At 36.8% G+C, this 119944-nt stretch overlaps 8 protein-coding genes across 11 annotated transcripts; 3 read left to right on the plus strand and 5 right to left on the minus strand.

Annotated features, from left to right (window-relative positions):
• Positions 1 to 1530: 1530 nt before the first annotated feature.
• cuedc2 (CUE domain containing 2) lies at positions 1531 to 7525 on the plus strand. Its single transcript, XM_067385309.1, has 9 exons — positions 1531 to 1672; positions 2272 to 2350; positions 2438 to 2581; positions 3338 to 3399; positions 3579 to 3703; positions 3782 to 3952; positions 6020 to 6084; positions 6186 to 6246; positions 6343 to 7525. Exons 2-9 carry the CDS (start codon positions 2277 to 2279, stop codon positions 6487 to 6489), a joined length of 849 nt encoding a protein of 282 aa, XP_067241410.1. The 5' UTR covers positions 1531 to 1672; positions 2272 to 2276; the 3' UTR covers positions 6490 to 7525.
• Positions 7526 to 8203: 678 nt separating this feature from the next.
• Positions 8204 to 22249, minus strand: hif1an (hypoxia inducible factor 1 subunit alpha inhibitor). Of its 3 annotated transcripts, XM_067386414.1 has the most exons (8): positions 21860 to 22249; positions 20141 to 20391; positions 19359 to 19507; positions 19059 to 19204; positions 18245 to 18351; positions 10861 to 10924; positions 10655 to 10765; positions 8204 to 10377 (listed from the first exon to the last, which is right to left on the minus strand). In XM_067386414.1, exons 1-8 carry the CDS (start codon positions 22046 to 22048, stop codon positions 10321 to 10323), a joined length of 1074 nt encoding a protein of 357 aa, XP_067242515.1. In that variant the 5' UTR covers positions 22049 to 22249; the 3' UTR covers positions 8204 to 10320. The 3 variants fall into 3 exon arrangements, with proteins under 3 accessions (XP_067242515.1, XP_067242517.1, XP_067242516.1); XM_067386416.1 differs by lacking the exon at positions 18245 to 18351; XM_067386415.1 differs by lacking the exon at positions 18245 to 18351 and having other exon boundaries at positions 10655 to 10924.
• An 8150-nt stretch (positions 22250 to 30399) lies between these two features.
• On the minus strand, positions 30400 to 36105 carry wnt8b (wingless-type MMTV integration site family, member 8b). Its single transcript, XM_067385310.1, has 6 exons — positions 36035 to 36105; positions 35276 to 35309; positions 33828 to 33966; positions 33034 to 33159; positions 31934 to 32076; positions 30400 to 30963 (listed from the first exon to the last, which is right to left on the minus strand). The coding sequence occupies exons 1-6, from the start codon at positions 36103 to 36105 to the stop codon at positions 30400 to 30402; spliced, it is 1077 nt and encodes a 358-aa protein (XP_067241411.1).
• A 1496-nt stretch (positions 36106 to 37601) lies between these two features.
• On the minus strand, positions 37602 to 45107 carry scdb (stearoyl-CoA desaturase b). The gene is made up of 6 exons (XM_067385311.1): positions 44930 to 45107; positions 44521 to 44725; positions 43009 to 43139; positions 41701 to 41906; positions 40375 to 40607; positions 37602 to 39430 (listed from the first exon to the last, which is right to left on the minus strand). The coding sequence occupies exons 2-6, from the start codon at positions 44708 to 44710 to the stop codon at positions 39231 to 39233; spliced, it is 960 nt and encodes a 319-aa protein (XP_067241412.1). The 5' UTR covers positions 44711 to 44725; positions 44930 to 45107; the 3' UTR covers positions 37602 to 39230.
• A 4766-nt stretch (positions 45108 to 49873) lies between these two features.
• On the minus strand, positions 49874 to 51637 carry trmt2b (tRNA methyltransferase 2 homolog B). The gene has a single exon (XM_067385312.1). The coding sequence runs from the start codon at positions 51494 to 51496 to the stop codon at positions 50048 to 50050; it is 1449 nt and encodes a 482-aa protein (XP_067241413.1). The 5' UTR covers positions 51497 to 51637; the 3' UTR covers positions 49874 to 50047.
• Positions 51638 to 52720: 1083 nt separating this feature from the next.
• On the plus strand, positions 52721 to 59165 carry dnajb12a (DnaJ heat shock protein family (Hsp40) member B12a). Its single transcript, XM_067385313.1, has 9 exons — positions 52721 to 52884; positions 53263 to 53434; positions 53581 to 53726; positions 53829 to 54005; positions 54118 to 54197; positions 54314 to 54423; positions 57737 to 57909; positions 58035 to 58169; positions 58245 to 59165. The coding sequence occupies exons 1-8, from the start codon at positions 52752 to 52754 to the stop codon at positions 58157 to 58159; spliced, it is 1116 nt and encodes a 371-aa protein (XP_067241414.1). The 5' UTR covers positions 52721 to 52751; the 3' UTR covers positions 58160 to 58169; positions 58245 to 59165.
• A 5104-nt stretch (positions 59166 to 64269) lies between these two features.
• spock2 (SPARC (osteonectin), cwcv and kazal like domains proteoglycan 2) lies at positions 64270 to 110258 on the plus strand. Its single transcript, XM_067386596.1, has 10 exons — positions 64270 to 64458; positions 83363 to 83408; positions 90275 to 90389; positions 95880 to 95988; positions 98812 to 98926; positions 101374 to 101493; positions 102148 to 102366; positions 107745 to 107807; positions 109530 to 109667; positions 110113 to 110258. Exons 1-10 carry the CDS (start codon positions 64270 to 64272, stop codon positions 110256 to 110258), a joined length of 1260 nt encoding a protein of 419 aa, XP_067242697.1.
• A 2177-nt stretch (positions 110259 to 112435) lies between these two features.
• tysnd1 (trypsin like peroxisomal matrix peptidase 1) lies at positions 112436 to 117778 on the minus strand. 2 transcript variants are annotated; one of them, XM_067385315.1, is made up of 5 exons: positions 117483 to 117778; positions 115925 to 116163; positions 115665 to 115795; positions 114757 to 114942; positions 112436 to 114434 (listed from the first exon to the last, which is right to left on the minus strand). In XM_067385315.1, exons 1-5 carry the CDS (start codon positions 117486 to 117488, stop codon positions 114232 to 114234), a joined length of 765 nt encoding a protein of 254 aa, XP_067241416.1. In that variant the 5' UTR covers positions 117489 to 117778; the 3' UTR covers positions 112436 to 114231. The 2 variants fall into 2 exon arrangements, with proteins under 2 accessions (XP_067241416.1, XP_067241415.1); XM_067385314.1 differs by lacking the exon at positions 117483 to 117778 and having other exon boundaries at positions 115925 to 117463.
• Between the last annotated feature and the right edge of the window lie 2166 nt (positions 117779 to 119944).

The raw sequence follows: 119944 nt of genomic DNA on the forward strand, positions 1-119944 counted from the left end.
AACATCTATGAAACCAATTTGTAATCAGGAGGCGTGACAGCATACACTAGTCTAATGTAATAACATTGAACCACCAGAAACCGCTGGAGCTCTCTATATCCCTTATATGTGTGCCAACAGATGCTGATGTATGTTATAAAAGATCAGAAAAACACCACAGACACTACTTGATATTAGAGACAGAGCATTTTGAATGATATTTTGACAAGAAGTAACATTCTTTGGCAAATCACTTAAAAAAAAAGACAGCACCCAAACATTTTCATTGCCATTCACTGCTAAGCATTAAACAGAAAATTAACTAATTCAGTGTATTATTTGCATAAATTATTCAATTCACAAAACAGCCATACATTGTCAATATTTTTTTCTTTTGTTATTTTTATTATAGTAGTTGTAATTTCTTTCAGCAATAAAAACAAATGTATAAAATAAATTAAATATGAAATAATTTATGTACAATAACACTAAATACACTAATAACAAAAAATTATATAAATAAATTATACTGAAAATTATTTTTAAAAACTGTACACACACATACATACACACATATATATATATATATATATATATATATATATATATATATATATATATATATATATATATATATATTATATACATACATATATACACACACACATATATATATACACATATATACACACACAAATATATATATATATATATATATATATATATACACACACACACACACAATAAAAAGACACAAAACGACACAATAATATAGGTGTAATCAATAAATTGTAATTTACAGGTTTAGCTGGAATGGAAAAAGTAAAAAATTAAATATGAATGCATAATTTAACACTAACAAAAAATACTATTAATGAAATAAAATTATATAAATAAATCATACTGAAAATTATTTTTTTGAAAACTGTACATATACACACACACATACACATTATATATATATATATATATATATATATATATATATATATATATATATATATATATATATATATACATAGAATCATATAATCATAATAATAATTAATTATTATTATTGGTTTTTATTGCTATATTCGAATTTTTATTTATTAATGTTACATGTAAAAAAAATTAAACTGCTAAAACTGTATCGATAAACCTAAAATAAATCAGTATCGTTTTACAAAACATTGTTCAATCTCTAACTTGTTGACAATAAAAAAAAGTGTTTGCTATGGGTGACTTACTTTGTGAATGAGAGAATGACATTAAACAATGTTCTATCAAAATATATCACAAGTACAACTTATAGCAACCACAGTCGAGCACATTCAACTATAGCAACACAAAACAATGCAAAACACATCCAAGTGTGTACATTAAACATTTGAACTCCAAGCGTAAATCTCCATTATAGGACAACTCTATACACGTAATGCTAAATAAACTGTAACATACAGCAGAATAGCGTATAAAGAGAATAAAATGCGTTTGCGCGAGTCTGTAAATGCAATCAAAACAGTGACACGAGGGTGTGTTTACATTAAAGCGGACGTGACATCATAGGTTTTGAACCTCAGCGACCGCGCGCAGGGCTAATGAATTAGCTAAACATTTTACGGTTTAATGCCAACTTCCCAACAGAAGTAATACATTTTAACGAGAAGATTTTTTTCTTTTTGTTCTTTCAGCTGCGCGGTTTGATCCAAAGGTGAGATGGACATCTAAAGGCCTTTGCGCATGTTACAGGACTATGCTAGTTAGCCATCAGCTACCCCACTGAGCACAGATAAACAAATCATGATATTGGTATCAAATGTGTCTATTTGACAGCTAATGGATGCATTATTTGCCCGCTGTATTTCTAAAATGTTAACCATAAGATTGATTCGTCAATTGCGTAATTAACGTTGGTTGCCAAAACAGTTTATGGAGATTGCGTGCAAACATCTTTTCCAACACATGTAACATATAATAATTAAAAAACTATTGCATGAAAACTGCACTTAATCTGTACCCACGTAGAAAGCCCGTAAACAATCTGTTTTTTCGACTATTTATGCTTTGCATAAGAAAATAGTTTGTTGCGACTTTTGCTGTATTTGAAACTGAGATTTATGTAGACTCTTTATTTGTTTAACCTTCACTTTGAGATCAGTTGTCTATTCACATATTGAGCACAATCTCCAACACGTTGCCACAGTAATATCGTGTTTGTTTTCTGCAACATACTTGCCTTATAACTTCTCATAACGAGCTTTCCTGACAAGTTGTCATTGCTCCTTCCTTCTTTTTTTTATCCGTTTGTAGATAGAATGGATCTCCAAAAAATAATCCACGACGCGCTGTACGACTTCATTTTGTCATATATTCCTCACGCGGATCTGAGGTGAGGGCGTGTCACTTCATACGTTTGATTAAAGTTTTTCACCTCAATCATGCAATTCTGCCAATGACGTATTTTTATTTTGATCAGTACGCTAGATGACGTGCTTTTGTCCTATATCACTGGGGTGCTGGAGGATTTGGGATCTCAAGAAAGTGTGGAGGAAAACTTTGATGTAGAGGTGTTTGTTGAAATGTTAGAGGCCTACATTCCTGGTTTCTCAGATATTGACAGGTAATTTTGGGCAGATGTCTTGCAAGTTAAAGGATTAGTTCACTTTTAAATATAATTTTCCTGATAATTTACTCACCCCCATGTCATCCAAGATGTTCAGGTCTTTTTTTTCTTCAGTCGAAAAGAAATTAAGGTTTTTGATGAAAATATTACAGGATTATTCTCCTTATAATGGACTTCAGTGGCCTCCAGACGGTTAAAGGTCAAAATTACAGTTTCAGTGCAGCTTCAAAGGACTTACGGAATAAACGCGGCGCCAGTTCCATTTTTTCCGTAAGTTGAATAGGGAAGATTTAGGACATACAGCGAAAGCTTTTTGAAGAATACAGAAAGCGGAAGCACGTGCAAGGCGATAATTTGTGTTTATAAAGCATATACAGTTGTATTTTTTTCAAAAATGACCAATTGTTTCTCTAGATAAGACCCTTATTCCTCGTCTGGTATCATTTAAAGCCCTTTGAAGCTGCACTGAAACTGTAATTTTGACCTTCAACCATTTGGAGACCATTGAAGTCCACTATTAGGAGAATAATCCTGGAATGTTTTCATCAAAAACCTTAATTTCTTTTTGACTGAAGAAAGAAGGACATGGACATCTTGGATGACATGGGGGTGAGTAAATTATCAGGAAAACTTTATTTGAAAGTGGACTAATCCTTTAAATCATAACTGAGATTTACAATCATTTTATATTAAAAGTTTTGTAATATTTTAATGTCTTTTCTATTGATTTTTTTTTTTTTTTTTTTTTTGCAGTGTCAAAGTCTGTGAGATGATGTTTAATCTGGCATCAAAGTTGGCCTCAGCCCGGGACACAGGTAATTTCCTTTCGTAACAGAAGTTATATTTTTATAAAATTATATTTTGTCATAGCAGACAAACAAAAAAAAAGGTCCTCACACCTGAATGACTAAGGTGCGCAGGACAAAGACATGTGATGAAACAAGAAAATATCCCTCACACTGAACTGTGTTTTGTGTGTGTGTGTGTCTTTAAGAATCTGGAGAGATAAAATTAGAGGAAGGTAAATTCCCCCTCTCAGAAAGTTCTGTTTTAACCCACGGAGGTTCAAGAGAGAAGACACACAACCTCACATTAAAAGCAGAGGGAGCCACAGCTCAGGTATTGGGCCTTTCAGCCAAATTCATAATGTTCCAGAAGCTGGTTTACAAATGAATGTGTCTGGAAATGTGTTTTTAGGTTAGTGAATCTTCGTGGGATAACCAGGAGCAGCATCTTCTCGAGATGTTTCCTAAATGCAGTGTGACTGAGGCCAGAAGTGCATTGTCTATTGCTAAAGGAGACATGGAGGAAGCTGTTCGTCTCATTATTGAGGGAGATGTCCAGTTTACCTGCCCCCCGTCTCTCAACGTGAGTTTGTTTGAAAAGTTCCATTCACACTCATTATAGATGAAATGATCTATAGTCAGATTATTGCCAGTTATTTCTTTAATTTGATTCAAGATGGATGTTCTTTTATATTTTTAAAGATGTTATAGTGATATTTTGTTTGTGTAAATCTATTCACTGTTGTTGTTAACTAAAACTTAAACTATTCAAAATCATTTTCGCTAATTGAAATAAAGCTGAAATAAAATATATCTATTAGATGGAAAACTTCAACTTAAAAAACAAAAATGAAAATAAGAAATGTTGCCCTGGCAACTAATTTATTATTATTAAAGGGTTAGTTCACCCAAAAATGAAAATTATGTCAGTAATGACTCACCCTCATGTTGTTCCAAACCCGTAAGACCTTCGTTCATCTTCTGAACACAGTTTAAGATATTTTAGATTTAGTCCGAGAGCTTTCTGTCCCTCCATTGAAAGTGTATGTACGTTATACTGTCCATGTCCAGAAAGGTAATAAAAACATCATCAAAGTAGTTCATGTGACATCAGTGGGTTAGTTAGAAGATTTTGAAGCATCTAAAATACATTTTGGTCCAAAAATATAAAAAAATATGACTTTATTTATCATTGTCTTCTCTTCCGGGTCTGTGTATATCCACAGTGACGCTTCTTCTTCTACGGCGGTTGGCATTCAGCTTATTGGTGCATTACCGCCCCCTTCTGCTCCGGACAGTGACGCAATTAGGACATCCGCGACATGCACACCTACGCACCATTTTAAAAAATATAGCAATACCAAAATACAAACAATGTAGAATAGCTTGAATACAGCTTGCGTCTCCCTCAGACTGAAAACGAAGCTCGGGCGCACTACATAACACGTCATCAGCGTCAGTGTCCGGAGCAGAAAGGGGCGGTAATGCACCAATAAGCTGGATGCCAATCGCCGTAGAAGAAGCAGCGTCACTGTGGATATACACAGACCCGAAAGAGAAGACAATGCTGAATAAAGTCATAGTTTTTGTTATTTTTGGACCAAAATGTATTTTAGATGCTTCAAAAACTTCTAACTAACCCACTGATGTCACATTGACTACTTTGATTATGTTTTTATTACCTTTCTGGACATGGACAGTATACCATACATACACTTTTAATGGAGGAACAGAAAGCTCTCGGACTAAACCTAAAATATCTTAAACTGTGTTCAGAAGATGAACGGAGGTCTTAAGGGTTTGGGATGACATGAGGGTGAGTCATTAATGACATAATTTTCATTTTTGGGTGAACTAACCCTTTAAGGTGAAGAACAAAAATGACTAAAACCTAAATAAAAAATAAATAAAAAAATAAAAATTGCAAAAGCACATAACAAAAAAAATAAAAATTTATATCAGGGTTCCTACGCAGTTTGCAAAAGTATGGAAAAAAAAAAGAGTATGGAAAAATATTTGTGTTTCCAGACAGATTCAGTATTCTAAAATATAAAATTAAGAATTTCTAAAAAAAAAAAAAAAAAAAAAAATCATACGAGCAGAGTATTTTCTTGACAGAAGTGTAGTGATCGTTTAGTGATTGTCGAACACTTCTGAATGAATTCAAGGCACACGTTTATTACACAAAAGTTTTTGACAGTCTCTTTTGAACTTCACTTAACAAATGTGCATGTGCCACTCAAACCAGCAACAGATAAATGAGCAAACGATCATGTAAATCAGTCTGTACTTTGCTGTTTGGTGATCATGCAACATCAAATCATATTTACAGTATCAAACCGATGTGTCAGAGGTGAATATATGCAGGTTATGAAGCATTTTAGGTTTCTTCTCATCATGTAAGTGCAAGTTATCACTTAGAGAAAACCAATGAAAAAAAGAGAAAATGAAAAATATTTACAGTGACTACTATTCTTCAAATATAATGCTAAATTTATGTTTATGTTAAATATGGTCTGAAAAATATACAGGTAGGTTTGGAAATTTGAGTCCAGAAGAAGAAAATTTGTAGGAACCCTGTAATAAATACTATAATAGCATATAAATAATACCAAAATAACAGATGCTTTTTAAAATGTTATATTTTCAGGCTAACCATGGGAAGACCATTTCTGCTGATGTTGATCAGAAACTGAAAGCAAGCATTTTAGAAAAGTGAGTTATCTTGATCTCTAATTCTTTCAAACTATTGCACACACCTGTTATATCGGATGTCTCTGCACGTAAAAAAAAAAATCTCATTTTATTCTCTTCAGGTACATGCTGGTTGATAGTGAAGAAGACAAGAAAGTACACAGACCAGTCACTCCAAAAGATGTGAGTTTTTGGTGTCAATTTTAGTGATTGCATTGCATAACATTGATGAATTGTGTAGATATTCTTCTTTTCCACTTTCTACTTGGTCATCTGCAGGCTCCTAAGAAACTGGTCCGCTATCATGGCAGTCAGGTGGTCACTACAAAAGGAGAGCGCTACCATCTAGTCAAGAAAGAAGAACCAGAAGACATGAAGAAGACTTATGTTAGTCTCAAACCAGCACGCAAATATCGATTTCATTGATGAAAGGAGTCTTGTTGATGGACCATTCTGAGTCAACCCTTCATGTTTTTGATATTGTGTCTGGTTGTCTGTGACTGGAAACAGATGATTTAGTTTTTATTTAAATGTACCTTGGTCCAACTGTGTGTCCATTTACATATATGGTGCTGGAGATTTAGTATCTTGGGAGTTTTATGGGTTTTGATGTTTGAATTGGTGGCTGTTCTACATAATCTCCCAGCAGGTCTCTTTTTTCGAGCCCTTATAAGTTACTGTATTTATTTTTTTAACTACTTTTTACTAAAACCTTAAGCTATACTTAAAAACATGAAGGTGTTTACATTTGACTGTTTTCTTTAAGCCAAACCCTGTTTTACACATCATTTCAATGAAAGTCATTCTGCTAAGTGGTTGTTTTGTTATAAAATCAGCCAATTTAGCACATTTTCAGTGGCAGGAACATTAGTGTTTGTATTTTGCACTCTGTTTATTTTCATACGCAGAAATAAAAAGACTACATATATGTTCCTACATAGCTTAAATAATAGCAGGGTCTGTTTGTTGCAGTTTATAAACGAGGTTCGGCCTGTTAATTCTGGATTCAACTGAAGGAGAATCTTCCCATACACTGGACAAGCTTTGGATAGACCAAACCTTCACCTGCATATTTACTAGTTAGTTTCTCTGTGTTGTGCAGTTAGCTGGCTTTGCATAGGTTTAGTAATGGATGTGCTTTTTGTTCACTATTAACAATTGTATTGTCATATCCACATTATCACCAGTATTTTTCGAGATTGTTTGTTTGTGCTTGATGTACTGTTTACATGTAAGCCCATGTTGTCTTTGGCATAGAATCACAGTGTCAACATTACCATTCAACTCCACCATGGCCCTGAAACTTAAATGCAGTGATTATAGATTCAAATATATTAACAGTATTTTTCAAGGACTGATAATGTTTTTGAGAGTAACTAGTAAAGAATGAATGTTTTATGAATGTTGTGTCTTTCATCGGTTCTGTACTTAAAGAATTTAAAATTCTGTCATTTATTACTTACCCTCATGCCGTTCCACACCCGTAAAACCTTCGTTAATCTTCACAAATTAAGATATTTTAGTTGAAATCCGATGGCTCCGTGAGGCCTTAATAGGGAGCAATGACACTTTATGATCCATAAAGGTACTAAAAACATTTAAATCGGTTCATTTGAGTACAGTGGTTCAATATTAATATTATAAAGCGACAAGAATATTTTTGGAGCGCCAAAAAAACAAAATAACGACTTATTTATTGATGGCCGATTTCAAAACACTGCTTCATGAAGCATCGGAGCACAAATGAATCAGTGTGTCAAATCATGATTCAGATCGCGTGTCAAACTGCCAACGGCTGAAATCACGTGACTTTGGCGCTCCGAACCGCTGATTCGACACACTGAATCACTGTGCTCCGATGCTTCATGAAGCAGTGTTTTGAAATCAGCCATCACTAAATAAGTCGTTATTTTGTTATTTTTGGCGCAACAAAAATATTCTCGTCGCTTTATAATATTAATATTGAACCACTGTACTCACATGAACCGATTTAAATATGTTTTTAGTACCTTTATGGATCATAAAGTGTCATTGCTCCCTATTAAGGCCTCACGGAGCCATCAGATTTCAACTAAAATATCTTAATTTTTGTTCCGAAGATTAGCGAAGGTCTTACGGGTGTGGAACGGCATGAGGGTAGCTAAGTAATAAAAGTTCTTAAAACTGGTTTTAAAAATGTATTGTTTTGAACTGTTTTAGGTACTTTAGAGCATGAGATTGTTGAAATAAAGAATTTTAGAGCGAAGGAATATACACATCTGAAGACACAAAGGTGAAAAAAAAAAACACATGTTTAATTTAAAGATTACATGATCAGAGCAAACCACTTTAAGTCACTCAGAAATCAGTGCTGAGAACAGAGATCAACAATCATGCAGCTACTTTGAAGCAACAGGTTTTGTTCTCTTTCATTTTTACACAATTAAGATCGTGCTCTAAAGCACAAGCTACAGCTATGTTAAACACTTCAAATGATTTCTCCAGGATATTTTATTCCTTCATAATCTTTGTAAGTATTGAAATGCTTGTAAAAAAAAAAAAAAGGTTCCCAGAGTTGGTTTATTTGATATTGTTTCTGCGGTGACAGGTATTTATATGATAGATGACTGCCATCATTGTCGGTATACTGTTCAACATCAACTTTTGAGTTATATATTTGGCAATATATAAAGTTAGCTGAAACAAGCCCATGATAAACCTATAGGTAGATGATCACAATTTTACGATACGTGAAAATTGAAAACATTGCATACTTTTAAAGGATTAAAGTGACCAATTGGGTGCTTGTACTACACTACCGTTCAGAATTTTTGGGTCAGTATGATAATTTTTTTAAGAAATTACTTCTATTCAGCAAAGATTTCTATAATGTTACAAAAGATACATTTCAAATAAATGCTGTTTTTTTTTTCAACTTTCTACAAATTAAAAGAATCCTGAAAAAAATGTATCCTAGTTTTCACAAAAATAATAAACAGCACTATTTTCAGCTCCGATAAGAAGACAAATCAACGTATTAGAATGATTTGTGAAGGATCATGTGACACTGAAGACTAGAGTAATGATGCTGAAATATTTAGCATAACGGGAATAAATTACATTTTAAAATATATTCAAATAGAACACATTTAAGATTGTAATAACATTTCATAGTATTACTGTATTTTTGATCAAATATGCAGCCTTAGTGAGCATGAGACTTCTTTCAAAAACTTTTTTTTTTTTTTAAATCTTAGTGACCCCAAACTTCTGAATGGTAGTGTAGATAATAATGTAGGTCAATTTCAGATTTTAGCACACAAATTTTGTATTGTAAATGTACCCATACTAATAACATAATAAAAATTAATAATTTAATGAAATAATAATGAAAACCGTAATTCAATAAAAAAAATAAAAAAAAGATCAAACCATTCAAAATCTTTTATTTCCTTACAATTCATGGAGACAGTTAACACTTGGCAAGTGTAGTTTTGTTCTGAATTACAATCCTTACTGAAATGGTACCATATAATGTTACATTAAAAAAATAGACCACCAAGAAACTAAAACATTTTCCTTAATGTACACATATCTAAAAAAGAAAAACAATTAAAAATGCATATACAAATGCAAAATTTAATTCAGTGAGTCGGCTACGAAAGGATGAGAAATCCCTTGTTTTAAAAAACATATTGTGACTGAAACACTGAAGTCATGAGATCAAATTCAAAAGCAAACACACAAAATACCATCAATAATGATAACATCAACAGTTGGTAGATCTACCAATAGTAGATTTCAAGTTGTAAATCATCCTCTTTTGTGGATATGATCGAGGCACTCTGCCAGTTTCACTTTGCGGACTCAGAACCACAGGAGTTAAGTCATGACATATGGCACCTTCTTTGTCCCAACATGGGACAAAACCTGACAACAGGCGCTCTGGGTGGTGTAAAAGTGCTTTACAGGCTCTGCTAATGCATTAGTCTATTTTTTAGCATGTAATGCTGCACATGTAGATTTAAGGACTCTTTTTTTAGGGGAGATCAAATCAATTTCTCACAAGTGGTTTTCTTCTTACACCAACACAAAACTAGCAATAACGGGTGCAGTAAATGAAAGCAGACAAAAGGCGGAAGTCTTTATACTGCCAAAATACTGCCATGCACTGGCATTTCAACAGTCTGAATGTATACACAAGCATATACCCAAATCCACACATACATATAAACAGACCGTCTTAGCAGCACACTAAAGAAGCTTCAGCTCAGGCCATTAACTCAGTCCATGATCATATCTGCCCTTAATCATCATGTTCAGCAATGGACCAACCTGTTAAAAATCAATAGAAAATTTATTCTGTGAACAAATATATGCTAAATTCATTAAATACTGGAAAGAGGAAAACGGCTATTCATTTCTTGCTCTAGTCACAGTCAAATGTAGGCATGCACATTTGATTCAGGTTTTAAAGCAGGTTAGCCACAAATATACTTGTAATTAGGTTATTGTCAAGGTCAAAATACACAGGGAATTCCTTAATGCATTATTCATATCTGAGGACCTAAAAACGGAAGAGGCTATGATTGACTGTTCTACTTTTCTGTACCTCATGTGGGTCCCCCAAGGCCTCTCCCAACATCTTCTCTATGTTCCTCATTATGGCCACCTTCTGATGAGCTTTCAAAGGGTACTCTATCCTCTTTGGAGTGGGTGTCCCCTTGAAATATTTTGTGCAATACTGGTTGATTTGTGCAATGATACATCTTGTATGTAAACAAGACAGTGCACAACTGAGGTGCTGCAAAAGCATACCTTGTACCAGAAGTTCACTGTGATGGTCACTCCTCCATTTAACAGGGACTCGATGTGATGCCACCTTTTTAAAATAAAAAATGCAAACATTTATTTAACATAAATGTATACATTACCATGTAAAGGTTTAGGGTAACCAACTCTTTTTTAAAAAAAAATTAATTAATACTTTTATTCAGCAAGGTCGCATTGAATTGATAAAGTGTGACAGTAAATACTTTTACATTGTTCCAAAAGATTTCTATTTCAAATAAATGCTGTTCTTTTGAACTTTCAACTGGTCAAAGAATCCTGAAAAAAATGGTTTCCACAATAATATGAAGCAGCACAACTGTTTTCAACATTGATGATACTGTGAAATTATTCTTAAAAGGAACGCTAATTTTCCAACTCCCCTAGAGTTAAACAGTTGAGTTTTACCGTTTTCGAATCCATTCAGCCGATCTCCGGTTCTGGCGGTACCACTTTTACCATAGCTTAGCATAGTTCATTGAATCTGATTAGACCGTTAGCATCGCGCTTAAAAATGACCAAAGAGTTTTGATATTTTTCCTATTTAAAACTTGACTCTTCTGTAGTTAAATCGTGTACTAAGACCAACGGAAAATAAAAAGTTGTGATTTTCTAGGCTGATATGGCTAGGAACTATACTCTCATTCAGGCGTAATAATCAAGGAACTTTGCTGCCGTTCCATGGCTTCAGCAGTGCAATGATATTACGCATGGTCATTTTTAAACGTGATGCTAAGGGTCTAATCAGATTCAATGAACTATGCTAAGCTATGCTAAAAGTGGTTCCCGCAGAACCGGAGATCTGCTGAATGGATTCGAAAACGGTAAAACTCAACTGTTTAAACTCTAGGGGAGTTGGAAAATGAGCCTATTTTCAAAAAAAGTGGAGTGTTCCTTTAAGCAGCAGATCAGCATATTAGAATGATTTCTGAAGGATCATGTGACACTGAAGACTGGAGTAATGATGCTGAAAATTCAGCTTTGCCATCACATCGCAAATTATTGATTATGCTGTGTTTGGACCTTAATAATAATATTATTATTAATAATAATAATTTGTAATTGTATTGTTATTAGTGTCATTAAAATGTTTTGTTAATGTGCTATGTGAACAAAACGCTGACAAACAACAATGTCGTTTTCGCCTTGGCAAATAATAATAATAATAATAATAATAATAATTTAATGCATTAAAGGGTTAGTTCACCCAAAAATGAAAATTTTGTCATTTATTACTTACCCTCATGTCATTTCACACCCGTAAGACATTCGTTAATCTTCAGAACACAAATTAAGATATTTTAGTTGAAATCCGATGGCTCCGTGAGACCTTCATAGGGAGCAATAGGGCTGGGCGATATATCGCATTTCGTCAGTAAAGCCGGTTCCCTGATTACCGCTAAATCGCCATCACCTGCTTTCAAATGGAGCGGCATTTAATAGACAGAGCCGTAGTTCACTGACAAGCCACGCAATATCACGTTCGTTATCGAAGGCGATTCATCTGCGATATGAACGCGATATTGCGTAGCTTGTCAGTGATTGACGGCTCTGTTTATTAAATGCCGCTCCATTTGAAAGCAGGTGATGACGATTTAGCTGACAAAATGCGCATGACAATCGCATGCGATATATCACCCAGCCCCTAGGGAGCAATGACATTTCCTCTCTCAAGATCCATAAAGGTACTAAAAACATATTTAAATCAGTTCATGTGAGTACAATGGTTCAATATTAATATTATAAAGCAACAAGAATATTTTTGGTGCGCCAAAAAAACAAAATAACAAATTATTTAGTGATGGCCGATTTCAAAACACTGCTTCAGGAAGCATTGGAGCATTGTGAATCTGTGCGTCGAATCTGCAGTTCGGAGCACCAAACTCGCGTAATTTCAGTCATTTGGCAGTTTGACACGCGATCTGAATCATGATTTGAACTTCCTGAAGCAGTGTTTTGAAATCGGCCATCACTATATAAGTCGTTATTGCGGTGTTTTTGGCGCAACAAAATTTTCTCGTTGCTTTATAATATTAATATTGAACCACTGTACTCACATGAACTAATTTAAATATGTTTTTAGTACCTTTATGGATCTTAAGAGAGGAAGTTTCATTGCTCCCTAAGGAGGCCTCACGGAGCCATCGGATTTCAACTAAAATATCTTAATTTATGTTCCGAAGATTAACGAAGGTCTTACGGGTGTGAAACAGCGTGAGAATAAGTAATACATGACAGAATTTTCATTTTTGGGTGCACTAACCCTTTAAAAGGGAAAACTAGCCAATTATTGTCTTGATCTCGTCTAAGGCATTAGCGATATCTCGGATTATCATGAAAACACAATACTATCATCTATCAGCACAACCCTAATCTCCATTTTAAAGCTATCCTAAAATAAAATAAAATAAAAAAAATTCTTCCACATAGCTTTTAGATATAATAACATACAAAAGCTATTTATGACAGGCAATTTAGATAAGAGCACCCTGCCTGGAGGAAAGTCAAACTGAAAACCACAACGCAAACATTCCCAGGCACACCTGCTGCCACTTTATTCTTAGATAAAGTCACTTATGCAAATCACATAGTTAAAGACTAAAGCTTGTCGCCCTGCACACATTTAAAGTCTATTGTCTTCTATAGTGCCAATGTGCACTTTACACAAATAAAATGCACTTTCAAGAGCTAATGAAAACCTGTTTTTAGATACTTAAACCTTTACAGAGCAACAAGCTCTACTTTGAAGCGTGTGCTTGATTTTAAACACCATATGCAGCATGACACCCCAGTACACCACTCTTTGCCCATGTGCCGGATCAAAGTACAGATATATAAACAAGGAAATTCTGGAGAACATTTGGAAAATTGTATAACATTCTATGTTTTTTCCTCAAATGGAGGACCTTCTGTGACCCTGTTAAAAGAAAAGGAGAGATGTTCACACTCAGGCAGCCATGGGGAAAAAGTATAGACTGTAGAATTACACAGTTGGTTGGCATCATTTTGCCCTCCAGTGACTAGGGGGAGCAAGGAGTTGGAAGAGGAAGCTGTCATGGCTGATTCCCTCTCACAGGCTTGAGACTAAGTCAGCAGCCCATGGAAGCAAAGGCCTGCTGAACTGGATTACTACTTAACTGACTGATGCTTTTGAAGCTGTTCATTATATATATATATATATATATATATATATATATATATATATATATATATATATATATATATATATATATATATATATATATATATATATATATATATATATATATATATATGAACAGCTTCAAAAGCATCAGTCAGTTAAGTAGTAATCCATGTGATTATTGTTTCTAGCATGTTTTATGTTTGGCAACAGTTCTTTTAACTCTAACATGTGGAAAGTGTAGCTTTTCATTTCTTAAACGACCATGTCGGAAGATCACGGCCATATTCCAAGATGACAATGCCAATATCCATCAGTGTTAAAATTGTGAAAGAACGGTTCAGAGAGCATGAAGAATCATTTTCACACATGAATTGGCAACTGAGTCCTGATCTTAACCTCAGTGTAAGTCTTTGGGATGTGTTGGAGGAGACTTTAGAGAGTGCTTGACTCTTGCATTTTCAATACAAGATCTTGACCAAAAGTTGAAGCACCTCTTGATGGAAATAACATCACAAAATTTATTTCCATCAAGAGGTGCATCAATTATTGATCAAGATCTTGTATTGACAATGCAAGAGTCAAACACTCTGTAAAGTCTCCTCCAACACATCCCAAAGACTTTCACTGAAATTAAGGTCAGGATACATCTTCCTATATGGTTGTTTAAGAAATGAAACGATATATATACACTGCGTTCCAAATTATTATGCAATTGACATATCAGTAAGATTTCAGTACAATAAACATCCAGATTTTAGTTTTTCTAAGAAAGTGTTTGTTTGTTTGTTTCTTTATCCATGTCTTTTTAGACAACTGGTATCAATATCAGACAAAATAATTTGCCAGATCTATGGAAACCCTACTTAGAGGTTGTTCCACATTATTAAGCAAGTTATGGTTCTCATGCAATATGGGGAGGAAGAAAGATCTTTCTGAAGATGAAAAGCATGAAATGGTGCAATGTTGTGCAAAAGGCATGAAAACAACTAATATTGTGTGAAACTGAATGGAGATTATCAAATTATCATAAGATTTGTGAGTGATTTAGAGCACAGCAGAACTCTGTCAGATAAAGGCTTATTAATGAAAGTTCCTATCAAAAAAATGTATTGTATTAAAAGGGCAGCTATTAAAAAAGCCAGTGTTGAGCAGCAAACAGGTATTTGAAGTTGCTGGTGTCTCTGGAGTCTTGAGAACCTCACCATGCAAGCTGGCAGTTGTGCGTAAAAATGCATTTTAGACACCACAAACCAAACCTAACAAAGAGAAACATTTACAGTGGGTGTAGAAATACAAACAGTTTTATTGCTGTGGTGTTTTTTTGCAGCATGGGATAGTGCATAGTGCATTGTACAATAGTGCATTGTACTATGCACTATCCTCCCTTTTATACCATAGCTGAAAATGGACAGTTATGAACTCCACATATCTTGCAAAAGTCATTTTAATACCCTCCATCTCACTTCCCAATATTCCAGCCCAAATCATCACCCGCCAGCTCCTTGCTGACATCGCAGTCTTATTGGAACGTGGTGGCCATTCACCAACCATCCAGGAATCCATCCATTTAGACCATCCAGTAGTAGTATGGCATTATTCAGTGAATAAAACTATTTAAAAATGAGTCTTCATGTATTTCTAAACCCACTGTAAATGTTTCTCTTTGCGAGGTTTGGTTTGGAGGGCTGAAATGCATCTTTACGCACAACTGCCAGCCAGCATGGAGAGCTTCTTGAGACTCTAGAGACACCAGAAGCTTCAAATACCTGTTTGCTGCTCAACACTAGCTTTTTTTATAGCTGCCCTTTTAATACAATAAATTTTTTTGATAGGAACTTTCATTAAAAAGCCTTTATCTGACCGAGTTCTGCTGTGCTCTAAATCACTCACAAATCTTATGATAATTCGATAATCTCCATTCAGTTTCACACAATATTAGTTGTTTTCATGCCTTTTGCACAACATTGCACCATTTCATGCTTTTCATCTTCAAAAAGATCTTTCTTCCTCCCCATATTGCATGAGAACTGTGACTTGCTTAATAATGTGGGACAACCTCTAAGTAGGGTTTCCATAGATCTGGCAAATTATTTTGTCTGAGGTTGATACCAGTTATCTAAAAAGACATGGATGAACAAACGAACAAACATTTTTTTAGGAAAACTAAAATCTGAATGTTTATTGTACAGAAATCTTACTGATTTGTCTCTTGCATAATAATTTGGAACACAGTGTAATATATATATATATATATATATATATATGATTCCAAAAAAGTTGGGACACTGTACAAATTGTGAATAAAAACACAATGCAATGATGTGGAAATTCCAATATTTTATTCATAATACAACATCGATGACATATCAAATGTTTAAACTGAGAAAATGTATAATTTTAAGGGGAAAATAAGTTGATTTTAAATTTCACATCTCAAAAAAGTTGGGACAAGGCCATGTTTACCACTGTGTGGCATCCCCTCTTCTTTTTATAACAGTCTGCAAAGGTCTGGGGACTGAGGAGGGAAGTTGCTCAAGTTTAGGAATAGGAATGTTGTCCCATTCTTGTCTAATACAGGCTTCTAGTTGCTCAATTGTCTTAGGTCTCTTTATGATGCCTCTTTCCTCTTTATGATGCACCAAATGTTTTCTATGGGTGAAAGATCTGTACTGCAAGCTGGACATTTCAGTACCCGGATCCTCCTTTTATGCAGCCATGATGTTGTAATTGAAGCAGTATGTGGTCTGGCATTGTCATGTTGGAAAATGCAAGGTCTTCCCTGAAAGAGACGACGTCTGGATGGGAGCATATGTTGTTCTAGAACTTGGATATACCTTTCAGCATTGATGGTGCCTTTCCAGATGTGTAGCTGCCATGTCACACGCACTCATGCAGCCCTATACCATCAGAGATGCAGGCTTCTGAACTGAGCGCTGATAACAACTTGGGTTGTCCTTGTCCTCTTTAGTCCGAATGACATGGTGTCCCAGTTTTCCAAAAAAGAACTTCAAATTTTGATTCGTCTGACCACAGAACAGTTTTCCACTTTGCCACAGTCCATTTTAAATGAGCCTTGGCCCAGACAAAACGCCTGCGCTTCTGGATCATGTTTAGATATGGCTTCTTTTTTGACCTATAGAGTTTTAGCCGGCAACAGCGAATGGCACGGTGGATTGTGTTTACTGACAATGTTTTCTGGAAGTATTCCTGAGCCCATGTTGTGATTTCCATAACAGTAGCATTCCTGTATGTGATTCAGTGCCGTCTAAGGGCCAGAAGATCACTGCATCCAGTATGGTTTTCTGGCCTTGACCCTTACGCACAGAGATTGTTCCAGATTCTCTGAATCTTTGGATGATATTATGACCTGTAGATGATGATAACTTCAAACTCTTTGCAATTTTTCTCTGAGAAACTCCTTTCTGATATTGGTCCATTATTTTTTGCTGCAACATTGGGGGAATTGGTGATCCTCTGCCCATCTTGACTTCTGAGAGACACTGCCACTCTGAGAGGCTCTTTTTATACCCAATTATGTTGGCAATTGACCTAATAAGTTGCAAATTGGTCCTCCAGCTGTTCCTTATATGTACATTTAACTTTTCCAGCCTCTTATTGCTACCTGTCCCAACTTTTTTGGAATGTGTAGCTCTCATGAAATACAAAATGAGCCAATATTTGAAATGACATTTCAAAATGTCTCACTTTCAACATTTGATATGTTATCTATATTCTGTTGTGAATAAAATATAAGTTTATGAGATTTGTAAATGATTGCATTCCTTTTTTATTCACAATTTGTACAGTGTCCCAACTTTTCTGGAATCGGGTTGTGTGTGTGTGTGTGTGTGTGTGTGTGTGTGTGTGTGTGTGTGTGTGTGTGTGTGTGTGTGTGTGTGTGTGTGTGTGTGTGTGTGTGTGTGTGTGTGTATATGTGTGTGTGTGTGTGTATTATATATTATATATATAAAAAATGGAAAATTTTGTATATATATGGAAAATTCTTCTCAATGCATTTATTGCACAATAATGAAACTGTTAAGTAATGAAAAATAAAATGTGTGAAATTTCTGCACCACTAGCACCACTGAACTTAAATGCAAAAACATTCCTAAGAGTTTCCAAGCACTCTTCTGCCTTTGGTTGGCCAAACAGATAGTCCCAACACTTCAGCATAAAGTAATAATGGTGATCAACCTTTTCTGTGTATTTAAAAAACAATCTTACCAATACATGGGGATGTATAAGACATCACCTGGTCCCACAACAGCCTCGTATCCAACAGCATTTTTGAAATTAGGAAACTTGTCATAATCAGGATTTTCAAAATCAACCTATGAATGTAAAAATAAAAAATAAAAACTTGAACATTTTGCTTATTTGTTTAAGTTATTGTTACAGTCTTAAAGAGTCTGAAAACAAAAAGTTTTTTTAGCAAGTGGTTCTCAAACTTTTCAGGCCAAGTACAACATTTGATTTGTCCAACATTTAATCTACAATCAATATTAATATACCAGCAATATATACAGACATAGATTGTGGATTAAATATATATAAATGTCCATGAATGTTACATTTGGTATGTTTGTGCTAACTTGAGATCTGTAAAAAAAAAAAAAAAAAAAAAAGTTGGATTGAATCCAATGATCAACATATTTTTTGTGATCTCTCTGTTTATATGTTTGATGTTTCTGTTTTCACCACCATCACTTTGTCCCACTGATAGTCATAAATATGGTGGATGAGTGGAAAATGCCATGTGTCTAAAACAAATGAATACAATATTTTGCTTTTTGTATTAACAAGATAAAACAGCAAAAAAGCTTTACTAATATATATATATATATATATATATATATATATATATATATATATATATATATATATATATATATATATATATATATATATATATATATATATATATATATATATATATATATATATATATATATATATATATATATATATATATATATATATAAATAAAATACAAAAATTTGAGAACCACTGGTCTAGGGTGTCATTAAAAATATAATACCTGACTCTGTCTGTCACATGGATGATGAACTGGGTAAGGATAGAGGCAGTCAAACTGATCCGGAGGAAAGAGGATGCATCTCTTATGTCCTTTAATTTGTGCAAAGAAATTCTGTTGCTCATCATAGTGTGCTGGTGTTACATTGCCTGGCGTGATATTTTAAGAGGATAAAAAAAAATAAATGATATGACAGTCACCCCACCAGCAATTTTAGTTAGAAGGGCAAATCAAAAATTTTATTTTTATTATACTATTTTAAATAATAATCTGAATACAGAATAAGGTGCACTGAAACTGTACCTTCCATGCCTATGAGCAGCAAATTTGAGGTCAAGGGTCCCCAGTTTCGTTTAGCTTGCTGTTTATTAATCCAGTTCCAATTGAATCCAAGGAAATCCACCACAATTTTTCGTCCTACTGTATCGTTCAGTGTTTGTTGCAAGTACACTCTACAAAATAAACAACAAAGCCATTTCACATCTTAAAATGTCAAATTAAATTAAGTGATACTTTAGAATGCAATTCTTTTCTCTTTAGAAATTACAAAGATTTATTTAAGTAAATATCTATCTGAATTTGTTTAATATTTATCTAGCAAGGTCAACAGTTAAAGGTCTAGGACCAAAAACAAGATGATCATAAATGATATAGCAATAAACCTCCAAAACAGAGTATCAAAAGGTCAGCAATATGAACTGGACACCAGTTGGCAGAATTAACTGCTTAGTCATACAGCGGCACAATTTCATTTCCTGGATTGGATTTCATGCATCTCAACACTTTCACATAGTATCATACATCAACTGTTCATGTTATTATAAATAGCTCAAAACTTTTTAGTCAAGGTAAATTTTAAATATACACTATACACAAATGTACACAAATATACACCTATTCGATGCTAAAGGGATGTTTTATCTGTGAAAGGATAAAGACAGTGAGCAATCTGACAAAATCAAAGTTATAAATCACTGTCTATACTTTTGTAATAAAAAAAAAAAAAAATTAAAGTTTAACCTCAGCCAGCAGTTAAGAACATGTCATGCATATCAGGTACATTAATGTATATCATACTGACATACCTTTCTGATCCATCTTGTTCTTCTGTTTGATGCATATTGTCCACAAACTCAGAAAATTTCATCTCTATTCGACGAGATTTGGGTACAAAGTCTTTAAAGTTTGCCATTTTCTTCTCATCATAATACAAGAATTTGTGGTTTTCTGCCATGTAAACAGAGAAGTCCCCATTTCCAATGTTCTCTTGCAAGTAGGGTATGTCCCATTTTAGAGCAGGATATACTAAACTGGTGTCTGTTAATACAACAGGCTCCTACCAAAGAAAATCAAAATCATGAAAAAAGTTACAATATTTACAATATAAATAATATTTAAACATTCTTTAAGACAACAGATCAATGGAGTGCTATTCTCAGTTGGGTGGGTCATTAGTAGTTTTATCATTCTGCGGGCACAATCACCTTTAACTATGCTGCATGTTTCCTGTACCACCAAACACACTTCCACACTCATGTTTACATTCAAGTGCAAATATTTAATCTAGAGCTTAAATATTAATTTAAACAGAACAGCAAAAATACTGTCCGAGACGTGCAGCGACCCCGCCAACGCTCGGCGTTTATGTGACACAGAATTATAACGTTACTGATGCTGCAGCATAAAAAAAAAAAAAAAAGTGACAAGTGCTACGTGACTAGAAGAACGTACACTGTTCCAGCGCGCGCGCGGGTAGGCTTGCTCTAGCGCTCCGCTGCAACTACACCAGACGACCGCTACAGGAACAAACCCACATGCATCGACTTCAACTTTTAGGTGTATACTGGTATAATAAATATTATTAAATAACTTATTATTGGACTAATCATTAAGTCAGAAATGTACCTGATCTCATATATATATATATATATATATATATATATATATATATATATATATATATATATATATATATATATAATCCTTTCTAACACAATAGAAAGTTAATTAAATAATTCTAAACGTATTAAAACGTACGGACTCGGGCACAGCTAACGGTCCAATGTGTCACTGTTTACAAGAGACAGACGTCAACATGAACAACGTGCTTTGACTGATCTCATTTTAACTGACTGCCACAGTAGTTCTCTGTGAACAGAGTAAGACTTTGATTTTACAACAATTTATTTTATTTTTTTTTTCTGTTTTTGGTGCAAGAACCCCTCCCTAGGCCATGTAAAAACACTATTATGATTATGCTCTTCCTATAAAATGTATTATTTTTGCTCTATCACTAAGTCATTGGAATAACTGTGTTATAAGGTCTCAACTGTAAAATGATATAATATAGTTAAAATGTTAAGAAACATTTTTAGGAAGTGTACTATTTTCAATATCTTACTGCAATCATGTCCAGTAAACTTCTCACTTTATGCAGAAATTATATATATAACGACCCGTTTACTAATTTTCTACATTTAAAAACTTAATTTATCATGGCATTTACAAAATCATCTATGCTTTATCTGAAGAATAAACCTAAATTATAACTGATCAGATCAGTGCGCTTATTGGGATCTGACATGCTAAAAGGATCTTCTATCCAACTCATCAAAGAGTTTCAAAATAACGAACGATTTTATGTTAGACAAGGGCGTTTAATAGTCTATTGCTTGAATTAGGGTAACGTAAATCATGCTTTCGTTTTAGTGCACCTTGCACCCACCAAAATCAGTTGCAGCTCTCCGTTCCTCCATCTGTCGCACTCTTAATTCAATGCAAGGTAAGTAAATATGCCAACATACCTCGTTATTGATGAGAATCTCGGCACGCGGATCCGTATGGGACAGTCTCGGTATCGGTCGGGTTGGGAAAGTATATTGCCGAAGCTGCGATTCATTCCAGCCTGGGTCGCGTAGATCCGTAAAGGAGGCGGCGGCGGCAGCTCCATCGGTCTCCGCGGGGTCCGCTTCAGCCACGGTCGCGGCTGCCATGTCCTTCGAGTGCTCCAGAGGATTGCTGTTACTCTACAATGAAGCTGCGAGAGGTTAGACGGCACAGCCGTTGAGCTGAAAGAGGAGCAGCGAGCGCGAGGACCGCTCCTGGGCTTTCACACACCCCGCCGAAACACGAACAAACGAAAGCAACCCGCGCAGTCATACAAACAGAGTGATAACAGAAATATTGGTGAGGTTTCCATAACATCCACCGGAAGTGTTTTTTTTTTCTTTTCAAAGTAAAAGTCCTAAACCGTTGGAAACATAAATGAACGAGCAATAAGGAAACATGTTACAAATATGCCAGTCAATTAAAAAATTTACCACGGTATCTCAAAATACCATACGGCATTTTCGACAAAATACTAAAGTAAATTCCTACAGTTGTTGTTCACTGATTTTAAACGTGCATAGAAGCTACAAGTGATGTCGTGCAGGGAAAAAAATCTGACGGAGTGATCAGGAATCGGACGTAAAACGCAAGACACGAGCACAACTTTCAACTTATTAAGAAAACTTATAAATTGTGTTGGTTTGTTTCTATGAACAGTGTGTTTCGTGCGCACACACCTATGGGGAAATAGAAAAATGCAGTTCTGCAAATCAAACAGTAGATGGGGATATTTGACAGTTGCTATTCGTGGTGGTCAGTCATGGGCGAAGAATATCCTAGATTCTTTTTATGGTAACTGGATGTTTCTTTTGATCTCAACAGATTTGTCACATAAAGAGAAACACTTTCTTGTTAAGTTACAAAGAAATACATCCAGTTGACTCAGTGAAACTTGAACATTATTTACATGACTTGGATAACTGCAGGCCTAAATATACTATTCTGGAAATAAGCCCCAAAACTTTGAATCCTGAGTTTTTTCACAGACTGAAAGCCTTACAAAGATAATTTTCGAAAACACATAATACTGGGTTGCTCCAAAGTGACTGTTGCTGCAATCTGTGTCCTGTATTGCATGTGAATTGCACCTACTTAAAGATAGAAGAATATTCATGATCCCTTAAGGCTAGTTTATTTCAAACCGGTATGCAAAACACTGAGTTTTTCCACCTAACTGAGTTCACCCTATGTATATAGGCAGCGTTGAGTTCTCCAAATTCAGCATGCAGATAGGGCAAATTCAGGTAAATTAGATAGATGGTTTTGAATGGCATGTAAATGATAGAATTTTCATTTTTGTGTGAACTATCTATTTATAAATAGCTGTCACCAAATGAAAAAAAATGACACCAAGTATCCTTTTCAAACTGTCAATTTTTCTTTTTACTTTTCTGTTGAGCTATCATAGATGCTTTTCTTGTCAAATATAAAGGTAACCATTGGAGGGCCCCAAAACTCTTTGTTTTTGTTTTTTTTCATTGTGTCTGGGCTTATGTCGTTCAGGGGTTTTCTAATATGGGTTATGCACAACAAACTTCTGTATTCTGTAAAACAGGTTGCATCGCTTCCGGTTCTGGTCTTTTGAATGTGTTTCATTAAATATAGAGCTGTTCCCTTTCCACTGTTCCAGCGAAAACGAAGATGGCCCAGGCCCAGAAGGAATGGAGCTCATGCAGGGCCCAATTCAGCTTCCAGACGGACACGAGGAATGCTCTTGTGCCTAGGACACCCCCACGCCAAGATGGCACATGACAGATCCGGCTGTTGGGGTGCTGTCCACAAGGCTCTCTGTCATACTGAGCACTCCTTCCTCCCATTGCCATCGAGCCATGGAACAGAAAGCAATGGCTGCCGCGCTCAGGAGGCTTTTGAAGTCACCTCGCACTGACCCAGCACCCACATGTGCCACAACCCTATTCTGAGGACAAGACTTTGCCCCCTCTGACAGAGCACGCGAGCTGATCTCATTTGGTGCCTCAGACAATAATGCGATGTCTACAACGGCCTCAGAGAAGGACGACTGGTATCGCAGCTCGCTCAGGGAATAGGACACTTTTAAAAACAAGGTGAGCAACCAGCCACTCAACCTGCCAATGCTGTGCTGTTGAGGTTCATCAAAAAAGCAGTGGGGGAGCTAGGCCTGGATTGGTTAGCTCCCAAGGAGCCATCACAGAACCGCCTGGATGAGTGGTTTCTGCAGTCTGGCCGTCGAACTGCTGCCCCCCAGAAACTGGCACCCTTCTTCCCCAAGGTGCATGGTGAGATCTCCCTGTCATTGCACACCCTCCACTCACACTGGACCCATGCCAGAAAGACCTCTTTTCTTTCATCTTTCAACGAAGCTGACTGCTGGTGCTATGAAAAGCTGCTGCCATTGAGTAAGACATTGTGACCCACCTCTGCCCTTCAGCAGCTTTCCAAATCATGTCGGACAACAGCCAACATAACAGAGAAGGCCTTTATTGCGGCAGTACAGGTAGCTTCTGACAGGCACGCCGCCACTGCTTCCTCAACCTATAGAAAAAAAGCCTGAGTCAGTAGTGAGACCCAAGACTTCAAGGCGCTTCCCCAAGCAGATGGGACCCCACTCCAGCAAGCTGCCATTCTCCTGACAAGCGTGGCGTGAGGTGGAAGGCTGTTCGTCTGTCCCCCTACATGTTGTGGGTGGCAGCGCTAAATGTTTGAATTTTGTTTTATTGCTTGTAATAAATATTGCAATAAAACAAAAACAAACATGCCTCACTATCAGAGCTCTTTTCCTCCTCTCATTCTTCAGTGCTCAGACGATGTAAGTCCCTACCCTTAAGCGGTGCTATGCAGATTGTAAGTCCTGTGCTTTCTTAAGTTTACAGTGCAAGCAATCCCCAGGCGCACACCAGCGATATGTCAAGTATAAGCCATATGTCTCCTACTCAGTTAGGAAACAGGGGCTTCTCGAGTGAACACGAGCCATTGCAGCCCTTTTAGCGGTTTGCTAAATGGCACTGCCATCCGTGTTGCCTTGGGTGCTGAATAAGATATACACTCCAGTTCACATGCAGGCTGTCCTGCTTTGAAGGACCAGGAGGAGCTGGTGCTCTGGACGGAGATACATTCACTTCCAAGTTAAAGCAGAGCAGGTTTTACAGTCAATATTTCCTGGTTCCTAAAAAGGATGGTGGTTTTTGTCCAATTCTAGACTTGAGACTGTTGAATCACATTCTGCCAAAGAACTCTTTCAGGATAGCCACGGTAAAGCAGATCCTCACGCATGTTCAGCTTGGGGAGTGGTATATATTGGTGGATCTAAAAGATGCTTATTTTCATATACACATAGCCCCTCATCACAGGTGCTTTCTGAGGTTTGCCTTTGAGGGTGTGGCTTATCAGTTCAAAGTCCTACCCTTCAGGTTAGCTTTGGGTCCTCGTACTTTCACAAACTCAGAGTTTTTTCCCTTCTGCTGTTTGCCACCTGAGACTCATAATGAAGACCTAGTGTAGATCATTTTGTAATTTTTGCAGGACCGCTTAGATAGCGGGCACTCGCCATCTACACTTAAAGTGTATGTGGCTGCTATTGCATCATTTCATGGACCAATGCTTGCTTGGGAGGCATAAGTTAGTGATGGGATTTTTCAAGGAAACAAGACCCCCTTTGCCCTTCTAAGTTAAACCACCTTCGCCCTTCTATGATGCCTGTTTGGGACTTGCCATTAGTTCTGAGGGCACTCTCTTAACCACCGTTTGAGTTGAGATCTGTCCGTTAACCCTACTTGTCTGGAGTTCGGAGGTGATGTCTGTGTGGTTAGGCTGAAGCCTAGGCAAGGCTATGTGCCTGAGGTGCTTACAAGTCTTTTTATGGTCCAAGTTATAATTCTGCAGGCATTTGCCCCAAATGGGTTAGTAACAGAGGCCACAAATGCTTTGTCCTGTACCCAAATTGTGCATAAATACTGAACGATCCAGCCATTTTCGTCTGAGCAGTTCTGTATTTGATTCGGGGGCCATACTAAGGATCTGCCAGTTTTAAAACAGAGACTATCTCACTAGATTGTGGAGGTGATTGCTTAAGCTTACACTTCGCAAGGTGAGACTTTTCCAATAGGGGTCCGATCCCACACCTTTAGAGGCATGCCATCCTAGTGGAATTGGGCACGAGGTATGTCTATTCAGGACATTTGTTTGGCTGCATGTTGGGCTTCTCAGAATACATTTGCAAGTTTTTATAAACTTGAAATCCCTTCTTTTGCTATATTACCTGTGCAAGGGAATTTGAGCTAAGTGGACATTGGCTCCCCACATATGCCTAGGATATGCCCCCTTCGTAGGGAGAAGTGGTTGTGACTAGTTTGTATAGCTGAGAAGCTGTGCTTATATGCGCTGAGCTGCTTTGCAAATATAATATGCTGAGTAATGGTGCAGTTATGTTTATGCCATCTCTTTATGCATTTGCTAAGTACTGTTGTGTAGTGCTAACATTTGTTGCTGCTTCTATATTCATATATGCCTGTTCAAAGCAATGCTTGACTACATGACTTTATATGGGCACGTTTACGGTTGGCTGATGCTGATGGTGCCGACATTGCCCCTGTGCTCTTTCCAGTGGCATTTCTAGTGGTTTCCACTAGGTCCGCTAGCCGGAGTGTGACGTATTGCTCTTGGGCTTGAGTGCTATTGTGAGTATAGGGTTATAGCCTGTCTTTGACATGCTGCTGTTTGGCTTCTACTTTTCTGTGCTTTGTCACTGGGCAGTCCCTGTAACATATTGAGAGAACCGCTCTCTAAAGGTAATCCTAATAAAGGGTCCGCCCATCAAAAGAGTGCTTGATCGTCATTGGCCAGTCATTTTTACTCACTCAATGCAATAGGGCTTCAGTATTCCAGGAGAAAGAGGTTTCCTCATAGCTTCAGCTACTGATGCAATGTCTTGTTCCTATCCTCGCATCTCAACTCCACCCCCTTAGGATGTGAGGGAAGGATGCAAGGAAAGAAAATGAAGACGGAGGAATCAAAGGAAATTATTTGTAATTTGGAACATTCTTGATAGCTCAAGCATCACTTCAGCAACATCAGCTACGCTCAAGGAAATGCCCTTATGTTTGGTCATTTCAAAAATTCATAATAAATAATAATAAAAGAAGATGTCCTGTTGAAATATATGAAACTGCAAAGATTAAATATAAATTAAAATTATTGTGACAGATGTGAAGGTGGATGAGAATTCATGTGCATTTGGTTTTTCGACAAGAAAGACTTCCGCAAAGGATACACCTGTGCATCTTCGCTCATAGGCTTCCTCACTCTTCATTCCTCCTCTCCTCCTGGTGCAATTGGAATTGAGATGTCCTTCAAGACGGCTTTCTTTGATTGGTTTCTGGGTCACAGGCTGGAGGATGGAAGAGGGATGAAACAAGGAAGCATCAATTTGAGTATTGAGAAGCACCCCGCAAATGTTTGGAGTGCCATTTGGGATAGGACCTATGTGAACTAGCAATCTTGTCACTGGCAACAATTAGTTCACCAGAAGATGGAACTATTATGCTAAACTCAAATATTTCTCAAAGTGCACCTGTTGATGCAAATAAATGTTTCATGCATCTGCAAAGACAGATATTGTGTGAATAGCTGGCAACTTTAGGAATAGATATCAAAAGATTGGCCATGATAAAGCTTTAAATATTTTAGCTGTGATTTTGGAGTATATCCTTTAACCTGAAAGTCATGTGAACCAACTGGTGTATAAAACTAGGGGAATGTCAAAGGGAGAAGACAAATAGTGCTTTCCCACCCACCGCCACACTCACACCCATGCTGACCTTAGCCACCTCTTGGTGTTCTTCCCCCAGATGTCTTAAGTCTTAAATCCTATTAGTCAAGGTTTCTCAGAGCCATTAAATGTAATTTTCCCAATTTCTGTAGATTGTTTCATCATTTAAGTGAGCTAAGAGAGTATTTGGCCAAAAGTCACGCTGCTATATATACATATAATATCAGATATAAAAAATAAAAGAAAAAAAAGTATAACACTGTATAAGTGGAATAATTTTTCATAAAATCTTGTATTCCAATAAAAAAAAATATATATATTTGTGTAATAGATCTTTATTAATAATATCTCAATAAATGCACACATTATAAAACTGTTTCTGAGCACACCTCTGCTATGAATTTATATATATCAGACAAACAAGATGACATGGTCCATGCCAAACATGACAAAGTCTAATCTTGTTCTCTTCCAGTGTGTCACCTCACTCTCAGCCACCTCAAACTCATGCCCCACTGCAAATCATCCATGGCAAGGCCAGCCTTCCAGTCGTGACCCTGCTTTCATGTGAACAAATAAAAAACGGAAGTTTAGCAGTAGGGTTTAAGGTTGAATCAACTGGGGTTTGATTTTTCAACCATGCCTTTGGGGCCAATTTGACACGTAGCTTAGGTAATTTTGAGATTTACTACTTCTTGTTTTGTATTTGATATCATAGCTTGACAAGATGAACAGTTGAGTTCATGATATGCATGCAGTTTATATATTTTCTAAGGGGACAGATCTGAACAAAGAGAGCATATAAAATGTAGGCATTTGTTTTACTACATAACACTTGCATTGAAGGACATTTTCCAGTCCTTGGTTATTTTATTCTGACTTTGCTTTAATTCATTGAATTCAATTTGAATGTGAATATCAAAATACACATTTCAATTTAATATCTCTATAACAGTGAGTTGCCCTTATTGTCTAACCTAACAAATTACATGGTGTAAATTGTAGGAGGAATTCGCTTCAACTCATAATTAACAAGGTGTCAAGGGGAGTTTTTATTTTGATCTTGATTTTCACAAATAAGATGTCAATGAGGTGCTTCATTGAAACCACAGCAAAGAGAAGTGCATCAGAAAAAGCTATCGCCAATAAATAGACTTTTAATTAGTTTTTTTAGTCAACTTTTAAAGGGCCACAGTTTTGTCACTGTGTTTTACTGTAGGGTTGGCACTTTTGCAGATGGGACGGTAGCTGGCAAGTATTTGTTTATAAACCCTACTTGTTTGGGTACAATACTTGAACTAACTTCTATTCAGCAAACAGTGTGAATCCATGCAAAGCCTTTTCCCAAAGTCCTTTTGAAGGCGACAGCCCATTGAAGGAGGAGGAGAGAGGGATTAGCGTCTTCAGCAGCAGTGCATTTCCGAGGGAGCTGATTAGCTCGCCATTCATTGTTAAATCGAGCAAAGGAAGGCCCTAGAGGACTGAAAAGAGCCAAATAGGTGGGCCTGGAATAAAACATCCACAGGAAGCCCAACACAGGCTACATGAAGTTTTCCCAACATTTTTTTTTTCTCCCGAGATGGCGGCATGAAAAAGGAGATTAGCATACAAAATTAGATGCTAGATGATTTGTGGGGCGACTTGGTTCATGTTTTCCCTCTGTCTCAACAAAGTTAATTAAACTAGTCTTAAACAGTAAAGAAACATCCGAGCGCAAAAGCATTGGGAGTGCTTTGAGGATTACCAAGACAGAAAAGAAGGCATTTGTGAAGAAGAAATTGAGAGAGGCGTGAAGGAAGGAAGACTATAATTAAATGCTCTCTCTCATTGTCTCTCTGCCCCAGGGTTATGTGACATCAAGCTGAAGAATACAGAAAGAAAAGGGTTATATATGCCCAAGACAAAGAAATCATTAGGTTTGACCAACAGTCTACGGTAAATAATTTAATTTTACAATGTGTGGGACGGATTTATGATACGGTCTTTCATTTTTTACGCTAAAAATGTCATTATTATTATCATTACTATGAAGCATATTTATTTCTGAGCAAAAGAAATTAGCAGAGGATGTTTTACTACACAAACAACAAGTGGCTCAGATGCTTTCATCTAACCTAAATGAATGAAAACATTAAAAGATGATACCTATTACATAATTTTAATTATGAAAGCAAAATAAAAAATTAAAAAAAACACATAGAAAGAAACTATCATAGAAAAACAGCACTATAGTATCTGTGCAATAAATTAACAATATACAAAGTGCTTCCTCTTATTTACAGTTCATATACAGTATCAGGGTAAAACTATTATCAGGATGCTAAAAACAGACAAGAAATGATTCTGATGGCAGCTGGAGAAGTGGCCCGAATCGTGAATTCAAAACTCCTTTAAAAATTATCGATCCAATAAATTATCCATCAAAGTACATCACTGTTGGTGAATGAAAAGGTTATTCACAGTCTAGCGTGCTATATATTGGTTAGATGCGGTGTTCAGTGCTATCTTACAATGTATACAGGAGTAATTTTGAAATGCTTAGGTGAAATAATACAGATCAAATATGCATTTAAAGTATCAGCTCTGGACATCTAGGTGTCCATTAAAGCATTCAGATGGACCTTTGAGCTCATGAAGCTCAGGGTGTATTCTGAGACAAAAACATCTGCTTAACTTCTAGACCGCCGTAGCGAACAGTTCAGGACTTTTTTAGTGCTTCTTCTTCAGCCGATAGCTTTTCCTACGGCTGGCACTATCGTTCGTGACCCGTTTGGTCCTCTTCACACAGTAGTACTTTGTGACAGTTTTGCGGCACTGCTCGCATTTTACAGCGCAACACCAGTGGAACTTGCAGTTGCAGCTAGACACCGTCTCGGCCCTGCGTTCCTCCACGGCCAGACCGCACTCTCCGCACAGCCGCTTGCAGCTACGCTTCTCCCATTTGCTCAGATTCTTGCCCTTCCTCAAGCACTCACGGCCCTCCGTGCCCGGCAAGCCCAGAGTGCGGTTCTCCAAGCAGTAGTCGGGGGAATCCTCCAAGTGCACCAGCTCTTTACGCGAGATGGAGCTGAAGGTCTCCGCGACCGCTCCGCGGCTGGCTGCGCTGTTCCCCGCGCCCCGCAGCAGGTCCACCTTCACGGCCCTGTGATATTTCTCCTTTAGGTAGTTGCCCACCTCTCGAAACTCCGGCAACTGCAGCCAGCAGGTCTGAGTGGTGCAGCTGCCAGACACTCCATGGCACTTGCACGTCCTCTGCATGGTTCCTTTCACTGCCTGGTTGAAGAGAGGATCTCATGTTAAAGAACGCACTCATTCATGCATTCTAGGAGGCAAATGTTCATGTTCCAAAACATTCTAATTAGGATTGAACTCATCAGTCGAAATATACAATGTGCTCTTTAGTAGGCACCCTATACATCCACTTAAACAAGCAGAAGGAAACTGTGAGTTAAGAGCAAGCGGTTCAAGGTTCAAGTCTGGGGTATTCTCTTCGCTTGGTGGTCGTACTAGAATTCCTGACTTCGGCTGAAACAAACAGCTGTCCTTTAAAAAGGAACGCCTCTTTTCTCATTCACTCGGCGTAAGACGCAGAATCAGGGTTTCACATCGAGCTAGATTGTTAAGCGCAGGAAAGGGGTGTATTTATTTTGCATAGCCATTGTCAACATGTTTTCTGTCATAGGCAGACCCAGTGGCAAGTCCATTGAGGAGGAAGTGAAAAAGAATTCTTTCACATTTTTTCAGTTACAATGATGCTCCAGGTGCCAATGAATTGACAAAACCTGCAGACGGGGCACAGACAGGATAAACAAAGAGCACTTGAGCCACATGGCTGTGATCCCCGTGGCTCTCTCAAGTACAACAAAGACCAACATAAATGTAAGATCCTTATTGCAAGAATAAAACTAAACACTTATTTGGGAAGCAACAGAATACAGAACCTTTGCAATGTGCGGACCCCTAGGTCGTCTAATTAAGTTTGCACCACTGATCCCAAGAATCTCAAGTTAAGGCCTCGTCATAAAGGACATTCACAGGCTGTAAATAGGCCCTTCTGGTACAGCGCACACTCTATTGGGAGAACGAGTGGCACCTTGCTTATGGGGCCGTGAATGAAACTCTTGGGTGGTAAGCTATCATTAGAAGCACTGAAAAATGATTCAAAAGCCACTTTGCAAGCTGTTGGTGGCCAGCAGACATGCCTGAATTTTAGGCCCCAACCAGCCCAGATGACTTCATATACCTTGCGTCCTACTTCGTTGTTATGCAGGTTCATGGCGGCTCGTGCGTCCTGTCCGGTTTCCAGCGCATCCACGAACTGCTTGGAGATCGCCTCTCCAAACCCAACATTATCGCTGCAGCCTCCCCATAGCCATCCCTGACCACCTAAGATGACAGCAGAAAGATGTTTTTGCTAGGCTAAATTAAAAATTTCTACTTTTATTGAAATTACTTTTCTGCATTAATGGCACAATATTGATAACCACATAAAGTTATTTTCAGTTGTCCATCCTTTTCCTTAAAAAAAAAGACAATATTGAATTTATGATCAGGCACTTACAATGGACGTAAATGCACGGGGAGAATTGAAGAGCAAATTATATTATTAGCTATATTTATACACTTCTGTTCAAAAGTTTGGGGTCAGTAAGATTTTTCTTTTAACAGAAATCTATACTTTTATTCAGCAATTATGCATTAAATTAAATTGTTGAAAAGTGACAGTAAAGACAATTAAAATGTTACAAAGTATTTCTATTTCAAATAAATGCTGTTCTTGTGAAATTTATATCAAAGAATCCTGAAAAAGATAGATCTTGGTTTCCACAAAAATATTAAACAGCATGTCTTTTATATAATATATTCTTATTAAGAAAAATGCTTCTTGTGCATTAAATCAGCATATTAGAATGATTTCTGAAGACTGGAATAAATTACATTTTAAAATGACAATAGAAAACAGTTTAGATTTATATTAATATTTTACATTTATTTATCTTTTTATCAAATAAATGCAACCTTAGTGAGCATAAGAGAAGCCTACTAACCCAAACCTTTGAACGGTAGTGTATATACAAAAGCACTTACATGAATTCTTCTGTTAAAACTTGTGTTTTATCTGAGCTGTAATGTTGTTCTCATCATTACTAGGGTTGTTTAGGGTTTTAGCCGTTAGATTCTCATGGGAACAAAGTTGTAAAACTGAATATAACTTTACATAAAAAAGGTTAGTAAGTGATTTTCTACATTAAAATTGTGTTAACATGCTTAACCTATATTGAACCCAGAATATTCCCTTTATGTTACTTGACTTTTCATCTAAGTCAAGATTTAATTTATCACCTCGCTGGCCATTCCTGGTGTCATCACATCCGCAGTTGTCAAAGTCACCAAGGCTGCAGTTCCTGGTGAGGGTGTACATGACTCCAGCAGAGCTGATGGCATGGAAAAACGCTGTTTCTCTGTTTGCTGTGATTAAAAAAAACATTTAAATGAATGTAATTTTATTTATCTGGGCTATGAAATGTTGTGTTCTGTGTATGCTGGTAAAATACTATTGCATGTAACTTTTACTAACATCCTGAGTAAATCACGATTTACTGAAATGCCTAGCATCCATCTCAGTAGGGATGGCTTTTGACTCTTATTTCCCCTGCATCAAACAGAGAGTAGCGCTGTTGGTCTACTCTCATATACGTGTATTGTTGGTCCGGGGTCGGCACTGGACTGCGACAGGTCCCCTCTTTGGCACTTAAGGAATGCCTAATGAAAGGAGTCTGAAGCAAACCTTTGACCCGCACCCTTTGACTTGAGAGGGCGTCCATTTCACTCACTCATTCTGATGCACAATATCCCCTTGGTGGCTTTTCTACTTGCCTATTAACAGACCTGGTTTAATTGACTCAAGAATGCAGTGTTTTCAGGCACATCAACTTTCTGAGATGCTTCTCTGTGGTTTAAACAGGATCACTGTGTTTGTTTTAAGAGCTGTTTCTGTGATTGATACAGAAGTCACTAAACACACAGTGTACATAACACACACTCTTATACTTTAATTCTATTAAAATGTGTGCATCTTTAGAGATCTGAAAGCACAAAATATATAAAACATCATCAACAGAGGTCATAGTTCTCACCGCTTCTGAGTCCACTGTGGGTGGAGAGTTGAAGAGCCCTCTCCGGGCAGTTCCAGCGGTCCCACGCAAACTGATACTTGCACTCTTCAATCCCACTTTGAGCTCCTGCGGCCACACTGCTGGAGTAGATCAAGTAGGCCTGAAACAATGCAAACCACACCAAAAGATTTGGGATGAAATACACTCTCACTATGAAGTGGTTACAAAAAACTGTGACTAAAACTAATGATACTCTTTTTTTGTTGTTGTTGTTAATTCTCAGCACGCACAATTCATATATAAATGCACCTGTATGTTAATTTATTAAATTATGGTATTTAAAAGATGCTGTGGAACAATAGTGAAATATTTACATTTAATATTTATTTAAAACTTTAATATAATTTGAAAAAAATATTATTATACATAATGGAGTCATTTTCGTTCTTTTAAGTTTTTAGGTAACACTTTACAATAGTTAAAATTTGTTAACATAAGCTAACTTCATTAGTTAACATGAACTAACTCTAAACAGTTCTTCTACAGCATTTGTTAATCTTAGTTCATGTTAATTTTTACATTTGCTAATACATCATTAAAATCAAAAATTGTATCTGTTAACGTTAGTTAATGCACTGTGAACTAACATGAACAAACAATTTAATAAATAAAATTAACAAATAATAAATGCAGTAAAAATATATTTACATTAACTAATGTTAAAAAATGAGGCCTTATTATAAAGTGTTACCTAAAAATGTAAAAAGCATGAAAATGGCCTCATTATGTCTATAATACTAATTTTAGAAATTATAGTAAAGTTTTAAATATATTACATATTAAATGTAAATATTTCCCTATGGTTCACAGGGGTCTAAAATGCATGTTTGCTGTATATTCATTTTTTAAATGATATGTTTAAAAAGAAAAAAAAAAAAATAGAACAAAAACAACACCAAAGTAGGGTAAAAAGAAATTGTGTAGTTCCACAATGGTACAAACTCAGAGATTGATCAGAAATGCACACAAAAAGTAAACAAAAAGGGTCTATGTGGCTGTGAAACTGTGGTTTATACAATCTAATATGTCTCAAGTGGTTTAGAAGAGACAGCACCACAAGTGCTCTCACAGGCGGCTGGGTTGCTAATGATGACCACCCACCAAAGGCCCCTTCCCTTGCCACTCAGTAAAAAGTCCTCACAACTTCACATTGTGTATGAGCTGAAGTGTGTGAAAGCTATATGGTCCAGTCCACCCCAAGCAGCAAGTAATACCTAATCCACACAGATACATGTTCAAGAATTACAGCACCTGTGATGTGCGAATCTTTTAATTTGCCACTTGCTTGCATTGTGATCACAGGGCCACCGTCAAACATTAACTACCCAAATCCATAAATGATTTTGACTTTTTGAAGTTTCTCTCTCCTGATGAAGATCAGCAAAGCAGATCAAAAGATGTTGGCTTACCTTTGGGCCAGTCATCAGGAAATTATTCACTGACCTGGAAGATAGAGCAGCCTATTAAGTCAGCTGACCCTTAACTTGTATATGTTCCCTTTGAAATTACAAGTAAAGCTTCACATTGATAAAACATCATTTTTAAACATTTTCAAATAAGTTAATTTAATTACAAATAGGCTACTGATCTTAAAAGTACATTTGGAAATTGTGCTAACACTTTAGTCTAGGGTCCAATTCTCACTACTAACTTGTTGCTTATTAGCATAGACATATTAGGATGTTAGCTGTTTATCAGTAGCCTACGTATAAAGCACATATCAATACCCTATTTTACATGACCATATTCTACATCCCTTATTACCCAATATCTAAACTACCTCAATAACTATTAATAAGCAGCAAAAAGTGAGATTTGTGCAGTGTGTTTATACACACACACACACACACACACATATATATATATATATATATATGTATATATATATATATATATATATATATATATATATATATATATATATAAACACACACACATATCACAACGTAAGTTAAAGAGGTTTTAGCTTGAAGCTTCTCCTCATGCTAACCAATGAAGCGAGGCTCAAAGCATCTTTATCGCGGAACATAACAGAAAACCAATCAGTTGAAGTGTCTGTTCCACCTCGATTTTGTTTTAATCAAGAGATATAAACGGTCGATAAATACACTTATAGGTTAAATTAATCAGAATCGCCCGCCTAAAAGAAGATAAAACGCGGAACTCACCAACTGCAGCAAGACTTCATGTGAGCCATCAGGATGAAAGCGTAATAATAAAACTCCAAATGCATGAACATCCTGAGAGAGAGGACTGGCAGACTTTTCTTCACCTTGGAAAGCAGAGGGGTCTGCAAGAGCTCTATATAACCTACATCCAGAATTCAGAGGCTGGGGGTCTCATGTGTGAGCCAAGGGGGTTCTGAAATGGAGCTCCTCTCATCCCAACAAGAGATTATCTGCTTAATTAAAGATTTTCCCTTTTCTTACTCGTTCAGCCAATCAGAACTATTGTACCAGAGAGAGATTGAAATGATCAAAAGGGCACCCTGGGCTCCTCCAGGACAAATAGCTGGGAAGAGCTCCCTGTGTGCTAACAGTTGGAGTGAATTAATATGAAATCAGGATGGCATCTCTAAGGTTGTGCCTTAAAACTCAATTTCAAGAGCAGCATGAAAGGAGCTGATACAGTAGTGGCTGATAACGCGCAGGGATTACTGACATTATCTACTGGATCAAACGACGAATGTTATTTGTAGCGTTCAGAGGAATTTATAAGCATGTTAAATTCTGTTTATGAATAGATCCGCTGAAATCCGGTTAAATGCGCAGAAAGTTAAATTAGGTTAAATAGTCGAAAGTAAAAAATAATGCGCAGGACTGTCTGTGGCTTTTACTGACTGCGTTAAAAGTTTATATAGCCTAATCATTACGTTTCAAAACGTAACATTGCTGAAGAAATCCACTGGCGCGAGGAGTTTCATTTAAAGATTCAAATAAACAACTGGGATAGATAAGGAGCATAATCGATCCGATTGTTTGCGTTTTCAGGAGGACTTCGTGGCTGTTTTTAAAGTGTTATTTTAGCGTTTCTCTCAGTTTAGTCCTTATATGAAGCTTCGTGACCTTTAGGTTCTGCTTCTTTGACGTTCGCGTATCTTCTCGTGTGCAAATTAGGATTAGGAAAGTTATTTGGGAGATTCCAGAGGGATGTTTTTGGATTAGGCTTTAAAAGGCTTTCATGAGTATGAAGTAAAGCGAATTTGCCACTATGAAAAGAAAACTCATTTCTAAATCCACTGTTTGGTCTATTTGAATGCAAGTAGATAATAGCCTACGGTCTTAATTTAAAAATGTTAAACACAAAATATATGGGCCAATTCATGATTGTAAAATAATGCGCAATGGACGTTTTACCTAAAATTTGACGTAACATTTATTTAATGGCGTTAGCATGTGCTCGCAAATGTTTTTACTTTTTATTTTTTCATAGATTAACTATAAATAAAACTACCAACCAACAGGTTTAGTAACTCAGTTTTCAGTTTTACATTTGTGTAATTTAAAGTTCCACAGAAAATCATTATTTTATGTTCAAAAACATGTTTTTTACGAAGTTTACGCATCGCTACATGCAGATATTTTCGCGCTCGCGTGAACGTTTAATTCATAGAAATGAATCACACTGAATAAGCTGCATTCAATTTTGCTTTAAAAATGACATGGTGGTCTCGCACATTTATGAATATACACTGGTTAGCACCACAAAAGAAGATTTGTTGAGACTACATTTTCAGATATACACACATTTTATTCAATTAAGAAAAGATTAATATTGATTCATAACAAAACTCACGGTACAACTCGCAAAACTCTCCCACTTATAGAAATTTTGGTTTATGGTACATGAAACAACATTCCTTGAAAATGTGCCCATTAAGGCTCCCAGACATCAAAGGTCAACACTGTATAAATAATTAAGCTGTAAAACATAGTGTCAATTTGTGTCTCCTTCCTGAACATGGGTGTATGTTTTAAATATATAGCATTTGGTGAGAATATTTTTTCTTATATTTGGAGAAATGAATACCACTAACAACCTATCAAACATTTGTGTGAAGGAATATTTGTAGGGAGCTACAGGTTGTCATTCATTCATCAAAGAAGAGCCGTGAAAAGAGCCCATCCCGAATTATACATCTGATTTAAAACTTCATAAGTTTGTAACAATTCTTCTGATGCTATACATAATTTTTGCATTTTCAATTTTGAGTCTAACCCAAAATCTATAAGGCAAAGGGCAAGGTACTATCTGATGAAGACAATTAAATATTCCAATCCTTGGATTACAGAACGAGGACAAATAAATGTCCTGTAATAAATCTGCTAGAATAAATGTACACCTTACATTTACCCCAACAGATACATTTCTTTCAAAAAAATGTTTTGGTTAAATATTTTTCAAAATACTTGAAATAGTCCTTTGATGCTTTGATGTATTTAATTAGAAAAGAGGTCACCATATACCTGGGCACCACAGGTGCTCTTTTACAGCACCACAATTGTCCAAGGAAACCAGATAAAGAGCAATATGGAAAATGAAATACAAATTTCTGATGAATTGTTCATTTCACTTGAGGAAATTCCTCATTATAAGCACCACTGATCTGACATTTGCATTGGCATGTAGAATAATTTATTTAAATAATAATAATAATAATAATAATGTGAAAAAATATGATCAGTATACTGACAGAAGATGTATTTCCATGTATAGGTCTACTGTCAATACTAACAAAATTACTCTAAACTAAAGAACTAAAGAACTAATCGCAATCATCAATTTTAAATGAATCGAGAACGATTTTCCCATGGGCGTTTCTGTGGCACAGTCTTATATTTTACTACTTATACTGATCTGTAAATTAATCTTTCAGTGGTCATTAAAGTTATTTCAGTTTCAAATGGAAATCAGATTTTATCACCTAAGAAAATGTAGTGCCAGTATATTAATGGCATGTCATCTTAATTTTACAGCTTACATTGCATTTTACAGCTCTGGAATGATATTTTTTTAAAATCAGAACCATAAGTGCTTAGCCAGATAAAACTATTCATGAGAGAGGGCTGTAATGAGGCACATGGATGTTTAACTAGTGAAGTACCATCTCTTGCCTCTTGAGGCAGACTGAGACATAATTATCCTCCCAATCTATGGCCTTTACCATCTCTGAAAATAATCCCCCACAGTCATGAAAAGGAAAGAATTCTTAAGAACACATATTAGTCCAACACACTCTAGAGATTCTTATTTCATATGAGAGTGTATACAGATCAATCTTCATTGCACACTAAGAAATGCTTTTGTATATGTTGGCTTATAACTTTTTTTTTGTTTGTTTGTTTCTGGTATGCACTGATCAAATCAACCACTTTTGTGGCTGCCATCACCGGTGCGTTGAACACGGGCCAAGATGGTCTCACGAGTTACCCTCCTGCAATCATTGGCCAGTCCAAAGAAGCACATGAGATCGATAAATGCTTTGGTCAAATTCAGCCGACTGCCAAACTCACTTGTAGCATAATCATGGGGGAATGTGTGATGATAGTTGTGAAATCCTTCACCTGAAATTAAATTGCATATATAAAAATGTATATATATTCCAATCAGTACATATAAAGTAAGTTTATTTCAAATAAATGCTATTTCTATTAATTTCTACTAATTTCTATTCATCAAAAATCCTGAAAAACATGTACTGTATCATGGTTTCCACAAAAATATTAAGCAGTACAACTGTTTATAACATTGATAATAATAAGAAATGTTTTCTGAGCATCAAATCAGCATATATGAATGATTTCTGAAGGATCATGTGCAGTATTGGGGGGTAACGCATTACAAGTAACTTGAGTTATGTAATTAAATTACTTTTTTAAAGTAATGAGTAAAGTACTATGTGGCGACCAGGGCGGGCGCCGTTCCCTCACGGCTCTCGCCCGCCCTGGTCGCCACATACTACATTACTTTTAAATTGACAACAAAATATCTGTTCATTTATATTATATATATATATATATATATATATATATATATATAGTCAAACCAAAATTATTCAGACACTGATATAATTTTTTTTTTTTTTTTCTAGTGGGTGCAGGACACTATAGTTCATTTATGTAAGTGAGGACAGTAAAATAAAGTAAACTCAACTGTGACATATTATACCCAAAAATTCTTCATACAGTGGATTACCAGTAAAACTAATAAAAATTTAGGACCAGAAATTATTCAGACACTTTGACTTGACCATGTTTTGCTTAAGTATTATCTGACATAATTAAGATAAATTTTTTCTGACACAGTTTAACTCTGAGATCTTGTCATATTTTATTACCATTTTTTTAAAGTATAGTGAATAAACTGTATTAATGAATGAAATGTTCAAGGTGTCCGAATAAATGAATACATTTTGGTTTGACTGTACATATATGTATGTATGTATTAATTAATAAATTATGAATGAATAAATATTAAGCTGGAAAAGAAAAAAATACATTGTTCTTACCAATGGCACTAAAGGCAACAAACTTGTTCTCTCTGGGATTGATGTTGATGTCATAGGGCCTCATTCCCCACATGTGAGCTGCACTGTTGACCAGCCAGGTCGCATTAAGGACCACAGTGTATCTCAACAGGCAAGGGACAAAGTAGCCGGTCAAGAGACTCTCTTCCCAAAAGTACCAAGGTACTAACGTGGGGATAAGAAAGCACATCACCACCACAGATAACTTGTAATGCCTATGGACAGAAAAATGTAAGATATTCAAAACAAACATTCCGACTGCTGTACTTCTATTGTATGTCACAGATTATCTGAATTAATAACAGCTGTTAAACTTCAGCTGGACCACAACACGCAGTTTGAAATGCTGACTAACCAGCTGTTCTCCCATTATCTGATCAGGCAATTCTATGAAAGAACACGTTCTTAAACCCTTATCAAAAAGCTCAGCACTTTTGTTGGACGTCATTCAAAGTCAAAGGAAGGGATTGTGATTATTCTACACTAGCTAGAGCCAAATACAGGGCCTGGTTCAGATAGGCGCTCCTAATGACAGGGTCACAGAGGTGTAATGAATATTTTAACTAAAAAAATAAAAATGTTTTAGCTCATCCAAAGATTATTTGGATCAAAGTTTTTCCTGTCTTATACATTCACAAGTTTTCATCTAGTAAACGCTGTTTAAATTATTCAGCACTATTGTATCAGATATACTGTTGATCAAGTGAATCAGTTTTGAGTTTATCCAAATATTTAAATCAAATATTTAATATCCAATAGCCAATATAAAGCAACAATAAATTATATGTTAGTTTTAAAGAGGAAAACATTTTATGAAGAATTCATTCATACTTTTTTCAGTGATAATATGTTTAAAAGTTTGAGGTTGGTAGGAAGGCTGCATTTATTGGATCAAAAATACATTAAAACAGTAATTGAGAAATATTTTTTTTTTCTATTGTATTATATTTTAAAATGTAATTTATTCATGTGATTTACTCCAGTCTTCAGTGTCACATGATGCTTCAGAAATCATTCTAATATGCTGATTTGCTGCTCAAGAAACATTTCTTATCATTATCATAAATTTTTTATCAAAATGCTTTGATGAATAGAAAGTTCAATAGAACAGCATTCATTTCAAATATAAACCTTTTGTCACATTGTAAAGGTTTTTACTGTCACTTTTGATCAATTCAATTCACCCTTCCAGGAAAAAAGTACTAATTTCTTAAAAAAAAAAAAAAAAATCTTACTGACCCCAAACTTTAAACTTTAGTGTAGTAGATTTATAAAACTGAATCGGAACTGTCACATTTTCTTACTGACCTCCTCTGAAACATTACAACCCCGTCTGCTTTAAGGTCAGTGAGCTCCAGCTTGCGTCCTTTTTCAATAACTTCTGGGTGTTTGCGGACCAGCAACCAACCGATGTGAGCGAAGAAGAATCCTCTGTGGGCATTGTGTGGGTCCGCATCAGTCTCGGAAAACTTGTGGTGGACACGATGATCTCTGGCCCATTCGTAGATATCATTCTAAAAGGATATATACACATCAGTGGAGTAAAAGTGAATGAAAGCTGCAAAAAGAATAACAAATCTATTCAGCAAGTATAAGTAATCATTTGGCAGATGATTTTATCCAAAGTGACTTACAGTACACTTATTACAGGGACAGCTCCCTGTAATAATGTGAACGCCCTGGGGTTAAAGGGTTAGTTCACCCAAAAATGAAAATAATGTCATTTATTACTCACCCTCATGCCGTTCCACACCCATAAGACCTTCATTCATCTTCGGAACACAAATTAAGATATTTTTGATTAAATCAGTGAGGCCTGCATTCACAGCAATGACATTTCCTCTCTCAAGATCCATAAAGGTACTAAAAGCATATTTAAAAAAGTTCATGTGAGTACAGTAGTTCTACTTTAATATTATAAAATGACGGGAATATTTTTGTGTGCCAAAAAAACTAAATAATGACTTTTCAACAATATAGTGATGGGCCGATTTCAAAACTCTGCTTCGGGAGCTTTGCGAATCGAATCAGTGACTCGGAGCACCAAAGTCACGTGATTTCAGCAGTTTAACTGTTTGATAGGAGATCCGAGTCACTGATTCGATTCGTAAAGCTCCGAAGCAGTGTTTTGAAATCGGCCCATCACTACACTGTTGAAAAGTTTTTTTGTTTTGTGTTTTTTTTTTCGGCGCACAAAAAGTATTCTCGTCGCTTTATAATATTAAGGTAGAACTACTGAACTCACATGAACTGTTTTAAATATGTTTTTAGTACCTTGATGGATCTTGAGAGAGGAAGTGTCATTGCAGGCCTCACTGAGCCATTGGATTTAATCAAAAATATCTTCATTTGTGTTCCGAAGATGAACGACGGCCTTACGGGTTTAGAACGACATGAGGGTGAGTAATTAATGACATTATTTTCATTTTTGGGTGAACTAACTAACCCTTTAATTGCTTTGCTCAAAGGGCACAATGCTGATCATTCGGCTCTTGTGGCGTTTGAACCTGTTAGCCCAGATCTTTAACCACTACGCCCTATCACGTCCATCTGAGCTGCATTCACATTGCATAAGTTAATATGGAAAATTGTTTCATCCACTAAAATATGTTTTACCTGAAAAGCCATAGAGTTTGCAACCGCTAAGAAGATTCGTAATGGCAATGAGGCTTTGTAGGACCTGTGGCTCCAAAGGCGATGGGCGCCGGCGGTTATTCCAAGAGCACTTACCATGAAACACACTCCCGCTGTCACATTAAGAGAGAAAACAGAACAGAATGTTTAAAAACAAATTAGCCTGAACTACACACAGCTTCTATAGTGGGTAACGGTGTGTGCGCCCTTGATTCGTTCTATGAGAGGACAGAATGTCTCGCTGTGTGTTGTCAGACCAGGCTGCTAGGGATGTGGGATAACAGGCTACAGACTGTGAAGAAGGGCACACTGTTATGACCCTGCTCAATTTACAATGGAGGGCCTATTTCAACAGCAATTGTTCTTTGTTCAACAGGGAGCAATAATATGCAGTGCTGTGATTCCAAAAATGTACACAACAGTGCAGCCCAGTTTAGATTTTGGTAGGATTTCAAGTTATTCACGGGACTGTCTCGCTATCACTCAAGCACACATACAAAATGTTTTTAACATTGTTCTACAAAATAAATTTAGCTGAGAAAAAGTGGCCTGACATATTTGGCATATGGAAAATGACACATTAATGATAATATCTGATTATAATAATCACAACTTTAAACCTGTATCAGAAGAAATACATCTGCTTGCAACAAAAAGAAAGAAAAACCAGGGAGTGTTTTTCATTTTAATCAATTATGCATGAGCTATGGTGGTTAAATCACTATTATACATGACCACCAGCCTCCTAAGGTGACAGCAGACATTGTAAGGATGTATAAAAATATAAAAGATTTACAGGACTATTCTGAGCTAAGAAAGTAAGATTTCATGTCTGATTTATCATTTGATTTGCGATCATGGATGTTAAATGACAGAACTGAGATCATCCAAATCAGCAGATTTTTCTATTTAATTTGACATAAAATCCACACTAATATATCAATATATTTCCAATGCACTTATACTGTACGCAGGATTGCGCAAAATAGACTTTCACTGAACACAACTGTGAAAATAACCAACATTTTATTGTATTTATTAAATTAGTTTCCAATTTTATTCACAGTTCTGAATTAAATATTTACTGTATGTTTTAATGAGGGTTATGGTGGGGTGGTGATGGCATATTAAAAATTTACAAGTGCTTATGTTAGTATTTGTATCACAATAAATTAATGCACACAATTTAAAATATCCATATTTGCTATTAAGTGTTACAAATCACTCAGGTAGGCTGTAGGTCGTAACAATAGCAATAACTTTGCATTAGTTTAAAGAATTTAGAGATAAATAGTATATTTTTTAGCAAACAAAGACAGGAAGATTATAAATAGGCCTGAGATGCATAAAACACGGAGTTACTGATATTACAACATTCCCCAGTCTCTCTATACATTACCATTTGGCCATAAAAATAGAAACGCAATAAACACAGGTTGCTATTACAAACCTAAAAAAAACCCAGTCAGTTCACAATAAGCGCAACATACTCACTCCATATGAGCGTTAAGAAAGAGACAGATGGAAGAATCGTCAGTCCATAAAAAGCTCCTAGGTGCAGAAGAGACATTAATATAACGTTTCTCCATACGATTTGAAGTGGAGGTCTCGGGCCCGGTTTCTCCTCGTAAGCATCATCATAAACATCATCTGTCGTCGTCGTCGTTTCGGCCATTGCTTTCATTCTCGTTTGAGTCTCCTGTAAAGAGAACGAGTCGATTATATTTTCATGACCGTCGGCAGAGACGAGCCATCTACCATTTCAATTATTATTATTTTAAAAGACAAAGCCATTGAACGGCGCATACAACGAATACATATTATATTCTGCACAAAATGGGTGTGACTTCTGTCACAAAAAAGGCACGCGCTGAAATAAACGCTGATACTGCTACGCGCTTACCTTGTTTGCAGTGCAACCATAAAGAATTATAGCAATTTGATTGATGAGAGCAGGAAGGTTCTCCCGTCGAGTGAATTTTTTTTTGCGTGTCTAAGCGACTGAATTCGTTTAAAATGATGCAATTGGGCGAGGCTGAAAGGATGCCATCCTGCCCTACCAGTTTCATTGGTTGCCCGGTTATCTGATGCTCATGTTGTGGACGCCATGAACGCTGTATTTTGAACACTGTTTGCTCTCACTGTGTGATACAGATCAGGTCACAAAGCTTGTGCCTTTTAATGCCCATGAGTAAATTAGGAAATGCAGGTCTTACTAGCACAAACGTGTTTCCTAAATCGGGCTATTTTGCAAAAACAATGTTTTTATTACCAGAGACATAAAAATAGGCTATGTTATGGCATCTGTTGAGTTAGCATTAGTAATATGAATGCATACCGTTTCAATGTAATACTTTCTGTATAATATATCTGTAATGTGGTGACTGAAAATAAAGGTTCTTTATTGGCATTGATGGTTCCATGGAGAACTTTAACATCCATGGAACTTTATTTTGGAAAAAGTTAAAATGTTCTTCACACTAAGAAAAAAACAGTTCTTTTCATTGAGGTTCTTTGGCGGACTCAAAATGGTTCTTCTATTGCATTGCGAGAACTTCCTTTTGGAACCTTTATTTTTAAGAGTGTACAGTGCGCCTTACCATGCTAAAATACAAATAAGTTTGTATTTAAATGTGATTCAAATGGAAACATTTAAATATTCAACAAGAATAAGAAATTATTTTGTTACTAATTCAGTCAAGGCCTACTGGTGAACACAAGCCATTTTCCAACACGTCGTTCCTCTGAAGAAGTGCTACTCATGTGCTAAAACAGTTAAGGTTTCCTCAAAAGAGGAACTATGGATCCTTATGTGCTAAAATGGCTGTTCCTCAAACAGGCAATGGGAAAAGGGCTACTATAATCTCCCATAAGCAGAACTCATCTCCAATTTTAAAATGTAGGTTACTGCTGAGCACATTACCGTAATTGAATGGGATTGTATTTTGCACTCATATTAACTGCACAAAATGGCACAGCCACCCAATGACTGGTCAAACAGTCAATCATTTACATAATGTTTGCTCTATCGGTGCACTTACTATAGTTTTTGTCTAGTCAAGCATGCTTCATCCAAATCACCAGCCCTTCTCAGTCATACGTAACTGTGCCATATTGAAATCAGCAACTGTGGTTCTGTGTCAAACCTAAAAGAGAAAAGAGCATGGCACATGAAAATGTTTATGCAGCACATTTGTGCTATGATATGTTTTTTCTGTGGTGCACTGTAGATATTTTCAAATGTGAACTGTCTGTTAATGCTTAAGGAATGTGTGCTATTTGTCACAACCAACTTGATCATACTTACCAATACCATCAGACTTCACAAATCCTGAGTATAAATAAATACACAGGCTTGTTTTTGCATTTACATTTATGTAGTGCTATACACAAGATGGAGGGATGATGAAATAGTACCCCCTAGTGATAATGTGAGGGGTCTACCAATATTTAACACATACTGTATATAGTTGAACCCAAAATCATTCCTTGGTAAATATGATTAAAGAAGGCTGTGAAAATCAATCTACATTGTTAATTTGTTTTTATCTTTTAGTTTAAAAATTTAACCTTTCATTTGAGAATAATGCTTTTAAATGGGGGAAAATCTCATTATGGAATACATGTTTTTCTCTAATACACATTGCTCACAATTAATCATACCCTTTTATTCAATACTATTTGCAACCTCCCTTTGCCAAGATAACAGCTCTGGGTCTTCTTCTATAATGCCTGATGAGTTTGGAGAACACCTGACAAGAGATCAGAGACTAATTCTTCCATACAGAATCTCTCCAGATCCTTCAGATTCCCAGCTCCATGTTGGTGCTTCTTCTCTTCAGTTCACCCCACTCATTTTCTATGGGACTGGGACGGCCATGGCATAAGCTTCATTTTGTTCTCAGTGACCCATTTTTGTGTTGGTTTTGATGTTTGTTTTGGATCATAGTCCTGATGGATGATCTAACCATATCCCATTATAAGATTTCTAACAGGGACAGTCAGGTTTTGACTTTTTATCTGTTGGTATTTGATACAATCCATGATGCCATGTATCTGAACAAGATATCCAGGACCTCCAGCAGAAAAATAGGCCCACAACATTAATGATCCAGCAGTACATTTCATTGTACATAGAGTACTTTTTTATCCCCGTGTGCACCAAACCCATCTTAAGTGTTTGCTGCCAAAAAGCTTTTTTTTGTTTGTTTGTTTCTTGTTTTTTTATCTGACCATAGAACCCATCCCATTTAAAGTTCCAGTAGTGTCAGTTACTTTTCAAACATTCTATAGTCAGATGAAACCAAAAATTAAAAAAAAAAAAAAAAAAAAAAGAGCTTTTTGGCAGCAAACACTTATGGGTTTTGTGCACACAGGGATAAAACGTTTTCATGGTTGGATCTTCCAACAGGACAATGATACAAAAACAAACATCAAAATCAACACAAAAATGTGTCACTGAGCACAAAATCAAGCTTCTGCCATGTCCGTCCCTTATAGAAAATGAGTGGGGTGAACTAAAGAGGAGAAGCACCAACATGGAGCTGGGAATCTGAATGATCTGGAGAGATTCTGTATGGAGGAATGGTTTCTGATCTCTTGTAAGGTGTTCTCCAAAATCATCAGGCATAACAGAAGAGGACTATGAGCCATTATCTTGGGAAAAGATAACATACTCAGGAGAGCACAATGACATGTTGCAGTAATGAACAATTACACATACTCAGATACAAATGAATAGAATAATGCAATGTAAGTCGCTTTGGATAAAAGCGTCTGCCAAATGCATAAATGTAAATGTAAAAGGAGGTTGCAAAAAGTATGTAATAAAAGGGTATGATTAATTGTGAGCAGTGTGTATTAGAGAAAACATTTATTTCATAATGAGATTTCTCACCCATTTAAAATTCCTACTCTCCAATGAAAGGTTAGATTTTTATAATTTTTTTAAAAATAAAAGCTCAAAAGGATTAACGACGCATATATATTTTCACAGCCTTCTTTGTTCATAAGAGGAAGAGCATTGGTGTTTTTTGGAAAAATCAAATCTTCCATTGAATACTTCAAAAACAAAAGAGATGGTTATTGATTTTAGAGAGAAAAATACATTTCACCCTACATCAATTAATGGGGAGCCAATACAATTAGTTACAAACTATAAATATCTTGGGTTTGGTATTGGATAATAAGCTTAAATGGGATGTGTGGACTGAGCATTTAAGTAAAAAGCTTAAAGAAATTACTCTTGTTCAATGTCCATAATAGAATGTTACAGATTTTTTATGGTGCTTTTATTGAGAGTGTTATAACATTTGGTTTAATTTGCTGCATGCAATGCTTCAGAGGCACAGAAGAAATTACTAAGGAAAGAGATGATTTTGGCAAGTAAATTGTTAGGGATTTCTTTGCGGAGTATATACAAAGATAGAGTGTTGAATGAAGCTAACAATATTGTGAAAGATAAGAGACATCCTATATCCTGTGCCTTTGGATTGTTGCCATCCGGTCGACTGTACTGTGTCGCTCGGTGAAAAACAGGTCCAAATTTTATTTTTTCCCCAAGCAATTAAAATGTTAAATTTTATTTCTTCTGATATCAATTGATTAACCAGCTGGTCTGGACAAATACTATTAATTAAATTGGTTTATTGAATTATGTATTGATATTTTGTATGCCAATTGTGACTCCTATTATGTCTGTGTGAGCTCGCTGAAACCTTACTTTCCCTAAGGGGATAAATAAACTAATAAACTAAAAAAAAATATTTACCAAGGGTATGAATAATTTTGGGCTTAACATATATATATATATATATATATATATATATATATATATATATATATATATATATATATATATATATATATACGGTACAGTCCAAAAGTTATGAACCACTAAGATTTTTAATGTTTTTAAAAGAAGTTTTGTCTGCTCACCAAGGCTACATTTATTTAATTAAAAATACAGTAAAAACAGTAATATTGTGAAATATTATTACAATTTAAAATAACTGTTTTCTATTTGAATATATTTCACAAAGTAATTTATTCCTGTGATGCAAAGCTGAATTTTCAGCATCATTACTCCAGTCTTCAGTGTCACATGATCCTTCAGAAATCATTCTAATAGGCTGATCTGCTGCTCAAGAAACATTTAATGTGTACAATTGTACAAAATATTTGTGTACAATATTTTTTTTTCAGGATTATTTGATGAATATTAAGTTCAAAAGAACAGTGTTTATCTGAAATCTAATCTTTTGTAACATTATAAATGTCTTTACTGCCACTTTTGATTGAGTTAATGCATCCTTGCTAAATAAAAGTATTCATTTCTTTCAAAAAAATAAAAATAAAAATTCTTACTGACCCCAAACTTTTGAACGGTAGTGTATAATGCTACAGAAGCTTTGTATTTCAGATAAATGCTGTTCTTTTGTACTTTCTATTCAAGCAATCCTGAAAAAAAAGTACACAACTGTTTTCAACATTGATAATAATCATAAATGTTTCTTGAGCAGCAAATCATCATATTAGAATGATTTCTGAAGGATCATGTGACACTGAAGACTCGAGTAACAATGCTGAAAATTCAGCTTTGCATCACAGGAATAAATTACTTCGTCAAATATATTTAAATATTAAATAGTACACAGTTATTTTAAATTGTAATAATATTTCACAATATTACTCTTTTTTACTGTATTTTTAATTAAATAAATGTAGCCTTGGTGAGCAGACGAAACTTCTTTTAAAAACAAATTAAAAATCTTAGTGGTTATATATATAATATATATATATATATATATATATATATTGATTTAGTTTTTATTTTTTCCATTTTCATTTTAAATTTAAAGTTTTAGTAAGCTTGTTGTGTTCTCGTCACAAATATAAATATATATCAATTGTAATTATTAAGAGTACCTGCAATGAAAATTTTGCATAGACATTTAATGGCATAGATAATAGACATTCACTGGAATGATTTCCAAAACAGCCACTTTTTCAAAAACAACCACTATCGCTCAAAAACCAGCACTAGTTCACAGTGAGGAGTGTGTGGAAACAGGTCCACAGGGACAGCCACAGTTGGTTTGAAGGCTTCACCAGTGATTTTCCTCTTAAAACCTGAACCACAGCAAAGCTCTCTAAAGTTCCTCATCGCCTCCCCATCAGGTTTGCATGATATATAGACAAGCCTTCTTATGGCTGGGTGATTCCTCAAAGCTCGGACAACTCGATAATGTAGGCCAGCCCTGGACGGATTCACAACAGCTGTCAACCCACCATCACAATTCAAAGTGGGCATGATATCTGGTAGAACAACTTCTGCTTTGCCTGAGAGAAATTCACAGTTATGAACTCTGTTTAGTGCAGCATTACACTTGGCATCCTTGACCGCCTGCTCAATGAGCTCTATGCCAATGACTCTCTCCATCTGTGGGGATAATGAAATGCCAATGGCTCCAGTACCACAGCAGACATCCAGCAGGGTGCCCCCAACACAAGCCCGATTCAGCTCCGCAACAGTTTTGTACAAAGCCTCCGCTGCTCCCCGATTCACCTGGAAGAAAGAATCAGCTGAAATGCGGAACTTGAAGCCAAGCACCTCCTCAAAGATATGGGGCTGTCCGTACAGAAGCTGATAGGGGGATTGTTCATTACTGCAGCGTGTCATTGTGCTCTCCTGGAAATAAAGAGAATCCAGCTGACAAACTGCTCCAGGACCTTGTGTGAAGTACTCCACCAGAGCAGCTTTATGGATGCCAATCTCCTCAGGCCTTAGGTTTTGAGGATGGAAGTACACTATGGCCATGGTGTGACCGGCCGAATTTGTTCTTATCGTGATTTCTCTCCAGTGACCACCATCATGAAACAAAATGCATGGTCTGAGTGGTGAGAGGCGTATAAAATCTTCATAGTACCTTGCAACCATGCTGTGCTTTGAAGGCATGTTCAAGAGATGGTCACCATGGACACAGACTATGTTACCCGCTTTTCCATTTCCGATATAAAATCCAACGGTTTTTGGATTCCCGTCTACACCTTTGTTGACAGAGAAGGTTGATTTATTGCGGTATCCATCACTCACTGGTGAGGCTACTATAGGAAGGAGTGGGAATCTTAGGTCATTTGAAAAAGGGTGCATTGAATCCTGAGCTAGTTGCTTTGTCATCTCAAGCAAGATCTTGTGTTGCTGCTCTTGTTTCCATTGGAGCTGCTCCTCATAACTCATTCTCCATAAAGGAGTCACAGTGTCAGCCAGTCTTTCTTCCCAGGAAAGAGTATGCCAGTCAGCAGGTAGTTTGGGTTTCCTTTCATTTCTTCGCTTAACAGGCTTACAGCCAGTATTGACAGCACAGCGACTGGTTATTGAATAACTGAAACATATTTTTGGAACAGTGACGATTTGTTTCAACAAAGGCCAGGTTAAATGTAAGCGCATTGTTTCATATGCACGCGACATTGGTGCAGATTTGTATACTCCGTAAGCCCGTGAGGTCACATGCTCAAATACACTATGATGTTCATTGCTCCAGTGTCTAGTCAAAATATATTCTGGCTCACAACATACACGTGTAAACTGTCAACAGACCGGTAAAACAAATATTGTTCCGTCTACCTTTTTTCCATGTGCCAATTTAATACGGCGCTCTAATGACGTTACTCTCTTTACTAGTGCGCCCACTCTGCATTCAGACGGTTTCCGGAAGTACTACTTTTGTTTTTAACATTTTTTTTTTTTTTTTTTTTTTTGCTGTTTCATTATTTTTCATTTATTTATTCATGTATGTATGTATTTATTTATTATCTACTATATTCTGTTTAATTGCAGATTTCCGTTGTGACAACATACATAAATAAAAACAAAGGTACATTTAAAAAACAAACAAAAATCAAAGAAAAATAATTAAAGAATGAAAAGATCAAGAAAAGCTTTATTTTGCATTGTAAAACTTATCATTGTAGGCTTTGTAAATGCTAATAATAATAATTATTATTATTATTATTATCACCATCATCATCTCTGTTATTAAAGGAACAGAAATTATATTGTATAAACACCTTCAGGTGAACAAACACCCATAGATAAGCAGAAAAAAGCAAAAGAATGAATGAAGTAAAAAATAAAATAAAGAATTATATATTAACCTGATTTAAAAATATATTAAATAAAAACAATAAATGAATAAATCAAATAAAATGTAAAACATTGATAAGAAGAGGAAAGTAGATTAAATGTATTTCTTCAGGAATCTGCAACATTTATTATTATTATTATTATTATTATTATTCAAATAAATAAAATATTTTAGAAGTGAGTCTTTTATAGCAGAAGTTTTCATTAAGTTTCTTTTTTATTAAAGTGAATATATATATATATATATATATATATATATATATATATATATATATATATATATATATATATATATATATATATATATATATATATATTCACTTTAATAAAAATAAAAACTTAATGAAAACTTCTGCTATATATATATATATATATATATATATATATATGCCAATGTATATATATTATAATATATATTACCGTACTTTGGCATCTATTGGCATTTTACAGAGTGGGCGTTCTATCCACCAGAGCTATCCGCTATCCACTACTGAAAAACTCTTGACGTTTGTTGCAAACGTCATCAATCTGCGTCTGTGTTGGGCCAGGAAAGAGATCAGTCATCAGTTCCGCCGTCGCAATGGAATCAAACAAGGACGAAGCGGAACGTTGCATCGAAATAGCGATCGCATCGCTGCGAGATAATGAGCCAGACAAAGCCAGGCGGTTCCTCGAGAAGGCACAGAGACTGTTTCCCACCGACAAGGCGAGATGTGCGTGTAATGTAAATAAGTGTATAATGGAGATCGTATGAGGTCTGTTAAAGGGCCACCGGAAAACCCGAAGCCTGTAACTTAGTTAGACGGTAATTAAGGCCCTGGGTTCTCGATCTCTTATAGCTGTGAAATAACAGAATTTTCTGCCTTTAAATGATCAAACTATATATTGTTATATAAAAACGAATCATATATTTATTGCTCTTGGTTATATATATCACTTCTATTGGATGTCAATATACTATTTACATATATTGGTAATGTAATCTTGCATAATATGAGGTAAATCGAAATGTTAATCTTAATTATTTTAATTTCTAGGTAGGTAGATAGATAGAAGTGCTTCTTATTAAAATGCAAGTGCTCTTGTCTCAGCTTTGCTAGAGTCTATTGCTCAGAATGGAGGACCTTCTGCAAATGAAGAAAACAACGGAGAACATGATGGTTTACGAAACAGAAGCCACAGCTGTGGAGATCACTCCTCTGGACATGGTGCCACAGAATCTGCCAAACCATACACATCAGAACAGCTGGATGCTGTCAAAAGGTCTGTTATTTATTTCAGACTACTTGCTTAAAAGGCTAGGCTGAGGTCATTATTTCTGTGATGAAGATTCTGGTTTGTATGTGTGCATAGTGGTTTCATCACCTAACTATGTTCTTCCTATTATACTGCGATCTGTCTTGATGCAGAATTAAGAGGTGTAAGGACTATTATGAGATTCTTGGAGTCACTAAAGAAGCCTCTGAGGAGGATCTGAAAAAAGCCTACCGAAAGTTGGCTCTAAAGTTTCATCCAGATAAAAACCATGCTCCCGGTGCCACTGAAGCATTTAAAGGTATAATACATGACTTAAACTCATGCATTCAGCGATTCTTCTCAGTGTGGAGTAAGTTTGCATGTGGTCTTCTAATTTGTTCTGTTTCCTGGTCTTCAACAGCTATAGGTAATGCTTACGCGGTCCTCAGTAACCCTGAAAAAAGACGGCAGTATGATGTCTATGGTGAAGAAAAAGCCCACCCAACTCACAGGCACAGGACACATCATAGAAATTTTGAGGCTGATATTTCCCCTGAGGACCTTTTCAATATGTTCTTTGGAGGTGGATTTCCAACCAGTGAGTCATGTGACCTTGAAATGTGGTTTAAGAAATACATGTAGGTGGTTGTGGTCAAATACATTCAAAATCCACAAATGTGTCATTGTGCCATTTCTGTTTATGTTTCTAGGTAATGTGCATGTGTACAGCAATGGCAGGATGAGGTTTGGCCATCAGCAGCGACCCGAACGACGAGAACAACAGAGAGAAGTAAGAGCCTGATAACTAACTGAAGGATTATTCAGATTGCTGGAATATAACAGCAGCTTTTTCATTGTGTCATGATGTAGCTGTTTTATTTTAATAAATGAATTTTTTTTCTCCAGGGTGGCCTTGCCTTGTTTGTACAGCTGATGCCCATACTCATTCTGATCATAGTATCAGCTCTCAGCCAGATGATGGTTTCCAGTCCTCCATACAGCCTCAGCCACAGACCGTAAGACCAAGCATTGACCAAAATGTGCATTAACTTAAATATATGATCTGGTGTACTTGGTATATTATTATTATTATTATTATTATTATAATATACTATTTTAGCTGATGTGTGACCATTCTTGCTTAAAATGCCACTAATATGCTTTTTTCGAATATATTACTTTTTATGCAGTGTGTAATATAGCGGTTTGTGAATGTAAAAGGTCTGCAAAGTTTTGAAGCCTAAAGTGCACATCAAAAAATTATTTTCTCGTATAAAGAAAGAATCGATTCTGAACTGCTGAAACGAGTCGTCAGCAATTCCAGTCTCACTTCCTGTTACAAATTAAACTGGTGCTACTTGACCTGCTCCGAGCGGGATTCTACCCAGCATGGGCCGCAGTCTCTAGCGATGCCTCGAGGCCAGGGGAGTGAGGTTTACTCGCATAGCTCTTAATAGCTTTCATCTGTTACACTCACCCCCCCTAAACCTCACTCCCATTCGGGTCAGGGCACCAAAGGTAACTGGTCCTACCTGACTCGCTCCGAGCAGGATTCGAACCGGCGTCTCTGGCATGCGAGGCAGACGCCAACAAGGACACTAAAGGCCGCAGTCTCTAGCGTCACGGTCCTACTCGACCCGCTTTGAGCATGGGATGGGAGGCGGGCGCTAACAAGGACGCTGATGACCACAGTTTCTAGCTTCAGTTGCTAGCACGCCTCTTGAGATCAGGGGAGTGAGGTTTATTCACACAGCTTTTACTAGCTTGCCTCCATTACATTAACCCCCTAAACCTCACTCCCATCTGGGTCAGGTGCACCAAATGTAACCGGTCCTACTTGACCCACTCTGAGCAGGATATGAACTGGCGTCTCCGGCATGGGAGGCAGACGCTAACAAGGACACTAAAGGCCGCAGTCTCTGGCGTCACCCCTTAAATCTCACTTCCATCTGGGTCACGGCACCAAATGTAACCAGTCCTACTCGACCCGCTCTGAGCCGGATTCAAACTGCATGGGATGGGAGGCAGTTGCTAACAAGGACATTGAAGACCACAGTCTCTAGCGTCAGTCGCTAGTGAGCCTCTTGAGATCAAGGGAGTGAGGTTTACTCACACAGCTTTTTACTAGCTTGCCTCCATTACACTTACCCCCCTAAACTTCACTCCCATCTGGGTCAGGGCACCAAATTTAGCTGGTCCTACTTGACCCGCTTTGAGCAGGATTCAAATCAGCGTCTCCGGCATGGGAGGCAGATGTTAACAAGGACACTAAAGGTTGCAGTTTCAAGCTTCACCCCTAAACCTCACTCCCATCCGGGTCACGGCACCAAACGTAACCAGTCCTACTTGACCTGCTCTTAGTGGGATTCGAACCACATGGGATGGGACAAGGACACTTAAAACCAGTGCTGCCAATTTAGCCTTCTGACAAATTTAGCAACTTCTTGGACAAACATCTAGATTCCATGACTTGCCCACTGATCTACATTTAAATTAACACAGATCGGTGGACTCGCCAGTATGATATTGTCTAGCGACATTTATTGACCAGTTATAGCTACTTTCAACTGAAAACAATTGGCAACACTGCTAAAGACCATAGTATCTAGCTTATAGTCACTAGTGAGCCTCTTGAGATCAGGGGAGTGATGGTTACTCGCACAGCTTTTACTATCTTGCCTCCATTACATTTACCCCCCTAAACCTCACTCCCATCTGGGTCAGGGCACCAAATGTAACTGTTCCTACTTGCCCCGCTCCGAGCAGGATTCAAACCAGCGTCTCTGGCATGGGAGGCAGATTCTAACAAGGACACTTAAGGTTGCAGTTTCAAGCTTCACCCCCTAAACCTCACTCCCATCCGGGTCACGGCACCAAACGTAACCGGTCCTACTTGACCTGCTCTGAGTGGGATTTGAACCACATGCAATGGGACAAGGACTCTAAACCAGTGCTGCCAACTTTATTTAGTGACTTCCCTGCCCCTTTTGAAACATTTTTTTTCAAAAGCCTAGTGACAAATTTAGCAACTTCTTGGACAAACATTATCTAGATTCCGTGACTTACCCACTGATCTATATTTAAATAACACAAATCAGTGGACTCACCAGTATGATGTCGTCTAGCGACATTTATTACTTGCCCCGCTCCGAGCAGAATTTGAACCAGTGTCTCCGGCATGGGAGGCAGACGCTAACAAGGACACTAAAGGCCGCAGTCTCTAGCGTCACCCCCTAAACCACACTCCTAACCGGGTAACAGTGTAACAAATTTGCATAATGCCAGGCTATGCTTTTCATTGGCTGCCCATGAACAACATCTACTTTGACTTGCCCTCAAACACTGTAGTTGTTGCTGAGGTCTGGATGAGTTTGGTTCATGTTGTCATGCCGAGAAGACGCTATTTTCAGCACTGCAAATCCATTTTTCATGCACTTCAAAAGGATGAGGATTCACGCTGCATTGCAATTGATATAGAAAAAATGACGACATTGTTTGTATCACTGTGTATCATGTGCTGAGGAAGCCTCCGGAACCGAAATTATGGTAATAGGTGCTTTGTTTCCGACGTGCTGAAAGTGAAAGTGTGAAAGTGAAGTGACATGTGGCCAAGTATGGTGACCCATACTTGGAATTTGTGCTCTGCATTTAACCCATCCAAGTGCACACACACAGCAGTGAACACACACACTGTGAACACACACCCGGAGCAGTGGGCAGCCATTGCTGCGGCACCCGGGGAGCAGTTGGGGGTACAGTGCCTTGCTCAAGGGTCTCACCTCAGTCGTGGTATTGAGGGTGGGGAGAGCAATCACAATCCCTGCCGGACCTGAGACTCGAACCCATGACCTTTGGGTTACAAGTCCGACTCTCTACCCATTAGGCCACGACTGCCCCAAAAAGCGGTAGACCAATCGCAACAGACTGCGCCATCTAACCAATCGGAGCAAAGAAGGCTTGCAGAAAGGAGGGATTTAAAGAGAACCTTTATTAGACTCTTTGAAAAATTAGGTGGTGTGCATCTATGTTATGAGAAAATTTGTGTTTTTTGACCTTGGATGCATGTAAACATATTCTAGGAGACCTCCAAAACAAAATTAGGAATGGCATAATAGCACTTTAAAAGTTATATGAAGCTCATTGTGCATTTTGAGCTAGATGTCACGCTAAGTTACCATATATTGTTTGTTTTCATTCTTTAAACCTCAATGTTACAAAAAATGTTAAAAGTGAAAGCAAAAACATGTTCATTTTGTTGTTTTGAAGAATGATGGTTGTCTTGTGGGTGATAAATATCTCTGACGTTATCGTACATTCCACCTGCTTTAGATCCATGGGCCACACAAACAGGCGACACACTGCTACTCTGAAGGTGCCTTACTATGTTGGCGATCACTTCTCAGAAGAATATACAGGGATGAATCTCAAGAATGTTGAACAAAGTGTGGAGGAGGACTATATATCAAGTCTAAGAAACAACTGCTGGAAGGAGAAACAACAAAGTATGTGACTCATATGAAGCTGCTTTATAATGCATGTCTATATATTATGTAAAAATGTCCACATAATGCAAGTGTGATTTTGCTTAATATTCTGAAAACCTGGACATCTGTGCTCTTATTTGCAGAGGAAGGCTTGTTGTATCGGGCACGTTACTTTGGGGACACAGACTTGTACCAAAGAGCGCAGAAAATGACAACACCCAGTTGCTCGAAACTTTCAGATATACAGGTTCTGTTACATGGACACTGAGTAGCAGAAAGTGAGTCCTTTTTCTGAAGTTTAGGTTGTTTATTCTTACCTGTGGATGTTCTTTGACCGTTTGTGTGTTTTTCAGGAAGTGTCCTGTTGTGACGTCATTTGAAGATTTTCATGTACAGAAATGTTCTGTTCTCTTTGCTAAAATGGGACATTGCATTGCACCAGTTCAAGAGAAGCAAAGATAGCCCATCCTGGTGCCACAGGGGTTCACTCTCATCTCTCCTTCAAAATTTGCAGAAAATTACAAGTCGTGGAAGATCTTAACATCTGTGAAGTAGTTTTAAATAAGGATTTAAAAATGTAATGAATTAAGAATGAGAAATTAGATGATTTGCTGGTAGAGAGGAAAGTAAACAGCTGTTAAATGGTAATCAAAGCTGCTAGCTTACTGCTTTTCCTTTTTTTTGTTTTTTATTTACACCTCGTTTTTTCTTAAAGCATTTTTTCAACACCCATATTTGGGCTTTCTGAGCCAACTCTGAAATTTCTAGTAGTGTTTAAATCTGTTAATCTGACCACAGGAAGTCAAATGATTATGTCAGTGTCGTTCAGCATTTAATGCAATGTTTTGCCTGTTGGATTTTTAAAAAAGAATGTTTGAGATTTATGCAAATGGAAAATTAATTATTTATTAAATGGTGTCATACTATTTTCTTCCATTTTAATTTATTTTTTTTAGAAAATATATAATCATTCATTTAACAGTATGTTTTGCAAAGTAGATTGAAGGTTCTAAAGCATAATTAAGTGCCTTGCCAGCTCCATTCTTACTGTATACTGTCTCTGCATATATGTAATATAGGAAGGAAAAACATCACTGCTTGAACTTAATGCTTAGACCAATTAGACACTGAAATTCTAATTTTCCTAGAGATTTGCTTTTATATATATTACGTTCCTTCAGTTCAGTGCAACATTCTATGATTTTGTGTGTATATGTATGTAATGTAACATAGTTACCAAAAAGGAAAATAAACCATAAGAATACATTTTCTTTTTAACAAATTTAGAGTTAAAATATAATTATGCTTAATTTCCACACTCCAATAATAAGTCTTTAGAGCCAAGTCTGTTTAGATAATCATTTTTTAATGTTTCAGGAATTCTCTTAAGTTTGCCAAGGGTGCATTTATTTGATCAAAAAATATTACAATTTCAAATATGTTTATATTTTAAAATGTAATCTATTCCTGTGATGACACAGCTGAATTTTCAGCAGCCATTACACTGTCTTCAGTGTCACATGATCCTTCAGAAATCATTCTAACATGCTAATTTGTTGCTCAAGAAACATTTCTTACTATTATTATTTTCATGGAAGCCATGACACATTTTTGTCAAGATTATTTGATAAATAGAAAGTTCAAAAGGAAAGCATTTATTTCGAAGTCGGTTTTTGTAACAATGTAAGTCTTTACTGTCACTTTTAATGTGTCCTGCTGAATGAAACTACAAGGAAAGTATTCATTTAAAAAAAAAAAACGTACCGACTCCAAACATTTGGTAGTAGCCTATAGATTGGTATCTGCAGTCGACAGTCAGTGTTGGAGTTGCACACCAGGAGGCAGTCATGAGCTGTGCTACTAGAAATCAATAAAGAAATGCACGCTTTTTCCTCATCAACATCCCTGTTCTGCGTACAACAATACATACAAAACAAAAATGCGCTTTAAAATCAATTATATTGTTGATAACATTTCATAATAGGATTATTAACTCTCAATTCCCATCCCAGAGTCATATGCCCATTTCACATCTGAGTGGATATTACTGTATGATCAACAGCACACGGCATACATTTATCCATATCAATGCTATGAGAAGATATACCTATATATAACTATCCTATCAAGACCTTAAAAAAGCATTTTATTAGGATGGAACCCAGGCACTGCAGGTGTCCGGACTGATGCAGGTTGGTTCAGTGTTGGTGGTCAGAGTTTCATGAAATCATGAATTGAGCTGATTTCACGGGCAGCAAAGTGAAAGGAGGAGCAACAGAACAGTCCCTGGACTGCTTTGATTAGTCAGTAACCATAGAAACACCATGCTTTAGTAAAGAATACAGTTTTGTCTGTGGTCACTGATGTTTAAAGTCTTGAAACCATTATTATCTCCAGAGGACCTGATTGTGACTGCACATGGCACAATATGGTGTCTGACTGCAAAATACTGAAGTATGAAGGTTTGAGGGAGAGAAATATGTTTGATTATTAACGTCAAGAGTCTAACTTAGTATGCACACTGCGTCTAAATAATGCGTGTCTCTGTGTGTGTCTTCATCCAAAACACTGTTCCATTTAAGATTTGATTTATTGCAGGGGAGGATGAAAAGGATCCCAGCTCCCAGAGGGCCAGGAGAAACTCTGATGTTGGATAATTCTTGCTGAGATGGTGTTCTTTCATGCAGTTCCAATACGCTGCACAGCAAGTTTAGGTGTAAAGTTACACTTAAGTGGCTCGAATCACTAGGTTACCCTAATCTTGTGGACCATGAGGAGGTCGCTTTCCTTCAGTGACATTATTGCATTATTGAGTAATTTATTAAAATGTCATGCCATTTACAATTTGGCCCCCTATTTGGGGAACCTAACCCTAAAACAACTCTAAAATCCTTCTTTCAGCAAAATTGTGCAAAAGATCATGTCTGCCAGTATTGCTGCATGCAGAGGAAGGCAATAATGGGCTATGGTATTGTTTAACGCTCTCAGCGAAGATTAATTGAGCCACTTTAAAGATTATGCTGTGTGCTTCTGAGAAAGAGAATGCTGCTGCTGACATTTTGAGTGCAGATTTATACTGGTGAGGAAGCATGAAGAAATAACACCTTGCAATGCAGAATTGAGTATTAAAGCTTTAAAGGCAGAGCCTTTAAAAAAAATAAAAAACTCTAATCCAGAGAGAATATCAGATCTTATTATAACACAGCTCTCTGGAGTCTGATAGTTCAATAGTTCCATCCAAAGATTACTTTCTAATATTCACATGTCATCCATGGCTGTATACCCAGATAACAGGGAAAGTTCACAAATTTATATAAAGTTTGGGCAAGGTTCTCTCAAAGTTATAAACAAAAGTTCTCCAGTAATATTAATAGAACATTAAAGTTATCTGGTCTTTAGTAATGTAATGTTCTCCAAACATTTGAACAAAAACACTATCTACATCATACATGATTAAAATTATTTTCATTTATTTTTTTTCTGAAACATTTTAGCTGAATATTTGTGTAATGTTTTTTTTTTTGAAATGTTACTAGTTACAGAATGTTCAGAGAACATTCAAAAGTAACAATCGCATTATGTCTGGAATTGAATGTTCCCTTTTTGTTCACTTAACCAAGTTTAAAAAAAAATAAAAATATATGGGAACGTTAGCAAAACGTTCTTGGAACATATTTTTGTTAGCTGGGTATCAGTCCTGAATCACCACTACTTGTGTTTCTCTTGTGAAAATGACCTCAGAGAACTTCCGAATTACATTATTGTAACATTGTTGCAGTGTTATTTTCTTTATTGTAATAGGCTATAACTTCAAATAGTGTATAGTCAGTGTCTGTGTCCATATGTCTCCAGTTACCTCTGAAAAAACTGCCACCTTGAATCAGCAAAGCCAAAATGAGACCAAAGGTGAAAAAACATATCTGTATCACTAAAAATCACTAAAGGGAAACATACAAGAGTGTGACTTACTGTGCAAGGTAATGAAATCTGGGACTCTCATTGCAGATGAAAGAATGAAATGAAGCAGGGTAAGTGTAGGATTTGACTTCACTGCAGCATATCAGTGGCAGAAGTGACACTGCGCTGCAGAGCAAGGATATGCTGAGAGCAGGGAAAAAGCTGCACCCCGTCCTGATCCGTGTGGTACAACATCACCTCTAAACACTGATGTTTCTTTCTTAGTGAGAGGAGGAGTAATCCAGAGTCAATATGTCTCTTATGTCCTTTCCTGTCTAGCTCATACAGTAATGCAAGGTGCTGGCAACAACAAGACAGTTTGATTCCCAAGGGATGTGAGAACAGAGAACACATATATAAATAAAATACGCTGAAATACACTGTTTTTATGTAAAAAAAAAAAAAAGTGTTGTGGAATTTACACACTGTATTGCAATTTGTATACAATATATATATATATATCCCTGCTTTATTAGAGACTGCATGTTGTATGTCAAGTCTGTTGAAGTTTGCATTGCTTGCCTGCAGCGTATGTTCTTTCATATGAATCAGGTGTCACATATATGTATGAAACTACAGCTAGTGACATCCAAAGCCATGGTCAAAAATGACCACTTGAAACCCCCTGTGGGGCTTTCAGGGTTGAGTTACACTATACGCTGACATATTCACACACAGATAAACGATGTCATGTGTGCTCTGTCAATTGTCCTCTCAGTCAGTGCTTTTTATGTCGCATCGTTTTGGAGTCAATATCAGGGTGCATGTTTCCATCTAAGCACTTTAAGTTTCGTTTAAATAAAACATTGTTTTTGGTCCATAATGATGCACTGTATCAAACCTAAGCTGTATTAAATATCACAATACACACTCTGTGAACTGGTTGTTTGTATGTGTGGAAACAGATAAATCAGCTCCATTGCGGATCCCAAGTTATCAAGGGCTTAGGGCGTTCCATTAAAACACATTGTAAGTGTTTTTTGTTTGTTTGTTTGTTTGTTTGTTTTTTTAAAAATGGTTTTAAAGAATTACAACTACAGTTAGGGGGGGTACACTGAATAAACAAAAATAAAACATACATACATAGCCTAAATAAAATAAAACAGTGACAGACGTAAAAGATAGAAATAAACAATGAAAAATATGAAAATGTTTACAAATAGAAACACACTAAAAACAAAAGCTTATTTCCCAAAAATTAACATTTGTTAAATTTAGCTAAATGAAGCAGCAGATTGATTAAATGATATTCCTTATAATAAATATTGTCATAGGAGAAAAAAACAAATAAAACATTTTTAAAGCACAGTTGAAAGCTGGTGTGATGTGAGCCTTAATAAAAGAACAGAAATCTGAAAAACAAACTGAATTGGGACATCTCCAAAATGTACGAGAAAACATGTAATCCACAAAATGTACAGAATAGATCAAAATCACAATTCAATTTTTAACACATTTCAAGTGTTCTGCCAGTAGTGGGCACTCGTCCAGCATAAACAATTACGTACATCCGAGTGAACGAGAAGGAGAGAAGGACATAAAAAATGGGAGATTGCTGTCGGAAAGATCGTATTTACGAGTTTAACTCACATGAACGCCACCATAATTGGATTGGGAAGCTTGGGATTGATCTTTGAGGAAAGCTAATTTCCTGCACAAAATATTATAACATTGTAGGGAATTATGCGATTTCATATGCAGCCTTGTTTCATTTCTAAGTGTTCTGAACAAATCATTTGAATGAATGAGTAATGATTCACTCATAAAGAAAGTCGCCACCTACTGGCCTACTGGAGCATCGCTGTAACCGGCAGAAAGACACCCATTCCTCACTCCCACCCCACAAATTGTGCATAAATTGTTTGAGATTTGGTTTGGTTTGTTTGAATTTTGGTTAGATCCCATATAAGCAGAACAGACTATTTAAAGAAGACTATGGTATTATCTATTTTTAAATTGTCTCATGTAATGTCATTTTTTTTTATTATTATTTAAAAAAAGAGAAAATCAAATGAATTACTATCCTACATTTGTGTTAAGAAAATTCTAGTAATCTTGCATTAATTTCTAAGCGGAAATAGCCTACCTTTAGCCTACTTAAAAAAAAAAAAAAACTAATGGAAGGTAAAGTGTGGGACATGTTTTGTCTCATGGTTATTTTCTGTTCTCAGTGGTTATGGGCTAACTGACATCCTGAATGATTCTAAAATGTGGCGATAAATGAATTTAATGAAATTCAGAACGTGTATTCACTGACAAGCTTGATAGCAGCAGCTCTTCGCGTCTTCATCTCTCTCTCTCTCTCTCTCTCTCTCTCTCTCTATAGAGGGAAGACGCATCCTGTAATCAGGTCACACTTCACTGTAGTCTCAGCATCAGTCTCTCGTCCTTTAAAGCAGAAGAATCGAGGCGTCAGACAAAATGGTGTGGATGAATGATCTGGGATGTTTTCTCGTCCCGTTGCTGATGCTCGTACGGTTTTCCGTGCAGGTGGACGTTAAAAGCGGGAAAGAAGCGGAGAAAACGGGGAATTTCATGGAAGATGAACAGTGGCTGTCCACCATTTCCCAGTACAGTCGCAAGATCAAGCACTGGAACCGCTTCAGAGATGTGAGTTGTCTTTAAGACGATGAATGATGACATTACATGACTCTATCTGCTTAGCTCGTGTCAGTAACCGATGGTTTAGATTTGTTAGGAAGTGTTAGGAATGGTATGCTGGACTGTTATTCCTTATATACCATTAGTATTTCAACATTCCCAAAGAAATCAATCTTCCTTTTGAAAGCAGTTGCATTTAAGATGATAAAATGCTCTTGGTATAGGTTGAACTGTTGAGTTATAGTAAGTATAGTAAAATGCTTTAAATGTATTTATCTGTAAAAGACTTTAGACAAATCTTTGGATGTATTTTACATAGGAAAAAACTCTGAAGATGCTCAAATCTTCAGTCAAACCCTAAATATACCCTAATTGGTAACAATGCCATCTGTTGTGGTTTGTTCAATTGACAACAGGTTTGATTACAGAATAAAGATTGCAGATTTCATTAGTGTCATTCACTGCCCAGCTGGTGGATGTGATGTAATAACAGGCAACTTTAATAATTGATTAGGACTTCACATGTATTTAGAGGAAGATTTATGTATTGATTAATCTTGCAAAGGTTGCAGATGTTATTTGATCCTATTTTCAATGGTATTTCTTTATGAATATGCATAAAAACTGTTGTAGCATTGTAAGGGAAAATATCCTTTGTGATTATTGGTCAAAAATCAATTATTATAATGAATATACAAAACTATCAAAATTGGGTAAACTCATGATTGATATAAGGACTTCATGTTTATTCATAGTTGGCGGGTGTCATTTTTGAGAACAAAAAAGGTTATCAGTTATTTTCTGTTGAGTTTTGCTGCTCCAAATGAAACATTAAACCACCCAACAGAAACTGTGATTTATCTCCATCAGTGTTTGGCCGGCAGCTATTTTTACCCTTCTAGAACTGGATTAAGTGTATAACTCCTTAAATGATTACGTGGAAAAACACATCTAAGAGAACCAGGAATTTATCAAAATATGGGAATGAAAAGATTAAGTGCGAATTAGTCCTGGATTATAAATAGATGGACACAGCAGTGGCTTACATTCAAACTAGGCCCTGCTGCAGACTGCTGTATTCTCCGATCAATGCATATTGATCACGCCATCTCACTCATATGAATAGCAGAGGAGCGATGCTTGTCTGACACATGCAGCGGTTGTTTTGGTGGGAGAAAAGAAAACCAAAACAGCTTTTAGAAAAAAAAAAATTCTCAGCCCTTTTAATGTCTCTGGCTCAACCATCTAATTAAAATGCAGGTTGTTCCTACTGTTGTTTCTTGAACTGTACTAGAGGTGACACACTTCAGTTGCACTGAATAGCACTGGCTCGTGACATGCTGTCAGCTGTTTTGTTTGGGTTGTCATGTCATTGCACAAATGGGAAGTCCCTTATTACGAATGTTTTAACTTTAACTAAGATACGACAGAAGCAGGACCCATTGAAGAACAAGATACATCAGAAGATGCACATAGTGCTACAGAGGTTGAAAGAATAAAACATTACCATCTCTGAAAAAAAACACCAGTAGAGCAGTACCATCACTTAAACAGGCTTGTGACTGACCGATAAATGTCGACCTGCACAGCCCTGATTAGAATTAATATCAATATGCATTTATGAATGGTTTTATGTGATAGTAAACCCATGCTGGTGCTTGTAAACTTGTTTATTATTCTGAGATCGCAAGGATTCGCACCAGAGACAGCGTCAGGCCCTCTGACACAGTTCAGTACCTTTTTAACAGTCACCTGTTATCTTTTATCAGAGACAGAGATGGAACTGATGTAGACCCTGAAAATTAATCTCTCTCTGAACGCGGCTTATTTCATTTTTAAAGTGTTGCTTGTGACAAAGGCAAATAATCCAAATTGATGTTGGCTTTCGAAGTCCTTTGAGGTTCTCGCAGCAGAATAATGATATAACTCAAGCGAACACTGATGAAAGCAGCAGAACATGAAAAGCTCATGACATAAATATTTCATATACATTTTGCATTCCATTCTTGGTTGATTCTATCGTTTTTATTTTTTAGACACACAAGATCATTGAGACTGACTTTGAAGTTTATTTGAGAAATCTTAGGAGTTGTCCTCCCTCTTCTGAGCCTTGTTTTTTTTTTTTAAATTATTATTATATATGCAAATATTTAAATAAAATGTCTTTATATTTTACAATTTGATTTGTAGCTCATTTTGATATTATGGAGATGTTTGATTTTATTTATTTCTTTTATATCACAGCTTAAATGTTACAAAAAATGTATGTAAACTACCAACTACTGTTGTTACGATACCAAAATTATATTGATACTACTACTGAACCGATGCCATGCCAAAAACCTAAAACAACAGGAAAAGTAATGGAATAATGGATGACCCACATGGAATTTAAATCATTATTTTATTTAAAGGTAGGAAGTATGACCAAAGTCTTATTTAATTATATAGTAAGTTTATTTCATGATAACAAGAAATGAAGAGTTTGGTTCCAAAACGCAATAACTCCATGCAAACGCAATTTGAGTAAAAATGTGTTTTCTTTACCAAGAGAGTGGTATATTTTTAGTTATAAAAACATTAAAAATTCAAATCTACATTTTGATTTTAAAAAGTTTATTTAAAAATGTTTTTTTTTTCCCAAAATGCAATAAATCCATGACACTTTTTTTTCAAAATGCAATTAATCCATCAATATAAAAGTTATTTTTCAAATTGAAAATACACAACAAAGTAAGTTAATTCACATATATGACAGAGTCTAAACTTTGCCAATATTTATCTTATATACAGACATTTTACTAAAAATACATTCAGCCGTTGCACCAAAAATGAATTCAACGGATCATCTTGTTAATGTTATAAATGATTTGTCATTACGGATTAAAGAGTAACTGGCGCCAACACACGGTTAAATAAACACATTTGCAGAGTACATTGGTATTAAAAACGACTTTTTAAAAAAGCCTTCAATGTTTACAGTAGGTGGAATGGTGCACTGTGATTGGTTGAGCGGATATATCGCGTTCTGCAGAAAAAGGAGACTGGCGTTTGTCGCGTTTTGGAAAGAAAGGGAGAAAACATGACAGAATAACACGACGGATATCGCATTTTGCGCAAAATTAATAAATTACTTTTAAATACCAACCAGATACAATACTGATTTTGGCGGGAACTCTTCAAATATAACCAAACTCAACCAAACTCTTCATATATAATGATATAGCTAATTTTATCTTTGTTATTGATAAGAAGGACAAATACAAAAAAACAAAGATACAAGTGAAATTGTTTTTTCAGCAATAGCATTCAAGTAAGAAATAATACAGAAATTGAATAAAGTAATCAGAATGTAAAAATAAAGCACTGCGTAGTCTTCACTGTATGAATTAAATATACACTGATTCTTATTAAAGCTACTGAAGTTCTTCAGTCAAGAGCAGTGAGTGATTTACTTTTGTTGTTTGGTTAATGTCACAGACAGCAGCAGGTACAGAATATTAGGCTGCTGTCACTTTAAGATCTAATGCACAGATCCTATTGACACACATCCAATTTTCTCCCAACAGTTTACAGTCACTTAAGTCATAACTGACTGTGTTAAGTTTATATTCGCCAAGACATGCATTTTGACATAACTATTGTGCATTTGACCATTCTCATTTCTCAAGTCCAATAAGTTGCGAGAGAGATCACGTGCTGCCTGGGAGGTGGCTTTCTGTGCGCGCGCTTCAGGCGTGTGATAATGCGTGAATAGTGCATTGAGACCGGATAGGGTTTATTACCTTGTTTTGTCATAAGATATCATATCATAAGATATGATACCTAAAATGGAAATTTGACACAAAGACCTCTCAGACAGTTGGTCTGAAACATTGGTTGACATTGATTTTCAGACATTGGTCTATTATAATTTGGTCTCATCTGGGAATGAAGTATGTCAGATTCTCATTTTAGCATATTAAATTAGATCCATTTAAATAGTCATTCTGCAGTACATAAAAGTTTTCATTTTGTTGATTGATTTGTTATGCATGACACTTCTGAGACATCCAAAGTATAATACTTTTACTACACATACTACACATTTAAAAGATTTTTTAAAAAAAATAACAGTGACTGCATTAGATAAGATTACAGACTAGAATCAGTACCACTTTTGTCATAGTCTCTTATCTATTTCCGTACAAGTGGAAAATTAAATCTTATTTCATGCTTGGTATTTAAGACCAAATATACTGCAAGAATGTAATAGACTGAGCCGTTAAAAATGACAAATCCCCATTGGACACAATTATATTCACCATTGCCTTTGCAACATTAATTTTGAAGTGAGCTATATATCAGATTTTCCCAACATTATGCTCTACATATAAACGAGATATGATAAAAAATAATTCAAGGGAGTAAAAAAATGATGTAATGGATCAATTCAGTGCACATTTGCTTGCTTGACTTTTTTTCCTCTAATAAACATCTTGTGAAGTGATATGTTCACATTCATTATCTGTAAACACTATTAGAGTTGCTGAGTGTAAATGGCTGATTGCACCCCACACATCCTATACCTTATACTGTTAAAGAGAGAAACCAGGAGTGAATCTGTTATCTATTCTACTGAAAGTAACCAATCCTACGGTGGCCAATCCCCCCCCCCCCCCCCCAACAATGTAGAGGAAGCTCATTAAAAATCAGCTCTTAACCTCATTCCAGAATGCTGTGTCGACTTGCACCTGTTATTCCACCACTACATTTTTAATGAGGAAAAAATGTTTTGAGCCTACACTGAAAATGGTTTTCCATTTAACCATTCATTGCCATTTCATTTAAAGTGCACATTCAGGGTGGGTGGAGGAAGCCTGTTCATCGTGATTGCTTTAGATGTGTCATTTTCTTAATTTATGATTTTTTGTGGCTTAAATGTTAAATGCATTAGTCTCTTTTTTGGCCAGAGCTCTGTCGAAGGCTTCATTTGGCACAGCTAAGCAAGTTTGTGTTTGTCACTGATGAACGTAGTTTAAAATAACCTGGCAGTATGCAAATGCATCGATATTTGGCTGTCAGAAGAAGTGAGCTGACAAGCCAAATAGATGTGCATCTGCAGAGAACCTCAGCGCTGGCCCATAATGACTCTGGTCCATCAAGATTCCTCATAGAGGTGGGAATGTCCTCGCAACTGCCAGAGCCGCATAGCATATGGTCCATAATTACAGATAATGCAGTTTAAGATGATACACCCAAATACCCCATTAAGATCTCAGCCATGATAAATCAGCATTCAGTGCACTCAAATGCAAAACATTATGCTTTTTTTGGAACACAGTTGATGCATGTTTATGCACATCTGTTTGTCACTCTCAGCCTGAATTGAGAAACTCAACAGGCTGGATTGTCCGAGGAGGAGGTCACGGACCTGCAGGGCAAGGGAAATTGAGTGCAGTAAGACGGCTGTTGACAAAAGCGAGTGAGGGCATTGCAGCAGCATGTCTTGGCTATAGACCAGGAGTGTAGGTGGGCTTTAATTGAGTGGAGAGAAAATGGCCTTTCATCATTTTGCTCCTGGGGTCTGGACCTTGCTGAATTGGACTTTTTATCTGGAGAGTGCAGGTGCGGTGAGTGGCATACCCAGGCTAATTTTTGGAGGCTTTGGTCCATTTTGAGACATGAAATGGGACTTACAGCTCTTTTAACATGTCTTTTTCCTTCCAATATGTGGAAAGGAACAAGTGCTACCTTACATTTCTGTCACTCTCTTGGCTGTTTCCTGCAGCCCCTGGGAGTTTGGGTACCAAACACTGTGTTCTCTGAAGATCAAGCTGACCTACCAAAACTGCCAAATAAAAAGGCTCTTGTGTCCAATTACAAATACAACCATGACAGTGTTATTCTTGCCCCCCACGACTGCTCATCCTTAATGAAGGTGGCATTTATTTGAAATGTGCTTAAAATAAGACATGCTTTCTTTTTTTTTTTCTTTTCTTTTTTTAAATGTCCAATTTAATTGACTTGGCTCCAGCGGTAATAAGGCAGGATTAAGCCTAAAGCGCTCCGTAAATGTATGGAGGTAATATGAACTGTCAAGCCTGTATCCCCCTTATAACCCCCAGCATTTGAGTCCTTCATTTCTTCCATTCACAAGCAGAGGAAGCCTTATTGACTGCTTCTAGTGTCAGATTTGCTCATTTAAAGGCATCACTTGCCTGTGCTGTATTGTTCTCTCTCACTTTCAGAGCTGTCAGTTGGTTCCTTAGAATTGGTGGGAGTGTTATTGACGCTGAAGAAGCCAGAAGATTGAAAATTACTGACTGAAGGAATTTTTCTGGGTGCGTTTGAGATAATTTGACACTCTAATTTGCATTGAGAAATGTCTAAATTTTCAATTAATGTGTTTTATATAATTTCTGCTCTGCCAGCATTGCCCATCTGCCATCAGTTTGACTACCATAGTTCTGCCCCAAACTATAAAAAAAAATTGATTTAATATATATAACAGCTAAATCCTGTCCTTGATTTTCTGAGTGCTGTTACAAAAGTACGAATACAGACAAACATCATATGAGTGAGTCTATCCACCTAATTTTGCAAAGCGAAGTTAGCTATTTTCTGTGAATGTGCAAGACTTTTGATTCATTAGCCAATTATAGGTTAATAACTAAAAGAACAACAAAGTGAAGTAAATGGTAACACTATTTATGCTACAAACCAGTGCGTTTATAATTATAACAGTTTGTAATATCAAGGAGCATAAAAAGCTTTTTTGTACAGCTAAAAATAATTGGAAGCGGATGACACCGGAAGTCTTGCATATTCAGGTTACAAATGGCTCTGACTTTAAAAAATAAGGTGGATAGGGTTATGCGCTCAACTGATTTGTTCAAAAATACAGATCATTCATTTAGGAACAAAGTAGGTGACTGTCCTCATTAAGTCAATGAATCATTCACTCAACCAATTCGTTCAAGCACACTGATTCATTCTGGAATTAAAGGTGCCCTAGATTCAAAAATTTAATTTACCTTGGCATAGTTGAATAACAAGAGTTCAGTATATGGAAAAGACATACATTGAGTTTCAAAATCCATTGCTTCCTCTGTCTTATGTAAATCTTATTTGTTTAAAAGACCTCCGAAGAACAAGCGAATCTCAACATTACACAATGTTACATAACAGTCAGGATCATTAATATGTAGGTATTTTGAGCTGAATCTTCACAGACACGTTCAGGGGACATCTTAGACTTATATTACATCTTGTAAAAACTGGTTCTAGGGCACCTTTAATGTTTGTTGATTCATATCTACAACTGTTAATTCGGCTGTGGCTTCATTTGGAATTTTGTCTAAATCAAGGCCCGTTCACACCAAGGATAACTATAATTATACAGTTTTAATAATCAATCTAATCACAATCCCCCAACTTTATGGAGCTTGAGCATTTAAAGCATCAGACAACAAAACTGAAGAGTGCATACAATAAACAGAATCTTATCAACTAGTTATCAGTGTAGTTATCTTTAAAGCTACCGTTCTTAATGTGTCTTTACTCTAGCAGTGTAAAGAGTGCCTGAAAGCCATACTTAAGTAAAAACAGAGATACCTTACATCGGAAATGACTCAGTTACAAGCTACAAGTCACCAATTCCAATACCACTTGATTAAAAGTCTTAGAGTATCTGATTTTAACATTACTTAAGTATTTTACTGAATGTCTAAAAGATTCTTTATTTATTTTCTAAAATCAAATTATTTTGATTAGAATTGAATATTTGCATTACTCATTACAAATGTATTGGAGTAAAGCATACATATACTTATTTAAAAATGTTGTCAAGTAGATAGTAAAAGTTGCTAGTATCTTTGATACTCAGTCAAACTACAAAGCAGCCAAAAATATACTTAAGTACAGCAGCTAATCACTTTAATCAATATTACCTTCTTGCCTGTTGAACTGTTGTATAATACTTGAGCTCTTCATTTTGTTCCAACTTTGGGCACAAGTTGGCAAACTGTGATTTATCAGGATAAGTTATGTGTAAGTTGCTGAAATTGTTCAGATTTATAATGTGATCTCATTGTCCATCTGTGTATTGTCCATTATAGAGTATTACAGTGTTGTGTATCTGCTGGGCATTTGTGCTAGATGGATCACTTCATCTGTTTACAATGAGTCAGGCATCAAGAAGTCAAGCAATCTCAAATTGTTACATGTCTCATGCATCAAAGTGCATGCAGTAACCTCTTATTGTGTCTCAATAAAGAAAATGGCAAAAGTCACCACAAAGCATTCACCCTCAGTTTTCACTTAAAGGCATGAGTCAGTGACAAATACTCTTAGGGCATTCTCTCTAAGAAGTAAGCACTGTCTTTGGAGTTCTGTCCTTGAGGAGCTGCCTGCCACTCTTGACTTTACAAAAACCCTTACAGAGTGACAGGCCAGGGTTTTTTCTGTATGTGGAGAGCAAGGATATGTTCACAGTAGAGGGAGTGGGGGCTGTTAGCGAAGCTTTTGATGTTCCTGTGTGTGGTTAATCTGAAAAGCCCAGTCGGAAAAGGCCCTATGCATAAATCAAGTGGGAGGCTTGTGCTTGCCTGTCAGCTATAGCTGTGGTGTGACAGTGAAAACATAGTTTGGAAGGTTCCGATATAATACAGTATCTGTTTTTCTCTTGATTTTTTTGCTTGTGGAACATGACCGATTAGATTCAGAGTCAAAGGGAGAATGGATGTGTGGGCCCTCAGCTTCATGCACTGCCTGGGGTGTTTATGAACTGTAAGGAGCCTGCGTGATTGCCAGCAACACTGTAGAGTGATGAATGTGTGGGTGTGAGGCCATTGTGAGGTCATTACCACCAGGGTCCATCCGGCTTTAATCAATTATGGAAGGCTGCTTCTCAGTGCGCCTCCAACAAGGAGTAATTTTGAGCATGCAAAACTTGTCAAAGCAAATCTCTAGTATGTGTGAAAAGAGAAAAGGCAAAATAGAGACAGCCAAACTTGAATCCCCTCAAGGTTACAAATCATGACATGAAATTAAAGAGACAACAAGGTGGGAGGTCACACGCTGAAAGCAGGGTGCCAGGCAAAATAGTGACAAGGGCTGGCTCCTAAAATTAAATATAGTAGAATGACTTTTCAATCGCTTGATGAAGATTGTTGTTCGGTAGTGCTTCAGCTCATTGAGTGCAGAACTTCTAACTTATTACATCATGTAATATATATTCTGTTTGCCATGGGACACAAAAGGCATTTTCTTAGGATAGTCCTATGCTATGACTGACATTAGAACATTAGAACTGACATTAGATTGACAAAAGTAATTAATTTTATTCATGCGCTGTAATTTAAATCTTTAGAATCTATACGATTGTGAGAAACAGACCCAAATTCTAGCCTTTATTTGCAATCTTCATCTCCATTCTCAGCAGCGGCCTTAAAGGGTTAGTTCACCCAAAAATGAAAATTCTATCATTAATTACTCACCCTCATGTTGTTCCAAACCCGTAAGACCGTCATTCATCTTCGGAACACAAATTAAGATATTTTTGATGTAATCCGAGAGCTTTTTGATCTCTGATAGACTGTGACGTTATTACCACTTTAAAGGCCCAGAAAGGTACTAAAGACATTGTTAAAATAGCCCAAGTGACTACAGTGGTTCAACCTTAATGTTATGAAGTGACAAGAACTTTTTGTGTGCAAAAACAAAACAAGAATACTTCTCTTCCCTGTCAGAGAGAGTTCCCAACAGGAGTAGGTGTGAGAGAGAGTAGGGGCACAGTAACAACTAGGCCTGGCGGCATGTGATGAGGCACACCTGAATCAAATGGAGACTTGTCACCAAGGCCACATCCACACGAAGCCAGAGCTTTCCCTATCCAATCTTTTTTTTTCCTCGTCTCAAGAAATATCTGCATACACACAAAACCACTGAAACCAACTCAAAACGATGTAGTATACATGCCAGACCAGTAGGTGGCGCTGTAATTCTGCTTGCCTGGAAAATCCAGCCTCACCACTGTACCAGCGGATGAGTCTGGTCGGCCATTGAATCAATTCGATTTCTAGGGCGGAGCAAATCCGAGCAAACAGGAAGCGGATTAAACCAATCAGAGAAGGGCGGATATGACGTTAGCAAAGCGACAAGAGAGTCAACAGCGAAAAGTAAATAATTAATGTTTTTGGTCATTTAAAACTGAATTCACGGCTGAATAGAACAAACTCTCGGGTCTCCCATGCGCAATCTTTGTTGATGTTGAAGGGGCTTTCGCCGCACTAGAGTGACGCTGTTTGCGTCACTGAAATAAACGAATCTGATTGGAGTTGACTCGAATCGCGACGGACTGACCAGACTGATATATCTTGTAGAAGATATTATCAGTCTGGCCTTGCCAGGCAATAATTCTGCCACAGAGATACACTAAAAATGGAGAATAAGACTTGGAGCATGTGCATAAACCTTGCGCGCTGTATACAATTGTGGCGACCAGGGCGGGCGAGAGCCGTGAGGGAACGGCGCGAGGCCGGTGGCGCGAGTGTTAATGAGCTTCACCTGGGAGGCGCACCGGCCTTGAGTCCCTCACGGAGGAGCTCCGGGAGCATAAAAGGAGGAGCGACTACCGTGGAGGACGAGAGAGGACCAGGCCTGGACTTTATTTCATTGGCCAATGTAACACGGTTAGTAGATATGGGAAGAAGGAGGCGGGAACCGGCGAACATTCAACAAAACTTTAATATAAAATAAACAAAGAACAAAACGAAAGTAATGCCGGCAGACCCTCACGGACGTCTGCCGGCCACACAAACATAATAAAACATAAAATAAAGTCCAGGCCTGGTCCTCTCTCGTCCTTCACTGTAGTCGCTCCTCCTTTTATGCTCCCAGAGCTCCTCCGTGAGGGACTCAAGGCCGGTGCGCCTCCCAGGTGAAGCTCATTAACACTCGCGCCACCGGCCTCACGCCGTTCCCTCATGGCTCTCGCCCGCCCTGGTCGCCACAACAATCTTTAGTAAAGTTTAGAAAAAAAGCTTTACTTTAATAAAGCTAATAGGCTTGGTAGGTTCTGCAGCACAAACACAAGCATGTAGTCCGCTGTTGGTGTTGTTATTGCTATAGAGGTGTCTGACTAGGGCCGAGACGTGGGGTGATGACATCATCATTTAACAAAATATACGGTTTGGCTGTACACATGAAAACGCAAGGGTGTCGTTTTCAGATTTATCCACTCTTGGACCCGGTTTAAAAAAATAGTTAGTTTCAGGCTCCAAAAATGCCGGATCTGTCTGGACAAAACGTCTATACGATACAAAATTTTTGCATATACAGCTAAACCCGTCTCTGTGTGGACAGGCTCCAAGTCTGTAATTTTTTCTTCGAATGTGTGGGTATTTCCGATTCGATATAGTAAATAACTGTAAGAATAACAAAATGCAGTAAATGATAAAATAATTTGTGCTACAAACATGTTTATTTTATAGTAATAAATTAATAACTGTTTGCAATATCAAGCAGCATAATGGACAGTTTTTGTACTTCTAAAATAACTGGAAGCGGATGAGACCGGAAGCCTTGACAGAATCAAATTACAATGGCTGCACCCGCTCTTATGTTAAGAATAAGGTGAATACATCATTGTTTTTAAAATATAGCTTTTATATCATTAGTGACTATTTGAAGTCCCTGGCTTCATTATGACAATTAGTTTTCAGTCACATGACTGGCATGGAGACCTGGATTGCAAAATATCCAGAGAAATGTAGCACAGGCTTGTCAATTTTCCATCTGTTTCATGGCATGAATATTTAACTCACCCCTCAAAACAAGATATGTGAACAAACTATACATGGATCATTTTGTATATTGCGCCGCTGAAACAGAGCGACAACATTCTTAACGTGAAAAATGCTTAACATAGCTTAATGTTAAACATAGTTATTAAAACATAAAATTCAGCAAACTTAATGATGATGCATATTATATATACAGTATAGGCAATCAGATAAGCCAATAACATGAACATAACGCACTAAATTGCATGTAAAGGGGTTTATGGTTTCTGTGGTTGTACGCTTATCTTGAAACTGTTGCATTCCAATTCTGGGTTCATCTACTAACCTGTGCATGGCATGTTTTATAATGAGGTGTATACTGAATTTGGTCCTCCAATATCATTGTTTTAATAAATTAAGCATTTTCTTTATAATGGTTTGCTGTTGGAAAACGCTTAAAATGCATGTACATCATATTCATTATCAATATGGTGTATACTGAATTTGGTCTTTTAACATCACTTTATTAGTACTCAGTACAACCCTGGTAAAAGTAACAGTTGGACAGCCTTGTTTTGCCTTCCAGGTGGGTGATCCTGTAAGGTTATGACATCATGTGAAAACTATGAAATGAAAGGTAAATATGTGTTAAGTACGATTCATGTTCCCTGATGACTTTGTGCTGTGTCACTGTCGCAGATGTTTTTGTAGCAGCAGCAACAGAGGAGCACAGTGGTACGTTCCTGCATTTTCTCTCTGCATTGTGATGTAACTGTCAACTATGAGTGAAAAAGACAGATCCAGTTCACCCGCCAACTGCTGCTTGAACACACGCACACACACACGTTTCATCTTCTACTCAAGTGCCAATCAAATGCTTGTATGTCATATAAACATACACAGGTGTTATCAGGGCCTCCAAATCGAAGCTGAATTTACAGAGTGCATGTTCAGACATGCCCGATTACATTGCAGACATATGAGGGATAAAAGAGCTGTCAGTCAACACAGGAGGGGCTGATGCGTTCTTTGGTGTTTTTGATGAGACCAATGTCCTCTAGGGGATAGTTCTGGCAGCCTTCACTCAGGGCAGGCCAAAGATGAGCTCACTTCGGATATAGGCTCATCTGAGGATGACTGCTTCCTAGATTGTCTTAAGTGCTTAAGTTGACTCTAAAATGTCTTTATGCTCTCAGAGACAACTGTAACGAGGTCAGTAGACGTGGGAAGAAGGAGGCGGGAACCGGCGAACATTCAACAAAACTTTAATCTCAAAATAAACAAACAAAACGAAAGTAATGCCGGCCACACAAACATAATAAACCATAAAATAAAGTCCAGGCCTGGTCCTCTCTCGTCCTTCACTGTAGTCGATCCTCCTTTTATGCCTCCGGAGCTCCTCTGTGAGAGACTCGAGGCCGGCACGCCTCGCAGGTGACGCTCATTATCACTCGCGTCACCGGCCTCGCGCCGTTCCCTCACGGCTCTCGCCCGCCCTGCTCGTCACAACAACAAATTGTCGGGTTTCTGCATCCTCATGTGGTCATATTTTGGATGACGTTTGAGCTGTTAGTATGATGATTCATAATATTAATATATCCTTTGTTAAAGAAAGTATGTAATTTCCCCCTCTCTATACTTTCACCTTGTTGAAGCCATCAGTCCTCATTAATTCAACTTATTTTTAAAATAATATTAAAAAAAAAACATGATTCTGCCGAGAAATATCCATCAATATCCATCGCCCAGCCACTCCCTTAAAGCACTGCGAATGACAGTTTCACTTGTCTCTCAAACCACTTAAATATTTGTATGCATATTTTGCAATAAACTTAAAATACAGTACATTGTTTCTGTGTAATTATATAATAAACATTTTCGATCTTTTTAGATTTATCCATCGTTTTTAATCAGTTGTGTCTTTCGCAATACTTAATGGGATTGTAGTTCTTTCCCTCATTGAGTTGTTAAAGACCCCCTGTGGTGAAAAATGTGAAGTTTTTAATGTTGTTCATATGTCTATCTGGTATTTTTAACATGCTTTAAGACAAACAATGTGCAAATTCATAAGTCAACACAATTGCTGAGTATTTTCTCTTTAAAACTGCAGTAAACCAAAGACAGTCTCAAACCCGCGGTTTGAAATCGCTGGTGTTTCTGACGTCACAAACTACCTTGTAACCAGTTGCGTCAACGTGTCGTCGGGCATTAACTGACCGTGCACAGGAGCTTTAATAGAAGGTTATGTCTATTTTTCTGTTGATATGAAAAATCGGGTAGATTTCACAATATAGCGGGTGAATAAATCATATTACGATGTTATGATGAACTATAGTCCTTTCTCCACTGACGTTCTGAGTTGTTCAAAGCATTTCTAAGGATACTGATGTTAGAAAGCAGCTGTCTGACTCGTGAATGTGAACATGGTTTGTGTAACATTAAAGGTGCCCTAGAACTTTTTTTAAAAAGATGTAATATAAGTCTAAGGTGTGAAAAATACGGTACCACCGTTTTAGGTTTTACGGGACAGCACTTAGGCCGTGTGTCCACCAAAGTGTTTTTTCCAGCTGCTAGCGTACTTTTTCAATTGTTTTCAATGGAAACGCCACGTTTTTTAAACACCAGGAGTGTAAAGAGGTGCTGAGCGCCTTTTTCACACTCAAGCGCTAAGAGTTCGGCGTTTTTTACTGGTCGCCTTGAGTTGAAGAATGTTCAACTTTGAGTAAAACGCTGCGCTCATCACTGTCACTTTTTAGCCTGCCGTCCAATCAGAGTGAAGGAGGGGCGGGACAAATACTACAGCGGCCAACTGTCACAACATTCTTGCTGTACAACAACATCAACAAGCAGAGAACGGAACAAAATGGATGAGAAATTAATATTGCTGGTCTCCTAACATATATAGCAAGTAATTCCACATTGTGTCAACATTTTTAGTCTGAAACAAATTACCTGCAAAATCAGTAATAAGTAACAGTGCCGCAGATATTCTGTATCATAGCAACAAAGCGTCTCAACTGAAAAAAGCGCTCACAGATATAGGCGTTTTAAGCAAAGCGTCTAACGTTTTCAGCTGGCACAAGAGATGCGCATTTAGGTCTCCGCATGTGCATTAGCTTGATCCAGCCTAAAAAATACAGTATTTTTGTCATGATTCGAGCGTTTGGAAAAAAATTATGAGACAGTTGTTGTCAGATTTCAATGGTGATTTCAAATATGAAATTTAATCGAAAGCTTGGCAAACAGCTTTGGAGAATTTGATGTTTCCCCATTCGAAGAGATAGGAGCTGCATGGATGCCCAGGATGCCTGAGAGGCGTTTCAAAGATGGCCGCCGAGTAAAATGACTTGTCTTAAAGGGACTTTGACACTGTAAAAAAAAAATCCATTAAATTTATGGTAAAAAACATATTTCATTAACTGATATAATGTTAATTTAGCAACCTATTGAAGTACTAACATCTGTTTTGTACCTTTGTAATACACTGACAACCACCAAACACAGTGGTGATAAGAGTCACATGATGAATCAAAGCTCATCAAGCTTTTCCACAAGTTGAGAAGGACAGTACTAATATATAGAAGGTGCACACAGTGTCTTTCACACAAACACTAAACACCATCATGGTAACACACATGACATTTTAAAAATGCAATAAACATTAATTTTACAACATTAGATGTAACATAAAACCCTGTACATAACGGTCATTTTTTACAGTTTACAGCGGGACTTTAAGCACAGTCTTTTACCTTTGTTTGATTTTTAAATACTTTTTTGCCTTAAATAAAGTTTGCAACTGGTTGATTTGGTTCATGGCACTCTTAAACAAAAACTCTTTTTTTTTAAATTCCCTATGGGAAGAAAAATACTTTTGGAACCAAGGCCTCTGAAAAGTGGCATGCTCTATTAAGCTAGAGAAATTCTCTAGTTTTTTAAGCTTTTAAGGAATCTTGATAATGTGTATTGTGATGATGGTCATATAAAATTAGATGATGATGATGATATGTTGTGGCAATATTTCTGTTAGCCATGGCAATATTTCTCTGCTCTGACTCATCCTTGCATCTTTTCAGCGAGGAGGAACACATTGATGTGACACAGTATTTTCCACATACTTCACGCTCACTGAGTGTACAACTCTCTTCTCTCAAAAGTGCACATCTAAAGAATTTAGAGTTGTGTTTGAATGGGTGGTTCCTTCAATTTGCTTAAACTAAAGACAAAAAATATATTCAAGAGGTTTCACCACTCTCTTCATCATATGTTTATTGATTAAGGACATCTTATGTCTCAGTACACCACACAGTATTTCTTTTGCCAAGACAGCAAAAACAGGCAAATGCCTTGTACACATTGTATGATTTTGGGCTGTCCCAGATGAAAGATGTCCAGTCGTGAAGTGACGGCCATTGTCATGGTTTTGCGACCAAAGATCGCCTGGTATAATTTTCTGACAGTGTCAAAAATTTAGCCTGATCATCGCACAGTGTGTTTGCTACGACCTACGTCTACTGAATAGCCAATAAAAGTGCAACATGAAATGGCGTATTGATCACAGTGTCACGGTGCTAAAACTTAAAGGGATAGTTCACCCAAAAATGAAAATTCTGTCATCATTTACTCACCATAAAGTAGTTCCAAACCTTTATGAGTTTCTTTGTTCAAAAGGAAGATATCTGGAAGAAAGTTAGCAACCAAACAGATCTCACCCCCATTTACTACCATAATAGGAAAAATTCGGTACACACATGTAAGAGCCGAATACCCACAAAAAAGCCCCTGGGTGCAAAATCTGAAAACCCAAAAGGAAGTGAGATATTTTGAATTTTCTCTGCCAAATTTTTGCAGTTTTTGCCAATTCCAGACAGGGTATTTAACAAACTCCTCCAACAGATTTTATCAGATAAACATCATATTTGGTCAGTCTAATCTAAAGGCCTTTGTGACGTTAAATTGCGAAGATCTTGAGTTTTTGTTGAAGGGAGTGTCCGTGGCGGCCAGACAAAGTTCGATGTTTCGCCATGAAACAGGAAGCTATTGTAACTAGGGCATACAATGTCTGATCTGCCCCAAACTTCACATGTTTTATTAGAGTCCTGGCCTGAAGTCATCTACAATGCAATACTAAGTTACAGTCATAGCGCCACCTGCTGGTAACAGGAAATGACGTGTTTTACTCTGTGATTAACTCCTCATAGAGATTAAACCAGATCAACATTATATTTGGTTAGTCTAATTTTAAGACTTTAGCAATGTTAAATTGCAAAGATCTAGAGTTTTCGCTGAAGGGCGTGTCTGTGGCGGCATGACAAACAAAGTCTGATGTTTAGCCATGAGAGAGGAAGTTGTTGTAACTCAGGCATACAGTGTCCGATCTGCCCCAAACTTCACATGTGTGATAAGAGTCCTGACCTGAAGACATCTATTTGCCAAATATTTAATCATAGCGCAACCTGCTGACAACATGAAATGGCATGCTTTGCATTGCAATTCACTCCCTGAAACACATTTAAATATGCCAAGAAGTACCAAACATACTACAAACACGTTAAATCATGCAACACTTGGCTAACTGCTAAAGTATGCGATTAAAGCCATGAAACAGGAAGTTGTTGTAACTCAGGCATACAATGTCCGATCTGCTCTATACTTGACTTTTGATAATAGTCCTGGCCTGAAGACATCTACATGGCAATATCCAGTTACAGGCAAAGTGCCACCTGTTGGCAGCAGGAAGTGTGGCACGTCGAAATGACTGTTCCATATTTCTCCTGTATTTACTCGCTTACATGCATGTCGCCCACTGTTCACTGATTTCCTAAGGTGGCGGTGGCCCCGGGTGCGAGGGCCCTTTCATCGCTGCTTTAATGACGTTTTATTTTTCTTTGTTACTAACTTTCGTTGTAGCCTGCGATTTAATAGGTGTCATCATCGTACAGTACATACATGTCGTACCCAAGTTTATTAGATCCATGTTGCACAGTGTGATTTGTAATGATCTTATAGGACTGCCGAAATCGCACAGTCTGTAGCAGGCATTAAATAATGCAGATATCAGGAAGTCAATAACAAGGTTGTCCATCACCATGATGTTGCAGTTAAACAAGGCAGTGCAGCAGTGAAGTTTAAAGCCACTGGACTTTCATTGGTTTTGACGAGGTTATATCATATCAGCAGCACATAAAGTAAAATAATAGTTCTCAAGGTGTTTTTCATTTTAATTAAAGTAATAGATTTAGCCTATTTCATCAAGACCTACAAAAGTGGTTGGTATATAAATTTCTAAAGTGAACCTATTAAATAAATAAATTGTGTAAACTTCTATTTAGTCAACACTTCAGGAATGATCAAATGCACGTAGTGCCACTTGCCATTTGCTATTGAAAAATAATAATTTACTGCACCGTTTTAGCTGACAAAGCCAAATTTCATCAATATGCGATTTAACCTCCTGTTTACACCTACAACTCCAAAGATAAATGACTGTTGATGACACTAATAAGCTTGTGAACTTTACAAAAAAGGTTGTTATTATTATTAGTCAGGGTGCTGAAAGTGTTATGAGCACCAAGTGTATAATTATCTTAAAGCAACTGCCTCTTTTATAAGAACACGTGGGAATATCATGGAATATCAAAGCATATAGATGTTTTTAGCAGCCGGAGCCTGTCTTTTTTCTTGATAGTTGCTCCTCAGAGATGCATCGCTCTCCTCTAACTGTCTCCTTCTCTTTTGTCTTTGCTTCATCCTTCTCACATTTCACCAGGAAGTGGAGGTCAGTAGTGCTGTATCATGACTTTGCTTGTGTTTGATGTCTCTTTTAAATTGCTTAATCTACTATTCTCCATCAAAGCTCTAACCTACTTTTTATCCAGTCTGATTTGCTTATGCATCTCTGTTTGACAATTCATTCATGCTTTCACCTTATTTCTCTTGTTTATCTCTGAGAATTTTTCTTCAAGTTCAATCTGTCTTTTTTCCATTAGTGCTTTTCCACTGCTTTTCACTATTAAAACATCTTAGTATTGTACGTTTAAGTTTGGTTAATGATAGATTCACAGCGATAGAAGTATTATTTTTGACTAAAGGCTTAAAGTTCATTCTATGCAGTATATTTGACTGTTTGACATCTTTGTTTCTGTCAGGATGATTACATCAGATCATGGGATGAAAATCAAGGCTCGAATGAAAGTAAGTCATCTTTAATATTACTAATAGCATCACATTATTACATTTTATGGAGTGGATTTTAGACATTCAATTTAAGTGCCCAAGTTACATGACATGCCAAACAATAGCCTAGTTTATTTTTATGGAGCTGCATTTTACATTAGGATGTAATTTACATTTTACATTAAATGTCAGAATAGATTTGCATTCATAGCATTGAGGAATTAATGCTAGTTTTATGTTTTGTTTCTGTGTAAATAAAGTTAGCCATTTTCATGGTACTCTTCATGCATCTTGTTTTAGCATGCATATCATTTTGGGAGAGAAGTCTAATCACAATTCAGTATGCAAATAGATGTAAGAAGGAGCATTCATATGCAAATATTACAATGGTGTCATTGCTGTGTGGTCATTCTGTGTCAAATCAACCACATTTCAGAAACTTCCCCAACCCAAATTTTTGATTTTGTTAATATTTTTTCTGTAAAAAAAGATAACATAAATAGTGATGAAAGCCAAAATATGAAATGTCACAAATGTATATTTACTGAGTAATACACTATTTTTTAGAGGGGGGTCAAAATGACTATATTTTCACCTGAGATTTGGAGCCAATTACAATTACTTTAGGAAGATGGCAGCATCATTATTTTATTTTTACACAGAGATTTGTAGGTCTGTTAGTAAAATCTTTATTTCATTATGAAGATTCCAAAAGAAAAGTTTATTAAAAATAAGAATCTAGAAGGATATTAAGATATCTTGAATACTTTTAGAGTTACAGGCATGACAGCTTTAGTAAAAGAGTATTTGTGGCACTCAGACAGGTATGTTCTACGCAATTGAACTGAAAAAGACATACATTTCTAGTTTAACATTATTTGTTCTTTAGATATTCCTCTTTAAAAGACAGCTGTATATCAGCTGTATGCAAAGTGACCCACATTTGGTTTTTAACCACTGAAAATGTGTACAATTTACCAATATACTCATGGAGCCACATTAACATGTCCATATCTCTGGGATTGTACCATCGAGGGCTTTTAAAATTAAGATACCAAAAGAAAAGTTTGTTAAGAACCAGAATCTAAAAGGATATTAACATATCTTTAATACTACTTGAGTTACACGCATGCAAACTTGATGCAAAAAACAAAAGAAGTGCTTTTTGCCATTTTTGAACTATCACTGTTGGCATATGATGAAAGAAGGTCTGCTAAAGTCAACAGATTTTACTAATAGTCCTACCAGTCTCTGTGTAAAAATAAAATAATGATGCTGCCATCTTTCTAAAGTCATTTTTACACCTCTGTAAATTGGCTCCAAATCTCAGGTGAAAATTGTCATTTTGACCCCCCTCTACAAAATAGTGGATTCCTTCCATCTGTGACATTGAATATTTTGGCTTTCATCACTATTTATGTTTGTCTTTCTACAGAAAAAAGTATTAACAAAATCAAAAATTTGAGCCTGGGTCCTCTGGTTGAGTTGACATGGAATAACCCTGTTAGATTTTGAATAAATTTGAACACGTAGCGAGTTTTGAAAAAATCTAAATGATCTTGAATTGTCTAGAGCTTGATTTCAGACTGCATTTTAGTTCTTTGGTCTGAATTATTTCAATCAGAAATGTAATATGTATTGTTTTAAAACAAATCCCTAACAGTGTCGTGCAAGCACTGTAATTATTATTCAATGGTGTGGTTAGTGTTGACCGTGGTCTGCGTATGTCACAGCGGACAGCCCTCCTTTTCTTCCTGGCTGCCAAACACTAATTGCTTACACAAGAGATGAGGTCATCTCCTCGTTGTGCTGGAGTAGAGAGACTGCCTGGGCACATTTGAACATTATGTCTTGATTTTTCAGTTGAAGTAAAGTCCTCAGAATGGAGGAGTCCATTAGCAAATATCTCAGGATGTAATTAATGGATAATTGCTAGTTCCACAGAAGACCCAGTAAGAGCCCCGGAGGCTTGATTTAGCACTGACTGACACTGGCTTTGTTCCTTCAAAGCACAAATCCACTTAAGCTTCATATGTCCAAGAACTGAGGTCCATGAACCCAATGGTCCTTTTTTTTGAGTTGGCACTAAAGCTACTTGTGCAGCCGTCACTACACCCACCTCAAATCTTTTGTTTGAAACTCATTAATTGAACTCATTCTCTGTGACAGTCAGGGAGTTATTGTCGGATCCATTTGCCAAAAGGTTAGAGAGCAACATAAAATGCTAAATGATATTTAAGAGTTTGTATTTGTGCTATTATTGATTTGAACACTTACAAACCAAACCCAACTATATGTATTAATCACAAATATGAGGTGGCCATATGCTGTAATAATAATAATAATAAAATTTTTGGTAGAAAAACTGAAAAGTAACCAATACGATAATATCCTATTAAGTTTACAGACATTTTCTTTATTTCTTAAACACAATGCAATGCATATTTATGAATAAAACCTTTGAAAAATCAAATTGATTCATATTAACAGTACATTGTGCCGTATTTTTAGACTTTTTTTGGAATGTACACAAGTATATGCTCTCATAATCATAATTTTTAAATGGATTAAGTAGAACCTATTCATCTTAATCTCTTTTTATGAGATAATTAATGAGGCAGTGGTAAAAGACATTTGTCCCAGCCCTTCATGCCCCAAGAAATATGATGTTTCCGCTTAAAAGGAGCCGATGCAGGCATCAGTCCAATTCAGATCCTTTTTTCTTTCAAAGAGAAAAACAGAGAACAGCTCAACTCATCTTCTAGCGTCACAGTCCCTTGTATTTTGTTGCAGTTTGAAGGATTTTAAAAGTAAAAAGAAATTCTTTTGAAATATTTTTAAAGAGATTGTTCTGGCTAACCTGTTTAAGAGTGTTAATACACCCTTTTTGTGGAATGATAAGAATTATATTAGATAAATCTGCAGTGTAGAAGAAATGTTGAATAGTAACAATTATTTACTTTATGTTTGCGTTTAGTTGGCCTTGTCAGATGTTATTTATAGTCTGGTTTTTCACGAACATCTGCTCTCAATGTTTAGATTATCAAGCGGCAGACAGCTAACAGATACCAAAGCAGCCGAAATTCCCAAAGAGCCTTATTTACACTACCTTCTTTGAAGGTGGTGCTGGGCCTTACCTTTTTAATGAGGAACAAATTTGCATTTTACAAGTTATCAACACAGCGGTTGTCACACAACTTCAGGACAAATCTATGATGTATCTATTGTTTTTCTCAAAACACCAGTGATGATGTTTGCTCATGCCTCTTTATTATATAGAAAAACACTGCCTTGCTTTTTTGAGTAAAAAATATATATGTACACTCTAAAACATGCTGGGTTAAAAACAACCCAAGTTGGGTTGAAAATGGACAAACCCAGTGATTGGGTTGTTTTAACCCAGCAGTTGGGTTAAATGTTTGCCCAACCTGCTGGGTAGTTTTATTTAACCCAACTATTGTTTGAAAATGACTATATGGCTGACTTAAAATGAATCTAAAATGAAATTAAAATGTTCATTTATTAAACATATTAATAAATGTTAATTTTCAAGATATTTTGGGTTCATTTTAAGTAAGCAATACAGTAATTTTTAAACAATAGTTGAGTTAAGTGAAACTACCCAGCAGGTTGGGCAAACATTTAACCCAACTGCTGGGTTAAAACAACCCAATCGCTGGGTTTGTCCATTTTCAACCCAACTTGGGTTGTTTTTAACCCCAGCATTTTTTAGAGTGTATATATAAAAAAGATAATTGAGGGATAAAAAAATAAAGTCAAAAATAGAAAAAAAACATTCTTTTTTTTTTTTTTTTACTCTAATGTGGATACAAGCTTCCATATTTTATGCACTACACATATGCTAAAAAGTTTGGGGTCTGTAAGATTTGTTTGAAACAAGGTCTCTTATGCTTACCAAAACTACACTAAAACAACAATATTGTGATACATTCTTACAATTTAAAATGTGTGATTATATTTAAACATATTTTAAAAAGTAATTTATTCCTGTGATGGCAAAGCTAAATTTTCAGCATCATTACTCCAGTCTTCAGTGTCACATGATCCTTCAGAAATCATTATTATATGCCAATTTGGTGCTTTCTTATAATTATCAATGTTGAAAGTTGTGCTGTATTTTAATGGAAACCACAATTTAAAAAAAATCTGAATTCTTTGATGAATTGGAAGTTTGAAAGAAAAAGCAGCATTTTGTTTCCACTAAAGCATTTTTTCCTGAGGCTAGCATATTTTCCCCATTATTTTCAATGCGAGCGTGACGAGCGCTGAGCTTCTTCTTTTTTTTTTACACTAAGCATTTTTTACAGGACAATGAAAGTTAAAGAATGTTCAACTTTAGGTAAAATGCAGCACTCATCACTGTCACTTTTCACCCAGCCGTCCAATCACAGTGAAGGAGGGGTGGGACAGGTACCTTGATTTTAGCCCTCTGATTTTAATGCTCTGATTTAAGGGGCGTGTCTTCTGTGAGACTTCAGTGTAAATGCCCACTGCTGTGATTGACTAACATCTTTTCATATGGAAAGAATGAAGTATTACATGTGGAATTCTCTCGAAAACTTTTAGCACATTTTTACTATTACAGTTCTCAAGGTTTACTAATCGTGAAAAGTGTTGATTATAGCATTTTATTTAGATTGTGGCATGAAAGGTTGCAGTGATCACAGACATGCTGAGTGCATGAATGCAGTGATCTCGTCATTATAACTCGATTTCTGTACACTAACGAATGTTTTCATCATAACTAACAGTGCAAACACAATGTAAATAAGAGATTTGTTGATTCTAACGGGAGTTTTGGCGAAAGTCCAGAACACTGGCGCTGTTTGATTGACAGTTCCAGCGATTGTTAAGGGAGCGTCCTTTGATCGCTTTTTACATATCATTTTAATCACAGTTTAGGACTGTAGGCCTGCATGAATCATTACAGAAATCACTGGTGATTTTGGTTAGACATGTACACATAATCCATACATATCAAATGATCTGTAACAAAGCAATGATGACACAGTAAAAACTTTTTTACTCACATAAGTGTGTTGTGCCGTTCCTGTCGGATCCAATATAGAAGGCACAGCATTTTTTATTAATTAATTCCAATACACTTACTGTGTTTTCCTCAAACTGGCGCTGCACAAAATTTTGCACTCTTCGTTGCACATTTGCACTCTTCATAGTAACTTTGCAGATGTTGTTTATGCTCAAACAGAAACATTACACACTAACTAAAGTTAAAAAAGTGAAATCATAATCAAGGACCCCTTTAAAATGCTTTGGTGGACACACTGCCTTACTGTTACTTTTAATAAATTTTATGCATCCTTGCTAAATAAAGGTATTCATTTCTTAAAAAAAAAAAAATTGAATGTCAGTATATGTATTTTCAAGGTGAAACATACACAGCAACATATCTTCCTGCATATCTATCGCTAATCATCTGTGTCTGATATATGATGTTATGATTTCATATGAGCTGCACACATCAAGTACAATGCATGTGCATTAATAGGTCAAAAAAGTGTTGCCAGTATATGTAAACATATTTATCACAAGCAGATGTTTTTTTTTTTAGTTCAGTTCATGTTCCCAGTGAGTGTACCTGTGAAAAGAGCATCTCAGCAGTCTGTTGAGTCATCCTGTATGTGAATTAATAGACCCTCAAGTGGATACAAAGCTTCAGTTCATTAAAAATAAATGGAGATGTCTTTATTTAATCTGCATGTGTTTTTTATTTTTCGGCATGATTGCATTTTCTCTATCCTGTGCACACAGCGCGTTTCGCATCCTTATCTCCGTGAACCTTTCCTTGCGAGTTGATCTGATATGCTCAGCGTTAAGTGGCTCTGGCTGCTGATGTATATTAGCTGCATTAGCTCAGACACAGGCTGGGCTTGATATTGAGTCAGTAGCTCCTTACTTCCACTCTGTGATTGTAATGATCACATTAAATGCGGTCCTGTGTGTAAACAAACGATGCAGCGGTGACTGGATGAGATTCCTCGGCTCTCTAAGCCGGATTTGGCATCACTTACACATGGAGGCTTTCATAATATGTTTTAAAGGGACAAGCTCACTGGACCACTGCTCATAAGAAATATTTAATGACAAAGAGAGTGTTGATAATGGATAGTTTTTTTTTTACTGACATGAGCAGCTAATCAGTCCTCACTCTGGAGTTAGGCTGTTGCTATAGCAACATTATCATTCTTGTGTTCTCTTTAATCTGCTTGAGCCTGTTGTGATAACGTGAGGCTTACTGATCAACCTTGTGCCGTTGTGTATACGTAGATTGCAAAAATCTATCAATCTCGGAATATTGTTTCTCAGGCAGTGAGGATTATGATGTTGGTTGTAATAGTATATGTAGTATGGTGAAATTAGGTATAGGATGTAATTATGAATGCTTACGGAAGAACATAAAATAACATTCTCTGTCTAAGGTAAAGCTGCTGTAGCATAGAGAGTTTGCAGATGGCATGGGCAGGCGCTTTTGAATTTGAGTTATGCTTATTTTTGATTCACTGTTTCTCTTTTGCATTTTTCATCATAAATCAAAGGATGCTTGTCATGGTATGTTTTCCTTTGACGTAAATAAGGGCTTGCCTCATGATGGCATTTAAGAGGGTTTGTTAGTTGTAATAGAGATGACAATGCCAAATTATATGAATAAATTAAAATGAAAAAAGCTTTTTTTTTTTAAATAATCTGTCATCATTTATGTTCAGGTTGTGGTGGCAGAATTTAATAAAATGTGTAAAATAATAATAAAAAAAAAAAGACTAAACTTAAAAGTAATTTAAATATAAATAATTTCAAAACTGACTACATAGCAGATTATTGGGGTGCATCTCTCGCCCTTGCAGATGTGGACACCACTAAAGATCCCTGCCAGAAGGTGAAATGCAGCCGACATAAGGTGTGTGTCGCCCAGGGCTACCAGCGAGCTGTGTGCGTCAACCGCAAGAAGCTGGAGCACAGGTGAGCCTTTCAGCTACAGGACTTTCTCTTCATGCACATAACAAAAATACATGACAGTATAGTGTTTGTTTTTTGAGAGTCAAAATAGCTTGGTGCCATGCTAAGGCACTGTGCTGAGTGCAACTGTCCAAACTAGCTACTCAGAACTTCATAACATGAAGAATCAAATTTCTGAGCTTTTAGAGTCCAGATGATTGGCTCAAAACAACCAGAACTGAGTGCTCATGAGCAAATATGGCTGTTTAGAAAGTGTTAAGGGCACAAAAAAGGAGAGGGGTTTAAAAAAACCCTTGATTAATGTTTTAATCAAAAACCCCATGGAAAATTAAATTATTAAAAAGTTTTTACGCAAAATTCCAAAAGTGTTCATGCAAAATAATTGTTAGGAGAAAGTCATATTCTGACAGAGGTGAAATAAGAGCAATTTAATAAAGAAGCCATGACTGTTTTAGTGTAAAATATAAATATAAAAAATAAATATAAAAATTAAATTACATTTTAATGTAACCGTATAAGAAAAATTAAATAATTTAAAATGCCCTTTAAAAAACCCTGTTGTGTTAGAAAAAATGTTCACTCATTTGTGAGGGGATAGTCACATAAAAGAAGAGCAATTCAATAAAACAGCCATGTGTTGTCTGATGGCAATTTGTGAGGTACACAGATTTGCGGGCGTTTGTTCTTTTTACAAACTAAACATGTTCCTGAGGCCATCCTTTAGGGGTTGGTACTCATTGTTCCATACATCTAACTACAGAGAACATTCTTGTAACCTTAATGGAATAGTTCTCCCAAAAATGAAAATTATCCCATAATTTACCAACCTGGTCTCATAGGAAAGATGTACCTGTGGGTAGCTGCATATCACTGCAGTTTCCAACAAAAATGAACGCTAGAGGCAGTAAAACAGCAAGCGCTTTTAATCGTTTTCATACACAGTTACGATTACGGGGTCAGATTAGGGATTAATTAAGACTTGTTTTCACGTTTCCTTACACAATATTAGGTTATGACTTCAAACGCTTTTTACCAGAGTGCACTTTGGACTTTGCGTCGCTTAACCTAATCGCTATATGTTTCACTTTTCTGACATAACAAGCTTGCTCGTTAGCTTATCTGATACGGAGTTGTACTTAAGACGAGGAAGCTTTGGATACGAATCCCGTGAAAGGCAAGTCATGGTAAAAGAGCTCAAAGAGAGATCTAAACAAGCTAAAATGGTGCAATTACGGATGATTTTTATGTCACATTTGCTTTTGTTAACACTATCAGGTAGGTTTAGGTGTGGTATTGGTGGTACGTTATTTTAAAATGCAATGTAGTGCAAATTTCAAATCAGAACTGCGGTGATTCGTATAAAAACCAATGTCATAAAAACGTACCATATTCACGTTTATGTGTTCCAGCAAAAACAATTAACATGCTTTTAGCACCACACATTTCACATCGAAACTGCAGTGATATGTACGTATTGGTACGTATTTTGCGACTCGCGAAAACATTCCTATAGGTACGTTTTTTTAATGAGACTGGGTTGCAATTTACTCACCCTTAAGCCATCCTAGGTGTATATGACTTTCTTCTTTCAGCCAAACACAATCTGAGTTATATTAAATAATATCCTGGCTCTTCCTAGCTTTGTAATGTCATTGAATAGTGCTCAAGTTTTTGAAGCTCCAAAAAGCACATTTATCCATCATAAAAGTAATCCACGACTCTAGTGGTTAATAAATTCCTTATGAAATGAAGCAATGTTTTTTTTGTAAGAAAAATATCCATATTTAAGACTTTATAAACGGTAATCACTGGCTTCCGGCAACGTCGGTACGTGTGTTTACGAGAGAGTCGAGTTCTGGCGAAAGGGTGACCTCTGACCCGACGTATGACATAGGGCGTATGACGTAGGCATGGTGTAGCTTAGGTGAGAATAGACGCTTCTTACAAAAACCACATAACTCTCTTGTGAATGCGCGAACATCCTGCATGTTTCATGTTTCATAACACATCGCCCTCATTATAAACAAAGCATTTATTTAATCAAGCTCCAAAAACAGCTCGTTTTGATATTGCGGGATCTGCGGCAAATACATTTGCTTATGACTGCCTTCAGTGCGTGACATTGACAAATAGTTATATATCATTGCACAATATGCCCCGCCCACTGGCATTCAATCGCTTAACAGCTGACATTTGACTACACTAGATGTGAGCATCGTGTCAAAAGCAAATAGAACTCATTATAATCACTGATGCTGTCTACACTGGATACAGTATACAGATGTGCGTTCAGTTTCTGACATACTTCACGTACTTGAGTCTGTCAACAACAGGACAGATGTAAGAGTGAAAGAATGTTTGCTTTGACGCATCCAGGTCTTCAGAAGGATCACTGCAATGAAAACAAGTTGATGGTTTAATTTCAACATGTTCTCCAACCAATACGACCACATAGGTCATTTGTCACTTCCCTGAAATATGACCCATATGAGTGTTTGCTAAAGTTGTGCCCCTATCGACAACAGGACATTTTAATGCATTGTTCCCTTTTATCTGCGTCATATTCTGGGTTTTGCGTAGCTCAATTGGCAGAGCATTGCAATAACAATATGCAATCATGTGATCATGGAATCCCAGGGAACACATGTGCTCATAAAGAGTATATGCACTATAAATCACTAAGGTTAGGTTTAGGGATGGAGTGGGTGTAGTCGTTGATAAAAAATTTAGTTTTGCGAAATAGAAATAGGAGAAATGGTGTAAAAAGTCCACACATTGCATTTAAATTATGTTTTATTAACGTAGTTCAGGAGGAACAAGTCAAATAAGCTACCCGAGCTCGGAGCCCTCTCCACGGACAGCGTGCCAAATACGTTTACCAATTTATTTACCTGACTTATTTGTAAGTGTGAACTCGTGAAATGAACGTGCATTTTAATTGGTAATGAAAGTCATTTCATGACGACAGACGTAACACGACACTGTCATTATTTTTACGCCAGCTAGAGGGCACATGACTTTAAAACGTAAATATAGGTCGTAATAAGGTGCTTAAAAAATGACATATCCACAAGTTTCCTACACCCCATGAGGCCTTGCGTCAAACGTGGGAGCGTCTTCCGGTTCGAAGTAAACAAGCTGGACGTGACACTCATTCATTCAACAGTTGACAGTCATTCAAGATTTAACGATCCAAACTTGCGAACGTTTGTTTTTTACTTAAAGATTTAAGATTCCGGCATCAATATTTGAACAATGTTTTACAATAAAAAATGTTACAGTAATAGTAATGTATTAATTTATGTCAGGAGTGCACATCAATCATGCTAAATCTAACTGATATTTATACTGACATAAAAAGAAAACACAGACCTATTTAGTTATGCATGCTTCCATTTATTTGCGATCACAAGAATGCAAAAAACAACTCCACTAAAGCTTTTAAATCCAAAGGCTTACACATTTAGAAATATATTGATAACATACCCTATGTTTACGTCACTTTTCTGAGCATTTCTATTTATTTTCCTCTAAACTATGCTATGATTGCTATCCGAGGATGTTTGCGCGATCTCTCCGTCTATCTATCCTGATCCTTTCAGCCAGAGCAACAGAGGGAGCTCATGAGAAGACAACAGGAGTTACGAGTTATATGAGTTAACCGGAGTGTGTGAATCTGTGAAAGAAATGTATTTGTCAGGAATCAACAGGCACAGGGAAGAGACAGATAAAACATTAAACCAAATAAATAACGTTACACGATTATAATCACATAAGAATTGTCTTCATTCCTCAAGCAGTCTCCGATGTTTCCCATAAACGTGTGTAGCCTTTTAGCATCGCATACTGTGGAAACGTGACTGGCTCTGGCACGCACGAAACATTAGGAGTCAATAACATCATATGGCTTTGGTGCATCAGTGACGGGAAGTACAGATAGCGGGTTGTTCATGTATTGCAGGGTTAGGAAGCTCTTGTAGTCATGCAGCAGCACTTTTGTGGAAGGTCAGTAAAGTAAAGGGCAATTAAGGGCACGAAAACTGTTTATTGTATTGTGATATTATTAACTAATAATGTAGTAAACTGAGATGTTGTCCCTGAGCACCGTAACGACAAAGTAAACAGTGATCCAAAAAACACTTAGCCTCTTCGCTAATAAGAACACAAAATACCTTTGTGATGCTACTTCCGGATTATATGTTTGTTCGGAGCATTTTGTTTTGTAAACAAGGCACAGTGTAATGAAGAGTTTGCAAAGAAACTTTTGTTGAAAGATGAAGCAGCCAACTGTATTGGATCTGAAAGCACCTGCAAGTAAATGATTTCATAATGCTTTGTTTGTAAATGGATAACTTATATGGATAAGTGTTTTCAAAACACCTACGAACTCACATGCAATAGTGAGTCGGTGCTGATACTGTTTCCTATGTAATGACGGTAGCCAATCATAACAGTGGCCATTTACTGACAAGCCTTATAGGAGCCGCTCTTTAAAAACAGATCATTTAATTTTAGAAGGTCAGAATGATGGTTGAAAATAATAGTTTTCTGCATATGTTTTTTTGTGCGAAAAAAACTTTATTAAAGACCCTCTGTAGTCAATCATTTTATCCCTTAAAACTCATCTTTGATCACCAAAATTACATATTTAATCATTTTTTTCCTGTGAAAAAAATTATTCATGCCTTAAAATATCTTGAATGTAACACTACACCCTTGCTTCATTTAGTATACGTGGATAAACGAATATGCAGCTCCAAGATCCACTCAGTCAACTTTTCTGTAGTAAACACTGCACAATGTCAAGTGGAAATACAGGTTTAATTCAGGAAGAGTGAATTATAAAGGCTCATATACAAGTTGATGTATCAGAATGGTAATGCGTTTTATGTATCACTCTCTACAACGTCAGACACATAATGGTAATTAATATGATTAGCCTTTTGCTTGACTACGTTATCAAACAGCTAATAATGTGCTGCTAATGTTACACAAAACATGTTATCGTTCTTCATCTCAGAGTCAGACAACTGCCTTGTGAAAATCAGTATCCTTAGAAAGGCTTTGACTTTAGAACTTAGAATGTCAGTGGAGAAAGGCATATAGTTAATCATAACATTGTAATATACATCATACACATAACGCTATATTGCTAAATATACCCGATTTTTCATATCAACAGAAAAATATACAAGGATAACCTGGCTTCTCTTGAGATTCCCCTGCATATGCTAAAGCCCGCTCGCACGTTGACGGGATTGGTTACAATGTAGTATAAACAACATTAGGCATATAAACAACATTAAAAACTTGATTTACACCACAGGGGGACTTTAACATTATAAGTGAACCTCAAGGAATATAATTAAATAATAAAAAATCAATGTCATGACCCCATTAACGTGACAAATACCCAAGCATACCTCAGTTAATATTTCATATTGATGATTGATGTTAATATTGATTCTATGTTAATTGACCAATGTGTTTTAGGTTGAAGCAGCAGGTCATAAGACAGCAGCAGGAGAGTAACTGTAAGTCTTGCCCAGTGTCTTCCTCTGGTCCTGTTTGTGGCTCTGATGGACACAACTACGCCTCTCAGGTATTCACGCTGCATTCAACCTCCTTTAATTGTATTAAAATAAACTGAACTGCAGAGAAATTGATCATATGGATTTGATCGATTACTCTGCGGTTTAGCTTATTTAAAACAATTGGATTTGTTGCAGTTTTGTGCTTGTTCAGACTTTTCTCTCAGATTTTTGTAACCTAACTTTGGTAACCTAAAAATGTGCTTCATATTCTCTAAATCAGTAATTCTTAGCCAGGGATCAGTTTTGCTTTGTGAAATCTTTAAAACAGAAACAAACTATTTTGGCTGACAGTAGATTGAAACAATTAATCGTGATTAATAATGTTTTGTAGTTGCATTTAGTTCCTTAACATTGTATAAATGATTATATATTTCTGTTATAGGTGATATTTTTATACTTGTTAATTAAGATTGTGAATTTACTCCACAAGACTACATATATATTTCTTTAATTTTGTTAAACATCCCATCTGTATTCTTTTATAAAGAAATCACTAGGATACATTTATCTGTACGTAGGTCACTATTTTTTTTTCCAAAACTCTTCATATTTTTCAGCTTGGCGTAGCAGTAAATATCCAAAATGCACTAAAACTACCTTCATACATGTCTAAATCAAGTCATTCTTTCATTCTTTCTTATCACCCACCATTATTTATTTATTTTTTAATTCATGTGACATCATATTCCTTACAGTTACAATCGTTAGGACACTTTTTTTATGGTCACTTTTTCACACAGTGAAACCAACCAAGTTTCAACATGGCACAGCAGTTAATTTCACATTCAAAATGCATTAAAACTATTAAACACTTCATACATACTGTATCTCAAATCAAGCCATTCTTCTATAACACTAGCAAAGGTTGTCAACCAACAAACACTTTGGGCCCTATAATACACCCGGCGCAATACAACGCAAGGCACAGCGCAAGTGTGTTTGCTAGTTTGCGTCCGGCGCCGTTCGCGTTTTCCCGTTCAGCGTCACGTCCTTAAATTAGTAAATGCATTTGCGCCAGTTAGTGCGCCCATGGGCGTTCTGGTCTAAAAAAGAGGTGTGTTCAGGCACATTGTTGGCGCATTGCTATTTTAAGGAGCTGAAAATAGACTGCGCCATAGACCAACTCAAACCTGGTCTAAAGTCTAAAGTCAATGGCGCAATATTTTTTTGTTAGAGCACGTTGGTAGAAACAGCGCCTCTGGGCGCGTCCACAGTGCGCGTTGACTTTGCTTATTACACGCAGGGAGGCGCACCACACAAACATGCCAAATATTAAAAACAAAAGGATTACAGTGTAAAATAATATTATTGTGTAAGCTACATAAATATAAAAATGTAATGATGAATAGTCATTGCGTGTATTAGAATTAGGCTACCTATTTTCAATTCAGCCTATTACTACTTATAATGATGAACGAAATTGGCTAATTAATTGAACAATCGTGCCAATACACACACATATATATTAACTGACTCATAGCCAACAAATTCCACCATGTAAATAGCAATCCGCCATGGCACGAGCGCATCTCGCTCTTAAAGGGAATGGGAGATGACACACTGATTGGTTTGTTGAACGTTACGCCCATTACTCATTACGAGAATAAGGACATTTCAAAATTTCCATTTCAAAAATGCGCCCCAGCGCACGGACCGTTTTTCTGTCGTTAAAATAGCAAAAGTGGATTTGGACACGGCCTGAGTGCACCTGCGCCGTGCGCTTTACACTTTGCGTTTAGATCGTTAAAATAGGGCCCATAGTCACTCATAAAACAACAACCTAAAAACAGGTAGCATTATACAATGTTTGCTTTTGTAAAATGTATTTACAAAACAAGAATGACACTTTCTACTGTTTATTATTCACTGGAATATATGTTACATTGTCCATGTTTACATTACAGCATAACATGAGATCATGACAACCAGTCACATGAGATCACAGCAATAGCGAACCACAACAATCCAATCAATTCCTGACAAAATCAAGTCTCATCTTACATTTTTCCTTGTTTGAAAAGCATTTTCACTCAGATATACTCCACAACTTATCAGAAGTTATGTTTCATGCCAACTTTAAGCTTAACAGTTTTGAAAAAATATGTAATTGGCAAATTGGTTCAAAGAATTTTGGTGGTGATTGTGTTTGAGAAAAGAATTTATGTAATTTGAAAGATGTAGTCAACAGCTAGTTAGATTGCTGTTGTGCTCACTATGCATAAGTTTTGAAAAAGTGACCTGAGTATTGAAAAAATACAAAAATCAAGCAAACAAACAAACAACAACCAAAAAAACACTAATAATAAAGTTTTATATAAAGAGTTTTAATTCCTTTCATTATCCTGCAGCTTATGTTTGCATGGTTTTATGATGTTATTTCTATTCTTGTTATTCTGTGCCATTCAAAAAACATACATATTTTTCATTTCATATTATATTCTGTGTGACTCATATAGATCAATCTGCTTGCACAATATGGATAATGGTCTCTATTATACTTTGTACTCTGGCCCTTGACATCCTTAAAAATCAAAGAAGTATTGTTTGAAGGGATTCTGGATACTTGGGGTTGAAAGAACCATTCTGTTGAATTATGTATTATCTCTATTATATCTATTTCTGACCTTGTGAGGAAAGAAATGAAGGTTGACATCATCTTCTTTTAATGGAGATGTCTTGTCTGAACCAGCAATTTTCAGTTGTCTGTAGAAATAATTGTGCTCTATCTGGGCAATTTCTGCCACTGAACTGGAGCATGTGACACTGGACTAGTGTTTTGGTGGCACTGCTTATTCATTGTGTTTTATGTGTGTGTTGCACCTGTGAATCAGTGCAAACTGGAGCAGCAGGCTTGTCTCACTGGAAAGGAGTTGAAAATGAGATGTGCTGGTCTCTGCCCCTGCACCGCCACCGTGGCTCCTGCTACAGATGTGGACAGCAAGCATGGTATCTACCCGCCACACGCTTTCAAAAGTGCAATTTGTTCTTACAAAGCTTGTTAAAGGGATCATTCAGACAAAAAATATTTACTGCCCCTTAAAGGATTAGTTCACTTTCAGATGAAAAGTAGCCCAAGCTTTACTCACACTCAAGCCATCCTAGGTGTTTTTGACTTTCTTCTTTCTGATGAACATAATCTGAGATAGTTTAATAAATATCCTGATGCATTCGAGCTTTATAATGGCAGTGAGATCAACGAGTATGAGCTGAAGAAAGTGCCTCCATCCACATCCATCCATCAAAAACGTGTGCTCCACATGGCTCCGGGGGATAAATAAAGGTCTTCTGAAGTGAAGCGATGTGTCTGTGTGAAAAAACATATTCATTTTTAACAAGTTATGAAGACCGCCTTCTATATTCAAGTTATAAAGAAAGTGTAAACTGGCATCGCGTCAGTTAAGCTTTTTCGGTAAGTTGAATAGGGAAGGCGTAGGATGTACCGTAAGCTTTTTGAACGGCAAGACTTTTATACTTTCTTCGTACGTTGAATACGGAAGGCAGTCTGGCGGAAGCTAGATATTTTACTTCATAACTTGTTAAATATGGATATTTTTTTTACACAAACGCATCGCTTCAGAAGGCCTCTATAAACCCGCCAGAGCCATGTTGAATACACGTTTATGATGAATGGGTGTGGATGGAGGCACTTTCTTCAGCTCATACTTGTTAATCCCACTCACTCCCATTATAAAGCTCGGATGCGTCAGGATATTTATTAAAGGTGCCCTAGAACTTTTTTAAAAAAGATGTAATATAAGTCTAAGGTGTCCCCTGAATGTGGCTGAAGTTTCAGCTCAAAATACCCCATAGATTTTTTTTTATTAATTTTTTTAACTGCCTATTTTGGGGCACTATTATAAATGAGCTGATTCAGGGCTACTGGCCCTTTAATTCTCCTGCTCCACGCCCACAGAGCTCGCGCTTTCCTTGAACAATGCATAAACAAAGTTCACACAGCTAATATAACCCTCAAATGGATATTTACAAAGTGTTCGTCATGCATGCGGCGGATTATGTGAGTATTGTATACTGTTATATTGTTTACATTTGATTCTGAATGAGTTTGAGGATATGCTCCGTGGCTAACGGCTAATGCTACACTGTTGGAGAGATTTATAAAGAATGAAGTTGTGTTTATGAATTATACAGACTGCAAGTGTTTAAAAATGAAAATAGCGACGGCTCTTCTCCCCGTGAATACAGTAAGAAACAATGGTAACTTTAACCACATTTAACAGTATATTAGCAACATGCTAACGAAACATTTAGAAAGACAATTTACAAATATCACTAAAAATATCATGATATCATGGATCATGTCAGTTATTATTGCTCCATCTGCCATTTTTTGCTATTGTTCTTGCTTGCTTACCTAGTCTGATGATTCAGCTGTGCACAGATCCAGACGTTACTGGCTGCCCTTGTGTAATGCCTTTCATAATGTTGGGAACATGGGCTGGCATATGCAAATATTGGGGCGTACACCCCGACTGTTACGTAACAGTCGGTGTTGTGTTGAGATTCGCCTTTTTTTCAGAGGTCTTTTAAACAAATGAGATTTATACAAGAAGGAGGAAACAATGGAGTTTGAGACTCACTGTATGTCTTTTCCATGTACTGAACTCTGGTTATTTGACTATGCCAAGATAAATTCAATTTTTCATTCAAGGGCACCTTTAATATTTCTCCGATTGTGTTCATCAGGAAGAAGAAAGTCAAATACACTTAGGATGGCTTGAGGATGAGTAAAGCTTGGGCTCATTTTTTATTTGAAAGTGAACTAATCCTTTAATGTCATTCCAATCCTGTAAGACTTCTGTGAAACACACAAAAAAGATATCCTGTGTTTTTTAGTGCATACAGTGAAAGTTAATGGTATCCAGTGTGTGTGTGTGTGTGTGTGTGTGTGTGTGTGTGTGTGTGTGTGTGTTCCACAGAAGAAAGAAAGTCACACAGGTTTGAGTAAAAATGAGGGTGAGAAGATGCTCTTGTAAACAAAACACCTTCTGAAGCTCAATGAAGCACAATATCAGTTCCAGCTTTTAAGTTTTTGATAATAATTTTTTGTTGATAATAATGAATGATTTTATGCTGAGAGTGCTGTAGATGCTATTTGTCTCTTTCACATCCCTTGATTCTGCAGCTCTCGCTCTAACAAAGGCTTTATTGATTTATCAACAGACTATGCTGCTCTCTTTCTTTGCTGCTTGCTTTCTGAATTTCTGCTGACTTTGATTATGTCTGATTTATGTCTGCAGTCTCCGTAGGCTTTTCTTGTCAAATTCAGAAGGGCAAAAGCAGGACGATTGGTTCTTCACTCTTTAATACCAACGTCTGCCAACACTCACTTATCTCCTTTCACTGTCTCTGTCTCTCTTCTATTCTGTCCATAGAGAGTTGCACAGGGCAGGACCTGGCAGATCTGGGAGATCGCCTGCGGGACTGGTTCCAACTGCTCCAAGGCAACGGCAAGCAGAACAGCACAGGGAATCCTGTAGCCAGTTCTGCATCAAGTGAGGCTCTAACATCCATTTAGCCAGTGCTTTTATATTCAGAAATATCACAGAATACCACAAAAGCTGTACATTTACATTTATACATTGTGTTTTCTCTAGTACTTCTAAACATGGACCTATGATAATTGGCACTAACAAAACTGCTGCATACATTTTTCATAAGCACCAGCAGCTTCAGAGGTATTATGTGTTGAAACATGTCCTATCCGATTGGCCGAATAGCACCAGCAGCATTTTATCCCCTCGGAAAGCAGTTTTGCTGAATTGTACAATGGTGACCATTTGCACCTACTTCAATTTCAAATTTACATTTAATGGCAGAAAAATGACTAGATCCCCCATACGCCTGATCAGTTCTCCAACTTGTTTGCAACATTTATATTATTTGTTTCTGATTTATTTAGAAAAATAAAACTGAACTGTTTCTGCCCATGGCTTTCATTAGAGTGATTTACTATCTTATCAGCAATATTTGAACAGCAATTTTGCTTTTAGAAGGATGTTGATTGAATTTTTACAGCTAATCAGATTCAATCAGTGGTTCTGCGAGATATGTCTCTTAGTGTAGAAAGTTCACAAAGTGAGGAAGTATTACAGTATACGCTATTATTTCTGTGTGTTAAAATGTACCGTGTGAATGTTTGTGCCCAGTTGTGGACCGGACTCTTGTTGCGACCTGTAAGGACTCTATTGGATGGATGTTCTCTAAGCTGGACACAAACAATGACCTGTATCTGGACCAAGCTGAGCTGGCTGCCATTAATCTGGACAAGTATGAAGTGTGCATACGGCCCTTCTTCAACTCCTGTGATTCCTACCGCGATGGCAAAGTTTCCACAGCGGAGTGGTGCCTCTGCTTTTGGAGAGAAAGTAAGTTTTAGTATCTCTATACAGTTGAACCAGGCCTCAATGACTTTTTCTAATAACATAATGAAGTATTCTATATATGTGTATTTATATACAGTGTACACTTATTATATTTGCCAATAATATAATATATAATATAATATTATATCCCAAATTAAATATTTGGGAATATGGGCAATAATTTTTTTTATGTTTTTAAAAAAATGACACTTATGCAAAAATACAGTAAAGAGAGTAATATATATGGCATATTATTACAATGTAAAATAACTGTTTTCTATTTGAGAATGTAAATTATTCCTGTGATGGCAAAGCTGAATTTTCATCATGATTAATCCAGTGTTCAGTGTCTTATATCCTTCAGAAATCATTCCAATATGCTGATTTGCTGCTCAAGAAACATTTCTTACGATTATTAATTATGTACTGTAAAATACCTGCATTTTTTTGAAATATATTTTAATAGATACAATAGATACACATTTTTGCAGCATTATAAAAGTCTTTACTATCACTTTTGCATCCTTGCTGAATAAAAGTATTAAAGGTGCCCTAGAATTGAAAATTGAATTTACCTCAGCATAGTTGAATAACAACAGTTCAGTACATGGAAATGACAAACAGTGAGTCTCAAACTCCATTGTTTCCTCCTTCTTATATAAATCTCACTTGTTTAAAAGACCTCCGAAGAACAGGCGAATCTCAACATAACACTGACTGTTATGTAACACTCAGGCTCATTAATATGTATGACCCCAATATTTGCATATGCCAGCCCATGTTAAAGGCATTAGACAAGGGCAGCCAGTATTAACGTCTGGATCTGTGCACAGCTGATTCAACAGACTAGGTAAGCAAGCAAGAACAACAGCGAAAAATGGCAGATGGAGCAATAATAACTGACATGATCCATGATATCATGATATTTTTAGTGATTTTTGTAAACTTTCTAAATGTTTCGTTAGCATGTTGTTAATGTACTGTTAAATGTGGTTAAAGTTAGCATTGTTTGTTACTGTATTCACGGAGACAAGAGAGCTGTCGTTATTTTCATTATTAAACACTTGCAGTCTGTATAATTCATAAACACAACTTCATTCTTTATAAATTTCTCCAACAGTGTGTAATGTTAACTTTAGCTGTTAGCCACGGAGCACTGTCAAACTCATTCAGAATCAAATGTAAACATCCAAATAAATACTGTACTCACATAATCCGATGGATGCATGCAGCATGCATGACGAACACTTTGTAAAGATCCATTTTGAGGGTTATATTAGCTGTGTGAACTTTGTTTATGCAGTGATAGAGTCGAGAGCTCTGGGGGGGGCGGAGAGCGCGAGCAATTAAAGGGGCTGCAGCCTGAATCGGCGCATTTCTAATGATGCCCCAAAATAGGCAGTTAAAAAAATTTATAAAAAAAAATCTATGGGGTATTTTGAGCTGAAACTTCACAGACACATTTAGGGGACACCTTAGACTTATATTACATCTTGTAAAAAAACGTTCGATGGCACCTTTAATTTCTTTAAAAAAAAAAAAAAAATTCCTGACCACAAAAATTTGAAAAGTTGTGTATGTCCTTTTTAAATATATGCATCATTATGATGATCACACAATTTAACTAAATATTAAAAAATAAAAACATAATTTAAAAAAAAAATAAAACCATATACCAATGTAACCATAAAATATTATCAGTGGAACACTATTTATAAAAATACTAGAAAAAATATGTTAGTGTGACTAACATTAGATGAATATGATATGGCAAAATATTGTCTAACTGTAAATATATTTTCATCTGAAGGCAAAAACTCTTTCTAAACCAAAAAACTGCAAAAATAACACTGAATAGAAAAAAAAAAAAGTTTTGTAATTTCAAACATTACACATTCAGCTTTTAAAATCAACTCTTACCAGGATTGGGCATTGCAGATTTCTGCTCTGCACCCTGCTGGTCAGTGCCACGGTCCACAGTTTGCTCTGCTTGGTTATATCAGCGTGACAGAAGGGGGACACATGGCCGAACATCAGTGCCAGCACTAGTCAGTGTTTGAGCGTGTTCAACACTGCTTCAGAGAGTTGGGGTTTCATATCTGAAATGATGTTTAAATTGGATTCAAGGGGCATATTTGTTTTCCATTACAAAAGACCAGAAGAGATATTGCATGCAAAGACTGGACTGGTCGCAGAGAGCATTTATTTGACATCAACACGCACTGGACTGGTGTTAAAGATAAAGAAGACACTAGTCTGTGGAGGCAGGGATTTGGGAAAATCCATCTATCTGTGTGCCGAGAGTTTTGCAGACTCATGCCACTAACTCATTCAGTTTGCAATGGATTAAGTTTAATTGGTTTTCTAAATATAATCAAACATTAAAACGGGGATGGGTGACCATATGTCTGGATTATTGAAATCCAAATCTTTCATTTCCTCTACAAACAACCCTTTTGGATAGAAAATGAGAGCTGGAGAGGGCGTAAATTGACCTTTAGTTGTTTGTAGCATGCGGGGAGAGTGATCTGGAGTATTCATTTGTTGAGATGCATAAGTCTGGAGGAATTGCTATTCAGTGTTTGTTGCTAGGGTGACTGACAGTCAGTGTGTGTGTGTGTGTGTGTGTATTAGTGGGGGAGAACGTAGGTCTGTTTGCATGGGCAACATGTTCTACATATTAATGAGACTCGTCAGTGTGTATGTGTGCTTGTGTGTTCTTTTGTCTTAGGAATTCCTCTGTGTGTGTGTATGTGTGTACTTGTTTTTGTGAAATATCAGGACATAAATGTGTATAATGACATGGGTATGAAATGGGTATTACAAAAAAAGGTGAAATATGAGGACATTCAGCATGTCCCCACTTTTCAAAAGGCTTATAAATCACACAGAATGAGTTTTTGTGAGAAAGTAAAAGTGTGCACAGTTTCCTGTGATGGTTAGGTTTAGGGTTAGGGGTAGTGTAGGGGGATAGTAAATACGGTTTGTACAGTATAAAAACCATTATGTCTATGGAATGTCCCCACATTTCACAAAAACAAACATGTGTGTGTGTGTGTGTGTGTGTGTGTGTGTGTGTGTGTGTGTGTGTGTGTGTGTGTGTGTGTGTGTTTGCTTAAGCCACGGAGCATGGCAATCTTCTTGACACAAACAGACATATGCTCCACTATGCATCTCACTGGAGGGGCAGAGAGCTGTATCTTAGCAGTATCTTAACACACATACACACACACACTAGACCAGCCTGGCTCTTGTTTGATGTGATTCTGCTCACGATATGTGGCTGGGCACTCTCATCTCTCCTGGGGAGGGCATAGTTGCTTTTGGCCTGTCATACTTTGTCTTCCCCTTGTATTTCCCCTGGTGGATAGGAAATGGCCATTGCTGAGGGAAAAACAACATCAGTGTTGGTTGTTGACAGCCTGCTCAGCCTCAAACTCTCTGGGACTAAAACCTGACGGGCAGTCAGACAGAAACCCGCTGCATTTTTTAGACTTGACCGGCCTGGACCTCACATACAGCTGTGAAACATGATAGCACTGAAGCATTGGCAAATATTCCAGTGTGTAATGCACTGATTTATTTATTAAAGGAAACGTTCTGTCATCGTTTAGTCACCCTCATGTCATTCCAGAACTTATATGACATTTTTTCTTATGTGGAACACAAAAGGAAGATCTTTGGCAGAATGTTCAAGCTGCTCTTTTCCATGCAAAGGACGTGAATGGGGACTGGGACTGTCATGGTTCCAAAAAGGATAAAAAAAGTGAATCCATATGACTTGTGCGGTACTTTTGGTCTTCTGGATCGATACAATACTCCATACAATGAAATAATATTGGAATTGCTGTTTTAAAAATGTTTGAGCTGACATTTTTAAATATGTCACTCACTTGGTAAAACCAAACAAAAACACATTCTGAGAGTCTACACGTTCACTGGGTGATAAAACCTATTAGAATAATAAAAATAGTTCCAAACCAAGCCAGAACACAAGCATTACATGTCTCTAAGCAACACACACAGCTGTGTTTCATTACTGAATTATTTCATTTTTGAACTAATTGTTTGAGTGAATGAATCAATAATCCATTTATAAAGACATCACTTGCTTGGTTTCTGAATTAATTAATTAATTAATTCGGAATTCGTTTCTAAGCTGAACAAATTGTATGTATGAATGAATGATTCACTAAAAAAACGTTTAAAAAATTTTAAAAACAAAAAAAACAAACACTGTAGTGTCTTATTATTCTATTTGGATTGGATTTAATTGAGTTTCCCCTCAAAATCAGTTTAGGTGGGCAAATATCACCTCTTAATGTAAAAGTTAATTTCTGTCTCTGCTGTGGCCTTAATGCATAACCTGATTTTGCTGAGTTCAACATGTTCCTGGGTCAACATTTTTGTTGATCCTGAAATAACATTCAAATCAACCAATCAGATTTGAAGGGCAAGTTTACAGATTATGTCAAGTTTAGACTTCAAACATGAATTGGTGCTTCTACATCAGTGTTATTCATCCATCATTTCCCTCTGATTTTTGGGATAACTTATGGGTAGGGTTAGGTTTAGTGGTAGGAATAGGGTTAAGACAACATTTTCACACTGGAATGTGTTGAAAAAAAATATGTTGACCCAGGAACGCATCTAACTCAGCAAAATCAGGACGTGCGAACTTAACACCACACAGAATATGAAAATCTTCTGGAGTCAGCTGTTCACGACGGGCGTAAACCAGCCAATGTAACAGCACAAAACACACTCAGCAAAATATCATCTAATTATCAACAAAATCCCAGAAAATATCAAGATATCATTTTTTTGTCAATATCACATACCCCTACTTGATAACCGTGGTCACCATTTACTTTCCTTAACTGAAAAAGAACAGCTTTGCCATGCCAAATAACTTCTTTTGTGTTCCTCAGAAGAATGCAGTTATAGTTTTGAATGATTTGAGGGTGCATAAATGATGACAGAATTTTCATTTTTAAGGAAATTGTTCCACTGATTTATTATAATACGGTTGTACATTTCACCTCAAGGCATTAAGGAGAACATTACAATATAGAAATATTCTATAACAGGTGTTCATTTTGTTCAGAACACATTGAAAGCAAGTTATATTACTCAAAATTAATTTACTCTTTCTTTCATGAATTACATTGCCATAAAACTAGAGATTAGAACGATCTATTGTGCCACTTCTAAAAAGCGGGTGTGTTTGGGTGCGATTTGATTGTGCGGCTGCATGGAGAGCAGCCCTGGTGTAATGCCACCTCTTTTGGGAGTTGTTGGGGGAGCTCGTGTGAAGCGTTTGTCTGGAGGAGATTAGCGCCGGCTCTTCCCTAAAGGCACTGATTGTTTTTCTTCCACAGAGCCTCCCTGCCTGGCTGAGCTAGAGCGAATCCAAGTGCAAGAAGGAGCCAAGAAGAAACCGGGTAAGAATGAATGTTCCGCTGAGACTCGCTGTACTATCTCGGGAAGAACAAATTAAGGTGTGAAGGAAAGCAACAAAGGGAGAAACAAAGAAAAAGGGTATATAGAATGTATACAACTGGAAGAATGGAAGAGAGAAGTAAAAAGCGAGGCAGAGGGAAACTCTAAAAGACAAAGAGGGCGGCTCTGGCAATAGTGACTCTAGAGGAGTTTCATTTAACAGATGACAAGCACAAGGCTGGGATTAGCCCCTAATCAGGTGTGCGGATTAGAGCGGAGCTCATGGCTGCGGGCAGTGCTGCATGTTTGGCTGCAGAGCTTTCAGGACTCTCCAAGGACTTACTGCAGATGCTACGGCCAATCAGAGGCAGCCAAAATGCAAACGTCCCCTGATGCCTGAGAACAAACAGCTATGTATACTATACAACCAAAGACTTTCATCAATATTCAAAAATGTCTGAATAATTTTTGGCTTGACTGTATATATATATATATATATATATATATATATATATATATATATATACAGTCAAACCAAAAATTATTCAGACATTTTTTATATTTTTGAAATATTTTTTCTAGTGGGTGCAGGACACTATAGTTCATTTATGTAAGTGAGGATAGCAAAATAAAGTAAACTGTGACATTTTATACCTAAAAATTCTTCATACAGTGAACTACCAGTAAAATTGATAAAAATTTGGAACCAAAAATTATTCAGACACTTTGACCTGACCATGTTTTGCTTAAGTGTTATCTGACATAATTAAGATTATTTTTTTTCTGACACAGTTTAACTTTTTGTTTTAACATTTTGTCATATTTTATTACCATTTTTTAAACTATAGTGAATAAACTGTAATAATGAATAAAATGTTCAAGGTGTCTGAATACATTTTGGTTTGACCATATGTATATATATATATATATATATATATATATATATATATATATATATATATATATATATATAATATGCATGAACATTTTTGTGAGCCATGTTTTCATAAATAGAAAACACAACACAATTGCATATAAAGATGGCAGTCATAGAATTTACTCGATATGTTGGATTAATAAAAAAAAAGGCTAATCATTTTCTTTTTTTAATTGCATGTTTTGAGAACTATACATCTGTCCATTATATATGTATGTGTATGTATATATTCTGAAGTATATGGTCATGACTTTCACCACCCATAATTTATGTTCTCATAAATAAATAACACAAAGACATAAAAGTGGACAGTCAGCTTGAATTATGGGTATGGGTCAATGGAATTACCCGTGGTGGTTGGGATGTAACATCACACCCAGAATGGTTAAAACCGGTTTTTACAGATTTGTCCCCTAGTACGCACAGTGCATGAGAGGGTTAAATCCTACATTTGATTGCTAAATACATCATGATGATTATGTGGACATATAGTTGTTTATTACCCCATGCAGTTAGATTTTATCGTGCATCATGATATGAAACACTGCAGACAGAAACTCAGCCCTCAACCCTCGCCAAGGTTACATTTTATGCATTACAATGAGCAGTGTCACTTGAGTCTGTCACATGATTTACAGCAATATGCAAACTAGTTTGCAATGTCACCCGTGATGCAATACTTATTTTATACTCAATTCATGTAGGATATGAAAATGAATGTTAAACACGACCGTGGCTTCTCAAAACGTGCGTGTCTGTGTGTTTCTCCCCCTCTTTGTCATTTCAGATACATACATTCCCAGCTGTGATGAGGACGGCTTTTACAGGAGACTGCAGTGTGACAAGAGCAGAGGGGAGTGCTGGTGTGTGGACCAGCATGGAGGAGAGTTAATGGGCTCCAGAATCCATGGCAACCCCGACTGTGGTGAGCACGAGCACAACACACACACACACACACACACACACACACACACACACACAGAGGACAATGCTCCTTCTGTAGCTACAGGGCTTAGGGCTTAGATCCACAAAATCATCAGTCACCCATCTGACAGAAGACCAAGTGCTACATTCATTAGGCCAGGTTCATTTCCATTCCAAAAGAGCAGTTGTCTCGCCGATATAAAGGTCCATAAGATTAATTACTACTGGCTGCGACAGACCTGCAGGTGATAAGAACAAATCCCCTGACTGGACATAAAATAGCGATTAAAAAGCCCAACTTCAATGTCACACCTCCGGTTTGTTTATTGTCCTCACGCCAAGCGAGTATTGTTTAGCCTTTGTGTTGCATAAATCGCTCAGTTTACCTCGCAATATGATATATATATGATATATGATATTTTTTAAAGAACGGTTTCCTTTTCCAGATGAGGTGGTCACATACTCGGGCGATTTTGGCAGCGGGCTCGGATGGGAAGATGAGGAGGAAAAGGAGGCGGAGGAAAACGGCGAGGAGGCTGAGGAGGAGGAAGGGGAGGTGGGGGAGGTTGATGACGGTGGATACATTTGGTAGAACGAAACGCGATTCTCGCCTTGTTCCACATAGCTTTCTGTGGCCCATTTCTACAGAGGCAGCTCTATCTTCTGACATTAAATGGTGGACACTGGAGGGTCGGTCATCTTTATACTGCACTCCAAACAGCATTGACTTGGGGAGGGAGGGGGGAGGGGCGGCTCGGTTAGTGTTAGCTGTAGTGAGATTACGGTATTGGGAACGAGTTTTCAATTATTGGGCTTACGAATACTTGTGAAACATCATATTTTTGTTGTAAGTGCAAGAGTTTTCTCCTGAATCAGTCTCTAGCATCTGCAAACACGAGTTCAGAATTAGGCGCTTGATAGGTGTGATGTGATGCGTTCTTATGCAAGTCTAATAAATACATACTTTCATCACTATACGTTCAGAAATGATACCTGGTATGACTTTTTAAAGTATGTACTGTATATAAAGATAGACAGGCTTCAGGGTCTAACCTGTTCCATTAGATCTTCTGTCGACCATCAGCAACTGCTTTCCTTGAATTGCTGCTAATGTTTTTGCTGTTAGAGTTCATGTAAATTGTTTCAGAAATGTCCTCCAGCACATATAAACACAGATTATGATAAAAAAAAACAAAGAGACGAAAATGCCAAAAAAACTCAAGAGTTAAGTTAGCTTAGCTCAGAAAGCTAAGACTTTTACTCTCCTTTGGCTCAAACAGTCGCTGCATCATTTTTATGCTACCCTGAAGTAGATAAATAGTCGTAAATGTCTTTTCAAATAAAGTAGCTTTTGTTAATGTATTTGAAGAATTATTTATCCACGCTCGCAAACTAAAACTGATTTTAGGCTACTTGCCAGAAATACACAATGCACTTCTATAAGACGATCCTTGTCCTAAAGGCACTTTTTTCTTCCCTGTCTTCTGTGTCATAATCCACCGAAACCAGAGATGGCAAAGCATTATATTTTCATATAAATTACTTCTCGATGCAGTAGCGTTCTCCCTCACCCCGACGTCGAATCATTGTTTTCTGTGAAATGGACAGTAATAAATCCTGAGATATGTGCGTTCTGGTTTCATATGTCTGTCATAATAGAATTTGCTTATACTCCACTAGGTCAGGCTGTAATACGGTACTTCTGATGCAACACGGCTATTATAACAAGGCAGTGTATGGATGAACAGGAGAGGCAGGAATGAGCTTTCCAAAATGCAATCTGACATATATTCTCTCTCATACACCCAAAGGGACCAATCTGTCTTTGCAGATGTCTTCTAATCAGATCTTCCCATCATTTGCAGTGAAAGATGTGTTGGCTGTAATGTTCCTAGGTGTAAATCTGGTGCTGCAGGGATTTATAATCAAGGTCTGAATCTTATAATATACAACTAAACGTAAAATACATGAGTCTTGCAGTACAAAATACCTAAAGCATCAGTATTTAGGGTTAAAATGCTGGGGAATCAAAGCAGCTAGCTGGAATTGCAAAATATGTATGAAGACTCGATCTGGTATGATAATTCACCCAGACGTGATCTCCGAGCTCCACATAGAAAATGCATTTGATATGGTAACATCCCCGACGTAAACACATTCATCAGTGTACCGCGGCGTCTACAGAGGAATATACATCCTCCAAATGTCATTGAGACGAATCTTGGCGATGTTTAAATTACTTGTGGATTATCATAGGCAATACCACCTCGCTGGTGAGATGGGAGTGGAAAGACGGCCAGCTCATTAAAAGTCAATAGTGAATGTCCTGATGTCTTACTCAGCAGTGTACAGGAGTCTGCTAACAGTGATGTTATACCACTTGGACTAGTGTATGATTATATTGAACTGTACATGCCATTCTTATTGTAAATACTTGGATTTTACTGATTAGAAAACATATTTACGCTGATATATTTGCATTTAGTTGCATGTTTCTTTGTCCAAGTGTGTCATCTTTCTTGCCTGAATATGATTAAAGGCACTGGGCCCAAAGTGCTGTTTCTTTGTTCTCTAATTACTCCCAAGACTCTGCGACATGCTAATTTTCATGTGATACTGGAGACATGAGAAAACAAATCTTTTTAACCCACTTTTAAACATTTTTGACAAGTGCAATTTATAACTATTCCAAAAATACCCAACGAAAGCTGGTTCTCAATACACCAGGGGGTTCAAAAGAGGAATATCAACTTTAATAGAAGGCATGAAGCAAACACGTCTTACAAATATTCACTTGTCATTAAGTCATTAAGAGAATCAAACCACCTAATAACTCTTAAAGGGTTAATTCAACCAAAAATGAAACTTCTGTCATTAAGTACCTTCACGTCGTTTCAAACCCATAAGACCTTGGTCCATCTTTGGAACACAAATTAAGATATTTTTGATGAAATCCAATAGGTTTTTTTATCCTTAATAGAAAGCAACGAAATTACCACATTCAAGGTCCAGAGAAGTAGTAAAAACATTGTTAAAATAGTCAGCGTGACTACAGTGGTTCAACCTTAATGTCATGAAGTGACGAGAATACTTTTTGTGTGCAAAAACAAAACAAAAATAAGACTTTATTCAACAAATTCGTCTCTCCCCTGTAATTTTGTAACGGTTGCAAAGTCAGTTCAAATGTAGTACCTGCTTTGTATGCGATTTCGGACTCCGCTTCAGCTGGCGTTCAGACATGAACATGGAAGTGCTGAACTGCATTTACTGCATCAACTGCGTACGAGTCTGACAGGGTAGAGAAGATATTGCTGAATAAAGTTATTTTTATTTTGTTTTTGCACACAAAAATGAAAATAATGTCATTTATTACTCACCCTCACGTTGTTCCACACCTGTAAGACCTTCGTTCATCTTTCGGAACACAAATTAAGATATTTTTGATTAAATCCGATTGCTCAGTGAGGCCTCCATTGAGAGCAAAACCATTGAAACTCTCAAGGTCCATAAAGCTACTAAAGACATATTTAAAACAGTTCATGTGAGTTCAGTGGTTCTACCTTAATATTATAAATCGACAAGAATACTTTTTGTGCACCAAAAAAAACAAAATAACAACTTTTCAACATTATCTAGTGATGGGCCGCCAGAACACTGCTTCAGAGATTTACGAATCAAATCAGTGGATCGGAGCACCAAAGTCACGTGATTTCAGCAGTTCAGGCGTTTGATAGGAGATCCGAGTCACTAATTCAAAACAAAAGATTCAGAAAGCTCAGAAGCTTACTGAACCACTGAATTTTAATTTGTGTTCCGAAGATGAACGAAGGTCTTATGGGTGTAAAACGACGTGAGGGTGAGTAATAAATGACATTATTTTCATTTTTGGGTGAACTAACCCTTTAAGGTTGAACCACTGTGGTCACGTTGACTATCTTTAATACCTTTCTGGACCTTGAATGACGGTAATGATGTTGCTTTCTATGGGGGATAAAAAACTTGGATTTCATCAGGAATATCTCAATTTGTGTTCCGAAGATGAACAAAGGTCTTACGGGTTTGGAATAACATGAGGGTGAGTAATTAATGACAGAATTTTCATTTTTGGGTGAACTAACCCTTTAAACTATTACAAAAATGCATTTTTCTGTGTTGACACAACTCATATAATACTGATCCAGTGCAGCATCCTGCTTTGTATCAACCTAAAAATGGTTAGAAAGCCCTGGTTTCTAACTATTTTATGAAAAAAAAAAAAGTGCATGATGAAACTGTAATTTAATAAAACTATAAAAAAAAATTATAAAAATAAAGGGTGCAGGAATGTATGCAAGATTTTTGTGTAATTTTAAAGAAATCAATCAAATTTAATTGTTTTATATTAAAAAGTCAAATAAGAATCAGAGAAATACACCTTTTTTGTGTCAATACACAGGTGTAATTTTTATCACATTTACATGTCATATTATCAACATTTCCCCGTTTTCAGCAACCTTACAACACACAAAGGTTAATTTTACTAGTGTTTTTTTAAGCATCTTAAGCATTTGCAAAAATCAGACTGATCAAAGCTTGCTTTGAATGCTCTGTAGTCTCCATATTTTTCTGACTTCATCCTCTGCACTGTCCAAGACCTTAAACACAGCAGCATCTGCAGTTTGATCAAAACGTCTCAGCAGAGGTTCCAGAACGGTCACTGGGATGCTGAAGTTCAGGTGGGGATAAGTCACTTCTGCTGTGAAGTCTCTTGTGTTGCTGGACACGATACCTAATATTTAGATATACAAGATAAAATAAAACATGAGAAATAATCTGCCTGTGAAAGCTTGATTTATTCAGACAATGTCATTGTCAGCAGATGAAGACATGGAATGCTCCGATGCTGAACTTTAAGGTGAAAAAAAAATGCTTAATTGGTCCTATGTTGCCCCCTTCTGGTAAGAGAAGGAAATAGTATATTTCATATATCTCCACTGTAGACTGGATTTGTACTGAACAACAACTGGTTGATGTACTGATACAGCAAACAAAACGTTTTCCATTAATTCCCAACTATTTAAAATTATATGTATGAAGGATATTGGTATTACCTAACAATTCCCCAGTGGCAGAACGAACCACAGCGCCACCACTGGCTCCAGACTGCACTGCACATGTAGTCTGTAGCATCACAGGCTGAGACTGATGGCTGATGACTCTGGATAAGATCCCTGAGGTCAACGAGGGGCCACAGCGGCTCCCTAAAGCTCCATAACCCACGACAACTACATCCTCACCTAAATAAACACAGAACATGGAAATTTAAGGTGCTGCACAGGGACAAAGTATACATAGTTGCAAAATAATTTTGTTGTAGCTGTTACAAGTATGTAGCTGTTACAAAAAAAGTATGTTAATAATACTATAAGCTGAATTGTATTATATTTGTAATACATTTAAAATGTATTTTACTTTGAAGGGCAACAACTTTATATTTTTTACATAGTCAACAAATGATAAATTTAGATTTGCAAGTAATTTTATAGTTCACTGTGCATTGGTAAATCATATTTTTGACATAAAAAGGCATATTTTGTCACAATTCTGATGTTTTATGTGATAATTATGTCATACTTTTTATTTTTATGTCAATGTTAATGTTTTATCTCTTGTATGCCATATGTATGTCACTTATGACTTAGTCCCCCGGTCTCACTGTAGTATGTAAAATATGGGTTAAATATAAAATATACTTATAGTGTCAAATATCACTTTGATTGTTGTTGTATGTAAAAGACTGGGGTTAAATATAAATATAGTGTCAAATATCACATTGATAAAAAACCTTATGATATTTGATTATGAAGTTATTACATATATAAACCAATACACACTGAAGGAACATGTATTATTTTTTCTTACATTGGTGGCATCCACCACTCCAAAAAATCTCAAAACAATTAAACAAAACAATATGGCTATATATGATTTTCAATGAAACAGGTTTGCAGTGCATTACCTGGGTGAAAGTATGTGGTAAACTGCGGTTTTATTAGGTCTGTGAGGGATTCCTGAAGCTCCACTACAGCGATATCATATGGAGATGAAGGTACTGCTGAATACAGCACCTTACCACTTACTGCATGAAATCTGGGGTGGAAAGTGTAGACATTATCAATCACATGGTGATTACACAATAATACCAATAATATTGTAAAGCAAAATATCACTTCTTTAGGCATCATAATAATGAATATGCAGGAATTTTAAGCCCTGTACCTTCCTCCAAAGTTGACTTTGACTGTAAGAACAGACTTTTCATTCACCACATGCCTGCAGGTCAGAACCAGGTTGTGATTTAATAGCACACCAGAACCCCACAGCAGGCCGGTCTCAATCAGTGCCACTCTGGGGTAAAATTCAGAACCTGAGGGTCGGGTTGCAGTTAATGGAGCTTGAATAGAGCCAGTTTTTAACTGTGATGACTTTTCTATCGTCGACTCCTGTATGGCACCAGCCTGTACCATGTTTTTCAGAATGAGGTGAACAGAGCACACAAGTGTCAGTCCAATCCATTCATCAGATTTCCAGCACAGTGGTGAAACGATCAAACCCATGAGGTAAGATCTGCCTCCTTTGCTAATAAACACGCCTCCTCCTTCGGTGCCAGGCAAGCAGCGGGCATCGGTCAGGATCAGTGCATTCCCATCTCCTGCCAGATTGCTAACTATACCTTTACTAATTGAGTTCATAAAGAGGTCAGGACAGAGACCACCAAATGGAGACCCACATGCAATAACATGACATCCCTTTTTAAGAGTGCCACTCTTCACCCATGGAATAGTTTCTTTACTGGTGCACGTGGACGAAATGGGCACTTTTAGGAGTGCAAACCACGTTAAAAACCTGGAGTCTTCCAGGAGTTCTGTATCCAAACTACCACTATAAAAGCCCCAATTTTCGGCCCCCTTGAAGATTTTGTCAAATGCTTCTTGAAACTCCACGCAATTGATCATCATTAACAATTGAGCTTCTTGACGGCTCGCGTTGCGTCTCTCCATTACACACGATTGGTTGGGGCAAAAGTGATTGTAGTCTACATACACTTTTGTCTCTTTAGTGAAACTTCCAGAATGCAATATCTTCGTGTCTTTCTTCATGGACTGTCTATCATTTATAAAGCGTGAAAACATAATGCCACTACAGACAACAATTCCAGACTGGTAATTTAGAAATACTCCACTACAGCTTATTGCTCGATTCTGAGATCCAGATGTGAGGTTGAGGGGCGTCTCGGATACTGTGACAACACAACATGCCTCTTCAGCGGTCTTCATTTTCAAACTCTAGATATTTAAAACAGGCACAATAAAAAAAGTTTTTATGCTAATAGTAGATGAGTTTTTGCCTCTTACAATGAGTTCAATATACAAATGTCAACCGCGGTGCTGGCAGGTAGATTATTCCCCCAAAAAAATCATGCTAACAAATACAGTTTGGAACAAAAGCAACTGGTTAGGGTTGCAACATTAAAGTCTATGGGGGCAGATAATGTAATAATGGTTATATTAACGTATCGCCGACTTTATGTTGTTGCATGAGTTCTCCATCTGCAGCGCTTCCTGGTATGATTTCGTTGGCGTGATCACGTGGTCGTTAGCGTGCCCTCCTATTGGTTCATCCAAGTCCGACTCTTTCGAACAATTCACTACTGAATCGGTTCAGTAGTTCTTTTACGTCGTCGTGTCCGAAAGAGACGTTTCTCGCGTCAAGCCATTCGTGAATCGTTAAAGGATTAGTTTACTCCTAAATGAAAATTTCCTGATAATTTACTCACCCCCATGTCATCCAAGATGTTCTTGTCTTTCTTTCTTCAGTTGATAAGAAATTAAGGTTTTTGATGAAAACATTCCATTCTCCTTATAGTGGACTTCAATGGAGCCCAAACGGTTGAAGGTCAAAATTACAGTTTCAGTGCAGTTTCAAAGGGTTTTAAACGATACCAGACGATGAATAAGGGTCTTATCTAGCGAAGCGATCTGTAATTTTCTTAAAAAGAAAAAAAATACAACTGTATATGCTAGTATAAACACAAATGCTTGCCTTGCATCCACCACCATTCTGCTTTCTTCAAAAAGCTTATGTCCTACGCCTTCCCTATTCTATTTACGGAAAAAACGGAACTGACAACGCATTCTTTCCGTACGTATAGGGAAGGCATAGGACATACAGCGTAAGCTAAGAATACGGAAAGAGGAGGCACTCGCAAGGCGATCATTTGTGTTTATAAAGCATATACGATTGTATTTTTTTTTTTAGAAAATGACAGATCGTTTCACTAGATAAGACCCTTGTTCCTCATCCGGTATCGTTTAAGCCCTTTGAAGCTGCACTGAAACTGTAATTTTGACCTTCATCCGTTTGGAGACCACTGAAGTACATTAAGAAGAATAATCCTGTAATGTTTTCATCAAAAACCTTAATTTCTTTTCGACTGAAGAAATAAAGAAATGAACAACTTGGATGAAATGGGAGTGAGTAAATTATCAGGAAAATTATATTTGAAAGTGGACTAATTATTTAAGTCCGACTTGTGAACCGGTTTGACAGATTCATTGAAAAGATCCAACTAAAAATAAATTTTCGTTGACGAATCGGACATCATTGTTGAGTTTACACATTGGACAATGTTCTTGTGCGCTCGCTTAGCCCACACAACCGATGTATAGGTTCAGTATTGCCAAATAGCTTTTTTAATTTGAATCGACTAGGACAGTCGGTTCTCAACCTTTTTTGGGCCAGCGCCCCCTATCCTTTATCTAGGTCATTTACCGCCCCCCACCCCCACTTACACACACACACACACACACAAAAAGGCTAAATGTCTTTATTGAAAGTATGCTGATTATTATTCTGTTTTAATAATAATAATAATAATATGTATTATTCACATCCGTGTTTTATTATTATTTTTATTAATATTAGGCTATTATTAATAATATTATTATTAATATTAAATACATAGCCTAACTTTTTTGTATTTAAAATGTACCTGTCATGTCTTGTTTTGGTGTTTCATTTTCACGTTTAATGGTTTATTTTATAGTTATGCTTTGTTTCATTGCTTTGTTTGTTTTCCTTGTTTTGCCATGTGCTTTGTGTCAGGTGATTCCTTTGCCCACATGTGATCTTGTCATGTGCTTCCCCTGTCTCATGTGTCATGTTCTCATTGGTTGCTTTAGTCATGTGGTTTCAGTTCTGTCCTGTCATTGGTTCTTTGTCTTGATTGTTCACAGGTGTTCCTTGTTTGTCATTAGTCTATTTGTATAAATACCCCTCATGTTTCATTGTTATCTTGTCTAGCTTTGTTGTTATGTAACCCACTTTTGGTGAGTGTGTCTGTTTCCAAGTCAAGCCATGCCAAGCTACGTCTTTGTTTTTGTTCATGTTCATGTTTTGGATTACGATTAAAGTTGCACTTGGGTTCTCACTACGCTCGCCTCCAGTGGACTCTGTTACAGAAAGCTAGACCCGCCATGAACCCAGGAGTTTACCTCCTGAGCCTTAGTCAAGGTAAACGTTCTGTCGAGGACTATGTCCAGGATTTTTGTGATGCGTGCCATCATGTAGATTTTAATGACGTGGCACTTAAGGACTTTTTTGGTTTGGATTAAATGAACCCCTTAGTTCACAACTTCCTGGGGGGAAAATTCACTTTTCCCTGGCCCAGTACATTGACCATGCCCTGCTATTAAGTTGATCCTCATTTACTGAGGAGCCCCACAATCCACAGTACTTTCCACATCAGACTGTCTCCATGCCCCTACGATCATGTCTGGAGTTATTCATGCCACGCCAGTGCCTGCCATGCCAGTGTCTCGTCTCGAGCCGGCTGCCACGCCAGAGCCTCGTCTCGCCACGCCAGAGCCTCGTCATGCCACGGATGCCACGCCAGAGCCTCGCCAACCCATGCCAGAGCCTCACCATCCCATGCCAGAGCTTCTCCATCCCACGTCAGAGCCTCGCCATCCCATGCCAGAGTCTCGTCACACCACGGCTGCCACTCCAGAGCCCCCTCTCATCCCCCAAGTATTTTTTGGGGGGGGTTATAGGTACCAAGCTCCTGTGGCTGCGGAGCTTGGTACACCACTAAACCATATATACAAGAGAAGTTATAGTTTAGGGGTCAAATTTTATCATTAGAAATGACACTAGTACAACTACAGTCCTAGCTAAACTTATACAGTAGGGATACCTATAGGGTTGGAGTATGATGAAGTGCAGGGAGGTGCAGAAGTC

The sequence above is a fragment of the Chanodichthys erythropterus genome, chromosome 5 (genome assembly GCF_024489055.1).
Source record: "Chanodichthys erythropterus isolate Z2021 chromosome 5, ASM2448905v1, whole genome shotgun sequence".
NCBI lineage: Eukaryota > Metazoa > Chordata > Actinopteri > Cypriniformes > Xenocyprididae > Chanodichthys > Chanodichthys erythropterus.

Coding starts and splice junctions, on each gene's coding strand:
- spock2 (XM_067386596.1), top strand. CDS start 64,270: ATGGTGTGGATGAATGATCTGGGATGTTTTCTCGTCCCGTTGCTGATG. Junction 64,459..83,362: donor ACTGGAACCGCTTCAGAGAT/GTGAGTTGTCTT, acceptor TGTTTCTGTCAG/GATGATTACATCAGATCATG. Junction 107,808..109,529: donor AGGAGCCAAGAAGAAACCGG/GTAAGAATGAAT, acceptor TTGTCATTTCAG/ATACATACATTCCCAGCTGT.
- scdb (XM_067385311.1), bottom strand. CDS start 44,710: ATGAAAGCAATGGCCGAAACGACGACGACGACAGATGATGTTTATGAT. Junction 40,608..41,700: donor GTTGTAATGTTTCAGAGGAG/GTCAGTAAGAAA, acceptor TTCTGTCCATAG/GCATTACAAGTTATCTGTGG. Junction 39,431..40,374: donor TGTTGCCTTTAGTGCCATTG/GTAAGAACAATG, acceptor ATTTAATTTCAG/GTGAAGGATTTCACAACTAT.
- cuedc2 (XM_067385309.1), top strand. CDS start 2,277: ATGGATCTCCAAAAAATAATCCACGACGCGCTGTACGACTTCATTTTG. Junction 3,704..3,781: donor CAGAGGGAGCCACAGCTCAG/GTATTGGGCCTT, acceptor ATGTGTTTTTAG/GTTAGTGAATCTTCGTGGGA. Junction 3,953..6,019: donor CCTGCCCCCCGTCTCTCAAC/GTGAGTTTGTTT, acceptor TTATATTTTCAG/GCTAACCATGGGAAGACCAT.
- trmt2b (XM_067385312.1), bottom strand. CDS start 51,496: ATGTCGCGTGCATATGAAACAATGCGCTTACATTTAACCTGGCCTTTG.
- tysnd1 (XM_067385314.1), bottom strand. CDS start 116,982: ATGAAGACCGCTGAAGAGGCATGTTGTGTTGTCACAGTATCCGAGACG. Junction 115,796..115,924: donor AAAGTCAACTTTGGAGGAAG/GTACAGGGCTTA, acceptor TTTCCACCCCAG/ATTTCATGCAGTAAGTGGTA. Junction 114,943..115,664: donor TACCACATACTTTCACCCAG/GTAATGCACTGC, acceptor GTGTTTATTTAG/GTGAGGATGTAGTTGTCGTG.
- hif1an (XM_067386414.1), bottom strand. CDS start 22,048: ATGGCAGCCGCGACCGTGGCTGAAGCGGACCCCGCGGAGACCGATGGA. Junction 18,352..19,058: donor CATGTGACAGACAGAGTCAG/GTATTATATTTT, acceptor TTACATTCATAG/GTTGATTTTGAAAATCCTGA. Junction 10,378..10,654: donor CCTTGGGGGACCCACATGAG/GTACAGAAAAGT, acceptor GATTTTTAACAG/GTTGGTCCATTGCTGAACAT.
- wnt8b (XM_067385310.1), bottom strand. CDS start 36,105: ATGTTCATGCATTTGGAGTTTTATTATTACGCTTTCATCCTGATGGCT. Junction 35,310..36,034: donor ATGAAGTCTTGCTGCAGTTG/GTGAGTTCCGCG, acceptor TCTATCTTCCAG/GTCAGTGAATAATTTCCTGA. Junction 32,077..33,033: donor CACCAGGAATGGCCAGCGAG/GTGATAAATTAA, acceptor CTGTCATCTTAG/GTGGTCAGGGATGGCTATGG.
- dnajb12a (XM_067385313.1), top strand. CDS start 52,752: ATGGAATCAAACAAGGACGAAGCGGAACGTTGCATCGAAATAGCGATC. Junction 52,885..53,262: donor TCCCACCGACAAGGCGAGAT/GTGCGTGTAATG, acceptor CTCTTGTCTCAG/CTTTGCTAGAGTCTATTGCT. Junction 53,435..53,580: donor CAGCTGGATGCTGTCAAAAG/GTCTGTTATTTA, acceptor GTCTTGATGCAG/AATTAAGAGGTGTAAGGACT.